General features: G+C 37.4%; 4 protein-coding genes and 1 long non-coding RNA gene across 15 annotated transcripts; 1 reads left to right on the top strand and 4 right to left on the bottom strand.

Moving 5' to 3' along the window:
• Window positions 1–5,597: 5,597 nt before the first annotated feature.
• Window positions 5,598–33,768, top strand: LOC129267980 (nucleosome assembly protein 1-like 1). 8 transcript variants are annotated; one of them, XM_064104527.1, is made up of 13 exons: window positions 5,638–5,823; window positions 7,106–7,145; window positions 10,030–10,169; window positions 11,597–11,702; window positions 12,817–12,958; window positions 18,648–18,758; window positions 19,375–19,426; window positions 20,469–20,611; window positions 21,667–21,806; window positions 23,762–23,924; window positions 27,938–28,054; window positions 28,819–28,905; window positions 31,015–33,768. In XM_064104527.1, exons 1-13 carry the CDS (start codon window positions 5,730–5,732, stop codon window positions 31,039–31,041), a joined length of 1,362 nt encoding a protein of 453 aa, XP_063960597.1. In that variant the 5' UTR covers window positions 5,638–5,729; the 3' UTR covers window positions 31,042–33,768. The 8 variants fall into 8 exon arrangements, with proteins under 8 accessions (XP_063960601.1, XP_063960600.1, XP_063960599.1 ...); XM_064104526.1 differs by having other exon boundaries at window positions 5,712–5,823; window positions 31,006–33,768; XM_064104523.1 differs by having other exon boundaries at window positions 5,712–5,823; window positions 18,648–18,773; window positions 31,006–33,768.
• A 3,813-nt stretch (window positions 33,769–37,581) lies between these two features.
• Window positions 37,582–58,263, bottom strand: LOC129268414 (rho guanine nucleotide exchange factor 39-like). 3 transcript variants are annotated; one of them, XM_064104521.1, is made up of 12 exons: window positions 58,177–58,263; window positions 55,897–55,971; window positions 55,115–55,290; window positions 52,683–52,898; window positions 51,697–51,815; window positions 50,732–50,802; window positions 50,262–50,425; window positions 48,401–48,604; window positions 46,261–46,512; window positions 45,587–45,664; window positions 43,967–44,188; window positions 37,582–42,996 (listed from the first exon to the last, which is right to left on the bottom strand). In XM_064104521.1, the coding sequence occupies exons 2-12, from the start codon at window positions 55,958–55,960 to the stop codon at window positions 42,757–42,759; spliced, it is 1,806 nt and encodes a 601-aa protein (XP_063960591.1). In that variant the 5' UTR covers window positions 55,961–55,971; window positions 58,177–58,263; the 3' UTR covers window positions 37,582–42,756. The 3 variants fall into 3 exon arrangements, with proteins under 3 accessions (XP_063960591.1, XP_063960590.1, XP_063960592.1); XM_064104520.1 differs by lacking the exon at window positions 58,177–58,263 and adding an exon at window positions 57,655–57,695; XM_064104522.1 differs by lacking the exons at window positions 46,261–46,512; window positions 58,177–58,263 and adding an exon at window positions 57,655–57,696.
• Window positions 58,264–72,130: 13,867 nt separating this feature from the next.
• On the bottom strand, window positions 72,131–78,612 carry LOC135155473 (uncharacterized). 2 transcript variants are annotated; one of them, XR_010294625.1, is made up of 4 exons: window positions 76,680–78,612; window positions 74,954–75,102; window positions 73,752–73,864; window positions 72,131–72,814 (listed from the first exon to the last, which is right to left on the bottom strand). It is a non-coding gene; the product is annotated as an uncharacterized LOC135155473 (long non-coding RNA). The 2 variants fall into 2 exon arrangements; XR_010294626.1 differs by lacking the exon at window positions 76,680–78,612 and adding an exon at window positions 76,397–76,579 and having other exon boundaries at window positions 72,162–72,814.
• Window positions 78,613–85,553: 6,941 nt separating this feature from the next.
• Window positions 85,554–96,300, bottom strand: LOC129268415 (transcription factor Sox-6-like). Its single transcript, XM_054905963.2, has 5 exons — window positions 96,246–96,300; window positions 93,604–93,782; window positions 92,848–92,923; window positions 92,362–92,526; window positions 85,554–90,573 (listed from the first exon to the last, which is right to left on the bottom strand). Exons 1-5 carry the CDS (start codon window positions 96,256–96,258, stop codon window positions 90,188–90,190), a joined length of 819 nt encoding a protein of 272 aa, XP_054761938.1. The 5' UTR covers window positions 96,259–96,300; the 3' UTR covers window positions 85,554–90,187.
• Window positions 96,301–109,231: 12,931 nt separating this feature from the next.
• LOC129268416 (transcription factor Sox-6-like) lies at window positions 109,232–114,168 on the bottom strand. Its single transcript, XM_064104518.1, has 3 exons — window positions 113,430–114,168; window positions 112,231–112,761; window positions 109,232–111,678 (listed from the first exon to the last, which is right to left on the bottom strand). Exons 1-3 carry the CDS (start codon window positions 114,105–114,107, stop codon window positions 111,496–111,498), a joined length of 1,392 nt encoding a protein of 463 aa, XP_063960588.1. The 5' UTR covers window positions 114,108–114,168; the 3' UTR covers window positions 109,232–111,495.
• Between the last annotated feature and the right edge of the window lie 473 nt (window positions 114,169–114,641).

The following is a 114,641-nucleotide window of genomic DNA, read 5'->3' as shown; positions in this document are numbered from 1 at the left end:
GCATATTTAGAGGATTTGGCGCCACCAACTTCCCAAAAAGGTAAACGCATCTACCCCATTCTGGTCTTGAGAAGCTGTAATTCCAAGGAACTTTTTTTGTGTAAACCTGTCCTTTGTCATTTTTCTTCTTCGCATGTGCTTCCTTTCAGAACTGCATTATCCCTACTGGAAAAACACAGTGTCCCACAGTGTGTTCACAGTACTGAATACAATGTGATAACCCCTTCTCATCGTTGAATTTGAGCAATTCAACAGTGTCAATCACATATTCACGATCATAGTCGACCATGTGAACACGCTGTGAACAGTCTAACTATCGAGTTATCCACAGTGTGAAAACATCACCACACTGTTGAATTTGACCATTTCAACAGTGTGAATCACATGTTCACACAGTCGACCATGAAAACACGCTGTGAACAGTCACACTGTCGAGTTATGCACAGTGTGAAAACATCTCCACACTGTTGAATTTGAGCATTTCAACAGTGTGAATCCCAGGACAAAATTCCAATTGAAACCCATTGAATTTTGTGAACAGTTATACTGTCGAGTTATCCACAGTGTGAAAACATCTCCACACTGTTGAATTTGAGCATTTCAACCATGTGAATCATATATTCACACAGTCGACCATGTGAACACGCTGTGAACAGTCACATTGTCGAGTTATGCACAGTGTGAAAACATCTCCATACTGTTGAATTTGAGCCTTTCCTTCTTCTTTTTTCTTACATTTTTCTCCCCTTGATTTTTTCGTTTTTTTAGCAATTCCAAGCGGGGACAGCCGGTATGTCCCTTGGAACGAATATTTATTCCAATTCCCCTTCTTTATCCATAAATTTCATGTATATCGTATAGGATTTATCAGGTTTCTTGGCCCCAACAATTGATATCTTTTTTCCATTTCAGGTTTTATCTTTCGGCCTATTTTCATTTTCTTCTTCCTCGATCTTCTTTCTGTCTTGATCTCCTGTTATTTTTTTCCTTCTCAATTTCCTTTTAAAAGCTGTTAAACAACTTAAAATTTTATACAATGCTATGGACTATATGAACCTTTAGTTGTTTAATCCGTTTAAACAATCATGCTTAGTCTTATAAAAACCAAATATAAAACGATAAACTTTGTTTAATATTTTAGACACTTTTTAAAGGTTAAGTTTACCCTGAAGGAAAGTTTGTTTTAAAAATAGGCAGACAAAATATATACACTGCAAAAACGCCGGTGTTTATTTAACACCAGCCTGGTATCAGAGAGGTGTTGAATCAACAACGTTTTGGCGTTAGTCTAACACCAATTTGGCATTTAAGCAACACCAATTAGTATTAAACCAACATCGGTTTGATTCTTAACTGGTGTTGTTTCAACACCTCTTTGGTGTGGACCGATATAGATACCAGGCTGGTGTTAAATTAACACCGACGTTTCTACCCTTCCGACCCTTGATCTTTATTTTTTTCTGTTCCCCTCTTCACTATTTTTTATGACTCGAGTGAGGGTGGAGAGCAGCAGCAGCGTCTCTCTCTACTCCTTTTCACTTTTTTCTTTGCTTTCCTTTTATGTCCCCTTCCCCTACGTTTCCTTCTTTTCCCCCCTGGGACCGGATAGACTAACACACCACCGCTGGTCCAATCAACACCCCCTCCCTCCCACTACCCCCCCCCCCCCCCCCGAGTTCGAAAAACAGTTAATTATTGAACATTGTGCCATCAACATGCAAGAAATTAAAAATGTTTATACAAAACATCAAGAATTTAGGGCAAATCTCTCTGAATTTCATTTTTTTTTTAATTCAAGGTGCTTACCTGAAATTCCTCTGACATATTCCCATATACCTGGGTTGATGAGTATTCCTACAAGTGTGATTAAGGTAGTCCTCATCACGAAAATAGGAATCAATTTCGCAAATTCAACGGTTCTCCTGAATTCATTTACTTCTCGGCTTTCTTTCCACAGAATATCGTTTCCTGTTGTAAAAAAAAAGCAATTATGCCAATCTCAGTTGTTCACACTCAGACGTAATCTGGCAAGCGCAGAAGCTGTACGCAGCGAGGGAGTGGTAGGGGCAATGGGCGGTTGCCCCCCCCCCCCCCACAACAATTTCAAAACCCTCGGTTTCATAGCAAATTCTCAAGCAAATCCATATAATATGTGCACCAGAGCGTGTTTTTTATTTATTTCACCCCTGAAATGTTAAGCATATCACTATGATTGGCAAAAGAGCGACTGATTACCTCTGGTAAAATATTAGATAGAGATTTTGCCCCCTGTTAGGAAAAATATGTATACTACTTGATCGAGCGATGTAACAACGCGGGGTATTTTTAATAATTGATTTCTGAAGAGTTTCTAAACTGATGTCACTCATATTTTTGTCACTTAGTTTCTCCTTAGATTTCCCTAAGAGGGCTTTTAAAAGTGAATGATTTATTTTATTTTTTATTTGATCATGTTGAAACTGAAATTTCGCTCCCCGGATCGCGTCTTCCTATGTAACTCTTTCTTTGAACAATTATTGTAAGCAAATTGGAAAATTCGTTTTTATCATGCTGTTTGAAACTTTTGATGCAGTTCTCAATAAAAAGAAATGAAACTAATTAGTTTAAACTTTCCTGCCATGATAAATCATTGGCCTAATGTCAAGCCTGGTCTTTTTTGCAGTATAGGCCATTATAGACGTAATTAAAATGTCATGTTTGCCATTTTGCCTCCGACGAAGATTCTGCTAGGATCGAAAGTTTAGGTCCCTTTTGATTTTCTTGTAGTTAAAAATACATAGGGTCTATTTGCTTTTACAATCTGATTATAATGAAAATGATCAACACGAGACATTTTTTTTAAAATCAGGATCCACTTTATGATGGGGTAGACTGGCGGCAGTTTAGAGGCTATAGGATGGTCGTACGCAGCGGGGGGAATAACCGTCCCATAAAATTTGAAAACTTATATTTCACCAAAAAAAATAAATATTAACTTAAAGTGTGCATGAAATCCTACAATATTATACTTTATTATACGCAAAATCACCCCCAATGAAAAGCTTGGTTGCTTCACTCTCTCGCTATTAATTGAGTTTCTTCGAAAATTTTAACGCATCCTGACCCACTCCTCCACCCCCCACCCCCCCCCCCCCCCCCCCGCTCCCCGAACGTCCAGAAAACACTTTTGCATACAGCCATGATGGCTCTTTCCGCTCAAACCGCAGAACCGTGGGACATGATGGCCTACGTCCACCCCCCCCCCCCCCCGCCCCCCATTCAAATTTTGTTCAACAGCCCATATCGGACAGAGTTGTCTCTCCCTTCGGATGAACAAAAACTATCGCTGCCTTTGATGGAGTGAACTGTCCCTCCGAAAAATAAATTCGGGGGCTAATATTTTTCATGTAAAAGAAGACTGCCGGTAGGCCCTATAAAGTCCGCGCAAAGTGCATACCGGTATGTACCGCCAAATTTTGTTTTCTTCGGGTTTCTTTTTATTAAGGGGGCGGGAGAGCCGCGGGTACAGGCGTATATAATTATAGCGCACCCGTCATCTCAAACAGGGATGAGGGCTATCGGAGGACTATACTACCCCGCCCCGTGCCCCTGCCCCTTTCATGTTGAGAGAGCCGTTTTGGGTGCCAGTATGGAGGGGAAGCCTAAGGATCAGTGCAGAAAAAAGGTCAATTTGAGAAAAACAAACCTAGGCCTATATACATGATATAGCTGGAGCTAAACACAGAAAATTTCATCAAAATCGGACTCTATATGCTAAGACTATAGATATAACATTTCGAAATTTCGTTTAAAACACTTAGGCTTAAATAACTACATGTAAATGCACATCGCTTCCCTCATTTGCATACCGACTCAAGTCTGCAGATGAAGGATGCGATGCCACCCCCATCCCCGTCTCTTTTTCTCGTATTACATAAATCGATGCCAATATTTCAATTATGTCTCCATATTGAAATGTAACACAGGATTTATCTCTCCCGCAACATTTCATATTGTCCTTTTGTGGTTCATTCAAGAGGGTCCTAATTGACAAATCTGTAAATTTTGAAGAAAAAAATGAAGAAAAAGAAATAGTGAGTGACATCATCGAATCTCTCAATTTGCATGCATATCATCGAGTTATGCATGTAAGTAAAAAATGTTGTGAAAAAAAATCATTTCGGCTGGAAAAATGTTTTTTAATAAAATCTTCAGCATACTAGTTTGCCTTCATCTTCCAATCAGTATCAATTTTTTTCTTTTCTGGGAGTGGACTTGATTTCACACTGTTAAAAATCCCTGATTTTACAGGAAAAAAAAGAAGAGTTGCAGAAAGCAATAACAGAATCATTCTGTGAATTCATAAAGCATTATTTTTTTTCTGCAATTCTGTTTAAAAATGGGGAAAAGTGTGTTTTATTTAAGGAAATTTTTAAGGTTCCAAGCACCAATTACCAATTTCCTGTAATTTTACATGATATCTAATGTAAGATTACGCAATCTGGTAAGATTACAGGTGTTCTCGAAACTCTGTTGCAGGAACTTATTTTATTTTATTGATAAATTTTCTAACAGTGCATCCCAGTGCACGATCATCTCATTTAATGCTATTGACGACTGCGATTTATCGCTAATCTCCGGAGAAGGCGGAGGAACAAAACATAGAGGGGGATATATATAACGGTAAATTCTATATGCTGAACTGTGGCGACGTCAGGTATCAACTGGCCGGGGCACTTTTTCTTCTTTCTCTCTTTATTTTCCCTTTAATTTTAAGTTTTGTTTTCTCCCTTTTTCACCATTATAAAAAAACTCATAGAGAGGGGTCATCCGACGGATCCCCTTGTCTATAGCTGGATAGTTTGCTAAATGGATCGAGTCGGCACAACTCACAATTAACTTAACCCCCCCCCCCCCCAAAAAAAAAAAATAATAATAATAATAATAAATAAATAAATAAATAAAAATAAAAAATAAAATAAAATAAAATAGATAAGTAAATAAATGAATAAATAATAATAATTATAGTAACATATAAAATTAATAAAATTAAAGAAAAAAAACAAGAAGGAAAGAAAAAAAGAAAGAAAGAAAGAAAGTAGAAAGAAAATAGGAGAAAGAAATAGATAAATGAACATAAGTAAATAAATATATTAATAAAAATAACTCGGTATATTTCTCTATAGGTAAGAAATATACCGAGTTATCTTTATATAGATCTATCTAATAAAATTAAAGAAAAAAAAAAAACAAGAAGGAAAGAAAGAAAGAAAGAAAGAAAGAAAGAAAGAAAGAAACTGAAAGAAAGAAAGAAAGAATTAAGAAACATAGAAAGAAGGAAAGAAAGAAAGAAAGAAAGAAAGAATTAAGAAACATAGAAAGAAGGAAAGAAAGAAAGAAAGGAAGAAAGAAAGAAAGAAAGATAGAAAGATAGAAAGAAAGAAAGAAATAAAGAAAGAAGAAAGAAATAGGAGAAAGAAATAGATAAATGAACATAAGTAAATAAATATATTAATAAAAATAACTCGGTATATTTCTCTATAGGTTATAAATATACCGAGTTATTTTTATATAGATCTATCCAGATTTTAATAGACCTTACTTTTTATATACCCGGTACACAAAACCACGGTGACCGATTCGTCGCGTCGCAACACTTTTACTGTGATTAGCATTAAAGATATTTAGAGATCAGCTGAACGCACCCGCGCCAAAATATTCTTATCAAAGTCACTTGTTCCTACTGGTTCATGTTGAAACTGACGTCATATTTCGACCAATCAAATCACACGTTTAATCCCCGCCATCTTGAAGCTCCGAAAGACAATATTGGCAATTTTTCAGGTAAGTTGTTCATGTTCATCTGGAAATTAATAATACCTCGGTGTTAGCAAGTGATAGAATGAGTGTGTTGTGCAGAGAGTGCTTACATGTTATGCATCCGTATCCTCCAAATTTTAATTTGAAGTTTCCTTTTTGAAATATACACCAAAACCACAGCTGTCAAATCATTCATTCATTCATTCGTTTTGCCTGCCACTGCACAGGCACCGGCGCGCGCTACGAAACGCATGGCGCGGCGCCGCTGCCGCATGTGCATTGGACATGATCATGACTCGTGTATCATTGCCATGATTTCATATCATTTAATTCATCTTTTTATCCAAGCATTTTGCGGAAACGTAAAGAGAATTTTGTATTTTTTGAAGTTCAGCAATGTCTAACGTTGAAGTGATGGTCCTGGCTGAAAATATAATATGATTAAAACAGATCAGACCAACAAAACATTGAACAATGATTTGATAATGATAAAAAATGGACAAGCCAGGGGGTGTTTCACAAAGATTTAAGTATGACGTAGAGTCGCACCTAAATGCCTAGTTGCACGAGGTATAAAATACTTGATCGCATTGGTCAGATCATGCAAAGTGGATGCGCACTACAGCTTATTGAATAAGATTTTGCGTTTTCAGATACGCTTAGCCTTAGGCATTTATTAAAGTGCGACCTAAGTCATACTTACATCTTTGTGAAACACCCCCCAGGACATGTATGGCATTTTAACAAAATATTTCTAGGCATGTCATGAATAATTTAATCAATGAGCAAATTGATGATTTCATATTCCCACTTGTTTTGTATTTTATTATATGAAATTTATCTCGGGCCTATTCTAGATCTAAGTTACTATTCTAATTAAGTAACAAGTAAGATCTGTTAAGAGTTAGAAATTTTTAACATTAGAATCTAGGCCTAAGCCTAGATCTATTTTTTTTAACCAAGAACTTAAAAAATTGGATTGACAAACTGATTTAGAGAATTATTGCTGCAACTTATTTGATCACATTATTCAATCATGTATGCAAAAAATGAAATGATTATGATTTCATGTAATGACAAACTCACAAAGTGGGGATGTACATTATCAGCCTACCTAATGAATATTCATGATGATGTGCATATGAAGTTTCACAAAATTATTGCTTAGATCTAGATCTCTACTTAAGTATTCAATAACTTTGTTATTTGTTATCCAATTTTGATGACATTTTCAGCATTTTGCTCTAAATTATACTCTTTATTTAGATATGAATTGTTGCATTTTTTCCCTGATCAACAATCCCAGGTCATCTGAAGGAAATGGAGAATCCAAGTGAAAATATAGTGTAAGAGAAATAAATGAAAATGGTTGCACTTTAGCCTTCTGATTTGATATATCTGTTTTTGTTTTGTTTGTTTTGTTGGGGTTTTTTGTGTGTGTTTTTTACAGTAACCATAAAAGATTACAAATGAGTTAATGGCATTTGGGAAAGGGAGAAATTTGTACCCAGCAAAATATTATATTTTGTATATTTGTTCTCAATGTGTTCGTGTAAAATTTGATGGCGTTTACATGGTGGTCAAGTTACCACAGACTTGAAGTGTTCGAAATAAGCATATAAAAAGTCTAAAATGCATTTTTCATTTTTATGCCCAATTTTAAAGAGATTCCCAGTGATAATATGCTTGATTGATGTATCTCTTTATTAAAATGCAACTCAAAATTTTGTTGGGGGTAATCTTACCTTAACTGATCGGTTGATATGTTAGTGTGGAAAGTTTATTAATATGCAACTGAACTATTTATACAACTGAACTGCTGGTTGGTGTCAACTTTACCTAATAATGATTCATTTCTCTTTGTGTGACACAATTGATATTTATAATTGGAATTTCAATATTTTGCTGATTGTGTTGTTGAGCAATTCGCTTTTCTCAGGGTTGCTCGTCTTTTGGCTTTTGCCTGATTTCAGGCCCTGACATCTTTTCATTTAAAGGGATGGTCCAGGCTGGAGATATTTATATCTCAAAAATAGAATTTTACGGTACTCTATTGCTGTATAAATGTTTTCACCCCAGACTATCCCTTTAAGGCGTTTTCAGGCTTTCATTGTATAGCACACATTCTGTGGCTTTATGATGTCCAGGGGCGGTATTCTGAGGTCATTTTATCTTTAAAATATTTTATTTTATCTCGTAAAATGAAATTGGTATTCTGAGATGACATTTTATTGAAATTTTATCTTGCGTATCTATGATGATACGCATCAGAGCAGTGGCTGCGTAGACATACCCTTCGCGTACCTGGCCATTGCAACGCGGGTGATGTGCTTGCGCCCAAGTTACCTTGAAGAAAAAAATTTAAATAAACTTAAAAGAGGGTAGGGGCTATTTTATCTCCGCGACGTTGATTTCGTCAATATTTCTAGGTGAATTAACTCCAAATGTTGGCATGAAAATTAAGAAAAATGATATATTCATTGAGAACAACACCTTGAAAATATTTCTGTACAATCGGGAAGTATTTCATTAGACTTTTGTTGACTAATATTGTCTTTGAAAAGATGCGATATAGACTTCGAAAAAAGATGAGAGTATTGCCATTTTTGTTAAAAAGAAATCTCTGTAAAGACGTGCAAGCGTATAGTGCAAGCGTATTGAAGTCAATAAATTGACGCAATCTCACTCCTTCACCACACCTAGCGGAATTGATTTTTATTGGTTTCCTATAAAAGCGTATTTCTAATTTGATATTGATTAAAAAATAGGTGTGTCTTACAGAGATAAAATGAAGATAAAATTGTTCTCAGAATACCAATTCGGAGAGATTTTAAGAGTATTTTATCTCACTGATTTTAATGGAGATAAAATATTTTATTTTATCTGAGATAAAATGGATCTCAGAATACCACCCCTGGCTTCTTTACAGTCCCAGTGAGTAAAACTACATGTAACTGGCATCCCTGTTTTCTAAAGTTTTTGAAAATGCATTTTGCTTCATTTTCCTTGAATTACTTCAAATAATCTTTAACCCTTTATAACACAGCATTTTATGAGTAGGTTCAACTTGTTTGGCTAATTTGAGGTTTTTCATTGTCTATTCAGGGAATTAATGTTCGAAAATCAAATCTATCTTTTTCTTTTTTTCTTTCTTTTTTTTCCTTGTTCTTAAACTACCACACCATCAAAGATTTTTTTTTCTTAAGGTGGATTTTTCCTCAGGTTGTACAGGTATCATTCTGATGCTTTTCAACGAATTGTATGTTATATTGTGAAAACATTATTTTTATGGTACTGGGCATGAATTTTCTTCTTTAACAAAATTTGTTTTGTTTTTTTTGTATCTTGTTCTACATTTCATTATTTTATAATTGTTTTCTTTGGAAAATGGATTTACTGAATTTAGAAAAAAAAATCAGCACTCACAGTGGATTTCTACATCAACAATATCAAATTGTATTCAGAGTGGGAATATAGTGTAAATTGGATTAAAACAAAAAAAATTGGGGGCTAACTTGCAGTTAGACAAAATGGTTAGTTGATAACGGTAGATAGTGGGCATTACAGCTGCTGTGCTAAAGCTAGGGTAATTATGCTGTATTACTGTATTACCAGGCCAAATTTCTCACATTGTATTACAATTTACATTTGACTCTGGGAATGTCCAGGGCTTTTAGTTTCCAGAGCTCTTTGGGACATTTTGGGGCGAAATGACCCCAGGTAATTTTTTCCCGGGTAGTCCAAGAGGCCATTCTCATTACGCATTCTAAAACTAGTTTACTGGAGACCGATTCAGGAAACCAGTTTGAAAGATCGCTTTGCTAGCGTTCCCATTTGATAACCAGAAAATGGTTTTCAAAATCACTTCGCGTTAAGCGATCTTGTTGCTATGGAAACACTCTCAATGGGGTGACACGTTTCGCGTGAATTTGAATTTGCAGCATAGGCATTCTACACCTGTCATGTGGAGTATCGAGCTCAAAATGTGCGAAGATCGCTTCCCGAAGAACGGTTGTGTCCTCACTTATGCTGAAACCAGTCTAACGAGGAAAGCGATCTTGAAAACTGCATCGCGAGGTGGTTTTCTGAACCGGTTTGGAAGATCGCTTCAACCGTTCTCGGTACACGTTAAATTATCAGTTTCCACTAAACTAGTTTTAGAAAGGTAGTGAGAACGGTGTCAAATTTACCACAATAATACCCCTGAACTGTTGTCTTCCCTGTATACAGGAATAACCCAGAAGCAGGTGATACAGTCTTAGACATGGATCCAGGACCGCAAGGAGATGGACAGGACTTAGAAGGTGTGGAGGTCATAGACACCTCCACCGCTCAGAAGATTAACACACCGGAAAATATAGCACTCTCAGGTAGGCCCAAGTCATTTTTATTTTGAAGAAAGTTGAAACGCTATTAGTGAAAAGGCGTTTACGGTGAACCAGCGGTGGTAAAAAAAAATTGAAAATCTTCTCCGTAAGTTGCTGAAATATCAAATTTTGCATCTTTAAATCCATGAAATGGCCATCTGTTTTTCCATATTTCCTTGAAATGGTTTTGATATAGTTGTAAACTATCAAGAAAATAAAGAAGATTCAACTCTTTCTTGAATCTAAAAGATGGTTTTATGAACATGTTGCACTCGGTCACTATGGTAGACCCACATGTAGACTTTCATGGTGATGCAAGAGTGTAACATCAACTGAAAACTGATCGTCGATCGTTTTGTATCGTTTTACAACACCAAAGTCTACATGTGGGACTAGAGTATTTACCACCAAAGTAGAAAAAAAGCCCACCAAAGCATAAATGAAAGACTGATGTTGAGTGACAGCAAGTTCGTGTTGGTGTTATAAGCACAATAGATTGCCTTACCTAGCAGCAATACCTACATGTAAACTGAGAATCTACTGCAGCAGAAAAGCCAAAATTGTTTCTCTGAATGCTTCAGGGTTCCCAGCCCATCAGGGAGATCAGGGAAATTATTTTTATTTTTTCCAGTCAGGAAAAATCAAGGAATTTGATTTTTTTTTAAACACCCCTGTACCTCAAATCAGGTAAAAATCCCTCAAATGAGGGAAAAATTAGTGAATTTTGATCAGCCCAAAAGTCGAAAGCACGGTAGTCAGTCAGACTCTGTTATATTTTGTTGCTTATCAAAACAACATCCATTGAATGACTGGTTATGGTGGTACTAATTACATGTAGTTTTACATTATTGTTTTTATACTGAAAATACATGTACATATAATTCACTGCAACAACTTTAATAAACATGCAAAACTGGGAATGGGTGTAAATAATTATCAGGGATTTTTAAAACTTCTTCAGAGAATTTTGTTTTCTTGAAAAGCTGGGAACCCTGGGGCTATACCACCTCTATGTGGAGGCGACAAGTGATTTTGCCCCCATGACAGCCCACATAGCCCCTAAAATTCTTCCAAAATTGCATGCTTTGGGGCGACCATTCTTTCTATAGTTGCCCCAAGATCGGTAATAGAAAATATTCAAGATTATTAACAATCAATACAGGTATTCTAACTATGACAGAATAATGATATGTTCTTTTACTGCATAATTGCTGTTACCCCTAAAAAGAAGCACTTGAAATGAAAGAAATAGGTCCCTCAATTCTGCAATCGCCGCAGTGTGGAAAAAAAGATAGCCCCTTAAAAAAAATATATATTTCCCACCTTGCTCTTTTCTTTGCATTATTGAATGTTGCATGCTAGTCATGTGAAGCCAATTAATGTCATTCTTGAGTTGATTCATTTTTTTCTCTTTCTCTATGTTTTGACAGAGTTGAAATCCCAGGTCATGCAGTCGATGCAGAACCCTAAAGCCTTGGCAGCGCTTCAAGGTCACTTTGATAGTCTAGTCGGTATGAGAAGCGGATATATTGAAAGGTAACCCACCCCCCCCCCCCCTGGGCCTTGTCTTACAAAGGGTTTATTTCCAATTCGTTGAATGCCAATTCGTCCAATTGCCAACTCGTCTGCCATCATTTGGTCTACCATCAATTTGTCCACTCACCACATGGTCTACTTTCATTTAGTCTAATGCCATTCCGTCTAGTTGTGGTTGATTGGATCAATTGTAACTCTTTGTAAGATGGGGCCCACGTCTTCTTTTTTGTTACAAAATCCCTTCTATCCTTCATTTTTCCTCCAAATTATACTTCTCATTATACCCAATAGCAATTTGGGGCATAACAAGGGTGAGGCACCCATAGCCCCCCTCCCCTGTCTGCTTTCCATATTGTTTCCTTTGATGAAAATAATTTGACACTCCAATTTTAGAAGCTGCAAATTAATACTCTCAGATTGTAGGTCAAAGCTGTTGAAGCTATCACCTAATACATTTTTTATTTCAAATTGATGAAAATTCTTGTTGAGGGCTGTAATTGGATGATTATATAATGGTACGGAGCATATTCATTGTCACAATTTTTTCTTCAAATTTTTATTCAACTCTTCAACTTCATCAAAACTTTCTTTTCATTCTGTTATGTGGGAGATGGTATGTGAGGGGGGGGGGATAGCTCTGTCTTAAGTGAACTTTTGGGGGTGAAATTACCAGAATCCTGGATGCACATATCGAGTATTACTCTTTGACCAGGCTTTTCTTTTAGTCGTGTTTCACTAGTCTTTCTTTTTATTACTCCAGCCTTCCTAAAATAGGAATTGCCAGGGGGCCATTTCATAAAGCTGTTCAGAAGTTAAGACCGACTGTTGGTCCTTTCTTACGCGCTAAACCATCACCAATTAACATATTCGTGTGTACCATTTACCACAAGAAAGGATCACCAGTTGCTCTTAACTTACGAACAGCTTTATGAAACACCCACCAGGAATTGCTCTGAAGTATTCCTCTATTTCATGTTCAATACCATATTCTTTGACGGAATAAACCTCTTCTGATGTTATTCTCATGGACTTTTGGGGTCACTATGGTATTTAAAAAAAGGGCTCCTCTTTCATTATCTTTCACTCTCTTGTCTCTCTCATTTGATTATTTCAGCCTTCCCAAAGTAGTCAAAAGGAGAATAAAAGCTCTGAAGAACATCCAAGTCAAACACACAGAGTACGAGGTTAAGTTCTACGAAGAGGTTCATGCTCTGGAATGTAAATACGCCAAGTTATATGACAGCCTGTATGATAAGGTAAGAGCACTTGAGGGAATAACATTTGTTAAACGATTCTTAGTGTTACTAATGCTCAGGGGTAAAATTACACAGGAGGGCTGAGGGCGATTTAGCCTCCGAAAAGCTCAATAGAGCCCCGGAATTTTTTTTTTTAAAGGTAGCCCTAGGAATCCCCATTCTTCACAATGTTGATGCTTATCCAATGTTGTAGATTTTAGGCAAAAGTAGCCCCCTGAAAATAAAGCAATAATTTTATCATGCTAATGCTTGACAATTACCCTAGCTTTAACGGTACATGTTAAAGAATGACTACCGGGTACTCGATGTTTCTAAAGCAACTATTTTCATCAGAATGTGAATGCCATGGCAATCAACTACTGAAAAGAAAACGTTTATTAGTCCGGTCTGTTAGCGTCAAAAACACCCTACTTGTGGACACAGTGGACAAAAGCATGATTTTTTCTCCAGACCTTTGTTTATGTATAAGAATTAAAAATGGGGTATGCTCCAAAAAATCTGGCTGCAGGAACAGTAAAAAAATGGGTGAAAATGTCAGAATTTATGAGTTTAGATTGGTCTGATATATAGACTAGCGCTAGTGCAAAACTCAATAGCAGTGCATTATTTTGCATTGGTTTAGTTCTTGAATTCAGACCCTTTTTGAACAGATATTCTGTTTGTCCTCACATCTCAATGCACTAAATATCTGAATGCAGATGCTAAACAAGCCGAAGGGTGGCGGTGGAGGGGGTTGAATGTTGGTGTGTATGTACATATTTTGGTCTTGGTGTAAAGATGTGCAAGACACATTTTTTTGCATGTGTTGCCATGGTAACAGTGTATTATGGCAAAATAAGGTTACAAATCTTGCAGTTAGAACTACTTCCTCTGTTTTCATCCGATTCTCATGAAATTTGGCACACACATTGGTCTTGAGGTGAAGATGTCTAAGACACATTTTGTGTGTCTTTCGGAAATTTTGTTGCCATGGTAACAACATAACATTTGGTGAAAATTGGGGAAAAAACCTTACAATTCAAACTGCTTCATCAGTTTTAAATCAATTCTCATGAAATTTGGCACACACATTGGTATTAAAGTAAAGATGTACAAGGCACTTTTTGTGATTGTTTCAGAAATTGTGTTGCCATGGTAACAACATATTATATGGCAAAATTTAGGTAAAAACCTTGCAATTTTAACTACTTCATCAGTTTCAAACCAATTCTCATGCATGATATGGCTCACACATTGGCCTTGAGATAAAGATGTGCAAGAACCTTTTTTTTTTTCATTTGTCAGAGAGTGCATTGCCTTGATAACCACATATAGCCAGAAATGCAGGGAAAACTCATCAATTGTGGATCAATCTACTTCTCAGTTTTCAGCCTGTGCTCAGAAAAGTTTACACAAATATTCATTTTGGGTAAAGATTCACATTCAGTGTTAAAGGGGAATCCAGCCTTGGTCATAAAATGTTGTGTGGAAAAGGAGAAAAATAAGAATGGTGAAATTTTGAAAGCAATCGGACAAGCAAAATAAAGTTATGGCTGCTTTAAAATTAAGATCCCTAAGGCTACTAGTATGTAGATTTCAAATTGATAATGGGTAAGTAAATTATGACAAGGGGTGAGGCCGCAAGGACAACTTTCCCATTGGCCTTGTACTTTGATTTTTGGTTTTCTCCTAAATTTCATTGGGGCCGTAATATAAACCTGTTAGTATAATGCTTTATGTCCTCATGAAAGAAAGATACAATTTGAAGTAAAACTTTTGAAAAAGACATTTTAGTCAAATAATTATTTCTGTACATGGAAGAGTGGTCCTTCCCTTACATCATTATGACATCACATGTGCGGCCAATTTGAAGTCTTCATGGGTATATAGTGATTACCAATGTTTACAACTTTTATATATTCACAACTTTCTTATGGTTTGTCCGATATTGTTCAAACTTTGACCTATTGTCTGATGTTTTCTTTTCCTCATAAAAACAAGTGTTTATTTGGTTTGGATTCCCCTTTAACATCATAAAATAGCGCAGGGTATTCATGGTATTAATCACCTTCAATAATATTTATAGGTTTTTTTTTTTGGGGGGGGCGGAGGAGGTCCTTAAAAACTGACAACATAAAAATATAGAAGGTTAAAGGACATGGCCATTAGGAACTTAAACACTCTTAAAGAAAGCACCCCTTCCATTTTTTTTTTTTTGGGGGGGGGGCCTTTAGAAAATTGCCACATAAAGAGTAAAAGGAAATAATTACAACTAGGAACTGACCCCCCCCCCCCCCAAAAAAAAAAAAAAAAAAAAAAAAAAAAAAAGGGGGGGAAGAAAAATCCTTTACACTTCAGCGTAGTAATTTAAAGCCTAAAACATTCTGGTTTGATAAAAGATCATTTCCGGTGCCCAATTAATCAACGTTTTATTTATCTCCTTCTACTCAGTCTTTGTTCATTTCAGTGTTTACTTTGACTTTCTTACATCACTTTTTGCACTTTTTGCACTTTAGAGCTTTACCATACCTTCTTGTTTTGTTTCCTCCCCCCCCCTCTTTTCCTCCCTCTCTAAGTACATTTTTTTTTGCTATTTTAATTCATTATTATCTAGCAACAATTATTCCATTTTGAATGCTTACACCTACACTGAAATATAATACCATGTCATTTATTCTTTTCTTCATAATCTTCTAAACTCTATTTTGGCTACACTCTGTCCTAAATAATACTATTAGCTATATTTAATGTCTAGTTTAAAGAATTAAAGAAATGGCTGTCATGATATTATATTTCGGTAAAGGTGCATCAAATTCATAGTTGCAGCATTCAGTATGGAATAACTGTTGCTTGAAAAAAATGGATTTAGTTGTTTTCCGAAAATCCTCTGTGAAAATTTTAGTTATATCACTGAGTTTTCCCATTCCTGCAGTTACCACCATCTGAAAGGGATATGACTAGAATATATGTAGAGAAATAAAAGTCATCATTTGCTCAATGAACAGTGAATACGTTCGTCCTTACTCCAATGCAAAATTATTTGCATTTTTTGTGACAGTCAGATCTTGCATCCAACAATTTTGCTACTGAAACATAATATTCATTTTTTGACAATTATACTGAAAAAATTAAATGAAATAAAATTGAAGGCAAAAAATTATTGTGCACATATGCATATTTTTGATATGGTATGCTATTGAGTCATGGATTTGCAAGTGAATTTCTAAAACAAGTGCAGAGATTTTTGTATATATATATATATATATATTTCTATAATTAGTTGCATGATTAAAGGTTCACTTTATAATATGTCAGAAAAAATATACTTGGAGAGAAGAGAGGGTAAAAAAAGGAGAGAGGAAACATAAGATGGTATGGTGAAGCTCAAAATCAAGAGTGATGTGATATAGTTAAAAAGAAAGAGTTGGAATGGAATATGAATAAAAGACTGAGTATGAGAATATAAATAAACAATGATTAATTGGCTACTGTAAACAATTTTTTACCAAAGCAGAATGCATTAAACATCAAATGAATGGTCTGAACTCTGAAGTGCAAATTAATCTTTTTACCTTTTAATGGGGGGGGGGGCATTTTTCTGCTCAAAAAATATATCAGCCCCATTTGTTTGCGGGGGGGGGGGGGTTAAGTTCTTAGTCATAATCCTTTAACTTTTACTTTTATGAGGTCATTTTCTAAAGACCCCCCCCCCCCCCCCAAAAAAAGGGAGTAATGTCTCGCTTTAAAATACAAAGACCCCTGAGGGGCAAAGGCGTAGACTGGTTGAGCATAGGGAGATAGAAGTGGTATGGGGAGGGGTGCACATCTTGGGAAGGTGGAACTAAGGTTTGGAAAATCAGCCGTTGAAAGTAGAAGGGGTACACATTTTGTTTTGCTTGCCAGTGTTGGAACTCCTTTGCCAGAGCAGAAGGTTTCACATTCACCCAGTGTACCCCCAGCCTATGCCCTTGAGGGGATGCTTATTTCAAGAGTGTTAATGGACACCGCCTTTAACCTTTATTTTGATGTCAGATTTTAAGGACCAATCCCGCTCCTCCCCCAAAACCTAGAAATATTACTGAAGGTGATTAATATCCCCACACTCATATATTTTAATGCAGTTTAGAATTTAATATGAATCTTTACCCAAAGATGAATATTTCTTCCAACTTTTATGAGCACTGACTAAAAAAGGGGGAAGTTGTTTGATCCACAATGAGTTTTCCTGCATTTCTGGCTATCATATGTGGTTACCATGGCAATATACTCTGACAAATGCACACATAAAATGGTTCTTGCACATCTTTACCTCAAAGCAAATGTATGAGCCAAATTTCATGAGAAATGGTTCAAAACTGATGAAGTTGTTCAAATTGCAAGGTTTTTACCTAAATTTTGCCATATAATATGTTGTTACCATGGCAACACAATTTATGAAACACATACAAAAAGTGCCTTGTACATCTTTACTCTAATACCAATGTGTGTGTCAAATTTCATGAGAATTGATTTAAAACTGATGAAGCAGTTTGAATTGTAATTTTTTCCCCAATTTTCACCAAATAGTATGTTGTTACCATGGTAACAAGATTTTTGAAAGACACACAAAATGTGTCTTAGACATCTTCACCTCAAGACCAATGTGTGTGCCAAATTTCATGAGAATCGGGTGACAACAGAGGAAGTAGTTCTAACTGCAAGATTTGTACCTTATTTTTGCCATAATACACTGTTACCATGGCAACACAATTTCCAACACATGCAAAAAAAATGTGTCTTGCACATCTTTACCCCAAGACCAAAATATGTACATACACACCAACATTCAACCCCCTCCATCACCACCATTCGGCTTGTTTAGCATCTGCATTCAGATATTTAGTGCATTGAGATGTGAGGACAAACAGAATATCTGTTCAAAAAGGGTCTGAATTCAAGAACTAAACCAATGCAAAATAATGCACTGCTATTGAGTTTTGCACTAGCGCTAGTCTATATATCAGACCAATCTAAACTCATAAATTCTGACATTTTCACCCATTTTTTCACTGTTCCTGCAGCCAGATTTTTTGGAGCATACCCCATTTTTAATTCTCATACATAAACAAAGGTCTGGAGAAAAAATCATGCTTTTGTCCACCGTGTCCACATAATTCCGCTAACAGACCAGACTATATGAAATGGTTGGAATTACAATCCAAGCTTTAAGACAGTCTTTATTGTCCGGTAAGACTTAAAAGAGAGGGATATTTGTAAACAATTTTTATTATGACCCAAGCTTTATTGAATATGATAAAGAAAGATTACTGGAGGGATTGATGTTTGTAAACAAATTCCTTTTAACTAGATCTCTGTTTAAGGAGATCATGTGGAAATATTTTCATTTGTAGCTGGTTCTTTATTGGATCCTCCTTTTTGCGATAATTTTGAAAATCCATTGAAATTCTTTTTATGGTTGATTTCCGGTTCCTTGACATTTGCTCTGGCGACAATTGCTCCGATGATAATAAATCTACATCTCAAACCAAGCCTAAAACCGAACCTCCAAAACTAAATAAACTCAAATCCTTATCGTTACATTATTCTGAACCAAAAACTCTGTTGTAATCCTAACTCTAACCCTATGCCCTCTGAGAGAGTAAGGCTGGAGCGAATCTCCTGTCACCCGATTTCTTTTAACCTTTGACCCTGTCTGCCCTTTTCTTCGCAGAGACGAGATGTAGTCACAGGGACGGTGGAGCCGACGGATTCGGACTGCGAATGGGAAAGCAGCGACGATGAAGAAGAGGAGGAGGAGGAGATGGAGGGAGGGAAGAAAGAGGTTAATGCATTAGCGGTAAGCCCAGTTTTCTGGCGAGCCGTGTTTTGTGAGCTTTCCGTATTCTAAAGAATCCAAAGGTTTGGATGCAAGGCCAGCTTGCTCCAGTGGCCACTTATTCTGATTTGATTTCCTTTGGGGGCCAGGCTTGAATGTATTTGGATATGACACTAGATCACTCTTAAGACTAGCTGAAACATTCCCACGTTGCGATATTGGACCGTGGAAGAAGTGGTTAAGGAATATTGATTATTATGCACTTGAGACTTAATTTACATCTTACATCCAGCTGGGGTGGGTTTCACAAAGACACATGTGTGACTTGAAGTCACCCTTCGTGCAGACGCACACATGATTATTCAACGCGCAATAATATTGATCAATACGCAGTAGCGCGCGTTCTCTTAGCATGATTTGACCAATGCGATGATGACTTTTATTCGGCATGCAAGTAGTCGTTTAAGTGCAACTCTCAGTCATGATTCAATCTTTGTGAAACACCCCCCAGGAATATTTCTTGATCGCCCAAAATAATAGTTTCGCTAAGAGTCCCATGTCGCAAACACATAATTGTAGATTTTTTTTTACTATGTACAAATTTTTGTTTGTTTTTTAACAGGGTGATCTTAAAGAAAAGGCAAAATTAACAGAAGGAGAGGAAGAAGAGGAAGGTAAACATTGTCTCAATTTGTTTTATTTTTGTGTAATTATCTGTGTAACCCTAACTAGGCCGGGCTTTTTTGGCTGTTCTGTGGCCGGGGGGGGGGGGGGGGGTTGATTCAACCCCCCCCCCCCCCCTGAGATCTCGGCCGAAGATCGCGCGAGCGCCGCAAAAATTTGCACGCTGGTAGTGTGCGATGTAATCTACAAGGCTGTATGGTAAAATTTTCCAAAATAATGAGATTTTATTTTATATGAATTAATTATGCTAATTTATGCATAAATCATACTTTTTGCTCTAATTCACTAAATAAAGCTCCTAGAATGCTAATTTTTGGTAAAAATATTCTTTGTAGCATTCTTAACAATAGCAATTGAAAAAAAACTTCGGTTTGGAAATCAATTTCTTATGTATTTTATTGTTTTATGAATTTCTTATGTATTTCTCTGTTTTTCAACCTTTTGTTTTTCTTTGTTTTTTTCACCAGATTTATTGCACAACCTTTTTGAAGCATAATTATGCTAAAATCAATTGATTTCAGCTGTTTAAAGCAAAAATAATCATATCTTTATGAATAAGATGAGAAAACTCAATTTGCATTGACTTTGTACACAAAATCACGTTTTGGAACAATTTTTGGTCTGACATGCACTTACGAAATGTTGCGTAATTTCGGAACCGCATACCCGGACGTCGCATATTTGGTCTCAAAAGATGCGCGAAATTTGAAAGTATAAACTCTGAGAGTGGCGCGGTAAAAAAAATTCGCACGGCGAAATGATCGCAGAAAATGTTGAGAGGGTGGTTGATTCAACCCCCCCCCCCCTCCCCCGGTCTGTTTAGGGTTAAACAGATAGAATACTCCTCATGGAGTGGAGGATGTGCTTATATTATGTGTAGGAAAGAATGATTGAATCCGATGACAGGGGTAAAAAATAAATTTGAAAGCGCTTTAATAGATACTTCCAAAGTATGTCTTGAGCGCATTATGAATAACCAAATTATTGTGATTACTCTTATAGATAATTTTGTATGTTTTTGTTTTGTTATAGAATCACCGTCAGGCATTCCTGGTTTCTGGTTGACTATCTTTAAGAATGTTGATATCCTTGGGGAGATGGTGCAAGATCACGATGAACCTATCCTTAATCACTTAAATGATATCAGAGTCAAATTCCACGAAGGAAAACAAATGGTAAGTAATAAGTAACCCAGGTGCTAAGAAGGTACCCGGTAGGATGCAAAAGATATTGTATGTTTCAATTTGTCAGCGCCATAATGAGACTGCGATGGATGCAAGGAATGCTCCCCAGGGAGTCGAAATTGTGCACTTTTTGTGCGGGATTGAAATGAATCCAATGACCGGGGTAATAATATGCTGTAAAGCGCTTTGAGCCGCTCAGGGAAAAGCGCTGTATAAAAATTGGCTATTATTATCATTATTAATAATAATAATAGCGGTATATTTACCCAGCGCAGCCGCTTCAGTTTAAAAAACTGTTCTCCCAGCGGGCCCTGCTATTATTACTCCAGCTTTTAGCCCAGCTCCCTAGGTGCTCAAGCATTCTTGAGGAATTTCTTCGTACCGGGTACCCATTCACCTCACCTGGGTTGAGTGCAGCCAAATATTGGTAAATTTCTTGCTGAAGGAAAACACTTCATGGTTGGAAATCAGACCCATGTCCCTCAGATTGAAAGATGAGAGTCTTAACCACTAGATCACATCTCCCTCACAAGTTGAGTCAAGTTTAAAGATAAATTTTGCAATAATAATCACAAAATGAATTAGAACACAATCCAATTAAATGACCACTCAAATGTTTGTAGGTATGAATGAAAAATTATTCTGGTAGAAAATGGGTGGTTAATTGTGAGATATAGCAAAATAAGCATGGCATTCCAAACAGATGTTGGGTCTTTTTTACAAGTGATAATAAATACACTGTCCCACATGCACTTTTGTGTGTTTGGTGCTTCAGTGTGATTGTTTTTCCAGCTTAGATTTCCTTATTCTGTACAATTTTTAGGGCTCTACGTTCAAATTTGTGTTCCCTCCCAGTAATAATTATTTTGCAAAAGTATACCTTCCATACGTCGGATATTCAACAAAAGCAGAAGCAATATTTTCTTAGACCAAAATTATTCAAAGCATGTAATATACCTCTTCTAGGTTGAACAAGTTGCAGAGGCCCCAAGCGATTCGACTTTAGTTAATTGTATTTCTATTTACCTCTCCTATTCCATTTCTAGGGCTTTACGTTAGAATTTGTGTTCGCTGCCAACGATTATTTCACAAACACCGTCCTAACAAAGAGTTATCAGATGAAATCGGAACCTGATGAAGGAGATCCATTTAGCTTTGAAGGGCCAGAAATCGTCGGTTCACAGGGGTAGGTACTTGTACCATTATTGTTTTTTTTTAATGTAGTTAGAATTTGTGTTCGCTGCCAACGATTATTTCACAAACACCGTCCTAACAAAGAGTTATCAGATGAAATCAGAACCCGATGAAGGAGATCCATTTAGCTTTGAAGGGCCAGAAATCGTCGGTTCACAGGGGTAGGTACTTGTACCATTATTGTTTTTTTTTAATGTAGTTAGAATTTGTGTTTGCTGCCAACGATTATTTCACAAACACCGTCCTAACAAAGAGTTATCAGATGAAATCAGAACCCGATGAAGGAGATCCATTTAGCTTTGAAGGGCCAGAAATCGTCGGTTCACAGGGGTAGGTACTTGTACCATTATTGTTTTTTTTTAATGTAGTTAGAATTTGTGTTTGCTGCCAACGATTATTTCACAAACACCGTCCTAACAAAGAGTTATCAGATGAAATCGGAACCCGATGAAGGAGATCCATTTAGCTTTGAAGGGCCAGAAATCGTCGGTTCACAAGGGTTAGTACTTGTACCATTTTTTTTTTTCTAAAACTATCTGCAGTTGAGGAAAATCAGACACTTATCCCAGTTGTGGTAATGATCATGGGGTGAAATCTAAATAATTTCATCCAATGCATATTCTGTTATGTATTGAGCATTATTTTTACATTTACTCATAAAATTCAATTCAGTTTTTGTCTCACCTGCATAGCAGAGTGAGACTATAGGCGCCGCTTTTCCGACGGCGACGGCGGCGTCAACACCAAATCTTAACCTGAGGTTAAGTTTTTGAAATGACAGCATAACTTAGAAAGTATATGGACCTAGTTCATGAAACTTGGCCATAAGGTTAATCAAGTATTACTGAACATCCTGCCTGAGTTTCATGTCACATGACCAAGGTCAAAGGTCATTTAGGGTCAATGAACTTAGACCATGTTGGGGGAATCAACATCAAAATCTTAACCTAAGGTTAAGTTTTTGAAATGTCATCATAACTTAGAAAATATATGGACCTAGTTCATGAAACTTATACATAAGGTTAATCAAGTATCACTGAACATCCTGCATGAGTTTCACGTCACATGACCAAGGTCAAAGGTCATTTAGGGTCAATGAACTTTGGCCGAATTGGGGGTATCTGTTGAATTACCATCATAACTTTGAAAGTTTATGGATCTGATTCATGAAACTTGGACATAATAGTAATCAAGTATTACTGAACATCCTGTGCAAGTTTCAGGTCACATGATCAAGGTCAAAGGTCATTTAGGGTCAATGAACTTTGGCCAAATTGGGGTATTTGTTGAATTACAGCCATAAATTTGAAAGTGTGTTGGTCTAGTTCATAAAACTTGGACATAATAGTAATCAAGTATCACTGAACATCCTGTGCGAGTTTCAGGTCACATGATCAAGGTCAAAGGTCATGTAAGGTCAAAGAACTTTGGCCACGTTGGGGGTATTTGTTGAATTGCCATCATATCTCTATAAGTGTATTGGTCTAGTTCATAAAATGTGGAAATAAGAGTAACCAAGTATCACTGAACATCTTGTGCGAGTTATAGTAGTTTTCAAAATCAGCACTGCTGCTATATTGAATCGCGTGATGCAGGTGAGACGGCCAGAGGCATTCCACTTGTTTCATATTTGACCGGAAGTATTGCAAAGAATTTCCTTCGAAAGAAACAATAAAATAAGAAATATAAGAAATACACTAGAAATTTTAAGTCAATAGAGCATATATAGAAACATTTTGATACCATATTTTTGAGTGCATTTGATCACTATCCCTCAAAGAGGCTCTAAACAAAAGAATATTGCAGTTCTGTGGCTTTATTGAAAGATTAACCGCCAAATTCAAATTTTTTGCGTAAGTCAGCATACTTCATATGAAATGAAATAATTTTTAGCAAGGCAACCTTGTAGTTTACACAATTTTTCTACCATCAAATTCAATTTTACAGATGTGAGATTGACTGGAAGAAGAACAAGAACGTCACAGTGAAAGTTATTAAGAAGAAACAGAAGCACAAGGGACGAGGAACAACCCGTCTCGTAACCAAGACAGTTCAGACCGACTCGTTCTTTAATTTCTTCAACCCACCCAAAGCAACAGAAGAAGAAGTTGTAAGTAATCAAATGATAATGATAAATTGGAATTATACGGAGGACTTTCCATCTTAATTATGCCAGGAGTCCACTGTCTTTATTTTTTACCAGTCAGGGAAAAATCACAAAATTTTATCAGCCCAAAAGTCGAAAGCACAGTAGTCAGTCAGACTCTGTTATGTGTTGTTACATATCAAAACAACTTCCACTGGTTATGGAGGTAGTAATGAGTTTTACATTATTGTTCTTATACTGGAAATACATATAATTCTCTGCAACAACTTAGAAAACATGCAAAACTGGGAATGGGATCAGGGAATTTTAAACTTCATCAGGGAACAATTTAGGGAATTTTGTTTTCTTGAAAAGCTGGGAACCCTGACTGGGCCGTCACCAGTTTTCCCAGTTTGCACCAATTCATTTTTAGCATTATGAAATTCTTGTCGCTCCAAATTCAATTTTTGGCACTGCTACGCACCAGTTGGGAGGCCTTTTGAGCCACTGCACGCTACCAGGCACCACAACTGCTTTGCATTGGCACGAACTGACAAAAACTGGCAATGGCACAGAGGACTCCTGGCATTCGATTCACAATGCACTGCAGAGCAAATTAGAGGGGGAAATGCAGTACAGGTTTGAACTTTGATAATGAATATATAAATGTCTGTCAAAAAGCACTCTCATTCGGGTATGTCTTCCGGTTGTCCCTGAAGGTGGTTGTATATCCTGGAAAGAAAATGATAATGATACATGCTTAGTATATATCACTTTATCAGATGTTCAATGCTAAAGATCAGCATGGGAATCATTGTCAGCATCATATTTAAAAAAAAAGAACTTTTAGATCGCATGCCAAGAATCTGTAAAGCAGTGATTAGTAGTGTATTTTTAATCCAAAATGGGGGCAAAAACTCTCTACAAAAATATGTAATTAAGCTGTAATTTCTGTTGGAAACCATAGCCCATCCAGTATCAATACAATTTGAATTCGGAATGCAGGATGTGGTGTATAATTTTGTTTTAAATCTGAGGGCGGACCCAAACTTATGGCCTGTACTGTAGAGAAAATTCTATAACCAGAAAAAATATTTTCTTTTTACAGGAAGACGAAGAGGAGGTAATAAAATAGTTTTCGGAAGTAAAACTCATTTTCATTCAATTTAAATTGTTTTCATATTTGATTTTTTTTCTCCTTCGAGTCCTTTCTTTAAAAAAAAGTTGTGTTGTTAATGGTTATGTATTTGTGACATTTGGTATACATTGAAAATCTTTCAATATTTCCATAATGTAGTTATGAATTTTATATATTCTGCAAAGCATCATAATAACATGCAGACAAAAATTTGTGTACAAGATATTTGGCCTATGTACAAAGCCTAGTTATTTTTACATAATTACTTTTATATTATTTTGTAACCACTAATATGTTTGAAGATTTTGTCTTTTTTCACAATGTTCTGATTATTTTACATGTTAGATCTGTTCTCATTTTTTTTTTTAGTTTTACTCTATTTGTTTCGACATATATGAACTTGTTTTCTAATCATTTAAAAACTTCTGCGGGGACAAACCTTTTGATTCCAATAGCTTTGAGTGTTATCTGCTCCTTTTATGAGTTAAAAGTAGGCTTGACCTCAGGCAAGTCAACCATTCTTAAGACACATTAAGGCGACCGCACACCTTATGATTGGTCTGCGACCCGATTGCAGAATAAAATGTAGTAGAATTTGATGCTAATATTGAGACTTGGAATATCTTACTGTGTAATGTTCTAAATCATTGTACGAATACCTATGTTGAAATCTGTGTCTATGCTATCATCCTTTTCAGAATAAAAGCGAATTTAATATCTAGTCGTAATGACGTCATAGCAGTCGTACGATTGGCTACGATTTGAAACTAATTTGGCCTTTACTCCAAAATAAAGGCTTGCAATCTTTCCAAATGGTTATATTAGTATAATGATATGTTCCATTTACATTTTCAGAAAATGAGCAAAATGCGATTTGTTCCAAAATTTGGATCACAAACGGTCATAAGGTATGCGGTGGCCTTTAGGGATCTAAATTTTGACAAATATGAAATGAAATATGGAGTGCTAAATCCTGTATCCATATTGATGTAAGCGTCAAAGTTTGGTTCCAAGGATGTCAGAAAGCTGATACAAAAAGTGTGCCAGAAGCGTAGCTCGGATAGATTTATTCACATTTTTTTCTTCTGAGTGACATAAGTTTTTTCAGACGTGTATCTATCAGATATGTTTTTTTTTTACAACTTGGGACGGACCTCCAACGCCTCTATCCGAAAGACATGACCACGGCTCGAACCTCGAAATTGTGCATCAATTCATAACTTCCCCTATGTAGCTTGGATAACAGGCGCACGCCACGACGCCCAGTTTCACTATTCCTTGCCTATTAAAGGAGAATGAAACTCTTGGAGCAAGTTAGCTTTTGTGTAAGCAGAAAAATCAAAGAATAAGATCAACAAAAGTTTGAGTAAAATAGGACTAGCAATAGAAGAGTTATGAGCATTTGAATGTCGAGATCACTAATGCTATGGAGATCCTCTCATTGGCAATGCGACCAAGATCTATGATGTCACAGATGAACAATTCTCCCCTTTTGGACACTGAAAATATACCCCAAAACATCTCTTTTTGCTCATTCTAATCATATGACAAACGATTCATCAATGATATAATGTTGTGAAACCTCTGTACTTGTCCTCTCATAAGAAAAAAACCTCACCTTGTGATAGACTCTGACTCTGTAAAAGTGAGAATATAAGTGAAATAAGTACTAAAGTAATGAGGGAGTTGTACGTGTGTGACTTCACAGATCTTGGTCGCATTGCCAATGGGAGGAACTACATGGCATTAGTGATCTCAATATTCAAATGCTCATTAATTTCTTATTATTCATTCAATCTTCTTCAAACTTTCAACAATATGTTTCTTTGATTTTTGTCTCACCTGCATAGCAGAGTGAGACTATAGGCGCCGCTTTTCCGACGGCGACGGCGGCGGCGTCAACACCAAATCTTAACCTGAGGTTAAGTTTTTGAAATGACAGCATAACTTAGAAAGTATATGGACCTAGTTCATGAAACTTGGCCATAAGGTTAATCAAGTATTACTGAACATCCTGCCTGAGTTTCATGTCACATGACCAAGGTCAAAGGTCATTTAGGGTCAATGAACTTAGACCATGTTGGGGGAATCAACATCAAAATCTTAACCTAAGGTTAAGTTTTTGAAATGTCATCATAACTTAGAAAATATATGGACCTAGTTCATGAAACTTATACATAAGGTTAATCAAGTATCACTGAACATCCTGCATGAGTTTCACGTCACATGACCAAGGTCAAAGGTCATTTAGGGTCAATGAACTTTGGCCGAATTGGGGGTATCTGTTGAATTACCATCATAACTTTGAAAGTTTATGGATCTGATTCATGAAACTTGGACATAATAGTTATCAAGTATTACTGAACATCCTGTGCAAGTTTCAGGTCACATGATCAAGGTCAAAGGTCATTTAGGGTCAATGAACTTTGGCCAAATTTGGGTATTTGTTGAATTACAGCCATAAATTTGAAAGTGTGTTGGTCTAGTTCATAAAACTTGGACATAATAGTAATCAAGTATCACTGAACATCCTGTGCGAGTTTCAGGTCACATGATCAAGGTCAAAGGTCATGTAAGGTCAAAGAACTTTGGCCACGTTGGGGGTATTTGTTGAATTGCCATCATATCTCTATAAGTGTATTGGTCTAGTTCATAAAACGTGGAAATAAGAGTAACCAAGTATCACTGAACATCTTGTGCGAGTTATAGTAGTTTTCAAAATCAGCACTGCTGCTATATTGAATCGCGTGATGCAGGTGAGACGGCCAGAGGCATTCCACTTGTTCTCTTTGATATCGATTCAGCTAGTTTCAAGGGTTTCATTCTCCTTTAAGCTACTGTATATTCATATATTTTGTATTAATTATTTTTTATATATTTTTTTCTTTGTTGACTGCAGGACGAAGAGACTGAAGCATTATTAAGCGCAGATTTTGAGATTGGTCATCTGATACGAGAAAGGATTATTCCCAGAGCGGTCCTTTACTTCACAGGAGAGGCAATAGAAGATGATGAGGTAAATACCCCTATTATTGAGAATGGTCGAGTCCAGAATAGTATGTTTGTATACAGTTAATAGATTGGTCCATTGAAATATGGGTAAATATATTTTGAGATTGGTCACTTGATACGAGAAAAGATTATTCCTAGAGCATTCCTATACTTCACAGGAGAGGCTATAGAAGATGATGAGGTAAACACCCCTATTATTGAGAATGGTTGTGTCCAGGCTAGAATGTCTGTTTAAATTATGGTTTATTCCATTGAAATATGGGTAAATATATTTTGAGATCAGTCACTTGATACGAGAAAAGATTATTCCTAGAGCATTCCTATACTTCACAGGAGAGGCTATAGAAGATGATGAGGTAAACACCCCTATTATTGAGAATGGTTGTGTCCAGGCTAGAATGTCTGTTTAAATTATGGTTTATTCCATTGAAATATGGGTAAATATGTATTAAGATTTGTCATCTAATAGGAGAAAGGATCATTCCTACAGTTGACCTTCACTGGAGAGAATATGAAATGAAGTAAGCACCCCTACCATTGAGAATGGTTGTGATCAAGCTAGATTGTGGTTGTACCCCTGATGGGTTGTTCCATTCAGATATTGGTGAAGAGATTTTGATTTAGGATTCCTTTAAAAACATCAAAATTGAACCCTCTGACATCATCTTGTGAGAATATTATGTAACTGAGGGTGGATGAAATAACACAGTACATGTACAATCAAAATATTACCTGACTAAACTTCATTTTCTTTTTTGATTTGTTTAGTTTGAGGAAGAACAGGACGACGATGACCCAGAAGGGGAAGAAGGTGATGAGGAAGACGACAACGATCCTGACTTCGAACCAGGAAAGGTTTGTATTACTGATTCCGGTCATTCAGGGCTGCCGCTTTTAAGACTAAAGTCTGAATTTAGATTTTTTTTTTTTTCAAAATATTTCAGCTCTAGGAAACCCCTTTTTTCATGTAGGAGCGGGGTAGGGTAGGGACTGAGTTTCATTTTTTAGAGGCTATCTTTTTTACCACACTGGTGCGTTTGTGAAATTTCTGTCATTTTAGAGGCTACCTTATTAGGGGTAAAAAGCACTTATGCAGTAAATATCATTATTTTGCCATAGTCATAATTTTGATTTTCTGAATAATCTTGAATATTGTTTGTGACAGATCTTGGGGCAACTCTAGAAAGAATGGTCCCCCCAAAGCATGCATTTTGGAGGAATTTTAGGGGAGATTTGGGCAAATTACCCCTCACCCTTATGTATTTCCTATGCTGGAATGGGATCGTTCAAGATGGTTTTCAGACTTATATAAAAAAAAAATTAAAAAAATTAAGTGGCATCCCCTGCTCATTTTCAAAGTTAAACTTTTCTACAAAGTGCGTCCCAGAAAAAAGGAAACTTGTATTCAGAGATAGCTATCACAATCATATATGGTTTGATAATAAATTTGACACATGGTTAGAGCAGAACCTTTTCTTTAATTAGAGACGAAATACTCAAACGATTCATCCATGTCGTGGCAAAAAAAAAGTCACTATGTGACCAGCCACACTAAAAAATTTAAATGACCAGAGAATTATAGGTTTTTTGTGAAAAGCTAAAATATTAATTTTAGTTTCCAAAAGTAAAAATTGTTAAATTATCTGAAAGTATTTTCTCAAAAGTTGAAGTTGTTTAGTTAAATAAAAGACAAGATGCCACTTTTTTTTTTCTACTGGGAAGTTTCACCGGGATTGCACAGTACACATTTCATGCTTTAGTGAACACTGAACTTCAAACCAACTTCTACTTTTCCAGATAGTTATTGAATAGCATGGATTAAAGCAAAAATAACTTCACTTGGGGGTAAAAGGAATGAGAGATACAGGAGGCTCCCCCCCCCCCCCTTTACTTCAGGTCTTTGCTGCGCTTCAATTTGCATGAAATATTTACCCCTTCAATTGTGAATGGATATTTGTTTGCATGCTTAATGTTTATACCCTTGCATTATTTTGTTTTTTCTTCCCCCTTGCCAATCCCTGCATTCCACTCCGATCTCTTCCTTTCCATCCGCTCTGTCAACAATTTTCCCGTCTATCTATCATGTTTCCTGTGACGTTTTGCCTGCAATGTTTCCCCTTCTTTACTCCTCTACCATCCCCAACCTTTTGTTCCTCCCCTTGCTCTCCTGCCTTTGTCCTATTTTAACCTTCTGTCGCTCATTTATCTTCATTGCCTTATCTACTCTTTCCGTTTTTGTCCGTTTATTCCTATCCTTTTTCTTGTGTTCTTTCAATTTGTTCACCTGTCGTTCCTTCCTGTGCTCCTTTTGCCTATTCATTCATTTTCATCTTTCTGCCTCGTATTCTGTCAATACCTTTACCTCTTTTTCTTGTGCTTTTCATTTTCGTTCTTCTGTCACTCATATTCTTTCCTTCACTGTTCATTCCTTCCTGGGCTCTTTCATCTTCCTATTCATGTCAATCACATACATGTACTTCTATTCCTTCATGCCTCATTCCTTTTTGTGCTTGCTCTCCTTCCTTTTTATCGTTTTCCTCTTTCTGTCTCATATTCTTTAAATTCCTTCACCTCTCTTTCCTGCGCTCTTTCTTCCTATTGATTTTCATTCTGTCACTCACATACCTCTTTTCCTTAACACTTCTTTCCTTTTTGTGCTTGCTCTCCTTCCTATTCATTCGTTTTTATCTTTCTGTCTCATGTTATTTCACTTACCTCACCTCTCTTGCCTGCGCTCTTTTTTCTTTCCTACTCATTCATTTTCATCTTTCTGTCTCATATTCTTTCACTTACCTCGCCTCTTTCCTGCGCTCTTTCTGCTTTCTTATTCATTCATTTTCATCTTGTATCTCGTATTCTTTCAATTCCTTCACTTTTCATTCCTTCCTGTACGCTTTCTCCTTCCTTCCTATTCATTCATTCATTCTCGCCCTTCTCTCTCTCACATTGCCTTAGGACGGTCAGAAGCCAGCTGAGTGTAACCAGCAGTAGACTTATCCCATCATATCCTTGTCTTGCCCATAATGCCTTGGGAATGTACAAGGTGGCGAAACAACCTCACCTTGTGGGACTACTTTATTTGGAGCAAAGCGAGTCCTTTATTCTCTAGACTGAAAAATAGAAGCGAGAGAATCCACCGCGGCGGCTACGAATTTACTACTAGATATTTTTTACCAGCAATCGTTCGATCATCCTGCCCATCCCATCCTTGAGCCGCACGTTTACCTTGCGATTATCGTTCCGAGCCTTGGACCTGCAGGCTTTCTTCGCACTGACGCACATCCACCATTAACTCTTGATTTCGGAGGGCATTTTGAGCAGTAGAGCTCCACAAGTCGAAGACCTCGATACAGTTACATTCAAGAGCAACTTCAATCCAGTATCGCATTTTGACACGTGCATAAGTTGGAACACGGTCAAATTTACGCTTTGAGAATTTAATCATTACACACTGAAAACAAGATCTACTTTTAAATGTGATGTTGGCCAGAATCCTATCTACCAAAAATTGTGTTTTTACGCTTTTTGCCGAAAGATTGCTTCACAATGTTAACATAGTGTGTGTTCTGTGTTCAGAAATTGCATGAACGCAGCCACTACTATGTAAAACACACAAGAGCCATAAGAAAGTAATATTTTAAACAAATTTGCCTTTGAACTGGAGAGAGCTGCAACTTGTTACTGCTGATTATTTTACATAAAATATTATTAATTTGTGTTTTTGCCACTACCATACCTTTGACATATGTGCCATCATTGTTTCTACTGGTTGAAATCATTTTTTTTTTACTATTAGAAATATTCTATCAAACTGCAATTTCTTATTCCGAACTATTCTGAATGATTTTAAAGTTCTTTTTTTTTTGTACTTTTATTTTTTAAGCAGCTGTGTATTCCAAAATTATCTTTCAAAGTGAGACCAATTAAATACAGATTTCAGTTTATTGTAAAAACTTCCTTGTTTATAGAGAATGGGTTGATTTTGAACTAATTTTCCACTGAATTGAATTAGAAAATTATTATATAAAGAATGCATGTGGCATGTACCGTCAATAATTAGATCATTTTATTCTGGTAACTGATGAGATTAAATTTTGAAAACCTGTCATATTTTGAATACATGTGGCTTTCTTCTATTTTCTGTAGAAAAAAATTGTTATTAGAAACTGTTTTCTTATGGCTGCTCCCAAAGTTGTAAAAAACGGGTCCCAACCTGAAAAACACTAGCTCAAATTTGCTCAGAAGTGGATCATGTAGTGCATGTGTATCACAGCCGTGTATGTATCCATGTGTGTAGGTTACAATACATTCTATTTATATTCTCAAAGCCTTTTTTTATTATTTTTCAAACGTCCAAATATGATTTGAAATGTTTTAGTTCCAAGTTATTGTAGGACTTTGTCACCGAGTGTTAAAATCTTGTAACTCAAAATTTTGAAGAAAAAAAATTGACAACAGCTGAAAAGAAACTCATACTGTCTGAAAACATTCTGGTAATTTATGTCGAGATATTTTTAGGCAAAAGAAGGTTGCTGCCTATGTCATAATCATAAAATTCAGCTTTTTCTGAGCTGTTTTCAAATTCATATTCATTTTGGGATACAAGGTTTTACACCCCAATGACGATATTATTTCTTGTGTGAATAGGGCACTCATTGAACTTTGACCCCGGAACAGGTCAAATGTGTTGATTGCTTCTTGTGGTAAAGAGATGTTTCATAGCCAATGAATTGGGTATGTATGAATGGTACTACGGATTGACTTTGTGACGTTACAATAATTGTTTTTCTACTGTAAATTTCTGACAAAATACTGACTAGATATATTCTAAAAGAAGAAATGGTGACTCTATTGCCGTATAAATGCATTGCATGATGGAGCAAAATAGCGAAAAAAATATGAATGTTTTCACTTTGAATGTTGATGGTATTTTGTGTAAATTGTTTGTGAATATTCATATTGTAAAGCCAAGCTTGAAACTTGGATAAAAATATTCTAACAAAGTGTTCATAATTCTAGACGTTTACAGATTTTGATGTCTCTTTCACAAAAGAAGATGTATTTATACTTGAGAGGGTATGAATTGTTATAAAATGATGATATGATGGATCCTGATTGGCTGAAATTGATCAGGTGACCAGTCATTAATTTTGGCTAATGACTTGTTAGATTGACCGGTCATACTTTTGAGATGAGGATGGTTTATCAAATAACAAGGATCTGCATCACTATCTTATAAAACAAATAATGCACATGTTTTGAGATGGGGATGTTTTATCAAATAACAAGGATCTGCATCACTATCTTATAAAACAAATAATGCACATGTTTTGAGATGGGGATGTTTTATCAAATAACAAGGATCTGCATCACTATCTTATAAAACAAATGATGCACATCATTTTGCTTGGGAATTGAAATAATTACACACTTTTTACTTTTGAAACAGTTCAAACACAATAAACTGTTCCAAAAGTAACTTGGGTGTATAATTATTACTATGCCCTTCTCGATGTGTATCATTTACTATTCACCTCTCCCGTATGTTGTAGAAGTACAGTTGACTTGACAATTTTTGACAAAATGAAAGGATAAATATGAATTGAATTTGTAAAGATGTATTTGATATTTCCAATCAGACTGGCATATTTCACACACATTGAAAAAAAAATCAGACAAAAAAAAATATTAAAAAGTATGTTACAAGCTGTTACTGTACGAATGTTGTACTTGGAAGTTTTTTGTTTGGATGGCTGCTTGTGTCGACTAGTCCCATATCAGAGCCTTTAAAGCCCAGCGCACACTATCTGATGCGACGCGCACGATTTGTAATAAATCGCATTTCGCATTAAATGCTTCCAGAAAGAAAAATTATTTTATTTGAAGTTGCATCAAAATTTTGCTTTGCGGCAAGCCCTGTGTTCGGAGTAAAGTCCAAATCAGTTTCAAGTCGCAGACGATGATGACGTAACTTCTGAAGGTTTCCATGGCGAAGAAGAATAGTGTAGTAGGTTTCACGGTACACCATGTATATTTCTTGGGCAAGTGTTGGTCCTGAAAAGGACCACCCAAAGTTTCAGGACCAACACTTGCCCAAGAAAGATACATGGTGTACCGTGAAACCAACTACACGATGATGACGTCATATACTGATTTGAAATTGAGTATGCTTTTATTCCTACAGGGAGGCTCGAGCTTGACTGAATTTCGATTTCAGTAGTCGTATCACAATTCTGAACTATGATTGCTCAGAATTTAGTGGATGGAAAGTTCATATGAAATGTTATTGCACTTTCTTTGAAATTCGGATTGCAACGAAATGGCATAGTGCGCGCCAGGCTGAACTTAAATCTTTGAGATTGCCTTGAGTTGATTTTTGTGATTGATTGCATTAATTCCTTTGTGCTGTTATAGGGATACTTCGGGCTGAAGATACTTATATTTAAATAAATAGAGTATAATTCACAGAGCAAAATGCTGAAAATGTCATCAAAATTGGATAACAAATATACAAAGTTATTGAATTTTGAAGATTTGCATTCTGGTGAAACGGTCCTAGGCATGTCTTAATGAATATTCATTAGTTGGGCTAATGATGTCACATCTCCACTTTCCTTTTTCTTATGTTATTACATGAAATCGTAATTGTTTCATTTGTTCATAAATGTGTAAATGATGTGTCTCCATTATGATGAAATAAGTTGCAGCAAGAAATAACAAATTCACTTAATCAGTTGTCTATCCAGTTGTTTTTGCTCTTGGTAGAAACATTTTGAAGAAACCTATTTTCATATAATAAAATACAAAAGTGGAGATATGACATCATCAGCCCACCTAATGAATATTCATATTGATTTTCAACTTTAAAAAAAAATTGAAATGTTCTTGATCAGTGGCAGCCGCACAGAAGCGTTGTTATCGTAACAGAACGCTAACAGTAGGGCCAGTCACATCTTTCACGGGTGACCACCGCCTTGACGCATTGTTTTCACTAACAGAGCACTAAAAGTAGGCCTACTGGTATCGATAAATTCACAGAAGCTTAGCCGAATTCCTAATAATCTAACAATAAAAGGCTTAGCAGAAGCTAGACCAAAAGCTTCAGTCTCTGTATTTTGGTTGTTCCGCTGAACTACGTTGGCTCCACTCACCATGGGGATTACAGTAAAATGTCAGAAATTGTTGAATAAATCCCCAGAAACGACGGTTATTCCTGTCTAAGCAGAAGCTAACAGTGGCGCTAATGTTAATACAAATCACTAACAGTGCGAAGGGCACCCATAGTGACGATGTTAGTGAATAATTTCTCCCTTTCTTATACCAAGTAATTCAAAATAGACCTCGACCGAATTTAAAGGGGTATTCTGGGCCCACACAACAATATATGAATAAATGGAGTAAAATTAGATGAGCTAATTGCTGAAAATTTCAGATAAAAAATAACAAAATTCTTGAATATTAAAAATTTAACTGTATTTTGCAAATCATATTACTGAGCAGCATGTGGCCATGAATATGCAATAAATGGAACGATGATGCCATATCCTTTAGCTCTTTCCCCTTTTTCTGATTTTATTGAAATGAACTCTTAATGGTCTCAAATGTGTGTATGTCGCCCAAGTAACAAAATGATGATCTTTGAAGCAATATTCTGGGTGGAAAAAATTTAAATAAACCTAATTTTGTATGATACAACAGACCCTCATTGCATATTCCTGAAGACACGAATATAAATTTCACCAAAATGGGGCCTAATGCAAAATTTTAAGATACATGTACCGTAATATTTTGTATTCATTTCGAATATTTATCAATTTGTCAGTGTTTTGTTTGTCTCGCTTTACTGTTCAAACCATATTATTTTCTTCAGCCTGGAGTATATACCCCTTCAAGAATGGGTATATAGCGGGGGATGTTGATTAGTGCCAAGATATGATCCTTTTCATCAAGATTTTTTTTTCTTCCAAGATATATCATTTTTGTAAGTGTTTTGAAGTGTTTAAGAATAGACCCTACATTAGAAAGAAGAAAAAAATAGCTGATGAAATTTATCACATGGTAATCATCATTGGCAAATACTCTATCATGAGCATGATGAGTGAAGTCTGTGAAGAGCATTTTCAAACAATAGAAACTGATGAAAAGTGGGATTGCTTTTTTTTGGTACAGAATCTCCTTCGCAATATCATGAATGATGATAGGCTAATTTTCTTGATCTTTTTAAAGCTTATTCGATATATTTTTTAATTAAATTACTAAATATATAAACCCCTCAAAAAAGTTTGGAAATCTGAGTTTGACCATTAATTTCTACCAAGTCCCAATTTTACACAATGCATATTTGATATCATTCAAAAGATCATTTGATTCTCTTTAAAATGCTACCTGCTTGTTATGATCATGCCATTACGAAAAGAGCAGGATTCAAAAGTGTTGGATGAGGTCTGAATTGAAAAGCTGCAAAACGAGCAGAAAATGTTTGGAAATCTGAGTTTGGCCAAGCCCCAATTTTACACAATGCATATTTGATATCATTCAAAAGATCATTAATTCCCTTTAAAATGATACCTGCTTGTTATTATCATGCCATCACGAAATTAGCAGGATTCAAAAGTATTGGACGAGGTCTGAATTGAAAAGCTGCAAAACGAGCAGAAATTGTCCTGAAGGGTCAATACAGAACACTATTCTTTTGTCTGTGACAATAGAGATGATAATCCCTTCAAATCAAGCCCCTGCTTCTGTAGTGATGGTTCTGTGAGATATGGTTTGAGTCGTGGTTTGAAATACCCATGCATGTTTGTTTGTTATGTTTGCTTGTGCAGAGGTGTGTTTGATTAAGGTGCATGAAAACAATTTAAAGAAATCGCTGACAAACTCGCTCATCACCACGGAATTCAGAAAAAAAGAACAGTGACCTTGAATACTGTCATTTTGCAACTTGAATTTTGACCTTGCCCCACATTTCAAGGCACTGCACCTCCATGTGAACGATTATCATGTCTTGTAGGGTATTATTTTGAATAAAATTATATTATCTATTCATTGATATCAATTACACATTGATATTTACTCAAACCGGTGAGGGATAATCGATCAAAGTCAGATTTCCAAACTTTTTTTGAGGAGTTTATTTACTACTTGGTGTCACTTCATGTTTAAAATTTAATAAGGAAATTTGTGTAGGCCTATATAATAATGAATTACATACCTATACCCTTTCCTAGACAAGATTTTAAACTTGTAGGATGTGCAAATAATCATAACTAAATCTTAAGTTAAATCTAGATCACTATGTACAAATTATAGATTTTGCCCAACTCAAATCCCCTAACACTCGCGCCTAACGGTGCCTTTTGTGCGGTCATTCTACCCAAAACAGCTGATTTGTTAACGAATTACACAGATTGTGATGTCAAGCGTTGATCCCAGATGTAAATAATGCATTACTTTTACATTAGCCATCGCGGCGACATTACCGGTTGTAACAGGGCCACACACAAATCACAAAAAAACACATTTAATAATTCATACATTATTAACCAGCCAGCATTTATTGCACAGAGAAAGAAAGAGTGATAGAGATCAGAGTATAGCATCTAACCAACAGTAAGTGACGGGACTTTCATGCAGGAATCCCACGATTTTCTCTCACCGCGAATCATCACATTATAATAACATTGCATCTAGAAGATTGTTCCTAGATAGATGGCGCTATACAAATGCCTATTATTATTATTATTTTTCAACATAAACACAACACAGGAGAATGCAGGAATGTCACATTGTGAAAGACACCTAAATAGTAATAATTGAATTTTACATAGGCATAGTGCATAACAATCCGGAAAAATATGCGCTTTAGCATGTACATATCAAATCATCTCCTTAAACAAATAATACATAAGAACTTAATATAAATGAACATGTACTGTTGGATATGTGTGTCAGAGTTGGCTTTCCATAGTTAGACCATAGACCAGAGTTTGCTTTAAATTTAACTCGAGTTCAGAATACGGCTCCCTGTGATTATTAGGGTAAATTGCCAATTCGTCCACTCCCCACTTGGTCTACCTTCATTTAGTCTAATGCCATTCCATCCATCAACATTTTGTCTAACAACCATTTGGTCTAACAACCATTTGGTCCAATAACCATTTGGTCCAATCATCACTATGTTTAATCACCATTTTATCTATTACCATTTCGTTAAATAACCAGTTGGTCTATTAAACACCCATTTTCTTATCATTCATTTTGCACAATTAACAATTTAGTTTAATTAGACAAATGGTATATGGTCTAAATAATGGACCAACTGGTTATAGACGGAATGGTATCGGACCAACTGGTTATTAGACGGAATGGCATTAGAGTAAATGAAAGTAGACCATGTGGTGAGTAGAAAAAATGATGAAAGACCAAATGGTAGTAGACGAGATGGTAGTAGACGAGTTGGCAATTGAACGAATTGGCATTAGACCAATTGGAAATAAACCGTGATTAAGTACAAGTGCCGACTTCGTTGTGTAATATAGAAATCACTTTCCCCAGCATACGCGATGAACAAATTTAACACCAATATATATACAGGAAACCACTTAACAAAATAATGCTATCAATACAATAACTTCAAAATCATGGTGCAGTTGGAAGACACAACACAAAAATATATATATACAAACGATTTTTACAAAACGTAAGATTTATGACACGAAGAAATGAATAAACAGTTGTCAAAACACTGTAGTGTAGACTGATGGGGGAGAAATCTTTCTATGAGAGAGCTTATTGTAAATACATGTATAAAGCAGTTGGGGGAAGTATTTCATCGGCTGACATCTTTACACATAGCCCTAAAAGCAATATAAAAAGTTTTAAGACAATCACATACATACTTCCATCAATACATCAAAGCTGTAGGAGATTTTGCCAAACATATCAAGCACAATGCAGAATGGTATTATTACGTTTGTAACGGCTGCACCTCGGATAACGTCTTAATATTGCATTGCATATAACCAGCGCGCGACACTGGCACTGGTCCGACGGTCCAAGACCGGTAAAAATTGCTGTCGGGCCAGTAACTTTTCAGAAAAAGTCAGATTTACTGGTCCGACATGACCAGAAAGATTATATCTATCTGATACAAATACATTTTCTTCTCTCTTGTAAATTATAAAAATGGCTCTCATTAATAATGTTGTGAGTGTGTTTTTTTTTTGGGGGGGGGTAACAATAAGCAATAAAAGACAGCAAAATAAACTCAAGTCTTTTTTATATTTTTGGGACCAGTAAATTTTAGGTTCAGTCCAGTAAAAAATGGATAAACTGGGTATGTACTGATCCAACATGATCAGGTCGGACCAGTAGAAAAAGAGGGTTAGTGTGGAGCTCTTTCATTACAGGCCCGATATTTGAGAATTTTCAATTGCTTGTAAAAATGCTTTTTGATCTGCATAAATGCTATATCTATTTTGAGGAGTACCACTCCGCCTCTCAGATTATGTATCAATACTATAGGTTCTGTGACATTTTGTCCGGCAACAATTGCTCCAATGGAAAATCTGCACGTTAAAGGTAAATTCTAGTTTTGGTAACGATATCAAAATGAGTTCGTACAGAATCCAATGAAATGACCACCAAAGAGTCTGTTTGTATAAATAAAACGCATGTGCCAAAGGATTCTGGAAGAAATTAAATAAGCACAGGATTCGGGTAGAGCGTCGGGCCCGACGCTCAAAGCAATAATTATACACTGTCCCACGTGCGCTTATCTGTGTTGGGGAAGTTCAGTCTGAACATTTTTCAGCGTAGATTTCAAGATTTTACAAAGTTCAGTTTATGTAACTGTACCAGATCTAGATCCTCGATGATATACTGACAATTAAGCCTGGTTTTACAGACTTTCTTATGAAATCAGTGTTTACTGCAACTACTGGAATTTCTCTTTAAGCCGAACATAAAATCTAACCTCCAAAACTAAATACACTCGAATCCTTATCTTTACATTATTCTGAGCAAGAAACTCTAACCCTATGCCATCTGAGATATTAAGACCGGAGTAAATGTTGCAGGAGAAAATGTCGTATCACAATACTGTCACATACGTTGCATTTAAAAATTCACTACAGGACTGTGGATTAAGATTATTCAAAAATACAGTGGTGTTTTTGTTCTACATACATACACGGCTATTTTCAATATAACCTTATGTGTCGTTAATCGTTATGCACATGATTATTGAAGAACAGTTTTCGGAACTGAAGTGGTTACCCTGGGTAAATATGCCGTTATTATTATTATTGACGATTGATCATTTTATATCAACCTGACTATAAAAGCGAATGATTCACATAAATGTCATGATTAGTGAGTTATACTAGAAATATAGGATAAATATGTTGATAAAAATACCTTTTCATGTTGATAGATATGTGATAATTAATAAGGGTATGCTTTCAAAAGATTATAGTTGGTATTATTGAATGGTGATATGGATCCTAATCATATGATTGGCTGAAATTTATCATGTGACCTTATCGAACACATAAATTTGCCAATGGCTGGAACCAATGACAACTAGTTCTGTTGACCGGTCATGGTTTTGAGACGAGTCTGGTTTATCAAATAACAAGGATCTGCATCACTATCTTATAAAACAAATAGTACACAGGTTTTGAGATGAGTATGGTTTATCAAATAACAAGGATCTGCATCACTATCTCATAAAACAAATAATGCACATGTTTTGAGATGAGGATAGTTTATCAAATAACATGAATCCACATCACTAAGTTATAAAACAAATTTTGAGATCAGGATGGTTTATCAAATAACAAGGATCCACATCACTATCATATAAAACAAATAATGCACATGTTTTGAGATGAGGATGGTTTATCAAATAACACGAATCCACATCACTGTCTTATAAAACAAATTTTGAGATCAGGATGGTTTATCAAATAACAAGGATCCACATCACTATCTTATAAAACAAATAATGCACAGGTTTTGAGATGAGGATGGTTTATCAAATAACAAGGATCCACATCACCATCTTATAAAACAAATAATACACATCATTTTGGTAGAGCATTAGAATAATTACACACACTTGTTACCCTTTGACACAGTCCAAGTGCCCTTGACTACACCTTGGGCACATTAGAACTGTTCCAAGGGTACCTTGTGCATTCAATTCTTACTAATCGCCATCAATTATATGTAATATTTGTATAATACAAATAATACATTGAAGATTGAGATTAAACTGAGTAATGAACTATAATAATGAGAAAATCCCAGTGGATGGGAAAATGACCAAAATACATGTATACACTGAAATACAGATGCATCATAAAAGTAGGATAAACCAATAAGAAATAGGAGTCACATCAGACAAATCACTCATAATTATGAAACACAAATTGAGTTTTTACTGTTATGCTATCAAGGGCTCTAAAGAAAAGCAGGATTCAATCCTTATCAAACAGGGGAAACTCATGCCAACAAAAAGTTGATTTGAATAAAGAGAGAAAAAAATTTAACAAGAACAACACTGAAAATTTGTTCAAAACCGGATGTAAAATAAGAAAGCTGTGACATTTAAATTTCCACTGAATTTCACAAAACAGTTATATGCACATGCTGGTCAGTATGCAAGTGAGAGAACCTATGATGTTCCCACTCCCTACATTATATGTTGTTATATGAAACATGATATTTTTATAATTTTCTCCTCATTATAATGTGAAACATTGTTGACATCATCGACTCTCATTTGCATATCACTATGGTGTGCAGAGAACTCTTATTTGAAAAATAAGTGAACATCTCAAAATGTCATAACATTCTTATTTTACATCCAATTTTGATGAAATTAAGTTATGCTTTATTGATTTTTCTCTTGTATTCAAAGTGACAGGGAGTTGTTCTCCTGTGGGAGCTGAGGGAGTTGTACTGGATATTCGGTAGCCTAGGCGAGCAGAGATAAATTTCTAGTGAGTTGAGCACATTGCCTGATGGATAAATCTTAATTCTAGAGATAGGGGCAATTCTGTATACATATTAGACCCCCTTTACATATGACCTTCCTGAAATGATTTACCACTGTTCTTTTTTTTTTGGTTCATTTGAACGATTGTAATGCTCATAAATTATCATGGCTTGACCATTTCATGAAATGAATCAAAATTGGGGGGAAATGGAGATCGACTATACTACGAAATAGTTGATTATTTTATGGAATTACCCATAAGTCGATGATTGTCAGATTTAAAATGAAGTTTCGGGTTAAGATTTTTGCCCGGGGGGCCAATATCAACATGCTCATCCAGAGAGCAAAAGAAAGGTTTGTTTTTCATGGCTTGGTGATGTATGCAAAAGCAGTGTGTTGGGTATCAAATTTGCCAAAATTAGAAGAAAAAAATTGTAACTTTTTAACAGCCTTGTACACATGATGCACTTAAAGTTTTTTTTTTCACTCTATCATGAATATTTGAGACATCATTTAGATAGATAAAACATGAAAAAATACTGAAATTGAAGCAAGATTGCTTGTTTAGGGTCCTTTTTAAGCTCCATGGACGAACATGGTGTTGACCTTGTCATAACAGAGCCCCCCCCCCCCCCCGGGAATTTTGCAAAAAAAATGGCACAAATCACGTAACCCTCTTCATTATTTTTTTTTCCGTTTTAATCTCATAGGATTATACATTGACTTTCTCCATTTTGAGCCGGCGTGAGGGGAGGCATCTCTTGTAGAAACTGTTCCCCCCTACGGTAGCTCGTGGTACGTTCCTTGCTCGGGGTCAAAGGGTAGATCTCAGAATGTGCTCCCTCTTCAGCGATGGCCGTCTGGTAGAGGGTGTTATCGTGATTGTCTTCGTGACCAACGTCATCGTGACCAAGGGCATCTTCATAAACTGTCATTTCAGGATCCTGCATTGATAAAAAATATTAAGAAAATCATAGTTATAATAATTATGTCAGTGTAGAGCCGCAGAACGCACACACCGTCCAAAAATGCTAAATGACACAAACTCAGCAAAAGTTTGCTTGTAAAATGAAATTGAAAGTAAAGCAATTTCATAAAAATACCCAATTATATTCCAACCCCAATTTTTCTCAATTTTACTTCATTTCATGAACTGCAAAACCAGTATTTGAGAGCATTACAACTTTTCATATAAATTACAAAACAGAGACAAATTATTCCAGGGAATGTGTCAAATATATAGGGTTGAATATACATTGTGTATGGAATTACTCAATGGCTAGCATTTTTCTTCACAATGTTACAACACTCAGTAGATAACAATTCAAACAGCCATTTCCATTCCCTATAAAGTATTCCATATTGAGCCAATGCCTCAAAGGTAATTTCATTAACGATATCCATACATCATCGCTATCACCAACACTACCACCACCACCACCATCGACACTATCATCACCATTATCATTTCCACTGCAAGTATTTTACCATCATAAAAATCATAATATTAGACACCGTTCTCACTACCTTCCTAAAACTAGTTAACTGGAAACTAGTTTAGTGGAAACGAGTTTAACGTTTAGTGAGAACGGTCGAAGCCATCTTGGAAGCGATCTTCCAAACTGGTTTCCTGAATCGGTTTCCAGTAAACTAGTTTTAGAAAGTGTAATGAGAATGGCCTCTTATTTTCATCCAACCAATACTACCATCATCATCATCATTACCACCACTTTTGTCATCATCACAGTCATTATCTAAATCATCGTTACCATTTCTATCACAATCATGATCGTCATCAACACTTCCACCACTATCATCATCATCACCATCACAATCACCATCATCTTCATCATCATCTTGACCACCACCACCACCATCATCATCATCACTACCACCAGTTTGACCCTTACTCACTTCTGTTTTCTTCTTGTTGAGTGGGCGTGGTCCTTGATGTTGGAGTCTCCTCAGTTTCTTCTTGGACAGCTGAGGAGGAAGAGACTTCGGCCGTTTGGAGATTCCCCTGTGCCTTGGTGGTGCTATCGGTTGCGGTGTTGCATGGTGTCTCAGAGGATATCGCCTAGAGGCACTTCTCCGTATCACGGGTGGCGATGATACTGATCTTCTTGAGCTGCCAGCCTAAACAGATGGAGCAAAACTTGGAAATATCAGACAGGTATTCACATGGAGAGGCTTTTTTTAAGTGAAGAAGTCAGGAGAAAACTGTTGTTTGAAATTGAGTAAAACTTCAAAATGTCACAACTTATTTTACATCTGAATATGGTGACACTTAACCCTATCTAGGCCGGGGGGGGGGGGGGCCTCTGAGGCCCCCCCCCTCAACGTGTCGCGCGATATTTTCGCCGTGCAAAATTTTTTGACCGCGCTACTCGCTGACTTTTTACTTTCAAGTCTTGAGCAACTTTTGAGACCAATTTTGCGTCATCCGGGTACGCGGTTCGGAAATTACGCAACGTTATGTAAGTGCATGTCAGACCAAAAATTGCTTAAAAAACGTGTTTTCGTGTACAAAGTCAATGTAAATTGTGTTTTCAACCAAAAATCATAAATGTATGATTATTTTTAGTTTTGCTGGTCTAAATGTATTTTATGCTGTTTATGATCTTAGAAGAGTCCCCAACAAATTTCATTGAAAAAGCAATGAAAAACAAAGGGTCCAAAAAACAAAGAAATACATAAGAAATTGCAAAAAACAATATAATACATAAGAAATTGATCTGATATCACAATTTTTTTTGTGTAAACTTGCTAAGAACACCACAAAGAGTTTCTATGCCAAAAAATAGAACATTTGGAGCTTTGTTTAAGGAGTTAGAGGAAAAAGTATGATTTCGCATACTAATTACGCATAAATTAGCATAATTACTTAATAACAATTCGCATGAAATAAATTACTATACCATTGTGTAGATTAAATCCAAGACAACCTGCGTGCCAATTTTCGGCGCGATCACGCGGTTGACGGCCGAGATCTCAAGGGGGGCCTGGGAGGCCCCCCCCCCCCCCCCCGGCCGTATGAACTCCCAAAATACCCCAGCCTAGATAGGGTTAAGGCATTTAGTTTTTCTCTCTCTATTCAAGGCCCCATTGCATAAAAGTTACTACTATAGTAACTTTGCCATCCAATGGTAACTACAATGGTAACGCTGATCAACAGCCAATCAAAATCAAGGATTCCATGCAAGTTACCCTTGCATGGCAAAGTTACCATAACGTTAAATTTTATGCAGCGGGGGCCAGATCAACTTTTTGTTGGGGTGGACTTGCCTTTAAAATTGAACTTTATTATTTCACTTTGATCTACATGTAATAGATTCATTGATACCGATATCAGGTGCTCAATGCGCACCATGCCTGTTCAACTAACAAGAGTAGAAGCAACTGTGTAATTAACTCAAAGTTCAATGTTGTGATTAAATCATCAAGAATTGTGCGAACACTGTTAAGCTCTTTAATATCATGCTTTAATCAAAATTTTCTGGTTGAATATCCTGTCTGTCATGGTGAATTGCCTACCTTCTTGTCACTCATTTTCAAGATGTCTTTCCTCATGGGGTAAAGAAGGTCCTTACGTGTCACTGAAGGAGAGGTCCCCTATGAAAGATAAGTACGACAAGAAAGCGTCAATAACATTATTGGGAAAGAAATCATAAATCTGTTCATAAAGTTATACAGTAATTGGCCAGTCCTCGATTCGATACTTAAGCCAGACTTTTAAATCATTTTACGCAGTATCTTGCTTAAGTTGCCTATTCAGTTGCGCACTATATATTACCCCAGCTATAGCTCCAGCTGCTAATGGCCCTTGGTGCATTCAAGGAATTAATCCTGCCGGGTACCCATTCACCTCACCTGGGTTGAGTGCAGCACAATGTGGGTAAATTTCTTGCTAAAGGAAAACATGCCATGGTTGGGATTCGAACCCACGTCCCTCTCATTGAAAGACGAGAGTCGCTACCACTAAATATGCCCCCAAATATGCACACTTTGAATGACATTTTTTTGCCAAATATCAAATTTTGGCCAACATTTCTCTGTCAAATCTAAATCTTTTCACTAACTTTTGTGACAAATATGCAGATTTCGGATAACAATTCACTGCCAAAATATCAAATTGTGACCAATAGTACCAAATATTAATTCCAATTCCTGCAACATTTTTGACTGACGTTTTGAACACTTTTTCTAACCTGGGAGACCATTTCACTTGCGAGTTGTTGTTTCCTACGGATATTGCGAATTCTCATGCTTGCTCTGAACGGCGTCCGACCAGCGTCACGTGCGAATGCCTCCTCTTTGCGACCTTCCAGGACAGAGGGCGTTCTCAGTGAGGCGCGGTTTCTCTTGTGGGTTTCGATTGCGCCTTGAAGCTTGTCGATCCAGGATAATGCTTCAGCATTGTCGGTAGAGTATAACAGAAGATGATCCTCGTTGTAAGAGAGCTATAAGCATAGGGGATAGAATTTTCCATGACGATGCATTATGAAAATTGAAATAAGTTTAATTTAGTTATATATATATATATATGTAACAAAAAAATAATAATAACTAGTAGGGCTCCACGATGTTAATCTTTGAAATACTGACAAATTGAAATTTACACAATATGAACCATATTTCCATTTGACAAAGTAAAATATGATAAGCAGATTAAGTGGAAATTTGATCAACTGGGAATTAGACTAGATGGCAATTAGACTAGGTGGTCATTACACCATGTGAAGTGTGGACTTCAACAATTAGACCAAACAGGAATTAGTCCAATTGATAGTACTACTGTAGACACATGTGTTAAGCCCATGTGTTATACAGACCTGCCAACCTCTAGGAATGAAAAACTGTATTCTGTGATTTAAAAAATGTATTTTTCCCCAAAAAAGTGTATTTCATAATAAAATGCTTGGCGCACTCGCTCATCGCGGCGCTCAAGCTGCATGCAAGCTAAAATGCGCACTGCTCTTGCAGATGAAAAAAAAAACATTAAAACATGTGTATATCTTCACACTGGTTTTAACAAAATGATTGAAAAAAAAGTTACCTGAAATTACATTGATCTATTAACCATATTTGTGTACGTTTTATGAAATAGAGACATATAGAGATTATTTACGATTTAGTATAAAAAAAATATAAAAAAAACGTACTGCCGTATTTTGGTTGCATAAACGTACTAAATACGGCTAAAAGGTACTGGTTGGCAGGTCTGGTTATAAGATTATATTACATAGGTTATGTAGATTCAAATCAGTGATAGGTCAATACGCCATCACGTGATCATAGCTGTGAGGATTGCATTTGTTATATTCTAGGTTTTGACGTCACCTCAGTGAATATAACTGCGTTGTATTGTCAATTGCGGCGTTCTATTAAAGGTGACGTCACTTGCTGCTTGCTACTTCCAGGTAGTTTATTTGATGTACGCGCTTGTGTTAACGCGTCGATTGCATGAAGAACGCACTTGATGTATTTTCCCAAATTTTTCTATTCTGACGTAGATGGATCAGAGCTGCAGCAAGAATTTCAAGTTAATCAGAGAGCCAGAGGATAATGCAATCTCTGATGGCGAATCCACATAGACCATATAATACAACAGATATTGCCTGGTGGGTGTTTCATAAAGCTGTTCGTAAGTTAAGAGCGACTTTAAGAACGACTGGTGAACCTTTCTTACGCGCGTAACCATCGCCAATGAATATACCATTTACCGCAATAAAGGATCACCAGTCGTTCTTAAAGTCGCTCTTAACTTTATACGAACAGCTTTATGAAACGGCCCCCTGGTCTATCTTTTCAATAAAAAACATTTCAACTGACCTCCGCAGTTATAATTTTCCCTTGGGAGAATATTTTCCCTCAGCGCTGCGCGCTGCTGCACACTTCAGGTAAAATATAATCCCTTGGGAAGAAATATAACTCCATCTGGGAGAGGAAATGTTATATTTCAATTTCTATTATCTGTATAATATCTGACAAGTAGACCAAATGTATAATGTAAACGTGGAGCGTTGTGGCCCAGTGGATTAGTCTTCGGACTTTGAAACAGAGGGTCGTGGGTTCGAATCCCAGCCATGGCGTAATTTCCTTCAGCAAGAAACTGATCCACAATGTGCTGCACTCAACCCAGGTGAGGTAAATGGGTACCGGTAGGAAGTAATTCCTTAAAAAGCTGTGTGCGCTATGAACGCCTAGCTTAGCCGGGTAATATAGGAGCGCCTTGAGCACCTAACAAGGTGGATATGTGCGCAATATAAATACCCTATATTATTATTATTATTATTATAATATCTGACAAGTAGACCAAATGTATAATAGGTTTGTAAGTATCATTACCTTAAAGAGGGCTCCTGCTCCGTCTATTTTCTGTTCTCCCAGGACGAGATCAACCTTACAATCATCAAGCTTTATCACAGAGGAACATGTATAAGGCTTGGCCAACAGAGGGCGCTCTAGGCTCATGTTATGCTTGGCGTAGAGCAGGACGTCGGAGAAGAGGAAGAACATGCGTTCGTGGGAACCAGACCCATTCTTGGTGACCTGTTATACAATACCCCGAAAAAAAAAAGAGTGAAATTTATACTAAAAACAAAATGGGTGGTATTCTCAGTTAACCCAGCGGGCTGTTTCATAGAGCTGTTTGTAAGTTAAGAGCGACTTTAAGAACGACTGGTAAACCTTTCTTACACGCTAAACCATTGCCAATGAACATATCGGTGTCTACTATTTACCACAAGGGATCACCAGTCGTTCTTAAAGTCGCTATTAACTTACGAACAGCTTTATGAAACACCCATCAGGTCTAAGTCCAGTGCCGGCCGCACATAAACGTTTTTAGCCTAACAGAGTGCTAACAACAAGCCCAGTCACATCGTTCGAATTGTGAAGTCAAAACATTTGTATCAATGTGTAAGTAATGCAACATAAGGCATCGCTACCACATTAACGGTTGTAACAGGGCCTCTGTTAGCGCATTGTTTATAGTACTATTAACGTTTCTGTGTGGTCAGTACAAATGAATAAACAATTTTGGTCCACAATTCTTCTTCATTAATAAAATTTAATTCGTTGATTCGCTTAATTACAAGTCAGCGGGTGCAAACCCCTGGTTTTTATTTATATTACATGATTCAGAGTCTGGGTTAGGAGACTAGCTTCACTGTGCTTGCAGACTTCTTTCACACACAGGGGTGTGAGAGTTCAGATTTTTATCTGATTTCAGATTTTTTTGTTTTGATTTTCAGCTTAATTTCAGCTTATTTTGGGCTTACCTCTGTACAAAAAGTATGGGAGCTCTTTCTATTTCAGACTTTTTCAGCACTCTTCAGCTTTTTTCAGATCTTTTTATCTGTGACCACTCACACCCCTACACACACTGCATCAAAGGAGCATAGGGCATGGTTTCACAAAGACCTACAACTATTGTAACTTTGCCATTATTGTAACTACCATGGTAACAGCGCTCAGCAGCCAATCGCATTCAAGGATTCCATGTGGTTACAATAGTTGTATATCTTTTATGAAACAGGCCTCCTGTGGAGCGTTTCATCAACATTTTCGTCCGACAAGTTGTCAGATCTGACAACTTTCCTTGATTCTGATTGGCTGAGAAGCACCATTACTATGGTAACTATCGGATAAAATGGGACTTGTCGGATCAAACGCCTGACAAGTCCTTTCATGAAACGCTCCCCAGAGGGGCCCATGTTACAAAGAGTTACGAGCGATCCAATCAACCACAACTATGGAAAGTCAGCAACGTCAACATCAAAATTTCATGTTTGTTCAAAACATTTTCTAGAAACCATGTCTCTTCATACATTACACTCATCATTCTCTTAAAAATTCAGTGTGCTTCTCTTCGGTTACAAAGGACATTGTTCAATTTCCTGAAGACAAAAAATATGATGTTGATGGACTTCCATATACTTGAGGTTGATTGGATCAATCGTAGCTCTTTGTAAGACAGGGCCCTGGTGTACAGTATATGAACAGCAGGGAAGAACTTTCCTGGTATCGCATCGCAATTCGCACCACATTTTTGAAAGACTGCAAGGCATAAAGTCTTTTGTATAACATATTTGTACACAGGACTGTACATTACTTAGTTGAGAACTTTTCTCCTATGACCGAAAATGCTATTCAAATTTGCAAAGCAAAATTATTCCCTGGAACAGGGTAATTTAATTGCACCAACCTTCATTAACGGGCCCTCTTTGATGAATTTCCGACCGGGGATGATGAGTTTGGGAGCCTTGCCACCGATGGAGTTCTGGATATCCAACATCTTCTGAAAGTTCTCATGTTCTCTGATATATTCATTGATGCCCTGGGTTACTTCTGAGATGTTTTGAAGGGCATCTGAAAAAAAAAAAAAAAAGTATTCTTTGTTAACCATTTTTACCTCATTTAATCTGTTACCTCAGAGATAACGGCCAATCAGCAAGCATATCATTCACATCAATGAAGCCCGTACCACAGAAGCAAAAATAAAATAAAATAATAAAAATATTGAATGGCTCCTCTTCCAGGGAACATCAAATATATTGCCCTTATAAGAACCATATTGCCCTCGTCTAAAGACTCGGGCCAATATGATTCTTTTGTGGGCAATATATTTGATGTTCGCCTCAAGGCCAGTCAATATTATATAAATATCTATATTACCTTTGATTTTTGTGTAGTCCTCATGGCTCGATGGGGTGTGGTCTAAGAGTTGCTTGAGTAAAAGTTTGTATCTAGGAGAAGCAGAGAAAAATGACATCTCATGATCTGTAATAAAGTATATATTACAGTGTAGATAATCGGTAAAGGAAATAATCTGTTGTCTCACGATGCGGCAAACTGAAATTGCGACGTTTCGACTGCACCTGCTAGTATTCGTCAGGCAATGAAGTGGACAATCGCAGCGTGTGCCTTTTATACTGTAAGCTGCGTGCCGTCGGTGCCGGAACCGCCGCGCTACGATTGGTCGGAGCAACCGACCAATCAGAAGCTGCGGACGGTGCGATTGCTGGGCGGCATGCGGACGTCGGGGAAATCCCGTCGGCTAATAGCCTCTTTAACACGCCGTGTGTAGCAGTGATAAAAGGCGCAAGCAGCGATTGTCCACTTCATTGCCTGACGAAGACTAGCAGGTTCAGTCGAAACGTCGCAATTTCAGTTTGCCACATCGTGAGACAACAGATTATTTCCTTTACCGATTCTATACTACCACTATGATCAACATCTTCCGTACTATATTCATAATATACACTTAAACCTGTCTATTAACGCCAACCAAAGGAAACCAAAAATAACGACCACTGGCCACTGCATACAGATAACCTTTATATACAGGTTCTGTAACACATATTCCTTTCAAATGGAAGACAATTTGGTGACCAATATAGAGACAGGTTTTCAATAAAGACATACAATAACTTTATATCCATTCTATTTGAAACTGGGATTTCAGAACAAAAAACATCGCTCTCAAACAGACGTTCTAGTTAATTCATACTCATTACTCCCTCAATGTTTAAACAAAAACAAAATAGGACTTGATTTTCATCTGAACATACATATTTCAATCGAATTAATGCATAAATGCTTCCTTATTGCACCGAAAATATTGCCCTTTCCTTTTTTACCTTGGAACTCTCTGAATCGGCGTGATAAGAAGAGCGTGCAAAGACAAACTACGGCATTGATCTTTCTTCTCCGTCTCTCGTAGAAACCTTACAAAGTTTGCGGCCTTGCTTTCCCATTCCTGAACATGAGGATAAAACTCACATATAAATGTAGCTACATGTACAGGTGACTCTAAGTAAAATTTCTTGAGAGTTCAGAAATCTGTTCCACTTTATTTCACTTTGGAAGCGCATAGAGACATTATTAATAAATGTGATATGCGCAATACAAGAACTGTTTAGTATTATTATTATTATTATTTATAGGCAAAATTAGACTAAAAAGATGTTATGAAAACGTGTACTTTTACATATTCTAGTCTGAACTAATGCTTCATCATCGCCACCATCATCATGGTGATAGTGATGATTGATGATGATGGTGATGATGATGATGACAATGATGATGATGATAATGATGATTGATGATGATTGATGATGATTGATGACAATGATGATGATGACAATGATGATGATGATGATGATGATTGATGATGATTGATGACAATGATGATGATGATAATGATGATTGATGATGATTGATGATGATTGATAACGATGAAGACGATGATGATGATGATGACGATTATGATGATAAATTACAGCATTTGTATAGCATCATATCTGTTAAAATGTTCATTCGATGATGCAGGGGGGCCAGGTGCAGTACACTTATGTCTTGAATATAGCTTGAAAATATGCAAATGGATTAGGTATCCTACTTACTATAGAATAATAATAAACAAAAACGTTATATATCCCATCTACAATTGCGGTGAGCTTTTCATGAACGAACTTGTCTGATGTTTTATCTGACAAGTCCCGTTTTATCTACCGCTACCATAGCAACGATGCTTCTTATCCAATCAAAATCTAGGAAAGTTGTCAGACCTGTCAACTTGTTGGACTAAAATGTTGATGAAATGCTCCCCAGAACTAATACATACCTGTAAAAGGTCGATGGCCTTCTCAAAGTTATTAGCATAGGTGGAGTAAAGCTTGATGTACGGAGCGAGCTGCAGGAATGCCTCTCCGATACTCATCTCTTCCATGTGAGCTAAGAGTTCTTTGTTGATTGCTTGGATGGCCGTGATGTCCCCGAACATGATACGGATGTCGTTCTCGGGCACTATACGTGATTGTCTTAGTGGTTTTATGAAATGCTGTAGATCAAACAGAAAAGTTACAGGAAAGTGTTAATAATGGTAATTATAGATGTCTTTCTCGGGCACTATAGGTGATTGTCTTACTGGTTTTATGAAAAGCTGTAGATTAAACAGAAAAATTTGAAATTATCATTAATACCGGTAATTGTAAATTTATGAATGTGGCAAAAACAACAGATATAGAGCTGTCTGTTGATTGTATGGATGGCTGTAATGTCCCCGAACATGATACGGGTGTTGTTCTCGGGCACTATCCGCGATTGTCTCAGTGGTTTTATGAAATGCTGTAGATTAAACAAAAGAAATTACAGAAAATCATTTATAATTGTAAATATACACATGTTACAATTAAAGCAGATATGGAGCTGTTTCTCGATTGCTTGGATCGCCATGATGTCCCAGATCACAATCCGTAAGTCACTCTCAGGCACTATACACAATTGTCTTAGTGGTTTCATGAAATGCTGTAGATCAAACAAAAGAATTACAGGAAATCATTAAAGTATATATAGGACATGTGTAATAAGAATGTCAATTTTATTGATGATGATGCCAAGTATAGTACTGCGATGGAAACTCAACTCAGAGGTCTACATCCTGTGAAGAATGTCTAACAAAGAGTTGAGATTGATCCAATAAATCGCAACTATGGACGGCCAGCAACGTCAACATATAAAATGCATGTTTGTTCACAAAAATTTCTAGATATGAATGTATATCCATAACTTCACTGATTTCTTGACAATTTGGTTTGTTCTGCTATGTTTACAAAGGACATTTTACAAATATCCTGTAGAAAAAATTATGACACTGATGGATTTCCATAGTTACAATTGATTGGATCGATTGTAACTCTTTGTAAGACGGGGCCCTGGTCTGACATACACTTCAACTAATTGTTTGTTTAGAAAGTACCTTTTAGTCCATGACCACGGATCGTGTGGTCCAGTGGTTAGAGCGTTGGACTCATAATCGCAAGGTTGTGAGTTCGAATCCCAACTCTCCCATTGTCTCCACTTTGATAAAAAGGCCCGAGAGTGATATCTGTCGTCTATAACGTCAGCCACTATGACTGATTAACCTAGATGTAAAATGTTTCATAGGTAATTGGTTATATACCAGCTTGGCGTTTACCAGCAAAATGCTGTCCTGCCGAGTTCCTACGGGAGTTACCACAAACAGAAACAGAATCTTGCAATAGGAACAAATTTTCTTTTGGCTGTCTATACCTGGCAACCAGTCAGTAGTCTGCTGTGCATACCCTTCACTCATGGAACTTAGGAGTCTAAGTGCAGAGCCTACAATGACTTAAAGGGATAGTCCGGGCTGAAGATATTTATATCTCAATAAATAGAGTAAAATTCACAGAGCAAAATGCTGAAAATTTCATCAAAATCGGATAACAAATAACGAAGTTACTGAATTTTAAAGTTTATCAATATTTTGTGAAAACAGTTATATGCACATCGTCATGAATATTTATAAGGTTGGCTGATGATGTCATATCCTCACTTTCCTTTTTCTTATGTTATTACATGAAATCATCATTTTTTCATACATTTGTAAATGATGTGTCTCCATTATGATGAAGTTGCGGCAATAAATAACTAATGCACTTAATCGGTTGTCAATCCAATTGTTTTAGTTCTTGGCAGAAAAATTTTGAGTACGCCTAATTTAATATAATAAAATACAAAAGAATAAGTGGGGATATGACATCATCAGCCCACCTAATGAACTGTTTCACCGGAATAATGCAAATCTTCAAAATTCAATAACTTCGTATATTTGTTATCCAATTTTGATGACATTTTCAGCAAGTTGCTCTGTGAATTTTACTCTATTTATTGAGATATTCTATATTTCTAGCCTGGACCATCCCTTTAAGTACTGAAAAACCTCTCACTCAGTATAGAAACAGGAAGTTTTAGATGTGCTAGTCTTTGTGTAAAGACCCACTTGCTGATGAAAGTTTCAATCAGGGTCTGTACCTCCAGACTAACCAGTCAGTGCTGTACTATGATATTCTTTGTAGTTGTTGAATTTAATTTGTTCCTTTTGCTGAAATTATAATATAGATGAAATAAGAAAAATAAAAAAAATTAAAGGAAATAAAAAAATGAAATATCACTGAAAATGAAATAAGAATGGAGAAAAAATAGAAATAAAAATAAGATGAATTAAATCGAATTTAGCTAGATGCATTTACTTACAGTGATAATGATATCCAGCTGTTCCAGGTAGCGCCTTTCAGAAGCGAAGATCTCGGTAAGGACCTTCTCTCGTTTGCGCTCCATCTTATCACCTCTTGAGAACCTCTCCTGGAAGAATTTCTCCAAATCCTGTTTGATGGCCTCCTTACTCTCCCGCCAGCTTAGCGACTTCCGAACTGAAAAATAAGAGGTAGTTTACCGGTATTGTGATTTCATGGGGAATTCGGTGGATTCACATAACTGCGGGGTAGGCGCAGGCAGCACACAGTGCGACGCTTCAAAAATGAAGACGATTTGGCAAAAGCGGAGGAAGAATTCACCAAAAACGGTATAATTTTTTTAATTTTAGTTGCCCGAGGCTTTTAGCAGGCTTGGCCGATAAATTACTTGCTGGTAAGTTTGCTCTCCCACAAAGATGTTTCCGTTACAGGCATTTTCAATGCTTTTAACAAAGTCCGGGGTCAGCAAATGATAGTACACTCCACATGAATACCGACACTCTTCTGACTTTGAAGGAGCAGAAGGTAATATAATAATTGAATATTGAAGACCCTCTAGGAGCACATACAGATCTTAAATGGCCATGCTACACGATATGCGTTATACAAGATCTGAATAACTAAAATATATTTAATAGGCAAAGAAAACGAAGAAGAAAAATAGAAGGAAAATAAAGAAGGACAAGAACATGAATGAAACTGGAGTTAAGAACAAGAACAAAGGAAACAGGGAAGAAAATAAAACAAATTGAAAGAGGAAAAAAGAAAAGATGAAATACCTACTCTTCTTTCTCTTTGAGCTGGCTCCTACGCTATCCTTCTTTCTTTTATCTCCTGTCGTGGACATTAGTACCTTGTCTGAGAATAACAAATCAAAATGTTGAATTATTACAAATGAAGTGTCAAGATATGTTGTTGTTGTTTTTTTTTGGGGGGGTTAATGTGATAATAAGTTACTAATTTGGTAATAAGAACTGTGCATCAATTACAAGTAAATAATATAGGCTTATATCATGAGACTGTTCAAATTGTGTGCCATATAAAATGTTATTTTTGCAAAAGTGTATATAGAGAGGAATAATTATGTATTTGGTTAGTATCGTCAGATTATGCTATAATTTTAAAAAGGAAAAAACATTCCAAAGTTATGAATAAAAAGGAAGCTAGGAAAAATTGTTGTGAAAGCTTTCCAAGTAATAATGACGATGGTTAAACATCACACTACTTGTGGAGCGTTGTGGCCCAGTGGATTCGTCTTCTGACTTTGAAACAGAGGGTTCAAATCCCAGCCATGGCATAATTTCCTTCAGCAAGAAATTTATCCACATTGTTGCTGCACTCAACCCAGGTGAGGTGAATGGGTACCCGGTAAGAAAAAATTCCTTGAATGCATGAGCGCCTAGGCAGCCCAGCTAAAGCCGGGGTAATAGTAATAGCAGGACCCTCTGGGAGAACAGTTTTCAGAACTGAAGAGGCTTCCCTTGGTAATTATACCTATATTATTATTATTACTATTGTAGATGATAAATTATAACTTCAAGACTAAATGCGTTAGTTATTTAGTATCATATGGTTGATTAATAAATATCACCATTTACCATCGGCTATATAACAAAGTGATGGCTGTGAGGAAAAAAAATATGAGGGAAAAAAATATTCTTTCTTTTAGATGTTTAACCTGTCAAGAGAATTTGAACCTGATATCAACAAATGTTTGTTGTTAGAAATGGGTTACTTATTATATGGATACTTACTTTGAGGACTTGACAGCCTTAGAATAGAAGGTCTGACCAAATTAAGTACCAAAGTGAATATAATTCTTGTTATAATTATCAGGGTTACTACTGGCCTTGGGAATAATATAGGATTAAATAGTTTATATGTTTATACTTATTTTTTATACAGGTGTATGACTGAGATCATAGATATTGTACAGGGGTGAAACATGGTGTTTGAGTGAAAACGTGATGGGGATTTTGAGGACTGAGAGTGCAACGGTGAGAGCGATGTGTGGTGTGAAGCTGATGATGGACAAGAAGACTGACATTTTCATGCAGATTATGGGTTTGAAAGAGCTGGTGGTTCAGATTGCGAAAACAAACAAGAGTATGTTTAAGTTTGGACATGTGTCGAGGAGTGTTCAGGGAATAATTTTGCTTTACAAATTTGAATAACATTTTTGGTCATAAGAGAGAAGCTCTCAACTAAGTATGTGCAGTCCTATGTAAAATTATATGCTATACAAAATACTTTATGAATAGCAGTCTTTCAAAAATGTGGAGCAAATTTTGATGCGATACTAGGAAAATTATTCCCTGGTGTTGATCATGTTTTGAGAAGGGTACTTGAGTGCAAGGTGGCTGGTCAGAGGGGAATTCCGGGAAAGGAGCGCCTGAAGAAGAAATGGCATGTCGTGGCAAAATAAATAATATAGAAACATCTCCAAGGTTAATAATAAGCCAATTGGTTTTGTGGGTGGATAATAATAGTGAAAGGCTATATAGGCTAATGCTGCATAACTCATGATCTAGACTTGTGTACCATTTTCGTTTGTTCTCTCATACGTCAACTTCACTGGAAATTAACTGTTGAAGGAAAAAGAAAATCAACAAAATTGTAAATCAACTGGTTTAAGTCTCTGAGCTGATTGGCTCAACTCATCCTACGAACGAGGTTATATAGCCCATTGGCTCGTTAATTTGCTATATTTTCTTACTTTGGTTTTAGATCTAACGTTAAGGTCTACATTCTTTTACTACTTGCCTTTTTTGTCTCAATGAAAACCACTTTGCAAGTGCCATCAGGGCAAGGGAGATCTACATGTAATACATAGAATCTAAATGTAGTATTATACCCAGTTGTTGTGTGTCCGGACAGGTTGTGTGGCCGGACGATCAATTTCAGAAAGTCATTTGGAAAAATTTACAAGCAAAGTTTGGTCGGAGCCCAGGACTCGTCCGTGTAATATTAGGCAGAGGGTACTCTCCAAAATGGAGTAGAATACTAGAATGAGGTCGCAATAGCACTCCAAATAAAAGGGGGAAAAATAAATCATGCACTTACCTCAATTTTATATGGATGAAGGTCTATCGTGACACAGAATACCTGACATCAAGACACAAACTGGACTCTCAAAAAAAGGAAAAGTTCTGTCAAAATTGAAAACAAAATGGCCGATCAATAACAAAACGAACCCGACATAGACGTCTAACTTTTCCTTTTTTGAGGGTCCAGTTTGTGCCTCGATGTCAGGAATTCTGTGTCACAATAGACCTTCATCCATATAATCGAGATAAGTTCATAATTAATTTTTTCCCCTTTTATTTGGAGTGCTATTGCGACCACATTCTACCCCATTTTGGAGTTTGCAGCAAAGTAATGGAACACATTATCCATACTAGCATAATGAATCATCTGGATAGCCACAGCATTCTGAATGAACACCAGCACAGCTTCAGGAAAAACCACTCCTGTAAAACACAGCTTATCTCTACCATACAGGATATAGCAAAGGATGTGGACCACAAGAAACAAATGGATCTAATTGTAATAGATTTCCAAAAAGCATTTGACAAGGTACCACATCAGAGGCTCCTGTCAAAGTTGCTGTCCTATGGTATTACTGGTAAAATACATAGGTGGATATCAGAATTCTTGACTAAGCGTAAACAAAAGGTAGTACATGTAGTTGAAGGAGAAAAGTCGGAATGGGTGTCGGTGGACTCCGGGGTTCCACAGGGTAGTCACCGGACCCTTGTACTTCCTTATTTACATCAATGACCTACCTGATGGTTTGAACTCCACCTGCCGTTTGTTTGCCAACGACTGCATAAGCTATGACCTAGTGCAGCTTTCTGCATTTTTCCAGTACATCCGGTAATAATGATGTGAGGCCCCTCCAAAGATAGGGCACCCCTACAAATTCACTCAGCTTTACTTATTCACATATACCATCCATTCATTTTCAGTGTATTATATAACCCTCAATTAGAACACTTGTACACCCCTATTTTATAGTGGAGCAACCCAAAACCTCCATCTCAGTTGTCAAGCATGTGGTTGGTCATCATTACCTTGCTGATGCCCATACAAACTACATGTGACTGACAATTGTTTCTCTCTTCATTATTATTTACAGGTAAGAAAAGATACATTTTTATTGTTATTATTACCCAAAACTGTTATAGAGATATATGCTGTTGATATGATTGTGATGATACTTTTGTCGTAGTGATATGTCTTCCTGGAAGTATATAGACTGATTGGATAGGATGAACATTATAATTGAGAGTATACTGTTATATATCACTGACATCTCAATAGAGAGATATTCACCAATAGTTAGAACATATATATATTATTAGCTATAATTGTTACTGAGGCTTTTGGTATAGAAACAGAAATAGGTATTGATCAGTATATTACTTTGACATTTCTTTTTAAATATGTATTTGACTGTATTGTATATAATATTAGATTCTGTACTAAGAGGTGCATGGGCATATATATACCTGTACTGCATACTCTTGTTCTTTGTTCTTCTCAAGAAAGTATCTGTTATCAACGTGTTATGTAAATAGGCTCTTCAACTTTCAGCTTGTTACCTTGACTCCTGGAACTTGTGTTTACTTTTAAGATATGTTAGGAGTTAGTGGTAGATTAGGAATTATTAAGCCATATAGCATGCTGGAAGACAGTGGTAGTGTGTTAGTGTATATTGGTTAGTGATTCCAAGAGTGAGAGAGTTAACTTAGGGAGAATTAAGGGATCACCTCAGAAATGGCAAGGGATTCTTTTTGGATGTCAGAACAAAGAAAGTTCTCAACTTGTACATAAAAGTTCCATAAGAATCAGGGACCATCTTAACAGTTTAGATTTGAGGCTTTAGGATGTATTCCCCTGCATCCATTGGTCATGTGTTCTCTTATCGTTTAGTCTAGTAGTTCAGACTTTATTTCTTTAATGTTTGGTTATTAGGATTAGAGATTATTAATAAGAATTAGGAGATATTCTAACATGTAATTTAGACTGAATGTTAGACGTTTTAGTTGTATTGATTAGTAGTTACATTCGTTTATTATCTAAGTATTTTAAAGAACAATTAAATATAATCATAAGTTGAGAAATTAGTGATAGATAATGTATTTCCTTAATATTGATTGTTATTTGACATGGTTTTTGTGACATTCTTTTAATAAACGTATGATCATTACCTTGCTGATGCCCATACAAACTACATGTGACTGACAATTGTTTCTCTCTTCATTATTATTTACAGTTTTAACGCCCATCCCACCCAGGGAGGGGTAACATTTTGGCGACCCTGCCAGGACAGCAACTTTAGATGTAAATCTTCAAGACTGCTGTCTATGGACGACCACCTGGAATCGGTGAGGATGCGACTACGCCCATTTGAAGCTTAAACATCTGAACTCAAATCATTGATGCTGTGAAGGTGACTGGAAGGAAGGTGTGGACAGGAAACTGCAAGACTACCTAAAAGAGTTTACAAGGGCAGACTAGTGGTAGTAGAACCAGTTATAGGATCCACAACATAGCTTTCGTCAACATGGCAGACATCGAGGATTTGGTGTTCGAGGTGGAGGAGGCGATATTTGGTCTGGCAGTAGGACAACTGCCATTGGTTTGCACGCACCTAGCTATCCCGTCATCGGAGACAGAGGGGAAGCCCAGGAAGTTTCTGGTCCGTCGACTTCAACGGCTAGTAAGGGAGCTGGGAGATAATGAGGCTGGTGCAGCCACGTTGGCAGCATTAAGGGACATTCTTCAAGGGTTGAAGGACGAGAGTCCAGAAGAGGTACTAGACCAGCACATGCCTGTTGTAAGAGACGAGGAGAAGCCTTCAATTCCAGTTCCTGTTCAACCCATGCAGATGATGAGAAAGGAGCTGCGAATTAGTGGCCAAGTGGGTGATTCAAGTCACAAGGACAGGCTAACTCTATCTAGCCTCAACTACCAGATAGATGCAGCCCTTTTGAAAGGATATTCAGAAGCTGAGGTGGTGGAGAGTGTTTTGAAGGCCATTCACCCAAGCCTAAGGCTTCGATCGTATTTGGAAAGCTGCTCCAACCTCAATCTCGGGACTCTCAAGGCTTTCTTGAAATCGCATTATCAGGAGCAGGATGCAACTGAATTATATCAAGAGCTTTCACAGGCGACCCAGGGGAAGACTGAATCAGCGCAGAGCTTTGTGATGCGGGCTCTGGATCTGCGCCAGCGGATAATCCGGGCCTCTGAGGACACAACAACTGGGCTGAAATATGACATCAGCCTTGTGCAGAACATGTTCATTCACACGATCATTACTGGGCTGTGCAATGACCAGATCAGACAAGATCTTAAATCATCTTTGTCTGTGACAACCAGTGATGAGGAGCTCCTGGAAAAGCTGCACACTGCAGTTGCCCTGGAATCAAAGCGGCAACTGAAAGCGGGGATCCGACCCGCAGCACGGGTGAATGTCATCACGGAGGACAATGCAGAACCTGCAAAGCAAAAGAATAAGCACCCGGAGTTGGAGATGATGAAGGGCTTTGCGGCACAACTGGCTGAACTCAAAGCGTGTGTGGCAGCCTTGCAGGATCGGAGACCCGCACCTGGACAAACGCCGGCAGATGGCAGGCCGCCCCGGCCTAAGGGATGTGAGAGATGTCGAGAGCAAGGTCGGGGAAATGACTGTCGTCACTGTTTCAAGTGTGGTTCGTCTGAACATTATGCCCGTGGATGCAGGAAGAGGAACCAGGGAAACGGGCAAGGGTCAACCCGAGGGGACCGGGTTTAACCCTAATTGATCAGCTCCCCAAAGAGAATGTGACATTGAACCAGATATACGTAACCCCAAGACACCGGAAACTTGTTGAACTCGTTGGAGAACGTTGCATGGTAAAATGCAAAATGAACGCCATTGATGCAACAGCGTTGTGGGACACAGGAGCCCAGGTGTCTGTGGTGACGGAGGCATGGTGGAAAGAAAAGCTACCTGATGTTGCTCTTCAGAAGGTAGAAGATCTACTTGGACGTGGACTCAGAGTTGCAGCTGCAAATGAGACTGTCATGCCTTACATTGGATGGATTCCGATTGATTTGCAGTTGTCCTTTAGGAGCCCAACGTTATCGGTGCCATTCCTTGTTGCTACAGATGACCTCCGAGAACCCATCATCGGCTCCAACGTCATTGGAGAGGTAATTAACAACTTCAATGGTGATCAAATCCCATTCAGTACTCTACAAGCATCAATTCCAAACCTATCCCAAGACAAGGCCCTAAAGTTGTTGAACGTCATCAAAGCAAGGGAGACTGAAGAGATCTGCTGTGTGCGGACTGGAAGATCAGTTGTGAGAGTTCCAGCGAACTCAACAATCAACCTAGCTACCAGAGTACGAGCCAGGTCTAACATCGAAGACACCCAAGTCTTATTTGAGCCCAACTGTGATGGCGAGTGGCCTGAAGGACTAGAGATTGAGCCGTATCTACTGCGACTTTCTCAAGGGAACTCCTGCCGGATTCACATTCCCGTTTCGAATCATTCAGACCGACCACTTGTCATCCCAAGTCGCACTATACTAGGCCAGGTACTCCATGTTCGGTCTGTTTTGCCTGGCTACCCTCCACCTGTGCATGATGAAATGTTTGTCAACTCTAGTTCAGTGTCTGCAGAGTCTGCCGATTCTTCAAACAAGGACCAGACATTTCAACTCCCCCATTTGCCTGAGGAGCAGAGATCGGTAGTGCAGGAGTTACTCAGACAGGAAGAGGCGAGTTTCTCCAAGAGCGACAAAGATATGGGTTCAATTCCTGAATTGCAGATGACTCTGAGACTAAGCGACGATACTCCAGTGCAGCGTACTTACCAGTCGATACCACGTCCATTGTATCAGGAAGTAAAACTGTACCTGCAGGATCTCCTGGATAGAGGGTGGATCACAAAGTCAGAGTCCCCCTATGCCTCTCCGGTAGTCTGCGTGAGAAAGAAAGATGGAGGATTACGTCTCTGCATTGACTATCGTGAGCTGAACCGGAAGACGATTCCTGATAGACAGCCGATCCCTCGTATGCAGGATATCCTCGACAGTCTCGGAGGAAATCGCTGGTTTACTACTTTGGACCAGGGTAAAGCGTACCACCAAGGCTACATGGCAGAAGAGAGTCAACCAATGACAGCATTCGTAACTCCATGGGGACTTCATGAATGGAAACGAATTCCATTTGGGTTACGGAATGCACCAGCAACCTACCAGAGATGCATGGAAACAATTCTTGATGGCCTGAATCACAACATCTGTGAGGTATATCTTGACGATATAATTGTGTATAGCCAGAGCTTTGAAGAACATCTCACCCATCTCAGAACTGTTCTGCGACGCCTAAGTGAGCATGGGGTGAAGCTGAAACCATCAAAATGTAGCCTCTTCCAGAGCGAAGTCAAGTTCCTGGGAAGAATCATCTCAGCAGATGGATATCGAGCGGATCCCAAGGAGACACAGGCCCTCACAACCATCAGAGATAAGAGGCCAGAGACGGTAGGTGATCTGAGGAAACTTCTTGGTCTCACAGGCTACTACCGAAGGTACCTCCAGGATTATGCAAAGCGGGCGAAGCCACTATACGAGCTTCTGAAATCACATAACCCACCAAGTACCCCGAACCCTAGAGCAAAGTCTAAGAAGGCGGGAAAGAAGCAGCAACATGGCCAAGCTCCATCCAGTACTAGAATTATATGGACTCAGAAACATCAAGCTGTTATCGACTCTATTATTGAGGAACTTATCAACCCACCTGTCATGACCTACCCAGATTTTGACCAGGAATTTATACTTCACACAGATGCATCACAGGAAGGTCTTGGTGCTGTGCTTTATCAGAAAAGAGAAGGAATGTTGCGGGTAATAGCATATGGATCACGGACCTTGACCCCGGCAGAGAGAAACTATCATCTCCATTCTGGGAAGTTGGAATTTCTTGCTCTGAAATGGGCCATAACAGATCATTTCAGGAGCTACCTCCTCTATGCAAAGAACTTTGTGGTCTACACCGACAACAACCCACTCACGTACATCCTTTCAACAGCCAAGTTGAATGCGATAGGGCACAGATGGGTAGGTGAGTTGGCAGACTTCAACTTCACCATTCGCTATAGACCTGGCAAGCAGAATGGAGATGCGGACGCTCTCTCCAGGATGCCAAATGACCCTGAAGATGCTAACCAGACCTTCTCGGAAGAGATCTCGCCGGATGTCATGGGAGCAGCCATTCAGGGGGTTCAAACAACAGAGCATCCATATTTCTCCTTAGCCCAGTCTCTACCTCTTGATGTCGGAATTACAGGGATAGATGCAGGGATGCAACCGGCTATCTTCAGTCCAGACGAAATCAGAAGAGCCCAAGCGGAAGATCCTGCTATCTCTAGAATTCTATCTTACAAAAAGAAAGATAGATGGCCAAAGACTCAGGAGAGAAATGGTGAACCCAAGAATACCACCACAATGATGCATGAATGGAGAAATCTGAGGGTGGGAGACGACGGGATTCTCCGACGACACACTAATACCAAGACACAACTAGTTGTACCTGAAAAGTGGTGGTCCCTCATTTGTGGGGAACTCCATGAGAAGATGGGACATCTGGCCACAGACAGGACACTCCATCTCGCTAGGGATCGTTTCTACTGGCCCCACATGGAGAGCTACATTAGCACCCACATCGCTAGCAGGTGTAGCTGTGTCAAGCAGAAAGTACCAACCAGACAACCCAAGGCTCCACTTGTTCCAATCGTCACCACTGAACCATTTGAACTTGTCAGCATTGACTTCCTTCATCTTGAAAAAAGTAAAGGAGGGTTCGAATATATTCTCGTCGTCATGGATCATTTCACGAGATTTGCTCAAGCATATCCAACTTCAAACAAGTCTGGGCGAACTGCTGCTGACAAAATCTTCAATGATTTTGTACTGAAGTTTGGCTATCCGAGGCGTCTCCACCATGATCAAGGCCGGGAATTCGAAAACAATCTCTTCGCCAGGCTGAGGGAACTGACAGGTGTTGGGCACTCAAGAACTACTCCGTACCACCCCCAGGGAAATGGACAAGTGGAACGCTTCAATCGCACCCTGCTGTCTATGCTGAGAACTCTCACTGAAGAACAGAAGCAAGATTGGAGACAGCATCTGAACAAAGTAATCCATGCCTATAACAACACCAGGCATGAGACTACTGGGTTTTCTCCACACTACCTTCTCTTTGGACACTCTCCTAGACTACCGATTGATTTGGCCTTCGGTTTGACCCCTGCTCAGTCCATTCCGCCTCGTGACCTCGGAGAGTATGTGCGGAAATGGAAGGACAGACTCAACGAGGCTTATTCTATTGCTAGGAAGAATGCACAGAAGTCGTCAGAGAAAGCGAAGCAGCATCATGACCGGAAGACTACTGCCAGCATCGTTCTTTCTCCTGGAGATCGAGTTCTCATCAAAAACTGTAAACCAAGAAATGGTCCGGGTAAGCTGAGAGCTTATTTTGAAGATGAGATCTACGTGGTAGTTGCGAGAAAGGATGACTTGCCAGTGTATGAGCTGCAACCTGAGAGTGGTGAAAAGAGAACCAGGACTCTTCACCGGAATCTTCTCTTTCCCTGTGACTCTTTGGACAGCAACCAGACGACACAACTTCCTACCACAACTAAAAAGGTTAACAGACGCTCTATTAGGAAGGAAGAACAACGTGAGCAATTCCATCAAGCAGAATTAGACAGCTCGGATGACGAAGATGCATACTTGACTGAGTATTATCGTCGAGCAGTTCCTGATGTACAGGAAGAGTCATCCAGAATAGCCTCGCCGGTGGCAGAGCAGGCACCTTTAGACTGCTCTGACCCGGTTGAGGACGTTCCTCTGCGAATTCCTGAACCTGCGGACCGTCTCCGTGAGGACACCAGGCCTGATGGAAGTACTACTTCTGAAGGAGGTCAATCTCTACCAGACCCTACAGTGACTGTAGATAAAAACCAGCCACCAGTGGAAGCATCTGGGTATCCCAGAGCTGATGCTTATCTTGATATGCAGCCAAACGGACTGGATGAGATTCAGCCTGTCGACAACCCAACAGACCAGGTCCTTACACCGGATGAGGTTAACTTGCCACGATGGCCCGCCAGGGATCGACGACCTCCTAACCAATTCACCTACAGTGGACTCGGAGAACCAGACAGGCAAAGTATGAACTCGAATATAGGTGGAATGTATGTCCACATGCCCCAACAACAGACGGTGTATTCCCCAGAATATGTGCCAAGCAGTAACAACATTTACTCTTACCCCAACCAAGGTGGAGTATATCTAAACCAACCGTCCCAGTATTCCACGCTGAATCAGCATGTGTACCCGAACTTTGTGTGCTGAAGAACTCTGATTGAAAATCATTTCCGAAATTGATAGTTTTGGAAGAACTTTTTAATGATCAGATAGAGATTGTTTTGGGAGATGAGATGCACAGAGATTTGAATTAGACACTGCGCAGTTGGGATAGAGATATAGGCATTTCTAAATTTCATTTTTTTAAATAGTTATATAGCTATGAAAATGTAGAATGCATCAGTTATCACGCATCTCTCTCAAGTGATTTTTTTTTAATGGACTGCTCAAGCACAGTAATGTGTTGTATGAATTATTTTTTCGTATAAAGATCTAATTGATCGGGAGTTGTATACTATCAGGAAAGGCCGCCTGGTATGTTTACACTTTTCACGCAATGTTCTTGAACTTGCGATATTTAGGATATTATTCTTCTGCGAAAATTCATTGAGTAGACTTGTGTTTATACACGACCATTTTGCATACAAATTGTAGAATTTTGTGTCAGGAGTAATCCCCTTGATAAATTGGACAGCTATTTTGTATCGATATTTTTTATTTCTTTTCTTTGATTAGCATCTATGTATTTGTTACTTGTAAATATTGTTGTAAATGTCGAGGACGACATTTCTTTGAGGAGGGAAAGATGTGAGGCCCCTCCAAAGATAGGGCACCCCTACAAATTCACTCAGCTTTACTTATTCACATATACCATCCATTCATTTTCAGTGTATTATATAACCCTCAATTAGAACACTTGTACACCCCTATTTTATAGTGGAGCAACCCAAAACCTCCATCTCAGTTGTCAAGCATGTGGTTGGTCATCATTACCTTGCTGATGCCCATACAAACTACATGTGACTGACAATTGTTTCTCTCTTCATTATTATTTACAGGTAAGAAAAGATACATTTTTATTGTTATTATTACCCAAAACTGTTATAGAGATATATGCTGTTGATATGATTGTGATGATACTTTTGTCGTAGTGATATGTCTTCCTGGAAGTATATAGACTGATTGGATAGGATGAACATTATAATTGAGAGTATACTGTTATATATCACTGACATCTCAATAGAGAGATATTCACCAATAGTTAGAACATATATATATTATTAGCTATAATTGTTACTGAGGCTTTTGGTATAGAAACAGAAATAGGTATTGATCAGTATATTACTTTGACATTTCTTTTTAAATATGTATTTGACTGTATTGTATATAATATTAGATTCTGTACTAAGAGGTGCATGGGCATATATATACCTGTACTGCATACTCTTGTTCTTTGTTCTTCTCAAGAAAGTATCTGTTATCAACGTGTTATGTAAATAGGCTCTTCAACTTTCAGCTTGTTACCTTGACTCCTGGAACTTGTGTTTACTTTTAAGATATGTTAGGAGTTAGTGGTAGATTAGGAATTATTAAGCCATATAGCATGCTGGAAGACAGTGGTAGTGTGTTAGTGTATATTGGTTAGTGATTCCAAGAGTGAGAGAGTTAACTTAGGGAGAATTAAGGGATCACCTCAGAAATGGCAAGGGATTCTTTTTGGATGTCAGAACAAAGAAAGTTCTCAACTTGTACATAAAAGTTCCATAAGAATCAGGGACCATCTTAACAGTTTAGATTTGAGGCTTTAGGATGTATTCCCCTGCATCCATTGGTCATGTGTTCTCTTATCGTTTAGTCTAGTAGTTCAGACTTTATTTCTTTAATGTTTGGTTATTAGGATTAGAGATTATTAATAAGAATTAGGAGATATTCTAACATGTAATTTAGACTGAATGTTAGACGTTTTAGTTGTATTGATTAGTAGTTACATTCGTTTATTATCTAAGTATTTTAAAGAACAATTAAATATAATCATAAGTTGAGAAATTAGTGATAGATAATGTATTTCCTTAATATTGATTGTTATTTGACATGGTTTTTGTGACATTCTTTTAATAAACGTATGATCATTACCTTGCTGATGCCCATACAAACTACATGTGACTGACAATTGTTTCTCTCTTCATTATTATTTACAGTTTTAACGCCCATCCCACCCAGGGAGGGGTAACAATAATAATAATAAGTGTCTAGTATGGAAGATGCACACAAGTTGCAGAGTGACCTTGATAGACTTGCAGTTTGGCAGACAAAATGGCAGATGGATTTCAACGCAAAGAAATGTCATGTACTGCACATAACCCACTCTAGAAATCCAGTTAAATATCAGTACACACTCAATGATTCCCCTCTTCCAGAGTCAAAGTCCCACACTTATCTAGGTGTTGACATCTCAAACGACTTGACCTGGAACGCACATGTCAGCAAAGTATGTGCAAAAGCTAACAGATCTCTAGGTTTTTTACGCGGGAATCTTTTCAACTGTGCCAAGAAGATCAAAGACATCGCTTACAAGACACTGGTAAGATCGACTCTAGACTATTGCTCAACTGTCTGGGACCCACATACGCAAACACTAACAAATCAAATTGAAGCTATACAAAACAGAGCAGCTCGATATGTAACTGGAGACTATTCTAGGTATAACAGTGCCTCGGCCATGAAGCAGAGGCTCGACTGGGAGCGGCTGCAACTGCGCCGAAAAGTAAGTCGCGTAACAACCTTACGCGAGGCGCTTGCGGGTCCCCTAGCCATTCCAGTGCGAAAAGTCCTGAGCCCGGTCAAAAGACCCCTTCGGAAATTTTCATCCATAAGCTTCATTCCCATCTCCACAAACAAACCTCTTGACTTACAAGTATCATTCGTTTATTCCAAGAACCATCCCAGACTGGAACTCCCTCACACCCCAAACCATTGAAATCAAGAACATAAAAACCTTCAAGTGAAACGTACTTCAAATCTACACAAATCAAAGCAAAGACTAAAAAAGTAACTTCTCTCTCCGCGCCATTAACATCTGAGCACTTCCTGCCCGGTTGGCTCCCATTGTGGGGCGTTGGGCAGTATACCCAACAGTAGAGGTGCTGGTCCAAAAATTGGGATTGTCCCAGAAAACAAGGAATAAGGATATCCTCATAAACCAGGACAAATCATGTCTTGATAAATTGAGATTGTCCTTGTTTGGGGACAGTTTTTTTTTACTTACCCCTGCGGGACATAGACGGCAATTACGGGGATTGAGAGTGCTAAAATAAAAATAGATTTAGTGACCTCAATTCCCCCCAGTTCACCGTCTTTTTTTCATGACTTGCCGTCTTCCAATATAGCCAATAATCTTGTTATGAAACCTGATAATATATGTTTACATTGACTAGCGCACTCAATTGATGTCGGCACTTGACACTGTAGGGTGTCTGAAGCCACACTGAAAAGTGTCAGCATAAAACAGGCTGATTTAGGGGAAAATATGGCACATATTTTGGGGGAAGTTCAGGCTACTAGAAAAATGTGATCTGAATTTATTCTAATATTAACTTGTGTTTGGCATGTATGGAAAGAGAAAATTCAGGGGCTTCTTTTGACAGTAAGGACAAGTTTATATGATCATTTTAAATAAGGATTTAGAGATAAATTGCAAACCCTTATTTTTGTGTGTGTTGAGATTGCCATTTCTCCATGCGTTTTCTATGGGAAAATGAAATTTCTGTTTTGCACAATTTGTTTCACTTTGTCGCAATTTTTCATTGTGATCTGGTTTCCAAATCTTTATAAAAATCATACCATCAGATAGAGCATAAAAAATCCTATTGGACTCTTTATGGACAAGTTTTTGGCATTTATAATAAATTTATAACAGCTCTCGGAAGCTAAAAATTTAGATTTGTGTGTGTCCATATCTTAACTACACAGTCTATGGCCCGTATTCTGAAGTCGGGTTTAACTTAAACCTCAGTCTAAGTTAAACTAGAGTCTAACTAAGCCACACTTAGACCGCGGGTCCGTACTAACTCCAGTTTTGCGCGATTTGTGTTTCTGAAACTCCGTTTTAGTTAAACCCCGGGTTTAAGTGTCGTCCAACTTAAACCCGCGGTCTAAAGTTAGACCGCGGGTTTAAGTTGGTGGTCGTAGTGGTAGTGGATTACTGCGCATGTGCAATTGAAGCAGAAATTTGGGCTGCTGCTATTACACATGCGCAGTAAATACAGGCTCCGTTGAGTTGTGATAATCGACTTCTGCTACAAGTTCTTCAACAAGTTACAATATCGAAATATAACCATGGAGGAAAATCCTAAGAAGGCAAGGAAAAGAAACTGGGACAGTACTGAAAAACCCCTCCTCGTTCACACCTCATTTAAATAAAAATAATGATAGGCCCTATTCAAATTAATGAATCAATGTATTTCACCAATGGTTCCTACTTGTACTTCAGACTATTTCATTGAATTACTAAAGCCGAGATAAAACACTGATCAAGATCCAGCACATAAAGGAGGGCTTTTGGGGCCCGGGTCCCCATGTAGCCGGTAGTCGAAGGGGGGGCGGTGTGCCAAAAAGAGGAAGGGAATAGAAGGGGGAATAGAAAAGAAAAAAGGAAGGGAAAAGAAGAAACAGAAAAAAAGGAGAAAGAGAAAAAAAGGGGAAATAGATAAAAGAGAAGGAGAGAGGGAAATACAGGGGGGGGGGTGATAGTGCATGATTTGAATAAAAGAGCTGAGGCAACTATTTTATATTTGACCTTTTGGGCGCCAATTTGGTGTTTGATCTGGGGGAGCCAAATTTATATTTAACCTTTAGGGCACTTACTTAATATTGAACCTTGGGAAGGGGGGCCGGGGGGGGGGGTTCAATTGATATTCACGCTTCCACCAAATTATTACTTTTTTAAATAGGCCTACAAGGCCTTTGTCTGGATATGCATTTCTTATCTTCACACCCATGTCTAGGACGTTTTTATCCATGGACAGCGCTAAATCGGTGTCCCTCTCTCAGCCTCATGAAGATCAGAAAGCCCAAAAAACAAAACAAAAACAATTATTTAAAAAGAGAGAAAAATGGGTAAAGTGCATGTAACTTGCACCCCCCCCCTTCTTAAATTATCGAGAAATGCAAATTAGAACCACCTGCCCTGCCCCCCATGAAAAATTTGTATTCCTAGCTGTTCCATTATGAATGCCACCTTTGATGTTTTTAAGAAAATAATAACAAGGATGTTTTCAGGAAGGGGGTGGATGTTAATGCAGCCCTTTTATCATTGGCATTGAGAAGAAAAAATATGCAGAAAACCTCTTTTGCCACACACTGCTCATTATCACCCTTCATCTCACTTTTGACAATGAATGATGTTCAGGATTTAAACTTTGGCAACTGGGGGGCGTTTCATCAAACAATTAGTCGGTGGTTTTCTCCGACTAAATGTGATTTTCACCGACTAATTTCATTTTCACCGACAATTTTGCCATCACCGACTAAATTCCATTTCATCAAAATTTATCGGTGATTTTCTCCGACAAATTATTGGAAACCACCGACTAATTTCGTCGGTGGCCTTCACCTACCGACAAAACTTATTTTCACCGACTAATCAGCCTTTTGAGGGCCTTTGCAGCTAAAATCGATCAATTTCAGTTGATTTTGAATATAACATTTTAATAAATTGCTTATTTTTCATTTCATTGAGAAAATTCAAAGAAAATGTATTTATTTTTAGTCAATGACAAATAAAAAGTAGACATTTCAAGAATAATATTTTCATCTTCAAAACTATATTATATCAATCAATACATAGTAAACATCTTCAAATGTACACATTTTTTCAAACATAATTTTCTTTAACCCAAATAAATTATTGTGCACTTTTTAATCAATGTCTGATAATGTCTGAAAAATGCGACCTCATTGACTTTTGTACAAGTTTTTTCAATGTTCATTAGCGTTGTTGGTGTTGCTGCTGCTGTTGTCATCGTGATTGCTGGAATTGCTGTTTGTTTTTGCTGCTCTTGGTGTTGTGGGTGTGGTTGTTGCATCTCCTGGTGCAATAAGTTATTTTTGCTACTGACGTTGCTCAAGGTGTTGCCTGTGTGGTTGCTGTTGTCATCGCTGCTCCTGCTGCTGTTTACGAGTGTGGCTGTTGCATCTCCTGATGCATTTATTGATGTTGTCGCTTGTGTTGTTGCTTGTATGATTGCTTGTTAGAATCCTTGCTGCTGGCTTTGTTTCTACTGTCATTGTTGCTACTGCTGTTGATGTTTACCACTGTGGTTGTTGCATCTCTTGATGAAGTTATTTATGTTGCGCCCGATGTTCCCTGCATGGTTGTTGGAGCTCCTGCTGCTGTTGATGTTGTCGGTGTGGTTGTTGCAACTCTTACTGCAGTTGTAGTTTCGGCTGCTGATGCTGTTGTTGCTCCTGCTGCTGTCCATGTTCATTGAAGTAACTGAAATGGATTTAATGTATAGAGCATGTGATATTTTATTAATAAAGATATCAATTTCCATCATTATTGATATCAGTCATTTATTCTTAATTTAATTATCATTGTTAAAACTTACATTTTTTATTTCTAATGTTTGAAATAAGAACTTTAAGTTCTAAGTGGTTAAAATATTGTCACCAAAGCCTTATTAAACAATGAAAATAAAAAAGTTAATAACAAACAAATGCATAAGAAAATGATTAAAATTTCCTCTTTTTTATACACAATTGATTTAAATGACTTGGGATTTTCTCATTGGTTTACAAAAGAAAGGGAGTCAAAATCCAAAATTATCACATTTGGTCTTTATTTCTTGAGCCAAATGCTGATTTCATGCAAGAGTCATGTTATCATATTAAATAAAAATAAAAAAAAACATCAGGAACAGCAGCATGATTTCTGAAGCGAGTGCACAATCAACAGGCAAGATCCTTAGGCACCCCCCCCCCCCCTACCAAGATCAAATTTGAATTAGTGAGGTTTCATGACTGCTTTTGTAGGCATTACATTTATACAGGCCTACAAGAGATTTTTTTTTTTTTTTTTTTTTTTTGGGGGGGGTAATCTTCCAGTGTTACTCCCAGACAAAGCAGATGGTGATGGGACGGGGGGGGGGGGGTCTAATAGGAATGCAGAACAATGGAACATTCATTTACTACTTTGGCAATAGAAAGCAAGTCACACCATCTAGCATTGATTGATATTGGTTGTTTTACAACTGTCCAAGAAATATCACCATTAATCCATTAAGCATCTAAGCACTTATAGATGTCATTGTTTTCAAATATTTAAGTAGGCCAAATAAAGAAGAGAGCAGTACCAGTAATTTTTTTTTTTAATGTGACTTTACTTTCTTCGCCAAAGTGAGGCAGTCATAATTAAGAGTGTTTTAACTTACAAGTGACATCACATTTCCTGCCTTCTTGTCTGGCTCTCCTAAACCTTCAACCATTTATACTTGTGTAACTTTGTATCTCATGTCTGTCTGAAAAGTTTGGTTGTAGCCTCCACCTGAAGGAAAAATAGTATTGAAATAACTAATTAAAATATTTGCCATAATCTGGTATTTCTTCTCACATGTATGTGTACATGTCTAAAAACAGGAAATAAAACATCTTTTGATTACCAGGTTTCATATAGAAGGGGGTAAATGAAGGGTTCAAGTTTTTATTATGTTAATAAAAATACAAACAATAGTAAATGGCATATGCTCTGGCTGAGAAACTTAAAAAGTGAAATTATTCCTCACAATGTAGCTTGTATGTACATACACATGAGCAAGTAGTGCTAAATGGATTGGGGGGTGGGGGGTGCATGTTAACTGCAGGGTCAGCGGAAAGGTTTTTACAGTTAGCGGGCTGACCATGCAAAAAATCATAACGGTACCAGATGGCCATTTCATATTTTTCAGCCCCCGCACTGTTTTCCAAAATCTTTATAGAAATATGGAACTATGCACTTCATACCTAAATGTTAACTTGTAAATGGCCATAAAATAACACTTTTTGTTTTAATGCATGATATCACAGCCAGAAATAAGATAAAGGTAAAACTAGAAATTAACACCCTTAAGCAATACAAAATGTTCAATTGCTAACCTTTCCTGTGATTTCATCATAACAGTTAAAAAACATGGTTCTTCCATACTTGAGAAGGTTTTAAATAAACAAGACAACAGTACATTTTGATAAGGTGCTTTGAATTTGGTCTAGGTAATTCACTCTTTTTATTTTTACAAGGTTACAATACTTTACAAAAATGGTTCACTTTCTCTGCAGCTTGTACCCTGTACCACCCCCACCCATTTAAACCAATAAGGTTGCAACATAATTTCCCTTTTGTGTACTACTACATTTATGAACTGGATTAGCTGCAACCTTCTTGGAAATTTATAATCCTTGAAATTTTGCAAACTTATTTAATCTTTGGTGAGGAATTATTAGGTGCAATTCCAAAGCTTTATCAATAATATCCTTCTCGAGGTCCCTGAGCCAAACCATAGCCATATATGTGAAAACTGGAACGAAATAAATTGTTGTTGTACGATGACATGTTAATAAAGTATGTGTATTAATATTATGCAAACAATTCAATACTTACCCACTGTCGCCAAGAAGCCATTTTTCTTCATGACTTTCTCGTTCAAGATTTTTTTTCAGTTGGCATTCTCTGAATATTTTGGAATCATGAGTTGCTCCTGGCCACCTGGCAACAAGGTTGATTAGCAGTCCATTGTGATTGCATACTGCCTACAGAAAATGAAATGAAAATAAAATTGCCCCTTAGAAACACATAGTATATCAAAAATACCTCAGGGTCAACTGAAGCAAAAGTTAAAAACTAAAGCACTTTTGATCGTTCGGCCCACGGCCTATATGGCGCTCGTAGGCCGCTAAGTTGTTATCACTGGGCAATTATTTTGGGGGCGACATAAAGATTTTATGTTGCCCCCGAAAACATGATTTTGGGTGATTCGAGGGCGACTTTAGGCATTTCCAGGGCGAATTCACCCGCCACCCCCGTGTATTTTTGGTGAATTATCGGATGGTCTAATACCACATGGTCAAGTGGCCATGAGACCAAGTGGTCATTAGAGTTGATTAGACTAATTGGATATTAGACCAAGTGGTCATTAGACCAAAAGCAAATTGGACTAAGTGGGTTAAGCCCAAATGTTGTTAGCCCATCTGATGATTAGACCAAGTGATAATATAGTATACCATCTGTCAGTGAACCTATTTTTTCGCTGCTTTTGTTCTACTTTAAGCTACATAAAATATTTGAACTCAAATTCATTTGACCGTGAAATTCTTCCAAATCTTTGTGCTTCATAAGAAGCATATTAAATCATGCATATACAGGATGTACTTTGCAACACATTTCAAAATGGATTTTCTCATAAACTGATAAAGAGTTCCCTAATCAGGTTTTTTGCAGTTTTAGTTAGGGTACTTAATAAGGAACTATTCTTTCATAATAATAATAACCTTGAAAATACAGCTGAAAATCATAAAAATCAATGTTGCGATACCTCTCCTCGTATTTCTACCCCAGATTCGATCAGCCATTTTGTTAAGAATTTTGAAAATGAAAGGAGAGGTGTCAGGTACATCATGACAATTTTTCAGGGTTTTTAGAGGTTCCAGTCTGTGCCTCGATGTCAGGATGCTGACACACGATGATAGACCTTCATTCATATAATCGTGGTAAGTGCATAATTTCTGTTTTCACAATTTTCTTTCCAAGTTATTGTGACGGTGTGACCACATACCCTAGTCCCGTGAGTATGTGTATTTATGCACGGTGGGCTACTGGGCTCCGGCCGGAGCTCCCTGCCTGGCCCCTGGCTGGTTAGAAGGATTGTAGTACGGGCACTAGCGGTGCACTGAGAAGGAAAACCAGTGCGTACGATAACCTGTCCCTGGCCTGGGTTTATTCAAAATAAATGCCATGCACGCAGACCAAAACTTCATGCCATACCTCAAAAAGCTCAATTTCGTTATCATCATCATCACCACTTAGAATTCTAACACTTAAACTTACAATTACAACTAACGTTACAGGTACAGCTATTTGCTTGGCATTCGATTCGACAGTTCCCGTAACATCGTGGTTGACTTGGCTAACTCGTGGATGCTATTATCGATGATCAACTGATCAGAACAGCTGATTATCGATCACATGCAGAGCGCGCTACGCTGCAGGGTGAGTCATTTTGAGCGATGATTCAACTAGGCCTACCACTTTTCTACAATAATTCTAAGTTTATGAAAATAAACGATGTTAGATCTAATGATCAAAAGAATGTAAATGCTGATCGACTTACCAACTGCGTAAAAACGCATGGCGGTGAGAACTTGAAGGTGCTCTGGCACCGCATTAGTGCGACTTGTGTGTCTCTCCAAAGCTGGCGTCAGTTCCTCGATAATGTGTAACGCAGTTTGCTTCGTGAAGCGATACCGCTGCAGAAATTCGTTGTTCTCATAAATATGAAAGGGGTTTTTCCTTTCCACCAATGGCCTTTCGATCTGTCTTTGATTCCATTCGAGCATTTGCTCTCCCCGTCGCAAGGCAGCTAGCAGATCAGCCATTTTGAAAGTTAAACCATGGTTTAAACTACCCCTAGGCGGAGTCTAAATTTTGCGCAAGTTAGACTCGACTTAGACCGAGGTTTTAAGTTAAACCGGACTTCAGAAAGTGAATTCTTAAACCCGCGGTCTAAAGTGAGATTTAGACTGGAGTTAGACCGGACTTAAACCTGAGGTTTAAGTTAAACCCGACTTCAGAATACGGGCCTATGGGCTTATGGCAGAGAAATACTGAAAATTGACCTAATTTCTTTCTTCTTTTTTGCAGCCTATAATTGGATTTTTTTTTTAAATGTTACATTTCTGTTAGTCTGAAGGAAGGTCATTTCTCTTCAAATTCACAAAGAAAATGTGATATTTTCTTGAAATAAGAAAAATAATTTTTTTCTCCAGACACCCTATTGACAGGTGAATGAACTTTCCTAGATTTCTTGTGTGGAGAAATCTTTGAAAACTGAGACAGTCCCTGTAAACTGGGACAATCCCAATTTTCTGACCAGCGCCTCTGGCTCTACTGCCCAAAGAAGAAGAGTACTATATCTATGTTTGACTTAGACCAAAAGCTTCGGTCTCTGTTGTTGGTTGTTCAGCTGAACTCCGTTGGCTTCACTCACCAAATACAGAGACCGAAGTTCTAGTACTTCTAGCGCGATCTGTACTACAGGCAGCACAGGGGACTCAATGGCCATATGTTTATGTGTATTAAGTTCGGATAAAACAGGGCAGTGAAGTTGCGCGACAGCAGAGGTAAGTCACTGTTTTTGTTCCTTTTAACTTGATTTTCCCCGTTTTTTGGCAATTATTGCCAAGAAGAGGCAAGAGGGAATATTATTATTATTAATTTGCATTTCGGTTGCGTTAATTTTCAAAAGTTTGATTCATTAAAGACAAAAATTGCACGATAGCGAGCCGTCTGTGTATGAGGAGAAATTTTTTTTTTTAAATGTTAAATTTAAAAAACTCCTCGAAACAGACGGCTGCCAGCTGTCTATGTTTGACTATTAACACGGACGAGTCTAACCCAGAGAGCTCCCGCCCAGTCTCGATCGGCCATTTTGTTACGATTTTTAACAAAAATGGCCGATCGAGACGGGGTAGAAGGAGAGAACTTTTCGTTTTTTTGAGGTTCCAGACTGTGCCCAGATGTCAGGAATCTGCCACTCGTTAGACCTTCATCCATATAATCGTGATAATTGTATACTTTCTGTTTTCACAATTCATTTGGAGAAATATTTAGACCATAAATCACCCTTGTCCGGTGACAATGGTAAAATACACGGTAAGCTTCTGGGCTCCCGCCCGCTGCGCGGGCGGGAGCTCTCTGGGTTAGGACGAGTCCTGAGCTCCGGGCCGTGCCGGATAGCTGCCCCTTCGGTCGTCGGCAGGCGCAGGCCTGACGGCTGTGCTGGCGCGAGCGACTGACAAAAATCGCGACGAACATGTCATAAGAAAACACACCTTAGATTTTACATATGAATATTACAAGCAAAAATCAACTTCAGAATGTCATACAATAAATTCTAAGGAATAACATACCACTTGGCATCAATGATTAAATTCGATTTAGAAAGCAGAATTACGCCGTTAAATGTCAGCTGTTGTTCAGTATTTTGAAATACAGCGGCTTTAGATATTTGCATATTTCAAAAGGATGAGATTTGATTGGTCACAAACTTTTACGGTACGGTGGTTGCAAACTCGCTTCCCCTAAAATGAAAATAAGAAAAATTATTTAACAAAAATTAGATTGTGATTTTTCTATAAATATGTCTATTTTCACTCCCATAAAATTATTGGCTTTTCACCCTTTTGCTATATAATCTGGAAGTATTATTGTAGAAATATCAATATCATCTGTGATTGCTATTGTTATAATCCATATAGTATATTTACGACATATTTTAATGATTATTACTTTGTCATAATTTAGATAATTAAAATGTTGATATAATCCAGTAAAATATCAATGACGTTCTGAGAATATAATTAAATCATAAATTCATAATCCATGGTATACTCTGTAAAACTCCCTGTTTGATAAAGGCTTGTTAACAAATGCAGAGTTTCTATAACAAGTTTACAATCAGCAAATCAAATTGAATTATTTAAGTAGCTTTGAACTAGTTACAATTGTTATTATCAAAGGCTGATCCAGGGGGCACAGTCAGCCCTTGACGCCCCCCCCCCCCCCCACCCCCTTCCGTTTGAAAGTGAGGACCTTTTTCTTTTTTTTTTCTTTTTTTTTGCTTGTCAAATTTTCCTGGGGGGAAATGCATGTGCCCCCCTCCTTTGGAAAATCCTGGATCCGCCCCTGATTACAGAATTGAAACAGGAACCTGGGGATGCCAAAGGATGATGTTTTATCCAATACTACGAAAGGAACTGCACTTTTGAGTTCATCAAAATCAATGAAAGCTGTCATATCCAGGGGCGGATCCAGTATTTCCAAAAGGGGGGCACATTTTTCCGAGGAAAAATTTGACAAGCCAAAGAAAAAAAAAGAGGTCATCACTTTCAAAAGGGAAGGGGCACGTACAGTTCTGTTTCAACGGTATTTTTACATTACAAATTTGAATTGTGCCTCTCAAAGGGGGGGGGGGGGGCACGGGCAGGCTTTGCCCCCGCCCCTTGGATCCGCCAGTGGTCATAACTGACAACTTGTCAGACTAAAACCTTGATAAAACGCTCCCCGGGAGATCCAGTGAACCCCTCTGAACCCCCCCCCCCCCCCGATCCACCATAATCCATCAGAATTTAAATATCATCATTTTTTGATCTTCAAACAACTGGCATCATTGAAAAGGTCATATGCATTCATCATTAAAAATGCCATTTAATTAACTTCCCATTCTCAAAACACAATGGCTCGTATTCTGATAGCAGGTTTAACTTAAACTCAGGTTTAAAGTTGTGGTTTAAGTATGGATAGCCAATTGTTACATAAATCACTAACAGTAGAGATATCATACTTCAGCTTACTTGGCTCTCAAATCATTCATGATTGTCTAGGAAGTATAAATAGATGATTGTCTTCACCATCGATGAATCAGGAAAGAGCACAGTAAACACAAGAAACATACAACTTAATAAAAATTTTGATACTTTTGGCTTCCCATACTTAAACTACAACTTTAAACCTGAGTTTAAGTTAATCCTGACTTCAGAATACGGGCCAAAAGCTCTGCTCATTCACTCCGCTCTCTAATTAACAAGTATTTTAGGCATATTATATAATGCAAATTTCATTTTACTTATAATTTTAAAGAATCTCCAGATAGATCATTTAACTTTCACTTTTGACATTGTTTATTTCCTACTACCGTGTGAGGTAAAAAAAATCACACCTCATAAATCCCCAATTAAAAAGAAAAATATGTCATGAACACATGCCTGAAAGAGTATGTTCTCCCAAATAATTTGATACCATATTTATGTAGTATGTGTTAACGCATGGATGATCAGGAGGTATTCTGTGCAGTGATGTAAATCTTGACTTGCGCCTAAGTAAGGCATGACTGCAATGAATGAATCCAGATGTCAATGATGTCATAATCCTACAAGGGTTGCATTAAAATATGTTTCAAAATATCTTTTCCATTATTTACATTATAACTCTTTAATAAACACAATTGCAAACATGTTTACTAATTCATGTAGGATTATGACATCATTAACATCTGGATTCGTTCATTGCAGTCATGCCTTACTTTGGCACAAATCAAAATTTTTCATCACTGCAAAGAATACCTAATGATTATCCAAGCGTGAAAACATACCTCATTCATATGGTATCAAATTATTTGGGAGAAGATGCTCTTTACAGTCATATATGATTATGTGTTCATATGACATAGTGTCATTTCCTATGTCACATTTCCTTTTGGGGGGATACAAATACTCACTAGCAATCAGATGGGGCGCTTGGGGGCCATGGACCCCCCCCCAAAAAAAAAAAAAAAAAAAAAAAAAAAAATACCACTAAGAAAAACAAGAAAATGATAAGAAAAGGATGAATTATAATATTCTTTTCTGAATATTATGTTAGATTATATTTTATGCATTACAGAGGTAAAAATGTTGCTCACCCAATTTGCTCTCTCACAACTTTTCAGAAATTTTGCCTCATACGCCCTGTCATGGCCCCCTCAAAATTTTGGGCTCATTATGCACACATCATCTTCTGTCGCACTAGTCCCATGTTGCTAAGTCAGCTACATTGTGATTGTCATGTAGCATAAGAAAGGGTGACCCTAAAGAATGAAGTCTTATCTTAAGAATGATACCTTATCTTAAGAATTATACCTTATATTGAGAACGAAGCCCTATTATAAGAATGAAGCCATATCTTATGAACGTCTTATCTTAAGAACGAAGTCTTGTAAAAAAAACCGAAGCCTTATCTTAATACCTTCTTTTAAAAATGATACCTTATCTTAAGAACGAAGCCCTATTTTAAGAATGAAGCCTTATCTTAAGAATTAACTTAAGAATGTAGTCTTAAGAATGATACCTTATCTTAAGAACGAAGACCTATTTTAAGAATGAAGCCATATCTTATGAACGTCTTATCTTAAGAACAAAGTTTTATCTTAAAAATGAAGCCTTATCTTAAGAATGACGCCTTATCTTAAATATGATACCTTATCTTAAGAATGAAGCCTTATCTTAAGAATTAAGAATTATACCTTATCTTAAGATGATACCTAATCTTAAGAATTAATTAACTTAAGAATGAAGTCTTATCTTAAGAATGATACCTTATCTTAATAATAAAGCCTCCACTTAGGAACTCATACAAGACACAATCATCAAAAACCCAGATGAAACTCACATTAAGAATGAGGCCTTTTCTCAAGAACGAAGCCTTATCGTAAGAACAAAGCCTTATCTTCAGAATAAAGCCTTATCTTAAGAACTCATACAAGACACACTCGTCAAAAACCAAGATAAAACACAAGTTTCACACTCCAACATTTTCCATACTCTGTCAATTTTATTCATTTTTTTTCAATGTCATTTTTTTTCCATTATTTTTTTTTTCCTCCCATTTCGTAGAGAAGAATACATAATAGCCTATGGCAGCACAAATACAACCAGTCTACAGGTAACAGGTACATTAGATCATTGTCGTTCTCTTCAGGGGGAGCAAATAAAAGTAAACAAAAATATTCACAAATGATACTATTAAAGAGACATAATATGATAAAAACAAAATATAAGGTTAGGTAAGCTTACATATAGGTATTACAGTACAGCTTGGTGGTATCGAGAGGGTGATTGGCGGTCATAGCATGTATCATAAATCTTTCACAGATTCACAGGAATCAAATGTGATTTCATAGAGGTAATAGGTTTTGTTTGGCTAGGTGTTTGCCCAACATAGCAACGTATATGATTACCTATTGGAAAACCAAACCTGTGACTCCGCCACCCTCCGTCGTTGACAGTCTAACATCAGATAATGTATGGTTTGTTATGATCATGCGCTGTAATACTCATTTTATATATTTTTGTAACCTCAATCCTGAGTTACAGAGTGATTGGCGATATGTCAGAGCACCCTCATAAAATGCTGCTATGTTATTTCCTTCTATTTAAACACTTAAAAAACTAATTTTGGCAATACAAATAAAATAATTCATAATTGAAGTTAAACAAGCAGCTTTATTAGCACCCCATACATTTATTACACATCTCCATAAACATGAACATATTCGTTTACTCGAACCTTTATTCAAATGGAACATTTACACCAAATTCACTCTATCAATATCCGGTTTCATTTTTTTTTGGTGTACATGTAGGTTTGAGCACCGATATTGTATAATTTGTTTACATTTGAAGGGAAAATGCAAAATGAGATAAAATTAAAAAGTGCATTTGAAAATGAAATTAACAATTTCATGACATAACGCTCCAAATGTCCTTTTTTTTCATCTCGTGACATTAACACATGCCATGATTTGTAGAAATGAAAATTTGACATGCAATTATTTCAGATGATGAATGCACAATTAGTTATTTTTGTTTTTTTGCAAGACCATGATTGTGCTATACTGTACATGTAAGAGGATAATTAGGGTATCGTTTGAAGAAAATAGAATACTTAATTACAAAGCATTCATAAACACATCATTTTTTTTTGTCATAACCTTTGTGCTTATACTTTAAGCAAACCTAAAATAATGTCCATTTACGGACATGATTATCATTTCATTAAGTACATGTAGGTGGGTCTCAATTGTAGCACTGTATTACATCGATCCAAGATGGCTGCTTTTATGCAAGCCTAAGTCATGTGACTGCTCATGAATATTCATAATTCTATCCAAATTTCAAACATAATGGTTTGTTTTTACTCCCAGGTAAATCGATCAAACCCTTTTTCCCCTTCATTGTACAATTTACGATGGCATTTACCAGGGTATTACAAATAATGAAAATACTTTAAAAGAGCAAGTTCATTCTTAAGAACACTCTGAGGCTGTGTTCATACTTACTTTTTTCAGAGGCAGAATGAGTGCTTTGAAACTCAGTTTTAATGCATGAAAAGGTAAAGTATAGACATACCCTTGCCAGGTTCTGACCCATTCAAAATGTGAGTATAGACGCACCCTTAATATGACACGGTCATAGCACCCTTGCCCATGTAACCCACAGTATAACATATTTTAACCCGTAATACTTCACACAACACCTCTCAAGATAAATGAAATAAGAAATATTTACAGAAGGATAAAATGAAGAGATGATAATGGCACACTTGGAGTTCCAACACAAAAACATATTTGAACAGTACACCGCAAAAATACCGGTGTTAATCTAACACCAACCCGGTATCTATATAGGAAAACACCAGTGTTAAATCAGCATTGGTTTGATTCTAGACTGGTGCTCTGTCAACACTTCCATGGTGTATTCCGATATGGGTGTCAGGCTGGTGTTAAATTAACACCAATGATTTTGCAGTGTAATAATAACAATAATAATTTGATATACATCTTTCACTAACTCTAAAACAATTCATCGTACAATAACTACATATTCTGGTGGGAGAACAAGCTTGTGTTTTCGAGATCAAGATGCTTTTTTTCATTTCAATTACAGTTCTCATATACCACATCATTTTGATGTGATTTGTTTTTCTAAAGAAGGATTAGTATATAAGAGTTTCCTCTACTTGGATATAGAGAAAATGATAAAGAGAGAGAATTGTTGAAAAAAAATGAAAAGAAAGTTCTGTTAAAGGAGTTATTTCCGTGTAGACAAATTTACCAAACTATCTACATGTGTGATGATAAGAGGAATTACCGGAGACATTTACGGAGTGATATATCTTAATCACCATTATTAAACTTCGTGTATTTCGTTTTTTAGCAATTTACTTTCATTCTAATATGTCCCATACTCTTAATATTAACACATACTTGTAAATAAAATGATGACTGCCCGCAACATAAGCTAATATCAAGACAAACTTAAATATACCAGCTAAACACATAAAATTATAGAAATCCATGATCGCAATTATAAAAATGTTTATTCACAAAGAAATATGATTAAAAAATAACAACACAGATGATGTGTATGATGTATATAGATGACACTATGTACATAACTGGGTATATCATGTACAGTTAATCAACTGAAGTGGTTGAAATAAAGAACAGAATAACCCTTATCAAACTGACATCGATTATTAACGAATTAGTCAAAGGGAAAGTTCACCCTGTCCTAAAGTTTGTTTTCATGAAAGCAGGAATAATAGAGAACCTATTGATGAAGATTCGGTGAAACTCCATCGAAGAACGACAGAGTGTGGGAATTTTTTTCATTCTTCAAAATTGTTACATAATGTGAGCAGCTCTCCTTACGCCATATGATAAATGCAGAAAATCTTAGAAAATTCCTAAAATGTAATTTTTCTTGGAGAATTCCATGAAGTGTAATTTTCTCAGAAAACTGAAAATGATGGGACTTCATATCTCATGAGAAACGGGGCAGCTTCTGTCATTGGACGATTCAAAATAAAGACTTTGAAAAAGAAAGTATAACTCATGAATCTTCACTCATACAAGTCCCTCATTTTTCTGCTTTGATTAAAACCAACTTTTGTGTCAGGGTGAACTCCCCCTTCTTTTAAGACAGAACGAATGCTCACTTCAGCAACGTCAGCTGCTATGAAACTTGAAAGAATTTATTTTATCATCGTGAATTAATTATTCACTACACAGACAAGTACAGTGTTATGTACGATAAATGCAGTCATTTCTAATTTTAGCTCTGATTCGATCAGCACCGTCAATACTATATACGAGCGTCAAAGCAAAGCTTTTGTACAGGTTATATGGCACTTAAAACCATTTGCACTTGAGCATATCAGTTTTGTTTTCCGGGTGTTGGCGATGGGGGGGGGGGGAGGCGAAGGCCAATAACCATTGATCAGAATGAAATGATATATGTGTATAACGAGGTATTTGTGAGCAAAATAAACTTGTATTTGAGGTAGCAATTGACTTTGTGGGAGTTATAAAGCTTGACAGATTTTCTCTTAGTGCTTAAGTTAGTCATTAAAGTCATTTTGACAGAATAAAAAATATACCACTAATTAATTGCTTTGGTCATTTATTTAATCTTTACACGAGGAAGAACGGAGAAGTAATAAAGATATCAATTTCAGGTTGTATCACCTTTGAAATATTGTTTTACTTGGGAACAGAAACACTTAAACAAATAACATCATTATTACATAATAAATTCATCCAAACTTGATTTACAACAGAAGAAAAAAACTTTTCAATCAAATATTTCATATGGTAAAATAAATCTGCTCTGTAGTTTGGCACAAGTTATAATAAAGTTTTGGAAACATGAAAAAACTTTTGGCTCTCACAATGCTTTCAGGTGTAAGTTGAAAATTAAACAAAACAAAAAAACAATACCATAACTGATCATATTTCTCCTCATGAATTGTCAATATTATGTTACAGATTAATAGACTTCCAAAATACTTAGGACTCACATTGACATCTGTTTTTCAATGTCGAAATACACATTTAATAGAAGTCTTTTCTTTATAGTAATATAAGCAAAAATAATTGAATATATGTATATAAGAAGAACCCGAATCGTGTTCATTTCATGTAAATCAAGAAAGAAAAGATTGTTTTTTTTGTCCAATGTTTTAATTAGTTTTTCTTTCATTCTGGGCACTTATGTCTGGAATTCTGGGTCATTCTTAATATACTCAATTGTAACTGGGGGCTTTTGAGTCAGCCAAACACTTTGACAAAAATGCCATTAAGTTCGATACCAGTTCAATGCCAGAAGGGCTTTGTTACAGTAATGTGTTTTGGCTGCAAACAGACTATATTACATTTTCTCTCTACCTTTCTTCGAATTCCTCAAAATGAGACAAGCAAAAGGAGAAGGCGGTCTTAATACATACCTTAGATTTATTAATATAGATATTATTGAGGTAGAAGCAACGTAGTCAAAAACTCTAAATAATCTATATTGGCTTTGTGATAAGTAAATCTATTTCTCTCATAGACACGATCTGTAACTGACAACATAAAAACACAAGATTATCTCCTCCTCTCGTAGACGTAGATGCACCGCAAAAACGCCAGAGTTAATTGAAAACCAGCTTGGTAACTAAAAAGTAAGATGCCATATAAGCTTTGAAACGAAACCAGTTAAGAATCTAATCAAATCAATCTTTCACTTCTATCATATATGCAGTATATACTGTTTCGATCTAGCGTTCTGGTCATTCATGCGATTTTACTCTGATGAGCTTTTCTACAAGCTTCAGTATGTCTATGTTTAATGCTATTTTCCAAATTTGCAGCATCAAACACTCCAATCAGGGCTGTTTTAGCACTCATGGGTGTTATTAAAACGCCTGTCTGGTGTTAGCTCCAAATACTTGGTGTTTTCCTATATAGTTACCAGGCTGACTTACAAAATTTAAACTGGTGTTTTTGTGTTTTTCTTTTACATGCATGAGTACCGCTAAGCTTTGATAAAACACTGTCTCTACATTAATTGACAACCACGGACTGTTATGCAACAAACTAGCACGCTCAGCTGAAAAATCACGACAATCGTAAATGGACAGGGTTGCGTTGATACCGGTAGACCTGCTACCCATAATTCACTTGAAGAGTTAGAAACAGAAATATCAATAAATTTGTAACATCAACCTTATATAATTTCCCTAACTTTTCTGCCAAGAATAGTCGGGTTAAACTGATTTAATAGAAATGTTGAGACTCTTAGCCAACTGCTTTTTGGTCAATTCTTGTTGCCGGAGCTGACTACAATACTGTTCAAGAAATGTAGGTATAATTTGTTTTTCTTCAACAATGTGGTTTCTTTCAGAGCAAAGAAAAATACAAAAATTTGATTGATGATTTTTTGATAATCCTGTTTTAAGAAATATAAATATGAGTAAAAAGAGGGCTGGGAATAATTCTTATTATAAAACTTGAAATATTCTAATAATTCAATAGTAATGAGAAACTGAATTGTTATTTTTCCACTTTTTTAATATTCGACCCCCACAAAAAAGCGTAAATAAATCTAAAATAGGAATTCAATTATAGCTGTAAATTTTTTTTTTAAATGAGGCATTTTGTAGAAAACAGCGTCGGAAGGGTTGCCATAACAATGACCTCACGACCTACATTTCCATGACGACACGGGCAAGACAGAATAAGATATTTCTACGCCACATAATCCACAGAAAATGCTAGGGGTAGGACGATCAAGCACAAACACACTTTGCAAAAACCATGGTGTTAACACTAAACCAGTGGGTATTCAGAGAGGACCACACCAAACACTTTACACCAGTGTTCAATTCATGGTGTTAGTTTAACTTCCATTGGTGTAATGTATAACAACACATTCAATCTGTTTAGTGTTCTGGTCAAATTCATTGGTGTATTTTAACACCTAAGGATGCAGCACTCTCATGACACTATCTGGTGTTGCACTTAACACCAAAGATCTTACAGTGTACAATCTACAGTTCTGAGTTTTACTATAGTACGTTACACTACTAGTATCTAAGACTAATATTTGCATTTATGTCACATGTCCATGTATATTACACGTAGATTATCGAATGCAAGATTATCATTTTGACACTAACACTTTCTCCACACATTCCAATAGACAGAAGCACATTGTTTAACACCACGACATCGATTCACACATTATATTGCCAATTTGAGGATGTACAATGATTTCCTTTAAATAGCTGAAAGTAAAAGGGTCTAATATCTTCCATAATGCATTTTTGTGTCACTTACAAGAAAATGAAAATTACTCACATCTTTTTAACACTGAAAAAAAATATGTATAAAAAAGGGGGAAAAAGTGGTGAGAAATTGACATGTGAGTCTGGATTATGAAGATTGAAATGGTACTGGCGTTCTAAAGGGGTAAAGTAAACAAAATGTCAAAAAAATCAAAACAGGGTCAACAGAAATGAATACAACCATGGGTGAATACAATACAAAAATACTGCAAAACACGAGCAGGCAAGATTAGGGATGGGGCAAATAAAACGACGCCAAAATAATGCTACGGGACTGATCATGCTTACACATTGTAATATGTAGCATTATAAAGAGTTGGGGAATCTAATACAGGTCACTTCTGTGTGTAAATATATAAATTATATGAAATACCAAAAATACAGCCTAACTAGTGTACTATAAAAAATGGTAAATACTATATGTACAAGAGTCACAAACTTATACTAAAGAATCAAGGTGAAAAATCGAGCATAAAAAGTTCAATTTTCTCAAAAATGGAAACTAAATTTGTTTGAGAAAAAGTGTCACCAGGCTAACGAGATCTACACGTACATAACGGGCCGAAAAGGAACATCATGGTATTCCACTACACGAACAGCATGGTTGGAGGCCTCATAAATAATTCATGACAACTAATGCATAATTCATGATGTGTATAATCACAATCCACAATTCGTCATTCTAGCTCATACATATTCATCAATACTATTAAGACAACAGTCACTGTGTCCACCCATGATAGATATATTTATATTTATATATATTTCCAATATCACCATGCTCTGTTATAATTCTTCAGTCTACCACTAGCACTGCCACAAATACGCATTTCTACTATCTAGTCCATAGACACGTTCAATCACACTATATATTATGCGTTACACCATGCAATAGTCACAAATATCACACCGTTTAAAACCACATGAAACGTATGAGGTATGGTATAAAAAGCCGTCATGATAATCTATACTCCCATCAACATCCTCACCATCTTAATCTTACAGCTGATCAATCAATTTGCGTCGATTCAGTTGCAAACGTAATTCTTGCACGTCTTACTTGTTACGTCAAAGTAGTTCCTCTTCCGTTTTTTATCGTTTTTTTTTTTCGACTGTATTTTAGAATTTTTGTACAAACACAACCCAAATAAAAAAAATTTGAGCATCCACAACTACAGTATATACAACGATACAAACATATTTAATACGAGGAAGTCCTGTTCCAATTATCATTTAAGAACTATTGCGTAGTTCAAGTCAATTATAAGAAAGAAATACAAACGATTTTGAAAACATACTAAACGAGAATCGTAACGTTATTGAAAAATAACGACCAGTCAGCAAAGATGCGTTCGGATGATCAGTCGTTTATTCTTTCAAGATACTTCTCCTTATATTTGACACGCACTAAGCTGGATAATACAGATAAATATGTCAAAAAAATAGCTGCAAGAAATAAATAGTTCATCTCCTTTCTATCATAAATAGTATATGTGAACGCATTCTATGCGTTCTTGTCAGGTGATGTATGTCAGGTGGGTGGTCACATGATCAAGTTCATAATAGACTACAAGCTGCTGTACACTGCTAACTTCTTATATTACTCCAATAACCACAATTCAAAAAATTAGAACAGTACATGTATAGATACATACAGTCCATCTATGATATTTACTGAGCTGACCTATCCGTTAACGCTTCGCTTTGCTGTGAAATTTCTTTATTGAATATGCATGTTCCGCCTTGATGTAAGGTAGGCGGAATGTGTGTACATTCACAGGACATTCTAAAGCAGCATTGCAGTCTATTAGAAACATTTGATAAAAATAATTACGAGTATAAAACAAAACAAAAAGAAATCATACATTTTACAAACTTATTTGTAAAAATAATGAACGAAAATGGGACGCATGGTCGCTATCGATCTGACGAGATTCCATTTTCCGATTCGTACGACGAGGTGTCGACCATGGTAGGAGGCCTGATACCAGCTAGCGTATACCCGCCTGATGAATCCAGCAACGGAAACGTCGGTGTGTTCAGCGTCGTGGCGATAGAGGGCGCCCTAATCATATGCTCCCCATCGCGCGTGTAATAGACGTGTCTCACCTCCTGACGCTTGGCTCGCATGAGAGCCTTGTATTCGCCGATCTTGAGTTTCTTGCCGTCGATTATGCACGTGCGCTTTGGGCGTGGCTTGTATTTGTAATCGGGGTATTTTTCAAGATGTGCCTTGCTTAGTCTCGCCTGTTCTTCGTAGTAGGGCTGCTTCTCTGCATTGGACATCGTCTTCCATTTGGAACCTACATAAAATCAACAAATGTTTATGATGAGTAAGATAGTAAAAACTATTCCATGTTTGTTCATTAATTCAACATTCAATAGTATACAAATATTCAATGTTGATGAGTGCGATCGTTCCGAATATTGCATGAGTGTGCAAGTTGAGTCTATTCAACGACGCGAAGCGGAGTTGAATAGGCTGTATCAACTTGCAACGAATGTAATATTCGGAACGTCGCACGAATACAACATTGAATATTTGTTTTATACAACACCGATAGCTTACACTTTAGACTAGATCTAGATAGGCTAGATCTATAGGTGTAGTATATGACTAACGCGCATTAGGTCTTGTTTTGCTTACAATGTTGTCTTTTGAGCGTCGAGTAGATTTACTCCAGTAATCCCAGGAGAGTCAAGTACTTTCAACATAGATCCATAAAGTCATAGATCCATGAAGTCTAATTTGTGAATGAATTCCATAAAACCCAGAAGGTACGCAGCCGTACCCTCGGAATAATTTGCTTAGCAACGTACGTACGCGCATTGTGTTCAGCTTAGCAACGTGTATGCGCAGTGCTACGTGCATCGGTCAGAGATATACAAAAAAGTGATCACGCGCGTATACCGCTAATGTCCTGCGCTAATTCACTTAACGTGTACTGGGCTATCAATGGGTTCAGTGTGCCCAGGGATTTTGCAGTGCTGGCTCATTTACTTAAGCGTGCTATAGTCGACTAGAGCACGAGCGTGCAATAGTCGACTATAGCACGGCTAGCATATCTTAGCGTGCTATAGCTGATTCCTCTGAATGTCATGTGACACGCTTTCATCCAATCAGCTGTCAAGGATCTATACGTGTGTTGTATAATGTGTATTATAAACCTCTCTTTAAGAATGGCAAATAATCCTTTCCTCTGATTGGTTGTTTTTCGGCACAAGGGGGCCGCAAGGCGACTATGCCCGAGGGCATGGTCTGGCCAGTGCGGTACCCAGTAACCATGCCTCTCATAGCAGTCCATATATCTATATCATTCCATGATGCTATCTTTTATTCAATGCAGTCTTCAACTTGGAACCAATATAGAAAAATCAAATGTTTTCATAATGGGATAGTAAAAACTATTCCATGATGCTATTTTTTATTCAACATTTATTTGTCTCCATATTCAATAGTCTTCCAACATTCAATCATTTATAAATACGATAGTACGAATTATTTCATGATGCTTTTTTTCTATTCACCAGTCTCCAACTTGCACCCTGCACAGAAATATTATAGGTTTATGAGTGGGATAGTGTATAGATACACCAGGCTTTGAAAAAGTATGTGGGAATTATTTATCTTAGGTTGACTGGCGATTACTAATTTTTCTGAGGGCTGAAAACCTGAGGAAAAACATTAATATTACCAGTTTGACAGTATATGATCTACAAAAATTGTACAACCATGGATTCAAAACAACCTACATCCTTTGTGAATCAAGTTACTTATAATAATAATAATAATAGGCATTTATATCGCGCCATCTATCTAGAAATATTCTATTCCGAGGCGCACAAGAAAAGAAAGAAAGAAAGTTTGGATGAGTGTCAAAGTGCCAATAACTAATACTGTTAGAAAAGATAAGACTTCAGTTTAGATTTGAAGGTCTCCAGAGATGGTATCATTCTTAAATATAACGGCAAATTATCCCAGAGAGAAGGTGCTGAGGCAGAGAAAGCTTGTGCACCATATGCTACACGTGTCTTAAGAAGTTGCTGGTGTGATGATCTTAGGCTACGAATAATTGTGAATGTTATTTTACCCAATATTTTGCTGATGTTGGAGTTGTGCATGTCAGGATGCCTGGCTAAGATCTTTCTCCTTTCCTCTTTGGCCCACACCATGAAGGCGTTCATCGGTCGCTTGATGTGAGGTTTGCTGGCTTCGGCCTTGCGGGAATCCCGGTACATGCGAGCTATCGTTCCCGCTGTAGAGAGATGAAAAGACAGAGACGTTGGGATTCAGAGTGATGGTTGACTTATCACGAACAAAAAGTGATCGGATGAGTAATAAAGAGACTTAATTAAAACATGCGGATGACGGTGGTGGTGGTGATGGTGGTGGTGATGGTGATGATGATGATGACGACGATGTGATGATGATAATGATGTGATGATGATGATGACGTGATGGTGATGATGATGGTGTTGTAATGATGATGATGACAACGATGATAATGATGATGATCATGGTAATGATGAAGTTGATGATGGTGATGACGACGCCCACGATGACGCTTTAAACTTACCATGATCAACCTGGATATCGATCTTCGGTCTCTCATCCTCTTCAGTAAGATCAATCACTATTCCCTTTCTGCTTAACTGTACGAAAAAAAAAGGAAACCAAACTCCGTTATCAATTTCAGATCTGGGCACAGATACAGGAGGCCAAATCAAAGCTGTAACTTATCATACTGGCTCAAGCAAAAAGGATCAAGATTTGACATTAATTTCTCATTTTCCATAATCTCCTGCTATGAAAACCTTCTTTCTAAACACCTCCTAAGAACAATCTGCATGACATAACCTTCTCTTTTTTAAAAACACATTCATACACTCTCCTCTTGAAAAACATAATCTAACCTTATATTTGATCACATGCTGCTCTGCGGTGATAATGCACAACAAATATACTTTAAACCTGGGCTTGTACAGTACCACTAAAGCTTGCAATCAATCACAAAATGACTAACTCCTATGAAATGACCAATCAGATCTTTGTTGTATGCACATATTGTTACGCATATCCACTATCAACCAATCAGAAACATTGTTTGAAATTTGAAAGTAAATGCAAATTTCTGTGTCATAATATAATGCATGATCTGTGATTTTTTTTTCATAAGTTATATATATAATAAATGAAAGGATTTCTTGAAGCAATTGATTTTTACTGACAAATTTGCTCTGAGCCAATCAGATGCAAGGATTTCAGTAGCTTATAACAGATCTTTGGTTTGTTTGCTTCACGAAGTGCTTCCCAGGATCACAGTTTAGCTTACCATATCTTCATCTTCACTGCCACTTGTATTTCCCATTGTGATGTCACTAGAAGAGTAGGATCTGATTGGTAGTTGGTTTGTGAGCGTATCAAGTGCTATCTGTTCCTTATCTGATGGTGATCTGTCCACATAATGGCCATCTGCGTTGACACGGTGTAGAGCATCGGCCAGAGAACCAGCTAAGAAGGGATAAGAGGGGAAGATGAATAATTTAAAAACAAGAAACTAAGGACAGAACCAAGAAAAAGATACAGATACAAAAATATAGGAAATTTGCAAAGGGAAAGGGGAAAAACGAGAGGGGTAAAAAAGTTTGGAGAGGGGTAAGAAAGTTAGGAGAGGGGTAAGAAAAATTGGGGAGGGTATAGAAAGGGGGTAAGAGAGTAAACAGATAGTTCAAAAAGTTAGAGAGGGGTAAGGAAGTATCAAAAGGAAAAAAGTCAGAAAGTAAAGAGAGGGGTGAGAAAGTAAGAAGGGTGGTGGGAAAGTAAGGAAAGTGGTAGGAAAGTAAGGAGAGTGGTAGGAAAGTAAGGAGACTGGTAGGAAAGTAAGGAGAGTGGTAGGAAAGTAAGGAGAGTGGTAGGAAAGTAAGGAGACTGGTAGGAAAGTAAGGAGAGTGGTAGAAAAATAGGAAGAAGAGTGGTAGGAAAGTAAGGAGAGTGGCAGGAAAGTAAGGAGAGTGGTAGAAAAATAGGAAGAAGAGTGGTAGGAAAGTAAGGAGAGTGGCAGGAAAGTAAGGAGAGTGGTAGGAAAGTAAGGAGAGTGGTAGAAAAATAGGAAGAAGAGTGGTAGGAAAGTAAGGAGAGTGGCAGGAAAGTAAGGAGAGTGGTAGGAAAGTAAGGAGAGTGGTAGGAAAGTAAGAAGACTGGTAGGAAAGTAAGGAGAGTGGTAGGAAAGTAAGGAGAGGGGTGAGAAAGTAAGAAGGGTGGTGGGAAAGTAAGAAGAGTGTTAGGAAAGTAAGGAGACTGGTAGGAAAGTAAGGAGACTGGTAGGAAAGTAAGGAGAGTGGTAGGAAAGGAGAGTGGTAGGAAAGTAAAGAGAGTGGTAGGAAAGTAAGGAGAGTGGTAGGAAAGTAAGGAGAGTGGTAGGAAAGTAAGAAGACTGGTAGGAAAGTAAGGAGAGTGGTAGGAAAGTAAGAAGACTGGTAGGAAAGTAAGGAGAGTGGTAGGAAAGTAAGGAGACTGGTAGGAAAGTAAGGAGAGTGGTCGAAAAATAGGAAGAAGAGTGGTAGGAAAGTAAGGAGAGTGGCAGGAAAGTAAGGAGAGTGGTAGGAAAGTAAGGAGAGTGGTAGGAAAGTAAGGAGAGTGGTAGGAAAGTAAGGAGACTGGTAGGAAAGTAAGGAGAGTGGTAGGAAAGTAAGGAGAGTGGTAGGAACGTAAGGAGACTGGTAGGAAAGTAAGGAGAGTGGTAGAAAAATAGGAAGAAGAGTGGTAGGAAAGTAAGGAGAGTGGCAGGAAAGTAAGGAGAGTGGTAGGAAAGTAAGGAGAGTGGTAGAAAAATAGGAAGAAGAGTGGTAGGAAAGTAAGGAGAGTGGCAGGAAAGTAAGGAGAGTGGTAGGAAAGTAAGGAGAGTGGTAGGAAAGTAAGGAGAGTGGTAGGAAAGTAAGGAGACTGGTAGGAAAGTAAGGAGAGTGGTAGGAAAGTAAGGAGAGTGGTAGGAAAGTAAGGAGACTGGTAGGAAAGTAAGGAGAGTGGTAGAAAAATAGGAAGAAGAGTGGTAGGAAAGTAAGGAGAGTGGCAGGAAAGTAAGGAGAGTGGTAGGAAAGTAAGGAGAGTGGTAGGAAAGTAAGGAGACTGGTAGGAAAGTAAGGAGAGTGGTAGGAAAGTAAGGAACAGGGGTAACAAGATAGTAAAAAGAGAGCAAGTCTCTAAGTCAGAAAAATAAGAATGTAAGGAGAGGAATAAGAAAGGAGAGGGTAATGGAAGAAGAGGATTAAACATAAAGGAGAGGATTAAACATAAAGGAGAGGAGAAAGAAATTGAAGAGCAGGAAGGAATGGAAGAAGGCAAGAAAAGAGAGTGGGTAAGAAAATGAGAGGGACTGAAAGCATTGCTTGGAACAGTGAACAGAGATTTCAGTCAATATTGGTGTTTGTGAGACACCCTTCACAATAGGAGCGTTCAAATGATTTGGGCATGCTGCAAGCATCTAAGGAATCAGCAATGGCATGAATATTCATTTTCCAATCATAATAATTCAAACTGAAAATAGTATCCATTCATACACTGTTCGAGGCTACAGATTCATAAGCAAAGTAAATCAAGGCATGGGCGTAAATCCAAGTGGTGAAACTCGTGGGGGAGGGGTGATCTTTTGTTTTATCCCCCCCCCCCCCACACATGAATAACATGACGTCATGGATTTACGCCAATGAATCGAGGAATGCAAATCAGCTTTATGCATGAATTTATGCTTACAACTTGACAGCAGCTACATGTACACCACTGTAAGTGTTGATAACTAAGCTCAAGGTAAAATCAAATTTCTACTTGAAATCAATAGAAAATCATTTGAAAAAAGGGGAATGATTGATTCTAAAATGCAAATGAATTGGGATGCAAGGTAGCGGGGAGGATTAATTCCTTGATTCTAAACCCGGATGCTCAAAAGACATGCCAATTGACCTATGACCCCTGTCTCACCAAACTGCAGCATGCCCAAGGATTCCTCGGCGCGTCTCAGACTCAGAAGGGGGAGGTGAGCTGTGTTACAAGATTAATATGAATATTCATTACTTGTTAAATATTCATAGAATTATGATGCAAAGTTAACCAAGTAAATACGCATTTCAAGAATAGATTTAGGGGCCCGTATTCTGAACTCGGGTTTAAATTGAACCCTGGTTTAAAGTTGTGGTTTAACTATGGAGAGCCAAATGCTGGCACAAATCCCTAACAGTACACATCCAATCTATTACATGTAACTCATATGACACCCAAATTGTTCATAATTGTTTGGGAATGATAAATTAAGTATTTTTATGTATTTTTCTTCATTATGAAAGCAAAACATTAAACATAAGAAATACTCAATAGAAACAGAATTTTTGAATACTTGGCTCCCCATAATTTTAGCACAGAGGTAGACCATGTTCTAACTTAAACCCGACTTCAAAATACGGGCCAGGGGGTGTGAAATTTTGTGTAGTTCAAACGTGTAAGGAAATCAGGCAGCACAAGGGCTACATTTTTATCAGATTTAATAGAAATTCTGACATTTAGGATTCATGTCATTAAGATTCTAAAGCTCATGCATATTCATGTGCACTTGTGTGAAAAGTGAAGAGTCCTCATTGGGTGATTTCAAGTTCAGTGTTGACCTTTTGGTGGTGGTGTTAGGTCAATTTTTACATGATTATAAAACTAAAAATAAAATGAAGATGGTCCCGAAAAGTCACTCACTAGTTGTTGAGATGTCAATAATGTGATCTGGATCAGTTTTACAAACTCTGAATAAGTTTTTGAGATAGGGGAAGCAATTTAAATTTCAACACCAACACCAAGGACAACACCAGACTTGAAATCACCCATTGAGTTTATAGTGTAAATCTCATGTTATATTTATGTCCTCATAAATATACAATTCATTCACTTTTTCTTACACAAAGTTAACTCAGTCATGATCATTGTATATAACACTTGGACATGGTCAGTACTATCCACTTAGCTGTAAATGTCATGAGTATTCATGAACAGTATGAATATGGTTCCGCAAGTCGTCCACATTAAACCTATACAGCTCATGCATATTCATGAGCAAGATTGTGCATCTACCCATCGGTAGTACTTATCCACCATGTACAGTGAATGAATATTCATGCAAACATTTTGTAAAAGGTTATTCAAGTGAGTAGAATTCACTGAGCAGGTAGAGTTCATGCATATTCATGAAAAAGTTTGAACAAGGGTCAGCCAGTTAGCTTGTCAAGCTCATTCATATTCATAAAGAAGTTGTTCAACCCATTTTTCAGTTGTACTAATTCACCCTGCACAGCTTATGCATATTCATGAGCAAGTTTGTTCAACTCTTCATCAGTAGTATACACATTCACACTGCACAGCTCATGCATATTCATGAGCACACTCTGCGCAAGGTTAAGTCAGTAGTAGTCGTTGACAATACAGGATATCCTGGCATTCATGCGGTCAATTAGGAACCTGACAGCTGGCCTAACGAGGGAGCCCTATCTTTATGTCACAGGTACCAGCCGGGCCTTATCTCTCGCATTCCCATACTTCCGAGAGAGTGCATGTTAAAGACCTCCCTTATTTTTATTTCCCCCTGTCGTGTTGTCAAACTCCCAGCCCCGCACTCTTCCCTCCTCTCTCCCTCTATCGCTCACGATCCACCATAAATCCCCCCTCTCTTCCACCCCTATTACTCCAACTGGGATCACAACAGGTCCATAAGAGATTATCTGTCAGATTAATAGAATGAATGAATGTTTGGAATGGTTGTCGGGGCATGAGAAAGCACGATTTTAACTTTTCTCCCAGATGAGCCCAGTTAATCCGCCTTGTACATTACGACAAGGCATGCCCTGGGAAGTGCATTCAGCGCGATGTACGAGATTAAGCTCGACGTTCCTCGAGTGACACGTCCCCCTTTTTATCTACAACAAACTTTTTCTTTGCCTGTCTTTATCCAAGATCAAGTTTTGATCCGTTTTGAAAAGCAGACTGGCTCAAGTTTACAGATGAAAAGACAGCGGACGTAACTTGGGTTAAAGGTCTTTAAAAGGCCAAATAGATTCATTCCAACTTCAGAAAAACTTACAAAAATAACTACATACATGAATTCTGTTAAGATTATCTGATGTCTAAATGTGTCTTGCAGATAAAAAAAGTTTACACTGGTCATAATTGCAAATTTATTATCATTATATCAAAGAATGATGGTACATGTAATTTCTGCCTCAAAACTAATTTTTCTCCTTTGCAACTACATTAAAAGTCAGAGATTTAAATTTGATCTTTACAAAAAGTCCATGCCTTTTTTAAAAATCTTATACTTTCTCCTTTTCTTAAGTGGTATTAGGCAAAGGATATGGTTCTTTGCAGATGGGGAAAACTTCAAAGACTTCTGGGGAGTGTTTCATGATTTTCACTGACAAATTTGCTCTGAGCCAATCGGATGCAAGGATTTCAGTAGCTTTTAACAATTTTTTTCATGAAACCCTTCCCAGGATGTGAGAATTTAGATGCAATTACCACCAGCGTTCATGGATAAGTTGGACCATGCAGCAGTAATTTTAGCATTTTCGAAATGGTCGCTTGATATTAATTCATATCTCATCCATCAATGTTCTTGGACTCTTCACACTAAGAATGTTTTGCACCCTAAATGAAACACTGGTACCAACCTTTTGGGGTGTAATCTTGCACCCTAGGTGGAAAAAAGGGTGTAAAAATGCACCTCTTAGTATTTTTATTTGCACCGAGAAATGCTTGTTTGCACCTTAAGAGATACAACTTCACAACATCTTAAGGGGCATGATTCTTGACATTTAAAAAAGTTTAAATTTGAACCTCTATTGAAATTATGATTCATTTCTGCACCCTATAAGGTGCTTAATAATATACCTCAGGTAGAAAAATGAGCATAATTGCGCCCATTAGCACCCCTTGGGTTCTGCTATTGTACCCATCCCTAGGGTTCAAATTTGAACCCCTATTTCTTAGTGTGTATCAAAAAGACAGAGAGATGGAGAGAGAGAGAGAGAAGGTGGGAAAGAGGGAGAAAGCGAAAGAGCAAGAGAAATATAGAAAATTTCGTGAATTTGGTAAATTTGAACAAATGTATATATGGTAAACACATAGGCCCATATTCTGAAGTCAGGCTTAACTTAGACCATGGTCTAACTCTGTGCTAAAATTATGGGAAGCCAAAAGTGTCACATTTTTTATTAAGTTGTATGTTTCTAATCTTTCTTATGTTTACTGTGCTCTTTCCTGATTCATCAATGGTGAAGACAATCATCTATTTATACTTCCTAGACAATTATGAATGATTTGAGATCCAAACGAGCTGAATTATGGTATCTCTACTGTTAGTGATTTATGGAACAATTGGCTATCCAAACTTAAACCACAACTTTAAACCGGAGTTTAAGTTAAACCCGACTTCAGAATACGGGCCATAATGTGTATGTACATGATATGACTATCATTTATATATATATTGCAAGTGTCATACAGTCACTTAATAGCATGCCTCCAGAAACTATTTCTGGTTTCTGTCTTAAATCTTGAATTCTGATGGAAAAAAACCACTTGTTTATAACTGACATTAAAAAATAACTCAATGTTACTAAATTAAACATGGCAATGATCTAATAAACCATTTTAAAATGTCCCTTCATTGCATTTTTATCAATACAGGCCAATAATGGCAATGTCGCTTATCAAACATTTCATGAAATCTTAAAAGTCTAACCATTTAATATGTTCAATATTAAAATGAAATCCATCTTGTACGAAATGAAGGAGACAAAATCAAATGATAGCATCAGCCGTGAACTGTTCAATTTAAAAAAGTCATCATTTTATTAGCCCGATGCCACGAACTGATAAAAACTCTCTCTAAAAACAAATTCCATTTTCTTGCATCTATTTGTGTCTATGTCACAGTGTTGTTTAATAGAATGATAAAAATGGCCTTGAACTTTTGAATATGATGAACCGTAATGAGCGGTGACACTATATCTGTTTAAATGAAAGGGTTGAATAAGAGCAATGTGGAAGTTATTCATTTAATCATGTTTATTCGCAAACAAATTCATCTGACTGACGGTTACTGATAAGGGAAGGGGGAGAGAGTGGGACAAAGATGAAAGGAAATGTGAAAAGAGGAAATAGAAGGGGAAGGGGGGATACAAAGATGGGGAGGGAGAGAGAGAGAGAGAGAGAAGAGGAGAATATAAAGAGAGGAAGGAAGGAGAAGAGATGAAATGATAGAGAAAGACGGAAAGAAGGTGAAATAGGTGAGAAACTTTGGAAATAAGCAATGAGATAAGAAGGAAATTCATACAATTTTGGCCAAACTTTGAAAGAATAGACAAGAGAAAGGGTTGAAAGTAATATCAGACACAAGAAAATTTCCAACTTGGCCAAGGAGATCTTCTATTGGATTAAGTGTAGACAAAGTTATGTGAACCCCTAAAGCCCCCCCTCCCCTCCGCAAAAATACCAAAACAAAACAAAAACTGTTGCTAATGTCCAAACTGGTTTATACACAGCATCCACTAAATCTCTATCATCCTAAACCTATACCTGGAATGCTAAATAATCACCCCCTGTCCAAATGCACAGGTGGAAGTGATTGGTTTGTAGCTGTACGCGTTTGAACCCTACGATATCCTCCCGTTCTGACATTTAGAACCGGCTGGTTTGACGTGGTTCAGAAAACCCCATCATCGAATACCACTGGACTAGAACTCCTAACAAAAACACGATATTTCTCCTCCTCCTCCTCGGCCTCCCCTTTTATCACCCTATCAACTGTCATCTTTCATTATTATTCGTCTATATGCAAGCTAGTAGCTTTCAGAGGGTTTGTGATCCAAGCTGTTGTTCAAAAGAATCCGGAGTATATCAGCGTTATAATTGATCTTGTGACTGTGACAAATTCAAAGGTTGTTTTGAAAAATGATTATACATCTAATTATTGACTCAGTTATCAAATTTGAACGGTCTGCTGTGCAAACCATTCGCTCATGTAAAAGAGTCTGAATGCGCAGCCTATAATGACTTGTGTACTGAAGGTCCTTGAAACAGCAAGTTTTATATGAGCTAGTCTTGTGTGAAGACCACTTGTTGATTAGTTTCAATCAGGGTCTGTGTCCGCAGACTAGTGAAGACTGGCTTGCCTGTAATATTAGAGCAAAGGCTGAGATTCTCTAGTTTGCTGCGCAAACCATTCACTCAAGGAAAATGGTCTGAATATGCAGCCTACAGTCCCTACCAATGACTTGTGTACACAAGGTCCCTCTCCTGAAATTGCAAATTTTGTATATGTGCTAGTCTTGTGTTAAGACCCACTGGCTGAACAAAGTTTCAATCAGGGTCTGAGTATGCAGACTAGAGAGTCTCGGCCTGAGAATACCGAGGAGAGTTTTCTTTGTTTTGAGCCTCAGCCATTGTCTGTACCACAATACCCACAAGACAATGGCTCATAATGACATTCATTAAGTGCAGCAAGGGAGCCAAAGAATTGGGGGTCGGATAGACAATCATGCATATTCAATGTATATTGATGACATACACGTAGTCCGGCACATAGGCAATTCAGAGTTAGATGTACTTCCTACATGTACAACAGAAAGAAATTGCAAGTTCATGTTTGATTTTATGCTATTTTACATTTTGAATGGAATATCTCCTAAATGTTAAACTAAAACAGAGACATCTGTGTGATATCACAACTTTGACTGAAAAGCAGATACAAGACAAGTATGGCTGGACTTTGAGGCAGGTAAGGCGGGTTATACAAAAATGTAATAACATGAAATTGATGCAATCAAGTTGTTAATGATTTTGTTTTAGAAGAAGAATACTCAAAATAGAACACCAAATATGAGAGACATAAAGAAGAAAGAATGGAGGTGGATGAAGAAGTTTACATAACTAAAGCAACCTTTAATGACCATCAAACCGCACACAACGCGTAGAACTCGCTCTAACAAACGAGAGGAAATTAAAGCGTTCCTTTAACATTTGGAGGTAATGAACAAGGGCAGAGCTTTATCAGCAGTCGTAAGCAGAAGCTACAGGCTCCTTTCCCCTACACCTCTGGGTGACGACACGTCAGGCAAGGCCTTGGGCTGCCAGATCTCAGCAGACCCAACACAATGCATAGCCACTCTTTGCTTTGTGCAGTATAGGGTTCACGCCAGAGGTTCTCATCGAGTCTTACAACTATTCTGAATCTGCCATTATTATAACAGGGAATAATTTTTTTCTGGTATCACATCGCAATTTGCTCCACACCTTTTGAGGACTGCTTCACAGAACTGCGTAGAACTTTAATAGTTGAAAGCTTTTCTCTTCAGATCCCATTTCACAAAACAAAAGTCACACTTGGTGATCGTGCATTCGCACTTGCTGCCCCCAAACTATGGAATAGCCTGCCAATTGATATAAGAAGCTCTCCATCCTTGGCTCTCTTCAAATCAAAATTAAAAACATATCTCTTTAGTTAAGAAAATATGCTGTGTAGACATAAGTAAAAAGAGCTCTGAACAAGCGCAGCTGAATATATCCATATAAAAGCTGCGCTATATAAATTAATGCTTATTATTATTATTATTATTAACCAGAAATGCTTTTCAAATTTGAAAAAAGTAAAATCATTCCCTTTGTAACTAACATGGGAACCTTGATTGTGATTGGCTGCTGAGCCGTGTTACCATGGTAGTTGCCAAAAAGGAAAAAAAAAGTTACAATAGTTTTAATTCTTTATGAAAAGGGTCCCTGACTGGCACATGTACCGCTAATTGACAACCCCTGGTCTATGCCTGGAGGTAGACTAACCCGAGAGGAGGAATTCACGCTCGCCTAGCCAGATGATCAGGGACGAGCGTGAAAGAAGCTCAACTAGATCATGGGGGAGGAAATTGGGCAGGAACTTGTTGCGGTGCTATCAGAGAAAGGCAGGGAATCGTGGGAAGGCAAGCGGTACGGGGGCTGGGATTTCACGAGCTGGTCCGGCTGGCGCCATTCCTCTGCACCCCATATTTCCGCGGGTGGTTGGGATTCTCTTAATCTGAAATAGAATTTCCTAGATCCTGTGATCTCTTTCTATCTCTCTCTTTCTCTTTCTATCTCTCTCTTTCTCTTTCATTGTCTTCTCCCCTCTTTCTCAGGTCTACCCTTATCTTTCCGTCTTCTATCTTTCTCTATCACTTTCTGTCTCTTCTACACCTGTCTTGCTGTCCCATGAAAACGATGTCCAATATTTGTTCTTCCTTTTTTTATTTGATTAAAGAAAGATTTTTTTAAACTTTGGTGTAGAATAAATCTGTAACCATATCCTCCTCCTATAATACATCGTTTCTCTTTTTATCTCTCTCTATAACTTTTTAATTTCTTCCTTTTTATCCATTTACCTATCTATCTATCTATCTATCTATCTATCTATCTATCTGTCTGTATGTCTTTCCAACAATCTATCTTCCAACCTATCTATCTATCTACCTGTATCTATACATCCATTCTTCAATCAATCTTTCTATCTATCAGTCTATTTGTCTATCTGTCTATCTCTATCTGCGTCAATTTATTCACATCTCTCTCTCCCTCTCTATTCCTCTTTAATATTTTTCCATTCCATTTAATAATTTTACTAGTTTTCCATTTGATCTATTTTGGACGAGGGCTTTAAGACTTATATCAAGAAACATATCTGATTATATATCTCTCTCCAATTTTCTCCCTTTCTTGCTCTGCCCGTCTCTCTCTCTTCTCTTACTTTCTCTCTCCATCTCTCTGTCTCTCTCTATCTGTTGCGCAATCTACTCCCAAACACCTCCACTACATGTTCGTCTGCTCTGCATTTCAATCACCATTTGATACAATATACAATGACTTCCAATGACAGACATGATTAAGCAACATTTGATCAAACTCATTCGCATTTCATAATAGCATTTCCTTATCAACCAAAATCAGAAATGTGGTCGCATTATGTGGAATAAACCCCAATTTCATCAAAATAATTTCATCAAGAATAATTCAACAAGTTTTCTACAGGTTTTCTATGTAGTTTATCATGGATATTCAACTCCAATGAAAAACCAGGGTTTTTTTATATCATAATTCAGATCTTCCCCTCAATCTATAGATTTCTAACTCTAATGATAAACTTGAGGGGGGGGGGGTTATTTATTTAATTTTTTGCCTAAAAATAAGTAGTTTCAGAGGAAAGTGGGAGTACCTGACTTGTAAGTAACTAACCTACCGCAGGAACAATGGCTTAATATCCTCTCCAAAGGACATTATAATGATTAATTAATGATTTACCAAAGGAAACAATCAAGTACTTTTTTTTAACCCAGAAGCTAGTTGTAAATAAAAGTTTCATTTTTGTTTGATGGTAAAATTGCCTCTATAAATCCCTTTGACATGGCTAATAATAAAACTAATAAAGGGGTTTATATTGCGCCATCTATTGAAAAAAAAATATATTCCTAAGCACGCTAATACAATGCATATCACTACCTCCTTATAATTATATTTGCTCATATTGCGCTTATCACTTACTTAATGAAAAACCTCCAAACACTCTATAAAAATAAGCATAATTACCCGAGCAAACTAACAAATAAAAATAATTGAATTGATGAACATAAACATTTTATGAATAATTTGATTAATAACTCAATCAGCACAGAAATAGTTAATGCATATTAAGAATCAAGATCATTTAATAAGAATAATTTTTCAAAATGCAACCTGTTTCCATTTATAAAATGAAGTCATTTCAAAATTACATATTTTCCATTTCTTTCACTTGCATCAATTGCTTACTTATAACAACCTTTTGTACCCTGATGAAAGTTCTTTATAATTTCTTTGTCATTAATTTTTTATACCATAACCAAACATAGCTAGGCAAGTTTAGATTTTTCTCCGATGACATTTAACAGGAAATAACATGCTCAAATGGAGAGTAATTACAATCGTCATGAAAGATCTTTTGTGATTTAAAAAAGGAGGCTAGAACATGATGGAGAGGCTGAGTACAAGCACACACACAGCTGATGTATGCATTCTGTCAACACCGACTGCAAATTATACACCTAACCTATCTTTTGGGCATATCCGTTATAATCTCATGAACTACATAACTCAATAACTTGATTCTGGAAACAGAAGCCCGCGATAAGCATGCTTTCATGTGACTGGAATTACACAAAGACAAATAAAGGGGAACGAGAGAAGCTCTTAAACACAAGAAAGGAAGTTCAATTATTATTTTCTATGAAGTTCTGTTACCTCAAAGGTCGTCTAGACGGGTGCCCCCTCACCTAAATCTCATACCCCCCTATTATCACAGATTCCCAGCATTCCACGATTATTGCGTAAAGTAGACGAGATCCGCCCACCCGTTTAAGGCGGAGGAACTGAGCAAAGCTGCGAGTGAGAATAATGTTTCAAAGGGGTTAAGCTTGTTGATACGATCAATCCACAATGTAAACCTTCATCTGTTTCCTTCGTCTCACGACTCCCCCTACTCAAAGCTTTGTTAAGAAAGCTTAATGATAGTCTACGTCAAAAAGACATTCTTTTCTTCATATCTATTAATTATCATTTTTTTAAGCAACATATGTATGAATACATAATAATACTTCACATGTATATAGCACTATTACATTCTGTTTTTAAGCACTTTACATTGCAATTATTGCTACCCCGGTCATCGGATCCTGGCATGCCCGCACAATGTGTATTTATGTATGCACTTTCTCCACTCCCTGGGGAGCATTCCAACAAGAGTTCTAAGACTCAATTGCTAGGCATACTCAATAGGCTTTCACATCCTACTTGGTACCCATTTCTCACTCCCTGGGGAGCATTCCAACAAGAGTTCTAAGACTCACTTGCTAGGCATACTACATAGGCTTTCACATCCTACTTGGTACCCATTTCTCACTCCCTGGGGAGCATTCCAACAAGAGTTCTAAGACTCACTTGCTAGGCATACTCAATAGGCTTTCACATCCTACTTGGTACCCATTTCTCACTCCCTGGGGAGCATTCCAACAAGAGTTCTAAGACTCACTTGCTAGGCATACTCAATAGGCTTTCACATCCTATTTGGTACCCATTTCTCACTCCCTGGGGAGCATTCCAACAAGAGTTCTAAGACTCACTTGCTAGGCATACTCAATAGGCTTTCACATCCTACTTGGTACCCATTTCTCACTCCCTGGGGAGCATTCCAACAAGAGTTCTAAGACTCACTTGCTAGGCATACTCAATAGGCTTTCACATCCTACTTGGTACCCATTTCACACCCGGATGGAGAGTGGCAGAGTGTGGAATACGCCTTGCCAAAGGATGCTAGGCTGCGGACGCTACGCCGAAGTGGGATTTGCACGCACGACCTTCTGATTACAAGGCGAGAATCCAAACCACTATGCCACAACACTTCTATTTTGAGGAATGAGGAGTGTTTTAGCATATAAACATTTTCACAATTTTGTTATTTTCCAACATATCACAAATTTGTCGTATGCTTTCGATGTGCACCTTTCACCATAGAGAAAAGTGGAAAATATTGCCAAAAATATTATCAACTGTTTTTCTGAAAAAATAGGGATATATATAGAATGTTATTTGCCTACTGCACTTTAATCTCCCCCCCCCCCTCTACTTTCTATCTGCAATTTACATCTGAACTGGACATACTTTACACACCATAGATGTATCCATTTATCTTTTATAAGTTCTTTCAATTGTTTCCTCGTTTCAATTATATAATTACATCAGCCAAATTATCAACAAAAAAAGGTTCCAAACAAATACCCTTTTTACACAGGATTTTCTTAACCCCGGACTATCGCTAACCCCGTACTATCCTTAACCCCGTACTATTTTTTTTCCTTTTTACACATGCCAAATTGTTATTGCTAACCCCGGATAAGGAATGCTAGCTTTTCACACACGAAACTCGCTAACCCCGGACTAGTGGTTTTTGTCGATCATTCGTAGTACAAGTACTTCACTCGTACCATTTTACACACGCTACAATTTCCTTAACCCCGTACTATAGGTGGGGCCAAATTGCCATTTAGCCCCACCTATAGTACGGGGTTAAGCTTAGCCCACTTTCGTTTTACACTAGCGATCTTAACCCCGTACTATCGCTCTTAGCACCGCAATTGCTCGGATAACCCTGCTTTTTTGCAGGGCCAAATAATCCCGTACTAAAGGTGGGGTTAGCCCACTTTGCAAAAATGCTGTGTAAAAAGAAAGTGGGCTAAGCTTAACCCCGTACTATAGGTGGGGCTAAATGGCAATTTAGCCCCACCTATAGTACGGGGTTAAGGAAATTTTAGCGTGTGTAAAAAGGGTAATAAAGCACTATTAACCCTTTTCCCCTCTCTCTCTCTCTCTCTCACAGATGTTAATCTGTATGTCAGAGACAACACCTATAAAAAAGTCATAATTCTATTTGCACTGTGACGGGGCATTTGGTTGGACGAGATAAGAGATTGCTGAAATAATACAGACTACATAATACACCCAGGGCAATGTGTGTTCATGCAGTATTCTCACTCCAAACCAACCCTTTTTATCCTACTCCATTTTTTTTCTTCAAAAGACCTGATAAAAGCCAGTCAAATGAGATTGATTTTGACATAAAAATTGACTTTGAAATCAATCAAGTATGTGAATAAGGACGACCCAAATCTATCGCTTCGTCGAATTTGGTTAAACCCGAGATATTGTAGCTTCTAAATGAGCCAATCTTGTGTGATATTTATGAAAGACATCATCCTGATTTTCTTCATTTTCTAGAAATAAACCAATCAAGGACTTATATCCATATACTATGAGGGAGTACATGTAGGTATCAACGACCTTCAAAATACAATTAATATTAAAATCAATATCAAGATCAATTTTGATGTTGAAGAAATACCTCAAGATTAAAGATAAATACCAGTTGTGGTAACAATCTCAAAATGAGTTCGAACAGAATCCAATGAAATAACCAACAGAGTGTCTATGTACAAATAGCTCTTGAAGAAAATGCATAATTTGCTGAGAAATTAGCAAAATAAGCACTGAATTCCATCAAAAGTCGGGTATTTTTTAAAGCAATATTAATACACTGTCCCACATATGCTTTTCTGTGTCAGTGATCACCAGAATTATCAATTTTTAGCTAAGATTTCATGATTTTACAAAGATAAGTTTACATTAATATACAAGATCTAGATGTATGATAATATTTTGACAATTAACCTTGAGTTTTAAGACTTTCTCATGAAATATTATTGTTTGCTACAACTACTGTCTTTTATGTTTAAGCTAAAAACAATTCCATCTTCAATCCGCATATTTCTAGTGTCACTGCATAAAGAATTTGGATACACCTTCAGCTCACTTTGCACTCTTTTAATACTTGCGCATAATTGATTCACAAGAGTACACTATATTCGTTTTCAGGCCTTACGAACTTGTTTCAACAATTGCAAGAGCGGAGATCGGATAAACAATTTTGATACGAGAATAGAATAATGGTGCTGACGCCATTTCCTTCTGTTACCATTTTCAATAAAAATGAAAGTCATATGTTTGCAACAAGAATATTTCTTTTGATATTCTTATTGTATAAATGATAATAAGCCTTTCATATCCTGGAGTATTTACTTCTTCTTTTGTCCATTTGTAAATGATGAAAAAAAACCTTCATAAGGTGGCTATTATCATGACTATAGAAAAACTGTGATTTGGTTTCAGTAAAAACAAATTTGATCTTTTGTTTTCACTTTCATTGTTTATTTCTAGAAATAAGCAATCATTGAAAGACTTTGGAAGCTTCCAGAAACAAGAGTCGAAGATATTTGAACTTTATAAAAAATAATGCAACTGCTTTTTCTTTTCTTTTCCTTTTTATTCCAAAGTACAGAAGGAACCTTTATTTCATAATAAGTACAAAAAAAATAACAAAGTAAATCATTTTAAATATCTATTTAACATGCATTTTTTTACATCAAGCCTATGAATGATTAGATCCTTATTTGATCAGCTGTTGCTCTTCAAATTGGCAACATTATAGTTTTCTTTCAATTATTCTTTTTCATTTTAGACTTTATAAATGAAACATAAAGCCAACTGAAAAAGGTCTATTAAAGAGGAATGATACAATTTACCAAATTGTGTAGGAAGACACTCCGTTGCAATGCAAATTTTAAGACTATTTTCTTTTAAATTTCCATTTTTTGTTTGACATCAGTTATTGGGCTAAAACATACAGTGGTGCTCAAAGAATGATGAACCCCACCAGAAAATGATCATATTTCAAGTACTCAAGTTGTACCATGTTTTAGATATTAAAGGAGAATGAAACTCTTGGAGCAAGTTAGCTTTTGTTAAAGCAGAAAAATCAAAGAATAAGATCAACAAAAGTTTGAGTAAAATAGGACTAGCAATAGAAGAGTTATGAGCATTTGAATGTCGAGATCACTAATGCTATGGAGATCCTCCTATTGGCAACGCAACCAAGATCTATGATATCACAGATGAACAACTCTCCCCTTTTGGACACTGAAAATATACCCCAAAACATCTCTTTTTGCTCATTCTAATCATATGACAAACGATTCATCAATGATATAATGTTGTGAAACCTCTGTACTTGTCCTCTCATAAAGGAATACCTCACCTTGTGATAGATTCTATAAAAGTGAGAATATAAGTGAAATAAGTACTAAAGCAGTGAGGGAGTTGTACGTGTGTGACATCACACATCTTGGTCGCATTGCCAATGGGAGGATCTACATGGCATTAGTGATCTCAATATTCAAATGCTCATAACTTTCTTATTATTCATTCAATCTTCCTCAAACTTTCAACAATATGTTTCATTGATTTTTCTCTTTGATATGGATTCAGCTGGTTTCAAGGGTTTCATTCTCCTTTAAATTGTGAGGTCAGGTGATAAACTATCATTCAATGCTGTTTGTTTCTCTGGGCTTGCCTAACATTGCAGAGTTGTTGTCAACATTCAACACTCAGCATGAAGGAGTGCATTTTGTGGCGGGGTTCACTAACTTCTGAGCACAACTGTAACATGTGGTCATTTTGTCAGAAAAAGGCTCCTTCATTACCCTCGTGAAATGTATTCAATTGGTTATTTCAGACCTCCCAAAAAAATCGTATTTTTAATGAAAAAATATAGAACAAGCTGCTATGATAGACGTTTCAGGTGAAAATGCTTTGAGGAAATGTTTTTGTGAAACCATGAATTAGAGTTTTTTGTACAAGCATCGCTGAATATCATTGTTCTGGAAAAAACACTAACGAATGCAGGTGGTATTTGTATTCAGCACAGTTATCATAAAAATGTACGAGCAAAAATAGTCTCAGGACACCATGGACAGGTCTCTTTGTTGTCATGTGCTGTGGAAGTGAACCATCTGCCATTTCAATTTTTTCCTTTAAGAACAAATGTGTTTATTGATGCATGATTTCGAAGAAAAAAAACATCATCATGCTCATAGATTGAATATTAAAGCATCTTTCTCCCTCTCTTCCTCTCTTTCATATAAAAATAAATACATATAATATAGGACTTTTAGTGTAGCCCACGTTTCCACCTTGTTAGGTGCTCAAGGCACTCCTATATTACCCGACTAAGCTAGTCTACCGATTCCGGTGCTCACAGCTTTTGGGGGAATTACTTCCTGCCGGTACACATTCACCTCACCTGGGTTGAGTGCAGCACAATGTGGGTAAATTTCTTGCTGAAGGAAAACACGCATACCCCACTGTCATGAGTGTAATAGGCATGGGTAAACTGAATGAAGTATATTTTTTCAGAATCTGTATGTGTCAGTGGGTTACACATTTTTTTTGTGTACGACTTATTCATCTGCACATGCTCAGAGGCATCTCTGAACTTGCTTATCGAGTATTGCTTTGTTTGGCAATCCTCTCAGAGTTAGGTCAGTGGGTTTTAGATTTCGGTACAAATGACCTTTATTCTGCACATGATCAGAATGTATCTCTGAATTGGCTCGAGTGCAGCTATGTTAGGCAATCCTCAAAGAGTTTGCGTCGGTGGGTTTTAGATTTCGGTACAAATGACCTTTATTCTGCACATGTTCAGATTGTACCTCCACACTGGCTTCTTGACTGCTGCTATGTCAGACATACCTTATTATAACAGAATGAAAAATGACTTACCCGAAGGTCTGGTGAGTTCCACGTGGGCGTGAGATGAAGCATTGTTGACAACTTCTGCTTCATGTGTGGCGTACTTCTGATAACTGGCTTTCGGCGATAACGACTGACTTCTCTTCAGGGGTTCCGTTATTGTGACCGGACGTGATCTCACGCAAACCTAGAGATGATTTTCCAAACGCAAGATTATCAACTTTGATTTACATCTCAACATGAAGGGTCAAAACATCGACAAAGAATCAAATGTGAGGAAGGAATGTCAACCTAACCAACAGAGCTACCAATTTTACCTCTTGAATTTGAAACAAAATATTATGAAAAAGATTCAAGATTTCATTTAAAATCCACAATTTGCTTGTTCTTGTATTGTTTTCTATTCTTTCTTTCAAAATATTGAAAGTCTGATTAAAAAGGGTTGGTTCTACCAGAGTCATGTAACAGTGAAACCAATGAAGCTGACCCCAACTAAAAAAGGTATGTAATTCAGATTAATTTCATAGCTTTTGTCTGAGACCTATTTCTTAACACTTTTTACAATGACTAATTTGCGATAACAGTTTAAAGCTTCTGAAATCATTCAACTTGATTGGTTAATGGTAAAGTTGTTGTTATAGAAATTGCACATTTGTCATTATAAAGAAGTCTTTATCAAACGAGACAATGTAGACAGTATCATTGGTGTGACTGCGAGAGATAAGCCTTCAAGACAAACCTGAGTTGGTGGAGGAGTAAGAGGTGACCCGACTGGAGAGCCATCAGACCTATTAGAATCCGATGATGATCCTTTCTGAGATAGATTGAGTGGTTGCTCCGGGGTCATCTCATGATAGGCGTGCATACCAGTAGGGCTCCCTCGTGGCATGGTCGGGAACCCAGTCGGAGGGAAGGAAGCATGTGGGATTGTCAGGAGGCCTTTGGGGCTACCTGTCAGCGGTGACACCGCCGGGATGTGTCCCGAGCCGATGGGCGACGTTGCAAGCTTTGCCTGACCCAGCGGTGTCGTCGGCGACGGAATCTGCTTCCCGTTGGCTTGCGAGGCGAGACCCAGCGAGGCGTTGTGGCCGTTGGGGCTCGTGACAAGAATAGGGGCAGGTGGTCTGACGTAGTCTGTAGGGTATACAGGGATGAGACGAACAAAGCCACCTCCAGCTGCAGAAGCTGCTGCTGAAGCGGCTGCAGCTGCTGCTGACGTCGATGAGGGTGCAGGAGAACCGGGCGGCTGCTGTTGCTGCTGCTGTAATGCCTAAGGGGAGAACAGAGAAATTGTTCAGCTCTTCTTAACGACCACAGAATCTAAGGAATATGATTATATGATTTTATTGTAAGAGTAATGCCAAATGCTGATACTAATGAAGGTGTGAGGGAAGCAGACTGTTGATGCCATGCATAAAGGAAAAAACAGAATTTGATCAGCTCTACAGAAAATACAGAATTTTACGATTTGGTGCATGAGAAACATTGTTTTTACTAGTTGAGCCGCCATGCACAAAACCTTCAACAACTACTAAATTATCTATGCAAGCAATGGTAACTGCCATCGTTACACTGGTCAAAAACCAAGATCTCTGTGGAGGATACACTGAACTGCAGAGTAACCATAATTAAATGTTTTTGTCCACCAGCAATAGACATCAAGGACTTCATCAAAACATGCAAAATTTTCTCTCTGTAGGAACATATTGGCTCAATATTCACCTATTATCAGATTATACCAACATAATCTGACAGACACATTACAAACTAGGGGCCCGGTGCTGAAAGAATTGCATCCATTTAAAGTTCAAGAGCAGGACCCAGGTATGCGCATTTGATTGGTTGACACCATGGTAGCATATGATCTGTTGAGTTGTGCTGGACTGCAACTCTTTCTGCAACAGGATATTATAAAGAAATACTATTCTTCGGGCTTACCTGCATGAGAATGTTTATTTTATGATGTTGTTCCATGAGTTGTTGCTGTTGTCGTTGTAACATATCTTGCTGCATCCGCTGAAGCTCCATCTGTCGCTGTTGCCTCTGGACCTGGCTTCGTTGAAGTGCCGCTGCTTCTGCTTGCTGCGCTAACAGCTGTTCCCTTAAAGTTCCCAACTGACCTACTAACTGTTCTAGCTTCTGGTCCTTTACTGCCAGAGTTTCTTCAAGGTCCTGTTCCCGCCGTGTCTTACAAAGGTCACTATCCTCAGTGTGGCCATTCTGCTTTGCTTCCTCCTGCAATCGCTCGTGCAGCTCGTCCCTCATCCCGTCTTCCCTGCCCTGTGCATCGTCACGTGACTCTGACTCACTCCCTGATCTCTGCAAGTTCTCGTCGAGGGCACTTTCACGACGCAGAGCTGCCCGTCCTATCATAATATGCTGCTTCAGCGTGATCATCTGCTCGGGCTTCCGTTCTGCAAGGTCTAAAACACCGACCCTTGGCGACCTATTCCGCTCCTCATCCTCCTTTCCGTCTCTCAGTCCATCTTCGGTGACCTTTAACCTTTGACCTTCCTCACAGTCCATAGCTTCGTCAAGAGGGTCGCAAGGTTCCTTCTTGATGGTTACAGGACTTGGTGAAGTCACTGCCGTAGTCTCTTGCATCTCAGATGCCATCTTTTTATTAATGTCCCTTTCACTTCTCAGTACTGTCCCTTGGTTTTCATCGACAACTCAGAACATCTGAAGAAGAAAAGAAGACACATGGATAATATTACTCATAACAAACATTCCACCTTAATACTGTGCTTAATACATCAGAACCACTGGCGGATCCAGGGGGGGGGGTGCAAAGCCGGCCCATGCCCCCACTGCTTTAAAGAGGCAAAATTAAAATTTGTAATGTAAAAATGCCATTAAAACTGTAGTGTGCCCCCCCCCCCCCCCTCTATTAAAAAGTTTTTTTGCTTGTCAAATTTTTTCATGGACGAAATGTGCTTATTCTTGGTTAAAAAAACTTTTTTTTTTGCTTCCTCAGGAAAATGTGCCCCCCCCCCTTTTGGAAAATCCTGGATTCGCCCCTGATCAGAAAGACATCTTCAGACTTCATAGATATAAATGTACAGTCAAACCTGTCTGTTAAAGTCACCAGAGAGAAACAGAAAAAGTGACCACTGGAAACAGATGGCCTGTATAGACAGGTTCTAAAAC

This window comes from Lytechinus pictus, chromosome 9 (assembly GCF_037042905.1).
Source record: "Lytechinus pictus isolate F3 Inbred chromosome 9, Lp3.0, whole genome shotgun sequence".
Taxonomy (NCBI): domain Eukaryota; kingdom Metazoa; phylum Echinodermata; class Echinoidea; order Temnopleuroida; family Toxopneustidae; genus Lytechinus; species Lytechinus pictus.
Note: the sequence above shows the minus strand (reverse complement) of the source record. Positions and strands in the feature narration are given on the sequence as shown.

What these genes read in the sequence shown, in the direction of transcription:
- LOC129267980 (XM_064104523.1), top strand. Translation starts at nt 5,730, where the DNA reads ATGTTGAAACTGACGTCATATTTCGACCAATCAAATCACACGTTTAAT. An exon ending in AGGAGAGGAAGAAGAGGAAG is followed by an intron (nt 19,427 to 20,468) that starts GTAAACATTGTC and finishes GTTTTGTTATAG; the next exon opens with AATCACCGTCAGGCATTCCT. An exon ending in AGGCAATAGAAGATGATGAG is followed by an intron (nt 28,055 to 28,818) that starts GTAAATACCCCT and finishes TGATTTGTTTAG; the next exon opens with TTTGAGGAAGAACAGGACGA.
- LOC129268414 (XM_064104521.1), bottom strand. Translation starts at nt 55,960, where the DNA reads ATGTCCACGACAGGAGATAAAAGAAAGAAGGATAGCGTAGGAGCCAGC. An exon ending in AGCTGGATATCATTATCACT is followed by an intron (nt 52,899 to 55,114) that starts GTAAGTAAATGC and finishes TTTGATCTACAG; the next exon opens with CATTTCATAAAACCACTAAG. An exon ending in GAGCAGGAGCCCTCTTTAAG is followed by an intron (nt 46,513 to 48,400) that starts GTAATGATACTT and finishes CTATGCTTATAG; the next exon opens with CTCTCTTACAACGAGGATCA.
- LOC129268415 (XM_054905963.2), bottom strand. An exon ending in CGATATCCAGGTTGATCATG is followed by an intron (nt 92,527 to 92,847) that starts GTAAGTTTAAAG and finishes ATCTCTCTACAG; the next exon opens with CGGGAACGATAGCTCGCATG. An exon ending in CAACATCAGCAAAATATTGG is followed by an intron (nt 90,574 to 92,361) that starts GTAAAATAACAT and finishes GATTTTATGTAG; the next exon opens with GTTCCAAATGGAAGACGATG.
- LOC129268416 (XM_064104518.1), bottom strand. Translation starts at nt 114,107, where the DNA reads ATGGCATCTGAGATGCAAGAGACTACGGCAGTGACTTCACCAAGTCCT. An exon ending in AAATAAACATTCTCATGCAG is followed by an intron (nt 112,762 to 113,429) that starts GTAAGCCCGAAG and finishes TTCTCCCCTTAG; the next exon opens with GCATTACAGCAGCAGCAACA. An exon ending in TTACTCCTCCACCAACTCAG is followed by an intron (nt 111,679 to 112,230) that starts GTTTGTCTTGAA and finishes AATCATCTCTAG; the next exon opens with GTTTGCGTGAGATCACGTCC.